General features: G+C 45.3%; 3 protein-coding genes, 2 long non-coding RNA genes and 1 gene segment (V, D, J or C); 1 reads left to right on the plus strand and 5 right to left on the minus strand.

Moving 5' to 3' along the window:
- Positions 1-3,148: 3,148 nt before the first annotated feature.
- On the minus strand, positions 3,149-10,869 carry LOC102967165 (signal-regulatory protein beta-1-like). 4 transcript variants are annotated; one of them, XM_042980744.1, is made up of 6 exons: positions 10,797-10,869; positions 10,390-10,439; positions 9,860-9,997; positions 5,941-6,288; positions 3,666-4,016; positions 3,149-3,441 (listed from the first exon to the last, which is right to left on the minus strand). In XM_042980744.1, the coding sequence occupies exons 1-6, from the start codon at positions 10,832-10,834 to the stop codon at positions 3,356-3,358; spliced, it is 1,011 nt and encodes a 336-aa protein (XP_042836678.1). In that variant the 5' UTR covers positions 10,835-10,869; the 3' UTR covers positions 3,149-3,355. The 4 variants fall into 4 exon arrangements, with proteins under 4 accessions (XP_042836678.1, XP_042836680.1, XP_042836677.1 ...); XM_042980746.1 differs by having other exon boundaries at positions 3,666-3,755; positions 10,378-10,439; XM_042980743.1 differs by having other exon boundaries at positions 10,378-10,439.
- Positions 10,870-13,602: 2,733 nt separating this feature from the next.
- Positions 13,603-25,748, plus strand: LOC122237237. The gene is made up of 4 exons (XR_006215540.1): positions 13,603-13,687; positions 15,453-15,572; positions 16,236-17,109; positions 24,440-25,748. It is a non-coding gene; the product is annotated as an uncharacterized LOC122237237 (long non-coding RNA).
- LOC122237236 lies at positions 13,680-22,773 on the minus strand. The gene is made up of 4 exons (XR_006215539.1): positions 22,597-22,773; positions 16,333-16,441; positions 14,021-15,809; positions 13,680-13,806 (listed from the first exon to the last, which is right to left on the minus strand). It is a non-coding gene; the product is annotated as an uncharacterized LOC122237236 (long non-coding RNA).
- A 4,694-nt stretch (positions 25,749-30,442) lies between the features above and the next one.
- Positions 30,443-55,218, minus strand: LOC102960049 (signal-regulatory protein beta-1). 2 transcript variants are annotated; one of them, XM_042980740.1, is made up of 7 exons: positions 55,082-55,168; positions 39,451-39,780; positions 38,924-39,280; positions 37,910-38,230; positions 37,000-37,338; positions 31,699-31,807; positions 30,443-31,192 (listed from the first exon to the last, which is right to left on the minus strand). In XM_042980740.1, exons 2-7 carry the CDS (start codon positions 39,596-39,598, stop codon positions 31,159-31,161), a joined length of 1,308 nt encoding a protein of 435 aa, XP_042836674.1. In that variant the 5' UTR covers positions 39,599-39,780; positions 55,082-55,168; the 3' UTR covers positions 30,443-31,158. The 2 variants fall into 2 exon arrangements, with proteins under 2 accessions (XP_042836674.1, XP_042836675.1); XM_042980741.1 differs by lacking the exon at positions 39,451-39,780 and having other exon boundaries at positions 55,082-55,218.
- Positions 55,219-68,349: 13,131 nt separating this feature from the next.
- LOC102955164 (signal-regulatory protein beta-1-like) lies at positions 68,350-121,325 on the minus strand. Of its 10 annotated transcripts, none has more exons than XM_042980753.1 (7): positions 120,814-120,969; positions 120,565-120,710; positions 113,263-113,616; positions 74,517-74,837; positions 73,607-73,945; positions 71,101-71,211; positions 68,350-70,601 (listed from the first exon to the last, which is right to left on the minus strand). In XM_042980753.1, the coding sequence occupies exons 2-6, from the start codon at positions 120,638-120,640 to the stop codon at positions 71,111-71,113; spliced, it is 1,191 nt and encodes a 396-aa protein (XP_042836687.1). In that variant the 5' UTR covers positions 120,641-120,710; positions 120,814-120,969; the 3' UTR covers positions 68,350-70,601; positions 71,101-71,110. The 10 variants fall into 10 exon arrangements, with proteins under 10 accessions (XP_042836687.1, XP_042836684.1, XP_042836681.1 ...); XM_042980750.1 differs by lacking the exons at positions 113,263-113,616; positions 120,565-120,710; positions 120,814-120,969 and adding exons at positions 77,052-77,408; positions 89,549-89,605; positions 89,797-89,937; XM_042980747.1 differs by lacking the exons at positions 113,263-113,616; positions 120,565-120,710 and adding an exon at positions 77,052-77,408.
- Positions 121,326-122,805: 1,480 nt separating this feature from the next.
- Positions 122,806-137,628, minus strand: LOC102971342. The segment is given in 7 exon segments: positions 122,806-123,319; positions 126,593-126,702; positions 126,818-127,144; positions 131,574-131,882; positions 134,312-134,632; positions 136,160-136,471; positions 136,894-137,628. Coding segments are annotated over 5 exon segments (1,260 nt in total).
- Positions 137,629-143,148: the final 5,520 nt, after the last annotated feature.

Here is a 143,148-nt window from a genome sequence, read left to right on the forward strand (position 1 = left end):
AGAGGTAATGAACGCTTTCTACATTTGTTTAATTGGGGAAGTCTTAATATCGCTTTCATTTTTGAGGGACAGTTTTGTTAGATATAGTATTCTTGGTTGACAGATTTGTTCTTTCAGCAATCTGAATATATCATTCCATTGCCTTCTGGGCTGCATGGATTCATCCAAGAAATTCACTAATGATCTTACAGAAGCTCCTTTTTATGTAATGAGCTGCTTTTCTCTTGATGCTTTCAAGTTACTCTGTCTTTGACTTTCAATTGTTTGATTATAATGTTTCTCCTTGTGGGTATTTTTGGATTTATCCTGGTTGGAGTTATTTGAATTTATATGTCAATTTATTTCTTCAGATTCAGAAAGTTTTGGGGCCATTTTTTCCCCCCAAATAAGTTGTCTGCTTCTTTCTCTCTCTCGGGATTCCTATAATGTGTATATTGGTCTGTTTGATGGTAACATAAATGTTTTAGGTTGTCTTCACTTTCTTAACTCTTTTGTCTTCTGTGACTCAGTGATTTCAAGTGAATTGTGTTCAGGTTCTCTGGTTCTTTCTCCTACCTCATCAAGTCTGCTGTTTAACCCCTCTGGTAAATATTCAATTCACTATTGTATTTTTCAGGTCCAGAATTTGTTAGGTTCTTTATTACAGTTGTTGTTGTTGTTGTTGTTGATATTCTCATTTTGTTCATATGTTGTTTTCTTTTTTTCATATGTTGTTTTCTTGATTTCATTTCATTGGTTATCCATGTTCTCTTTTAGTATATTGAGTACCTTTAACATAGTTGTTTTGAGTTATTTGGCAGGAAGTCCAGCCATCTGAGTTTCTTAAAGGGATTGGCTTCTGGAGTTTTATGTTTTTCATTTCATTGGGCCATGTTTTCCTGGTTCTTTGTGTGTTTTTTTTGCTCTTTTTTTGGGATTTGGGCATTTGAAAAAACCATGTTTGCATCCTCCCCCAAATTCATATGTTGAAATTCTACTCCCCAAAGGTGATGGTATTAGTAGGTGGAGCTTTCAGGAGGTGCTTAGGTCATGAGAGTGGATGCTTTATGAATGAGATTAGTGCCTTATAAAAGAGACCCCACAGAGGTCCCTAGCCCCTTTTACCATGTTAAGCCACAGTGAGCCTTACCTGACCATGCTAGTGCCATAATCTTGAATTTCCAGCCTCCAGAACTCTAGGGAATAAATTTCTATTATTTGTAAGCTACCCAGTCTAGTATTTTGTTATAGCAGCCTGAATGGACTCAGATAACCACCGTTTTATGGACTGGCTTACTTCCTCAGTCAGCCTGGCAAGAAGTTCTGGGACCTTTCAAATGTTTTCTGGGGATGTAACTTCTCTGGGCTTGTGTATGGTTTTTTAGCTGCCTGAAATTCTCTAAGCAGCTTGCCTTTTCTTCCCGAGAGATCACAGTCTCTTATTCTCCCTGGTGTCTTCTTGTGGAGATGGATAACGTGTGTAGCTCTAATAAGCCATTTTGATGGTCTCTGTTTTCAGCACGTCTAACCTGCACTGCTATTCCTTTTAGTGCACTGAGTCAGATGAGACAGAAACCATCCCCTCAGGCAGCTCCCAGACAATCCAGAGTGTTTGATGTATGATCTGTTCTGTTTCCATCCTGAGGGTGAAACATGTATGGGAGGTTTCCTCCTTAACTGTGCCCTATACCAGGTTGGGAGTGGGGTATGAGTATCCAAAACATCGCAAGCTTTACTACAGCTTTCATCGGAATCCCTTCCTGGTTTTCCATTGGTCTGGGGGCTGCTGCTTCTCAGCTGATTTCTAACATTCTTACAAAGGTATTCTGGTCCATAGAGGGTTGTTGTTTGGTTGTCTCCTTGGGAGAGGAAGGTTTGGGGACTTCCTAGTCTGCTAATCTTGCTGATGTCACTACTTTAAATGATTAAAAACAATTTCTTTTCACCAAAATTTTTTTTCTGGGAGTAGAGGCACAGAGCTCCTCACACTGTCATACCACTCACATAGGACTATTTCTGTATTAAACCCCGAAGTTTGTGACAATTAGTTATAACAACTACAGCAAACTTATACTCAGCTCAGTATTTCAAAACTGTATGTATATATGCTTTTTATTTATTATGTAGAAATGGTATAAATTAATACATTTCTGACTCTCTGGCTTTTAACAGGGAGATTGAACTCATTCACAGTATTTTTTTGGTAAATTATCTTTATGCACATCCACATCCCCACTCTAACTCGAGTCTTCTTATTAGGAAGAAGATAAAGTCATAAACCCAAGGATTATGGGACTAAGAGATCAGAGTTCTGTTAACCGTTGTGACTTTAGGCAAGCCCAATCTCTGGGTCTCAACTTCTTAATATGTTACATGACGGGTTTGGACCTTGGTGGGGACACATGTTTCATTGGGTTGGGTTGATGGATTCCCTACCTAGCACCTTCTTTCCTTTGTAATAATGGGTAAGTGAAGGGCACAGGAAAGGCAATTTCAAATGATTCTCTGGGATTCATTTGTGGAAGCTGGGAAGAAGAAGCTCTCTTCCCATCCTGGCCACTGAGATGATGTAATGAATGTCAACATTTATCCCTTATCCCTTCCGTTATACAGATACTTATCCCTTATCCCTTCCATTATACAGATAAGGCCTTTGTACATCAGGAGAGACAAAGCCAGGCAGAGATGAATAGAGATGAGAGAATTTAAAAGAATAAGAGTCTTGGTGGCCCTGAGTCCTTAGTCCTAAAGCTCTGCCTTGGATGCCGGGAGGAACCTAGAATCCTTCTCAGCTACTGGATCACTTTAAACCAATATTTTGGGTTCTTATTTCTTGTAATGAAAGGCTCTTCACTAATAGGTAAAGTGAAGAGAGAGAGCCCAGACCAACCTCACCTCTTTCTCCTACTCTCTGTACCCCTGATTCCTCTTGAGCCCCAGTTTTCACATTAGTACAAAAAGGACAATCCCTCTTCTACTCAAGTTGCTATGTAGGTGAAGACAGTAGTATGGGAAAGGTAGATCCTTGGTATACAGTAGATGCCCCCAAAATAGTAGTATTGTAGTATCACCAATATAATCATTTCTCAGGCTGGGTATTACTCAGAGTTCAGAGATTATCACAAAATAGAAAAATAAAATTAAAAAGGCTTTAGGAACAGAAAAAAACCATGATTTGAAATCGTACTTTAGTGCTCCGTGGATGTGGGAACTTTATCACCTGGCATCCCTTAGGACAGTGGTAACTTTCAGCAAACTGGCTTAACAAGGAGATGTTTTCTCTCCCATAACTGGAGGTCCAGAAGTGCGGTTGGAACCAGGAACAATATGGCGGTGCAATGTCGTCAACCCACATTCTTTGTATCTTTGCACTTCTCTAGAGCAGATTTTTCCTCAACTTGGTTCCCCTCATGGTCATAAGATGTCTCTCAGGAGCACCTGGGGCAATATGACTGCTTGTTCCTAGCCAACAGGGGAGAGAATTGCATTAGTTTCCCAGATTTCTCTGCAAGCCTGTTCTTTTCTTTTAGGGACACAAACTGGCTTAAGACAGTCTCATATTTGAGTTAATCACTGGTAGGGAGTCATGCTCAATAATATTTAGCATAATCTAGTTGTTCGATGAGTAGAGGACTCGGTTAACTGAGATAGCAGCCCATAACAGGGGAAGGAAGAGACAAACTTACTAGTCACAAACACCTCAGTGCCTGGACCTGACTGGAACTCCAGGTCAGGTTGCCCCTCCTTGAACTTCACGCAGTAGTAGGTGCCGGCGTCTGCAAGAGAGATTTCACGGATGTGGATGGAAAAGTCTGTGTTGCCAGCTTTGGTGGTGCGTCCGATTTCTTTTATTCTGGGAAAGATGCCTCCTTTGAAATTGTAGATTAATTCCCGGTGTGGCCCAGTTCCCTTGAACCATAAGACAGGTCCTTTGGGGAACGAATCTGGTACCCTGCAACTCAAGGTGACTGTGTCTCCGGTCGATACAGTCTGTGTCATCTCAGCTTGTTGCACCTGGAATAGCTCATGTGAGGCTCCTGCAAAGAAACTCAAAATCATTTCTTACTTCCCATGCTCTGACCTAGAGAGGATGGGAGAGAACTTGCATCCAGATCATGGTTGGACCTCAATTCATTACTTAGTTCTTTTAATGCCACATGGGAGCACGCACACGCTGAGTTTAGAGGGGCCTCTGCAAGTGGTGGAAGCTCCTGACCTCACCGACTGAGGGGGGGGTCAGTGCAGGGGATCAGATGTGTCACCTCCCCAGTTCCACGTCTCAGCCCCTAACCAAGGTAAGAAGACAGGGAGGAAGAGGGCTGGGATTATGAATTGTTAGGGTTCATGGAGAGAGACTAGTCCCTCCCCCATCTAAATGCCAAAGATCACTCAGTACATTTGGAGATGGGTCCAAGTACTCTCTGCCCACCTCATACTTACAGTGAGTTTGGGATTGACCTTCATCTCTTTTCTGAAGGGTGAGTAGCCACGGAATTTGTGGAGCTATTAGTGCTGACAGGTATGGAGAAAGGGGAAGTCGAGAGAGAGTAAACCTAAAGAATTGGGGGGGGGGCATTTAGGATTACTATATGTGCATGCAGGCAGGGTGTGGTTCCTCTGTTTATCTCTCAAGATAGGAAAGAGAGACAGTTTCCTCTTCCCAACAAAAGAGAGTAGAGCCTCAAGGGACCTTGTCAATTTTGAAGGGTCCACGACTGACCCCCGACACCCACTGCCACCAACATCCCTACCACGTGCTGTGTCAGGTCCTGGTAATATCTCTCCTTTCAGGTTGGCAAACCATCAACGTCACTGATGGGGTAAGGTGCAGGTTAGAGAGACAAGGGAACTCCTGGCTGGGGAGGCTGGGAGAGAATGGCAGGTAGGCTGCCTACACTCACATTTTCTAGCTTGAGGGAAATGTGTAAATGTTCCATGGCCAGTTGGATGGCCTAGAACGTGGGTGGACTTGAGGAGAACATGACTGGGGAAGACTGGTTTTCCCAGCAGAACAGATGGATACCCTAATCTCACTGTATTTAATGGAAGTAACTCAGAGCGTAGGAAGAAGCAGGAAACACTGGTTGTCCTCAGAGAATCAGAGAACAGCAGAGCTGAGGGTAGCCCAGGGCAGACCAGGGAAGGATCAAGTGTGAGGAGAGTGAGTCAACCCCTCCAGGACAGCTTTCCCAAACAAGACCTGGGAGTGGGTGACAACACAAGGACACTCCTATTGGTCCCTAGGTTCCCCAGAAGCCACAGTAAGAGACCACACTTACTCATGGACTTCCTGTATGGGGAATGAAGTCCCTGACTGCATTGTGGTGGTTGCTCAGGAACCTTCCACCAGGCCCCAGTGACATTCCAGTTAGAAATGGGCAAGTGGAATTGTGCAGGCTTGTAGAGGTTCTGCCTGGCTGTGGCAGAACCTTTGTTTTGGCTCAGGAGATATTAGGCTTGGGGCAAACTTCAACTGGGTTGAGATTCCACCCAAATCCGGAAGCTAATATGTGGCTGCAACTGTCTGGGACTGATGCTTAGAGTCAGGATATAGGCCACAAGAGACACAATGCATATTCTTGAGCTCAAGTTTGTCCCTAAACCTCAGAAAGGGCACTCAGACTTCTAGGCCCATTTTACCAAGTTTTTGGACCATGAGGTACACACATGTAGTTGCATTTTACCTACTGAACATCTTTTTATTTTGGAGTATCTCTGTGTTCGGGTTTTAGTGGTTGGGTCATCAGAGAAGGACCTGGTCTGTAACAAGGCTTGATTCAATAGTGGGCTCAGGGTCCCAGACTGACAGAAGAGCCATGTATAGAATCCCGGCCTGCAGGGTTGTTTGTGGATGAAGGGACACAGTATCCAGTGTGTCGTGATGATTTGGTACATGTTTCAGATTTTGGAGAATTTAGTTTTACAAACCAAGGGGATGGAAATCGTCAGACCTGTACTCACCATTCACAGACACGTAGGTGCCTGAACCAGATACGTACGCCATGTCAGGATGCCCTATTGTTAACTTCACACAGTAATAGGTGCCCGTGTCCTTGGGTGACACATCACTGATGCGGATGGAATAGTCTGTTTGATTGACCTCTGTGTTTTCCACTTGGTTTACTCGGGGGAAGTGGCTGCCATTGAAACTGTAGATTAATTGTTGTTTGGGCCCATTCTTCCTGAACCACAAGACAGGCCCTGCTGGGGAGTGAGCAGACATGTTGCAGGCCAGTGTAACGATGTCTCCAGCTCTGACTGACACTGAACCCTCAGGCTGGTTCACCTGGAACTCTTCACCTGCAGTTCCTGGAAAGAAACTTTGCATCATTTCTCGTGTTCTTTGTCTTGGCCCAAGATGTTCTGAGTGTCTGGTTCTAGGTCAAGGTGGAGTCTCATTACACACTCTTTCAGCTGGCACCAAAGTATGACAATTACAAATTGGGTTGCCATATGGGATGAGGGAAAGGGGACCAATGCACAGAAAGGGGGCAGATACCTTCTTTTCTGCATCACGATATGAGGATGGGCTGGAGCATAGTAGGCTCTAATAAACAAGGGAACCTGCTGAAAAGCAAATGACCCAAACTTAGCTGTTTAAGAACATACATACGGTTTCATAGCTCATGTGATCCAGGAGTTGAAGTGCAGCTTAGCTTATCTGTCATGCCCAGAGGGAAGATGGTGTGAAGTCACAGGGAGAATGCCATGTACCCTCTGAGGACCATCTGAGGCTACCAGAGGTTAGGAGTGAGGCCGGGAACAGATTCCGTCTCATAGTTTATAGCAGCTTTATTTATAATTGCCAAGCTTGAAAGCAACCAGGATGACCTTCGGTAGTTGAATGGATAAGGAAATTGTGGTACATCCAGACAGTGGAATATCATCCAGTGCTAAAAAGAAATGAGCTTTCAAGCAAGCCCTGAAAAGATGTGAAAGGACCTTAAAAGCTTATCATTAATGCAGGAAAAGCCTGCATACTACACGATTCCATCTGTATGACATTCTGGAAAAGGCCAAACTATAGAGACTGTAAATACATCAGTGATTGTCAGGGGTTAGGGTGGAAAGAGGTAAATAGGCAGAGCACAGAGGGTTTTTAGGGTAGCGAAACTATTCCGTAAAATACTACAAAGGCGGATCTCACTATACATTTGTCCAAACCCATAGACTATACAATACTAAGAGTGAACCATAATGTGTGCTATGGTCTTTGGGTGTTAATGACATCAGTGTAGGTTCATTGTTTGTAATATACGCACCACTCTGGTGGAGGATATTGATAATGGGGGAGGCTGTGATGTGTGGGGGCAGGGAATAGTAAGGGAAATCTCTGCCCCTTCTTCTCCATTTTGGTGTGAACTTAAAACTGCTTTAAAATATGAACTCTGTTTATAAATGAAAGTCATTTCCATATCAAAGATCATCTAGATTTTCTTCTAGGATATCTTCTAGGAATTTTATAGTTTTGTGTTTTACATTATTTTTATGAAGCCTGTTAGGTCTGTGTCTAGAATTTTTTTTTTTTTTTGCACGTGGATGTGCAGATCTCCAATTGTTATAGCAACATTTGTTGAAAAGATTATCTTTGCTCCTTTCCAAAAGATCAGTTGGCTGTATTTATGTGAGTCTATTTCTGGACTTCCTATTCTATTGCATTGATTTGTGTGTCTATTCTCTCACCAATGCCACTGTTTCTATTACTGGAACTTTCTAGTACATCTTGTAGTCAAATGGTGTCAGTCCTCTGACTTGTTCTCCAACGTTGAGTTGGCTATTCTGGATCTTTAACCTCTCCATATACACTTCAGAGTCAGTTTGTCAATATCTGTACTTTGCTGGTATTTTGATTGGAATTGCATTTATCCGTAGATCAAATTGGGAAGAACTGACATCTTGGCAATATTGAGTCTTCCTATCCATGAACATGGAATGTATCTCTGTTTTTTCTTGATTGCTTTGTTCAGTTCTCTAGCTTTCTTTATATAGATCTTGTGTGTGTATATATATATTTTAATTTTTTCAGTGTTTAGTTTTGAAGGAGAGAGAGACAGAGCATGAGCGGGGGAGGGGCAGAGAGAGAGGGAGACACAGAGTCTGAAGCAGGCTCCAGGCTGTGGGCTGTCAGCACAGAGCCTGAGGTGGGGCCCGGACTCACAAGCTGTGAGATCATGACCTGAGCCGAAGTCAGATGCCCAACCGACTGAGTCACCCAGACGCCCCTAGATCTTGTATATATTATATGAGATTTATACCTAAGTATTTCTCTTTTTTGGGTGCTAATATAAATGGTCACGTGTGTTTTTAGTCTATGGAAATACACTGACTTTTGTGCGTTGATCTCGTTTCCTTGTTGAACTTGCTTATTATCCTGAGTTTTTTGCTGTTTTATTTATTTTTTTTTAGGAGATCCTTTTGGGATTTTCTATGTAGACAATCATGTCATCTGTAAACAAGGAGGTTTTATTCTTTCCTTTTCAATTTACACTCTTTTCCTTTCCCTTCCTTCTCTTCCCTTCCTTTCTTCCTGTCCCTCTTTCTGCTACAGCTTCCAGTACTATTTTGAACAAGAGTTGTGAGAATGGACACCCTTGCCTCAGTCCTTGTCTTAGGAAATACATAGAGTGTCTTTCACCATTAAGTATAATGATAACTGTGAGACTTTTTGTAGATGTTCTTTATCACATAGAGGAAGTTCCCTGCTATTTATGGCTTGCCGAGAGGTTTCATCATGAACGGATTTTGGATTTGTCAAATGCTTCCTCTGCATCAAGTGATACCGTTATGCAGTTTTTCTCCCTTAACCCTTTGATCTGATGGATTACAATGACTGATTTTCAAAAGTTGAAGCAGCTTTGCATGCCTCGAATAAATCCTACTTACGCATGGCATATAACTTTGCACATTGTGAAATTCTATATGCCGACACTTTGTTGAGGATTCTTTCCTTTAGATTCGTGAGGGATATTGGTCTGTAGTTTTCTATTTTATGTAAAGTCTATCTGGTTTTGCTATCAAGATAATAATAACCTCATCAAATGAGTAGGGAAGTGTTTCCTCCTCTTCTTTTTTCTGGAAGACGTTGTACAAAATTGGTGTTAATTTCTCTTGAGATGTTTGCTGACATTCTCCAGTGGGCCCGGGTGTCTCCTATACGTTACTCTTTCCTATCCAAGCTTTCTTCCTCTTCCTTAGACTCAGATAATGGTTTTGGCTTCCTCTTTCATCTGATGTGCACCTCTAAAGCCATGTGCTCTGGCACTGGGACTGAAACCTCTGCTAAGATGAACCAATGGCCTTGGGGAAGAGACTCCACATGCTTGCTTGGCTTTTTCAGCAAGCAGAGGAGACCTGCCCAGTCCTGTTGTTGACGCTGCAACGTTCAGCTTCCATCAGTGACCCAGACAGACCTCTAGTGACCACTTCTGGCTAAATTCCATGAGCACGCACACCTCTGCAAAATTTTAAAGGTGATTATCTTTGGATGGAAGCACCGTGCTTTCTTTCCTTGCTTTATAATTTCATGGTTTCCAACACGTTTTTTTTTTTTTTTTTCCATTGAGAGGTAGCATCTGTGTAGGGGTGATAAGTGTAAAACTCAGGTTCTCTGATCCTAGGGGCTAAGGGATGGGAACTCTCAGGTGTGCTGTGCTGAGCCCTGTGACCGTGGGGGGTGTATCCATTACCTGAACAAAAGGGTGTGGAACAGACATGACCACTGGGAGATGTTGTGAGCTGGGAGCCATTCCAGTCTAGTTCTATAAATTCTGGCTGGGACAGAAAAACCCTCCCCCAAGAAATTCTAGGGTAATAGGTGAGGAGAACACAGTAAACAGGCATAGGGGAGCCCCCCACAAAACACACCCGAGGCCCCACTCACCTGTGAATCCCAGAAGCAGAGTCAGCAGCAGGGATGGCAGAGTTGGGCAGTGTAGGGAGGAAAGGACAGGCATCGTCGTGGCCCCTGGAGCCTTCTCTGTCTTGAGTATTGTCCTGGAGAGGTCCGGGACTCTGTGCTCTGAGGAGAGAAGACACTCCCTGCTTCCATGATGTCAGAGGAAGGGGATTGTGATGAGAGGAAAGACCATGGGACTGTAACACTTTTTAGATGATCAGCTGAACAGACAAGGTGGCTGTAAGCTGAGAAGTTGCTGCTGGAAATGCTTGGGGTTCCCAGAGTTAAGGGCCTGACACCCACAGGCTTGTGCTCATTCCTGAGCCTCGTCCCATCTGAGGTTCTCGCCAACCTGCCCACCTGCCAGTTTACAGATCCCAGAGATATGGTGTGGGAAAGAGGTTAGAGTTTTGGAGATTGTGAAGATGTGTGCTTTAGAAGATGGAGTGAGTCACAGGGGAGATGGGCTGGGGCAATACTCTGCAAGAGGGAAAGCAACACACCTAGACGCATACCTGGGCAGCGGAGGGCTGTCCTGCTGTCTGTGTTGGGTCTTGGGCCGGTTCTGGAGGAAAGGAGTGGAGGGACACAAGAAACACTCTCAGAAAGAGAGGACCCAGCACGTTTGCTTCCTTCTCTCTCACCACTGGATTGCGCTCTACCCAAGCACACAGGTTGTCTCCAGGGACTCTCAGCCCACGCTCCACCGTTGACCCTTTAATGTCCAGGAATCCGTAGTCACATGCTGACGGCTAGCGCTATTTCACTACTGCTTCCTTGGGAGCCCCACCTCCTCTTCGGGATCAACAGGATGTTAAGGCCAAGAGAGGTGTTAGAACAAGAGGAGAATGCAGAGCGGGCTGAACGTCCTGTACGAGATGACAAGACTCCCCCTCCCTTTGTGATGTCACCATTGCGTCACCTTGTTCTGGAAAGATGAATTCCATGCTGGGAGGCCATCCACGGTTCCTGCTGAGGGATTAACGGGATCTTTCCTCCAGTCTCCAGCCTCTTACCCTTTTGTTCACCTCTGGTGGACTTCATACTTTACAGCAGACTCTAAACCCTTCAGAGACAGGGATTTTTAGTGCCTTGAAAGTCAAGAGCCCTGGATTTGCAACCAGATGCAGTCAAGCTCCCAATCCTGAATCCACTTCTTGGTGGCTCAACCTATACATCCTTTGACGTTGAAATTTTCATTTGTAGAGCTCAAGGATTCAAAACTGAGTTCGTAGTCCCAACTCGGGTGTTCTCTTATCCCCTTCCATCCTGTTCGGTACGTGGCACATCCTCTACCCATTTGGTCAAACCAAAAAGGGACCCATGTTCTACACCCTCACTTGTCCACTCTTGTCTGCCTGCTACAGGCCCTGTTTTACCTCCTAAATACCTGTTGAATCTATTTCTCCATGTCCATCATCATCTCTTGCCTGAATGAAAAATCTCCCCACCCCTTACATCTTTCCAGTGTCCCCCAAGGGCCTGCAAGAGGCAGAGATCAAGTTGAAGACAAGATGTTGAGATTTTTTTTTTAAATGTTTATTTATTTTTAAGAGAGAGAGACAGAGACAGAGACAGAGCACAAGGGGGCCCAGGTGCAGAGAGAGAGGGAGACACAGAATCCGAAGCAGGCTCCAGGCTCTGAGGTGTCAGCACAGGTGGGGCTCGAACTCACGCACCGTGAGATGGTGACCTGAGCCGAATTCGGACACCCAGCCGACTGAGCCACCCAGGTGCCCCTTGGGATTTTTTTTTAATGGACTTCAGTTTTGAAATTTGGAGAAACTTGTGACAATCATACAGCGTTTCCAGGCACAGCTGCCCACCGTTTCCCCCTTATTCACTTCTCACAGTAGTGTGGTGGATACGTTAAAATTAATGAACCCCAATATTGGTACGTTATTATTAAAGAAAGTCCATAGTTTATTTAGATTTTGCCTTAGCTTGGGCCACTATAAGAAAACGCCATAAACTGGATGCCTTGAATAACAGGAAATTATTTCTCACAATTCTGGAGGCTGGAAGTTGAGATCAGGGTGCTAGGATATTATGCTGCGATTAGAACACTCTTTACGTTTGTAGAACACTCTTTCCGTTTGTAGAGTGCCCACTACTTGTATTCTCACAGGGTGCACCGGGGGAGCTGTCCATCTGGTATTTTTCATAAGGGCACCGATCTCATTCATGAGGACTCTACACTCAGGACCCAATTAACTTTTCAAAGACCCACCTCCGTATCCAATCGCACTGGGGATTAAATGTCAACACGTGAACTTTGGAGACACACAGACATTCAGTCCAGAGGAGATTTCCTTAGTTTTTAACCATGTATCCATGCAGCATCCCACATTACACTGTCTTGTCATGTCTTTTTAGGCTCCTCTTAGCTGGGACCGCCTCTTAGACTTGGCTTGTTCATGATGGTCTGACAGTTTTTAGGAGCGCCGCTCGGGAATGTCCCTCTTTGCCGTTTGTCCGATACTTTTCTCATAATCAGCCGGGGGTGATGGGTTTGGGAAGGAAGGTCACAGAAGAAAAATGCCATTTTCATCACATTACATCCAGGGTGCACAGTGTCACCAATGGTGTATGACTGTTGGGGAGATCGTGATCACCTGACTGAACTTTGTCAACTGTCTCCACTGTAGTTACTCCTTTTTCCTCCTTCCATTCTGTCCTCTTTGGAAGGGAGTCACCACAAACAGCCCACACTTCAGGAATGGGGAGTTAGGCTTTCTCACCCTAGAGTGAAGTATCTTTGTAAATTATCTGGGACTTTTCTGCCCAGGATATGTTTTCTTTCCCTCCATTTATTAGTGTGTGCAGTTATTTGTTTATATCAATATGGACTCATTGATATTTATTTTACATTGGCCTTATCAGTCATAGTCTATTGAGGCAGCTATAGCAAAACATCCCAGCCTGGGTGGCTGCTGAACAAAAGAAACATCTCGCTCACGCTTGTGGAGGCTGGAGTCTGAGATCAGCATGATTGGGAGAGGGACCGCTATAGAATTTCTCATTGTGGCCTCACAGGGAAGAAGGGTCTCAGGAGCTCTGGGGCGGGGCGGGGGGGGGGGGTCTCTTGTATAAGACTGATCCCATTCATGAGGGTGGAACACTCATGACCTACTCACTTTCAAGAGCCCCCCCCCCCCTTCTAACACCATCATGTGGACCAGAGGGATTCTAACACGCAAATTTTATGGGGACACCAACATTCAGGCCACACCGGAACCAGGTACGACTTTACTTATTTTTTGCTCAGACTCTTGCAGCTTTGGCCCCTGGGGGCTCTTCCCGGTGGTTCCTGTGCTTTACTGTTTTGTTTCCTGAAAATCCGCTCGCTTGCCTCCTGGAGGATGTTATGATATAATATTAAAACACAAAGAAGACAGAGCAGCGTTTAACAGAATGGTTTTGGATACGTGCACCAGCTGATTCAATAAAGAACAATCTCATTTTAAAATCTGACATCTAGTAGAAAGTGAGGTCCTCCGTGAAGTAGTCACTAATTTATTTATTTTGTAATGCGATGGCTTAAGACGTGGCGGTCATTGTTCTGGGAACTGAGGACACAGAGGCCCTTCTCTGTCAGAGTCGACGTCCTCCTTGCGGAAGAGACGAACACACGGAGGCAGTTCTCGCTTCGTATGGTGTCGATGTGCACAAATGTCAGCCAGTCCTTCGACACACGCTTCCAGTTTTATTTACCCCAGGGAATTTACCACGGACAATTGCATGAAGTATAAACCTTCTCGCCGGGTCTTCTTTAGCCGCAGGTCCCTACGTAACTAACAGATGCACATTACGGTAAGTCAGCATCACGTCTTTCAAAGCCCACAGGGGTTGATCACTGTGACTCTGTCACTCGGTTTACCACAGCAGCAGAGCAGGTGGTCGTGTTGTCTCCTGGTCTCCCGGCGATGAACCTGGGTGACATTGTGCAAAAGTGAGTGATGGCAAAAAGGGAATGGGCCCAAGGCAGACAGTGCAGTGGAGAAACGAGAGGGTTGGAGGGGAAGTTCAAACCCAATGGGAGTGGGGTTCATGAAGGCACAGAGACCCTCATGGGAATGCGGCCCGGGATACTGTTCCCAAGCATCCAGATATGCAGCCAGAGGAGGAGAGTGAGGATAAACTTACCACGTCGCTGAGGAAAGTGGGGGAGGAAGGTAGGGTGACAATGTCCCGGACGAAGTGATGCCAGCAAATATTCACATTAATGTTGTAAAGATTTCACAGCATCGGAAGTGCCAAGGGTGGAGTGTTGGAAGCTGATCCCAAGTGAGAAAGGAGGGAGATAATCCAGACGCTTGCTCTATATGGGAAACTGTGCCGTCAGAGGAAGGCAGGCCCTCTGCAAACTACTCTTGATAAGTCTTTGCAAACAAATAAAACTCTTCCCTTTTCAACGTTTCTAATATTTCAAAAGCCCGTATACCAGGTGAATAATAGTTTCACTGTTTTTTTATGTCCCGATACATTCCTAACTGACAGTTGGTGGGCTTCCGATGTGTTGAAAAAAGTTTTTCAAGGGCACAGAATTGTTATGCTTCCCAGTGATTATTGAGATCGCTTCACGTGGTTTCTGCTGTGCCGTCATTGCTTGGGTCCTGCATCACCGTGCAGAGCGAGCACTGCCTTGTTTATCGTGTCAGCTGATCATAAGTTTTAGGGAAACAGCTCAGTTTGGGTATGAGCTGTGAAAACACAGAGTGAGAGTGGAATTGGTATTTTACATGGGGTGGCTTTTGGAAGGTGCTTCTCGTAAAGGGACATATCAGCAGAGCTTGAAAGGGGGAGAGACTGAGCCGTGCACAGAAGGGAGACAATTTGACCTCCATTTCCATAGGATCACTGTGGCGGAACCCGGAGAGTCTGTTAGGGACGTGGCAATGGTCCAGGAAGGGATGCTGGTGGCCAGGACCAGGGGGCAGCCCGGGAGCGAGCAGTGTGCAGGTGCTGGGTGGAGCTCCCTGGTGGGCGGGAGGAGGCTTGCCCTCGCTCCTGAGAGCTTTCCAAGAATTTTGCAAGCTAGTTGTTCCACTGTTGGCAGCTTGAAATTGGCCGCATTGGGAGTGTAGCCACCGCAGAAGTGGACAAGCACTACAAATCAGGCTTCTTTTTCTTTCTGAGCATGGATTGTTGAACATTTACCATGTCACCACTGGACATAGCATTATGAAGGCAGAATTGAACACGGGGTATAAAGAAGGAAACCAGGGAAGGGTCCAGGTTTCTGGACTGCCAGCACCTATACACGATCAGGAAAGATGAAGCTGAGTGGGGAGCTGGTGTCCCCGTCACAGGGAGAGGAAGGAAACTTCTCTCTACTTTGAGTAGAAGGACATGTAGGCAAAGGGGAAGGAGAATCATTTCTCTTTTCCACCCAGGATGGGATTCGTTTGCATTCAGGAGGCATTGGAGAACCTCACTGAGGCTGGCGAGTCTGGGGGTTGGCAGGAATGGCCCATGAGAGCACGGCCTTGAGTGTGTACTTAATGGCCACGGTCCCCAGGAAATGGATGAGAGATAGCCTGGTACACGTACACGTGACTTGTTTCTCACATTCTAGGAAGATACCCGTCTGTCAGTTTCCAGAGCACGTTCCCATGGCCCCTGCTCAGGACCAGGTATGAAGACCAGCTCTGGGGGCATCAAGGACTGGGAGAGGAGCAGCAGGAACTGTGGGCAGGTGGGTCTCTGGGGAAGCAGGCATGTGGGGCAGGGTTGTGGAAGCTTCTAGTTGTTCCTTGTCTTAGGCTGGGCCCCTCAGGGAAGGAAGGAGGCAGCAGAGACCGAGGATGGCATGTAGCAGGGGAGGAAGGAAGGAGCCGTGGACCCATGTTCACATTTGATTATCTGCTCATCATTCCAGAAATGTTCTCCACGTGTCTCCTATGTCCTCGGTGCTACTTTCCTCCTGGGTCACCTGTAGTGAGAGGACAGGCGGTCCCTGACATGGACTGTGCCTCCTCAGCCTTCCTCCCTAGGTCCTGATCCCCCTTTCCCATCCTCTCCAGTCTGTCCCATGGAGGGTCAGAGCGGGAGCTGTCCTCAGAGCGGCCAGAGGGCACCCGTCAGCATTCCATAGCATTCCTGTGGACTCCTAGTGCCCAAATACTCGAGAGATGCTCTCCAAGGGATCATCCCACCCAGGTGGCCCTCATTCAGCCTCTCTGCTCACTTCCTTACCAGAAGCCCTAGGACTCTGTGCATATCTTTTGACAGCCCTTGAACCCCCTCCCCCACTTCCTGCAGGACCCCACACACTTTCTGGGAGTTGGGAACCTCCCAGAGGGATCCCCGAAGTTCCTGAGGGTTTTGAGAAAGGTGTATCATCTGCTCTTTATCCCAGGTGGGCGCTGACCCTGTGTGACCTGTGGGCTGCCCCTTCCACTGACCTGGCTCCTTCTGGGACTGACCTGGCCCTGTCCTCTTTGTCCATAACTCACCAGTCAATCCGTTGCTTCCTGTGGACATAGATGGCAGAGACAAAGACGAGCAGCAGCAGCTTGGGGCCCAAGGAGAGAGCCACCAGGAGTGGAGTGGACAGTTCTCGATCTGGAAATGAAGGGACAGGAGGCAGCATCAGAGAGGGATCCAGGAGTCCACTCCCAGGGGCCTCCACTTACTCCATCTGAGGAGACCTGGTCCCATCAACACTCTGCAGCTCATGAATTTCCCCTGGGAGAAGCTCGAGGCAGAATTCAGAATAAGAAGTACCTCATCTCGCTCACCCCCTCTCAGGCTACCGGGTGTCCTTCCTGAGGGAAGGGGTGGAGACAAAGAGAACTCCACAACACGCAAGTGAGCTTTACCGACTTGTCCCCACACACAATGGGGCATGTCTGACGCTCTCTTTCTGAGAAGGGAACAGGCTCATAGTTTACGGAGGGTCATCGGATGAGTGGGAAATCATTCACTGCTGTCCCGTAGGATGGATCTGCGACCTTGTCTTTGGACCAGGACGCGTTCAACCTTTCAGGGTCATAGAAACGAATATCAGCCCAGCCTCGAGTACAGTGAGGACAGTGTCATGGTGACCGAGGTGCAAGTCTGCCCAGCTTGTTCCACACTCAGGCCTCGATGTTCTCACTGCTGAGGGAGCTCTCAGAGTGCCCTGACCTCACGAGACCTGCTGGCTGGACAACACCTGAGGGAGGCAAGGAAACTCTCAGGAGGGCTTTCAAACACCATCCAGCCCACCTGGACCCCAGTGCCAGCATTAGGTAGGATATCTTTCTGTTGGACGTAGATCATTGTATCTGGATGCATAGCTTCAGATTCTTTGCCTTTTTATAATGACTGGTTTTGCTCTTAGATTTGCATCAAGAAATTCAAGTTAAGGGGAGCCAGGGTAGCTCAGTTGGTTAAGCATGTGACTTCTGCTCAGGTTATGATCTCATGGTTTGTGGGTTTGATCCCTGCGTCGGGCTCTGTGCTGACAGCTCAGAGCCTGGAGCCTGCTTCGGATTCTGTGTCTTCCTCTCTCTCTGCCTCTCCCTCACTTGTGCATGCTCTCTCTTTCTCTCTCTCTGTCTCTGTCTCTCTCTCAACAATAAATAAACATTAAAGAATAAAAAAAATTCAAATGAGTTTTTGAAATATATGGAATAATCTTAGAGGTAGGAGTGGTGACCCATCATTTTTACCCCTGGTGTGTTGGGGGATGGCAGGTCCCAGCTGGGTGGCCTTCTGCACTTATACTCAGTTGAAAGAGGTGCATTGCCCATGTTTGCACCTGCTTCTAGAGGGCAGCCTGCAGCAGAGGCCTGGAGGAAGAGCGGGTACAGAGGTTTCGCCCCTCAGCTCCATTTTAAAAAGTCAAAAATAGCTCGTCCAAGTATGACTCTTCTGTGCTGCCTTGTGTTTACTATCTCCCTTTGCCAGTCTTGCCTCCTTCCCTGTCTCACATGCATGTGAATCGGGCAGTGCTCCACAGTGAGCTATCCCCCTTCTCGTATATCTTAGAGGCTGCTTCCCAAGGCAGGTGACCTGCGGAGTTTGTCTGGGAAGGTTCTGGAAACCCAGCTCTAAGGTGCAGAGACAGACCCGGGTCTCAGTCAGCTGACTGGCCAAGAGGTCCCCAGCCTGGTGGGTGGCGGGGCAGGGGTAGGGCCCAGCCGTCCCTGATATTGTCACTGCTAAAACCTCACAGTGGTGACCTGGGATGATGTGAGCAGAGGATGGGAGTACCCTGGCAATCTGGAAATGAGTTGGGAATTACAGGAACTATGGGATTGGATGGGTGTTGCTGGGCTGATGCCTTTCAGAGAAAGACGATGCAAACTAAGACCAGTGAATCACACCTGAAAGGTCAAGTGTGAAAGAGGACATCCGGGCAACATTGTAGACTCACATCTCCTAGAGCCGGAGGGAAGAAAAAAGCTAAGGACGTAATTGGGTCCACCATCACCACAAGAGCATCGGCACTAGAGAAGATTGGATTCTCAGCTTCAGTGCACCTGCTTTGCCAGAACAGGGCCGTGATGGGGAACGATGGGAGACAGATACTGAGATGTGGGATAGGGACTTTGGAGACAAGGCATTCAAAGCCCTCAGGGCACTTGTGTCTGCTGAGGACAAGGCAGCACCTTAGTTACTCATCTCCGAATAGAACTTCTAAACCCAAAGGAAAAAGAATAAAAGGACAGTAAATTCTGTGGAAATCTGGTTCTCAATAGCCCTTGAAGACAATGCCCAACCTTCAAAATCTCTGGGAGACAAAAGAGAAAATTCACCAAATCCAAAAGCTCAGTCACTTACACTGCTGTCCTCCTACCCTCACCAGCCACAGGAAAAGGGCAGGTGAAGCAAAGGGCAGCGAGTCAAGGAGCCTGAGAGTTATGGAAATACCACAGCCAATATTAAATCCAGCTGAAATTAGAAATTTTTTTAATGTTTATTTATTTTTGAGAGAGACAGAGTGTGAGCAGGGGAGGGGCAGAGAGAGAGAGAGAGGGAGACCCAGAACCCAAAGCAGGCTCCAGGCTCTGAGCTGCCAGCACAGAGCCCGATGTGGGGCTCGAACCCACAAGCCGGTGAGGTCATGACCTGAGCTGAAGTCAGACCCTTAACCGACTGAGCCACCCAGGCACCCTGAAATCAGAAAATATTTTAATGTGTCCTGCCCATCAGGACACAGATCTTAGGAATGGGTTTCAAAGTGTGCTTGACTTAAAAGGGTTGGACCTGAACCTCCAGAGTCTGTGAATATGTGGTACCTTACGTGGCAAGAACGACTGTGTGGTAATTAGCTAATGTCTCGAGTGGGTCATTATCTGGGACTATTGGAGTGGAGCCAACTTAATTACCGAAACCCTTACAAGCGTAGGAGGCACGCAGAGATTGGGAGCAGGACGCATGAGGACCACAGCAGAGGTCAGAGGGTGCGGGGCCCTTGGCCAAGGAGTGGAGCTGCCACTAGGAGCTAGAACAGCAAGGACACAGACTCTCCCCGAGAGCCCCCAGAAGGAACGCAGCCCAGCCACCCATTTTAGACATTCCACACTAGAAATGGAAGATAATGAATGTGGGTTGTTTTAAGTCACTAAGCATGTGCCAGTTATCACAACAGCAGTAGGAACCTAAGATCAGGAGGCAGGGGCATTTTATTTTATTTATTTTTAAATATTTATTTATTTTGAGAGACACAGAGAGAGAGAGAGCGAGCAGAGGAGGGGCAGAGAGTAGGGAGACAGAGAATCCCAAGCCAGCTCTGCACTGCCAGCGTTGAGGCCGATGTGGGCTTGAACGCACGAGCCGTGAGATTATGAACCTGAGGTGAAATGAAGAGTCGGACGCTTAACCGACTGAGCCACCCAGGCGCCCCAGGAGACAGGGACATTCAAAAGGGCAGATGGGAGTAAAAGGGAGAGGCATGATTTAAAATGGATACTTCAAGGAGGGAAAGGCAAACAAGAAGGAAGAGGTGCTGTGTCATAATTGAGCGGTGAAGGAAGATGGAAAAATGGGGCAGGCAAACTTGGCATCCTGAAGAAGACCCAGAAAGATCAGAGGACTCAGAATCTCTGTCCAAACAGAGCCAGCCAACCCCAGGCCTCAGCAACACGCGTGGTCATGCTATATTGAGAGAAAGGAGGTCCATTAAGCTAGGACTATCATAAAACACCTCAATACCATTGACCAAAAGATGTGTATCTTTACATCAGACGCACTGGACCCGGAAAGGCAGTGGCCAGAGCCCTGGGACGTCCATGGAGTGGCATCCTGGTGCGTAGGGTCACAGAAGCATCTTACACTTGGCTCTGGCCTGCCAGCTTAGCCAACCTTAAAATCCTATTTGCAGCCTTAGCACACTAACAAGCTTGCCAGTTAAGGCACGCTAGAAATACCAGAAGTAACAGCCCTCGTGTGTGCCCCAGTGTAAGACAGAAGTCTAAAAACCAAACCCAGGCTTGTCAAGATGAGATGCTGTGGACTTGTCTCCTGGTTGAGTGCATGCCTGACCCCTGGAAATGGCATGAGGTCCAAGCATAGGAGGACTCTGAAAGGTGGAGGAGTAAGGCAGGGAGTTAAATGTCAGCAGATTGGAGGAAGAACACAGCTTAGGTACCCTGGCTTCACGTGCCTGAATCCCTGGAAACAGAAGCAGGCCAAGGTGTGACACTCAAAAGTCTAGCATCAATCTCAGTTTCCAAAGAAGCAATCCAGTGAAGAAATGGGGGAACCAAATGAGACTTTTAAATACATAGAACAAACTGAGGGTTGCTGTTGGGGAGGTGGGTGGGGGGATGAGCTAGTGGTAATGGGCATTAAGGAGAGAACTTTTGGGGATAGGCACTGGGTGTCATCTGTAAGAGATGAATCACTGGGTTCTACTCCTGAAGCCAAGACTACATTGTATGTTAACTAACTTGAATTAAAAACAAACCAACAATGGGCAGAAAGCACTAATAGACACTTTTCCAAACAAGACATCCAGATGACTAACAGACACATGAAAAGATGCTCAACGTCACTCATCATCAGAGAAATACAAATCAAAACTCCAACGAGAAGCTACCTCACTCTGTCAGAATTGCTAACACAAGTGACAACAGTTGTTGGCGGGGATTCGGAGAATGGGGAACGCTCTTGCACTGTTGGTGGGAATGCAGACTGGTGCAGCCACCCTGGAGAACAGTATGGAGGTTCCTCAAAAAGTTAAAAATAGAACTATACTATGACCCAGCAATTGCACTACTAGGTACTTACCCAGAGGATACCAAGATACAGATTCAAAGGGATACATGCACCCCAATGTTTATAGCAACATTATCAACAATAGCCAAACAATGGAAAGAGCCCAAATGTCCATTGACTGATGAATGAGTAAAGTCATGGAATATATATATATGTATATATATGTATATGTATGTATATGTATGTATATGTATATATATATGTATATATGTGTATATGTATGTATATGTATATATATGTATATATATACATATGTGTGTGTGTATATATATATACACACATATGTATACACAGTGGAAAAGTACTCAGCAATCAAAAAGAAAGAAATCTTGCCATTTGCAACAACATGGATGGAGCTAGAGTGTATTATGCTAAGGGAAAGAAGTCAGTCAGAGAAGGACAAAGGCCATATGATTTCACTCATACATGGAATTTAAGAACCAAAACAAATGCACATACGGGAAGAGGGGAAAAGAGAGAGAGGGAACAAACCACAAGAGACTCCTAATGGTAGAGAATAACCCAAGGGTCGATGGAGGGAGGTGGGGAATGTGCTGGAAGAGTGATGTGTATCAAGGAGGGTACCAGTGTTGAGCACTCGGTATTATATATAAGTGATGAATCACTGAATTTTACTCCTGAAACCAGTATTACACTGTATGTTAACTAACTGGAATTTAAATTAAACAAAAAAAAATCTCAGTTCAAATTTCAAAAAATGAGGAGGAACAAAATCAACTCAAAGAAAGTGAAGGAAAAAAAAAAGGAGAAAAAGCAATGAAATTGCAAACAGAAACAATTGAGAAAATCACTGAAACAAAAGTGGGTTCTTTGACCGACACATGAAAAAATCCTCCACATCACTCCTCATCAGGGAAATACAAATCAAAACCACAATGAGATACCACCTCACACCTGTCAGAATGGCTAACATTAACAACACAAGCAACAACAGATGTTGGTGAGGATGCAGAGAAAAAGGATCTCTTTTGCACTGCTGGTGGGAATGCAAACTGGTACAGCCATTCTGGAAAACAGTATGGAGGTTCCTCAAAAAACTCAAAATAGAACTACCCTACGACCCAGCAATTGCACTACTAGGCATTTATCCACGGGATACAGATGTGCTGTTTCGAAGGGACAACATGCACCCCCATGTTTATAGCAGCACTATCAACAATAGCCAAAGTATGGAAAGAGCCCAAATGTCCATCGATGGATGAATGGATAAAGAAGATGTGGTATATCTATACAATGGAGAATTACTCGGCAATCAAAAAGAATGAAATCTTGCCATTTGCAACTATGTGGATGGAACTGGAGGGTATTATGCTAAGTGAAATTAGAGAAAGACAAAAATCATATGACTTCACTCATGTGAGGACTTTAAGAGAGAACAGATGAACATAAGGGAAGGGAAACAAAAATAATGTAAAAACAGTGAGAGGAACAAAACAGAAGAGACTCATAAATATGGAGAACAAACTATCATACCTCAAGGCGATGCTTACCTGTGAGTCCCAACAGCAGAGGCAGCAGCAGGTACGAAGGAGGATGGGGCCCGGAGGCAGGGGCTGACATTGTAGAGGTCTGGGGATCCTGCCCTGTGCAAATGTGTGTGCTGGGGAGAATAGGCCCTCTGTTCTGTAGAGAGGAAAAGCCTGCCTCCTCCCATGATTAAGAGGAAGTGCCCATGATGGGGTGATGTGGCTGTGAGTTAGCAATCTGTTTCTAGATTGTGAAATAGAAGTCAGGCAGAGAAGGCCTCCCTTGCTGAGTGAGGGATCCTGTCACATTTCAGAGAGAGTGGAGAGGCCCGGGAGAGATCATGCTTCCTCCCTGCACGGGGCCTCTCCCCGCTCTTGAGGCCCCAAGTTGGGTATAGAGATTACCGAAGTCAAATGGAGCAATGTTTTCTTTTATAGATTGTGCTTCCTGTGTCTGATCTAAAATGTCTATGCTAAACCAAGGCCATGAAATTCAGTTTTGTTTTTTTCCTATAGTTTCTTCTAGAAGTTTTATAGGTAGCCTTTCAATTTACGTCTATGATGCATTGATCATATTAAGTTGTTCTTAGTATTTTTGTGTTTACTGTATAGTCACATTATGATAAAGTAATATTTTTTAGACAATATTAAGTTTCGTTTATGTTATAAGGAAACAGTCAAGAATCTTCTCCGTCTTTCTACATATGAATATGTAATTGTTTCAACACCATTTGTTGTAAAGACTATCCTTTCCACATTGAGTTGCGTTGGCACATTTTTCAAACATCTCTTGACCAAATACGTATTATGTATGGGTCCAGTTGTTTTTTTTTTCATGCCAGGGCAAATTTTATTTTGGAAATATTTAAAAAATTTTTATTTTTAGGGTTGACATACAGTGCTGTGTTCGTCTTAGGTGCACAACACAGTAATTCGACGATTCTATGCATTATGCAACACTCACCATGGTATGCATAGTCACTATCTGTCATCATGTAACATTATTCCAATAGTGTTGACTGTAGTTCCCTGTGCTGTTCACTTATCCCTGGGGTTTATAGGGCAAGGTAGTTTTTTGTTTTTTAAGTTTTATTTAAAGTGTAGTTAGTTAACATACAGTGCAAGATTGGTTTCAGGGGTAGATTTCAGTGATTCATCAATTATATTCAACCCCCAGTGCTCATCATAACAAGTGCCTTCCTTAATACCCCAAAGCCATTTAGCCCACCCCCAACCCACCTTCCTTCATCAACTTTGAGTTTGTTCTTTATCATTAAGACTCTCTCATGTTTTTATTCCCTCTCTTTGTTTTTCCTTCCACTCATGTATGTTCATCGCTATTATTTCTTAAATTCCACCTATGGGTGAAATCATATGGTGTTTGTCTTTCTTTGACTTTCTTTTGCTTAGCATAATACATCTAGCTCCATCCACATCATTGCATATGACAAGATTTCATTTATTTTGATGGCTGAGTAATAATATTCCTGTGTGTGTGTGTGTGCGTGTGTGTGTGATCTTTTTGGTTTATATTTGCAACTTAATTGTGTCAGGTGTTTAAAAATTGATATTGAAGGATTTAACACAAATACAGGCTCCTTACCAGTTTATTAATCCCAGAAATGATAACGGTTGAAGGAATAGAGGAGAAATTCTTTTCATATATGTGTATATATTGCATAGTGATTACAATATTGAATAGTTTACTCGAAAACAGTTACTGAAGTCCTTCTATACCTAGACCATATACTAGATTAATAGATACACAGAGAGAAATCGAATAATAGTTCTACTCTCCAAAAGAATCACCACCAGATGACAAACTTCCAAGATATATCACTATATTTCTCTATTGGCTTTTTGACAGTTTGCAAGAAAACACATCACCCCTGGAGAAGTGGCACTTACGCGTCTGACAGAGCGAGACAAATAGATTCAGTCATATGCTTGGTTCAAATGTGGATAGAATCTCTGCACATGGCAGGTATAGCTACCAAGTCCGAGGAGGGTGAAGCTGGAACATTGTCCCTGTAAGGGGAACTGACACAGCCCAGAGAAAGCAGGCAATTACTATAGAAAGTCCACTGTGGGAGCCTGGAAATTCCTGGAGATGGGTCATCTGCCCAGGGTCTGTCCCAGAGGAGGATTCGGGTACTTGTTAACAGATTCCTGCATAGGTAAATGCATGGCTGAATGAGAGTGTGCTTCGAGTGAATGCATGCTTGATGCATGGTCGGATCAAGGAATGCATGCAGAAAAGAATGAATGGGATTGACGAAAGCCTCAAAATCTTGCTCTCTCTTTTTTTTTCCACTTTGGCCATGTAAGATGCAAAGATGAACATTAAATACCATTTAAAAACCTACAGGTCAGGTGACTCACTCTACGATTTGGTAATTCTAACATTTTAAGATTCACAGACTCCACATCTCTTTGACTCCAAGAGACTGAGATTTTACATAGGAAGGAACTAGGATTTGGAGAGGTTCAGTAATCTGCCCAAGGTCACAAGTGGCAAAGCTGGGGTCACACCAGACACAGCGTGTTTTACTGTCGTGCTAGTCGGACACCCCAACTTTCAGGCTCTATGCATTTATGATTCCTGGCTTCTGAAATCATGATCTAACGACTTCTAGAACTCTTTGCAACTGGGTTTTCAGCTGTGCAGTAGAATGAGGAAAAACAATGAGGAAAAATGGCACGATTGTTAAATACTATAAGATGTTATATATTTCAGTAGAATTCATAGGAAGTCACAGTATGACATAGGCTAACACTAAGCCAAAGGCAGGGAGACTGGGTTGTGGTCCCTACACTGACACCACAGCCCAATGCAGGGGAATGGCAGGGAAGCCACATGTTTCAGCTTGAGGGAAAGATGTGAATGTTCCATGGCCAGTGGATGGCATGGAATGTGATTGGACTTGGAGAGAACATTACTGAGGAAAGCTAGTTTTCCCAGAAGAACAGATGGACACCCTAATGACGCTGTATTTGACGAAATTGATGCAAATTGAGCAGCAGGAAACACTGGTTGTCCTCAGAGAATCAGAGAACAGCAGAGCTGAGGGTAGACCAGGGCAGACCATGGAAAGATCAAGTGCCAGGAGAGAGACTCAACCCCTCCGGGACAACTAATCCAAATGAGACCTGGGAGCGGGTGACACACAAGAACCTTCCTGCTGGTGTCTCGGCTCCCCAGAAGCCATAGGAGTAGACCACAGCCATGCGTGGATTTCCTGTGTGGGGATCGATGTCTTGACTGTGTTGTGGTGACCCTTCAGGGAGCTGTCACCAGACCCCGATGACATTCCAGTTAGAAATGAGTGAGTGGAATTGTGCAGGCTTGTAGAGGTTCTGCCTGCCTTTGGATCCCTTTGTTTTGTTTCAGGAGATACTAAGCTTGGGGGCTACCTTTCTCCATGTTGAGATTCCATCCAAATCCAGAGGATTATATGGGGCTACAGTGTCTGTGATTTATGTTTGGAGTCAGGAAGTAGGCCAAAAAAGATACAATGCATATTCTTGAGCTCAGGTTTGTCCCTAAACCTCAGGAAGGCCAGACAGACTTGTAGGCTCAGTTTAACAACTTTTTGGACCATTCGGTGCACACATGTAGTTGTGTTTAACCTGTTGACTATCTTTTGAGTTTGGAGTTTTTCTGGCCCTGTGTTCATGTTTTGGTAGTTGGGTCATCATGAAGGGCATGGTCTGTCACATGGCTTCATTCGAGAGTGGGCACAGGGCCCAGACTGAAACAAGACCCATGTATAGAATCCCAGCCTACAGGGTTGTTTGTGGGTGAAGGGCCACGGTATCCAGTGCATAGTGATGATTTCGTACATGCTTCAGATTTTGAAAAATTTAGTTTTATAAACCTAGGAGATGGAGTTTCTCAGGCTGTACTCACTGTTCACAGACACAAGGGGCTTGAACCAGATATCTACGCCACATCAGGATGCTCTGTTGTTAACTTCACATAGTAATAGGTGCCCCCATCCTTGGGTGACACATCACTGATGTGGATGGAATAGTCTGTTTGGTTGACCTCTGTGTTTTCCACTTGGTTTACTTGGGGAACGGGCTTCTGGAGGAAGGGAGTGGAGAGATTCTAGAAATGCTCCCAGAAAGTAATGGAACCAGCATGTTGGCTTCTATGTCACACCAGAACGGGCTCTACTCAAGCACAATGCTTGTGTCCGGAGACTCTCAGCCCACACAAGACTGATGACGCTTAATGTCCACGAGTCCATTGCCATGCACTTACTGCCAGGGCTATTTTGCAACTGGTTCCTTGTGAGCCCTGTCTCCTCTTAGGGATCTACAGGATGTTAAGTTCAGGGGGGTGGTTGAGCAAGAGGAGCATGCAGAGCAGGCCCAAACTGCCCATAGGAGATGACAAGACTCCCCTCTCCCAGGGATGTCACCATCCTCTCACATTGTCCTGGAATGACAAATTCCATGCTGGGAAGCCATCCATGGTCCCCACTGAGCATCTTTCCTCCAGCCTCCAGCATCTCTCCCTTCCTCCAACCTCCAGGAGACTTCACACCTTCCATCAGGCTCTAACCTCTTCAGGGACTGGGATATTTCATGCCTTGATGGTCAAGGGCAGTGGATTTGTAACCAGATGCAATCAAGGTTCTAATCCTGAATCCACTTCTTGGTGACTGACCTATATATCCTTTGACTTTGAGATCTTCATGGGTATATTCAAATATTCAACCCTGAGCTCATAGTCTGCACTCAGACATTCTCCTACTCTTTCCACCCCGTTCAGTATGTGGCACATCCTCTATCCATTTGGTCAAACCAAGAAGTAACCCATGTTCTGCATCCTGAGTTGTCCACTCTCGTCTGCCTGCTAGAGGTCCTGTTAGTTTTACCTCCTAAATATCTATTTTACCTCCTAAATATGTATTTCTCCATCTCCATCATCATCGCTTCCCTCAGTGAAAACTATTACTTCCTAATAGGCTACCCCCGTCTTGTTTTGCCCGGTGTAAGCTCTACCTTCTCCTTTATCCAAGATGGTTTCTACAACACACATCTGGTTTTACCCCTTCTTGCATAAACAGTTTTGTGGTTTCTCATTGCTTTTATATACCCAGAGTGTTTGGTATATGATATATGGTATATTTTGTATGGTATATGGAGTATGGGATGTGGTATGTGTTATATGTATATGGGATGCGGCAGTGTAAACAATCCATTCTTCCAGGAGTGGCTTGGCCCCTAGAGACAAAAGATCCCCATCTTTTTCTGGTACTGGTCACAATCTCTTGTTCACCTTGGCTTCCCTGGGCAACAGATGTTGCGATGGATATTAACAAGCAGGTCATTTTCAGGGAGTACTTTTAAGAACAAACCTGTGGAGGGGAGAAGAAGGGAGCAAGAATGTTTAGAAGAAGCTGAGCTGCAGTGAGGTCTCAATGACAACCTGAGCTGATGTCCCGTGTGTTCCGGAGTTAGGTTGTTACCAGGGATGACCTTGGGCACGGTAGCTCTCCTCACCTGAGGCCATCGTAAAGAGGGTGACAGGTGAGGGCCACCTCCTGAGACCTGGTATATCACAGCATCCACCTTGCTCTGCAGAGCCCCTTCCAACTCTGTTCCTTGGGTTCAGGATATGGATTAACTGCCCCCCACATCAGGTCTTAAAACTACCCTGGGGACCAGAGTTCTCTGTTCACACCTGGACTAACCTGGCCTTTACTACTCGGAAGCATTTAGAATGAGTATCATGGGGGACTGGGATTCAGCTCCTTCTGAGATCTCGGAGTGCCTGGCTCTCGAGTGAGCTCTGGCAGAGGACAGAGGAAGGAGGAGAAGGAACCTCAAACCCGAAGTGAAATAAAACCTGAATATTAACACGAAATCTCCCCACCATTTGTTTCCTTAAATTTTCCCCCAAGGGAGCTCAAAAGGCAGAGAGTCAGCTGAAGACAAGATGTTGCAATTTTTTTTTTAATAGACTAATTTTGTGAAACGGTTTTACATTTAGAAAAAACTGCCACAGTCATACAGAGTTGCAATATACAGCTTCACACAGTTTCCCCTCTTATTAATGTCTTACAGTAGCACGGTACATTTGTTATCATTAATGAGTCAATATTGGTACCTGCTCATTAAGCAAAGTTCACAATTTATTAGATTTTGTCTTGGCTTGTGCTGCTGTAAGAAAACACCATAAACTGGATGTCTTGCACAACAGGAACCAATTCCTTCCGTTCTGAATCCTGGAAGTCTAAGATCAGGGTGCCAGGATATTGGGGTTGTGATGTTTGTTTACCACAATTGCAAAGCAGGTGGTTATGTTATCTCCTGGTCCCCCTGCCCCGAGATGAACCCGGGTGACATTGTATGAAAGTAAAAAATGAAAAAAGGGGATGGGGACTAAACTGAACGTGTGTAGGAGAAATGAGAAGAGCTGAGGCTGCAGCTGAAGTTCAAACTCAATGTGAGTGGGGTTCATCAAGACACAGAGACCTTCATGGGAATGCTGCCAGGGATACCGTTTCCAGAGTCTAGATATGCAGCCAGAGGAGGAGAGTGAATGCAAACTTACCACGTCACTGAGGAAAGGGGGAGGGGTGGGGAGACGATGTCCCAGAAGATGTGACACCAGAAAATGTTCACGAATATGTTGTCAGGCGTTCACAGCATTGGAAGTGCAGCAACGTTGCAATCTAATCCCAATTGAGAAGCAGGTAAGATCATTGAGATGCTTGTTTTCTTGTAAACTGTGCAGTTAGTTACAAGAAGGCAAGCACTCTCCACAAACTACTCTAGGTAAGTCTTTAAAAAAAAAATAAACCACTTCCCTTTTCAAGGTTTCTTTTTTTTTAATAAAAAAAAAATTTTAATGTTTTTTGTCTTATTTTTTTAAGACACAGAGAGCAAGTCAGGAGAGGCAGAGGGAGGGGGAGAGAGAAATCCCAAGCAGCCTCTCTGCTCTCCAGCCAGAGCCCAATGAAGGGCTCGAAACCATGAACTGTGAGATCATGACCTGAGCCAAAATCGAAGAGGTGGACGCCTAACTGACTGAGTCACCCAGGCGCCCCACCTTTCAACGTTTCTAATGTTTCAAATGAGTGTTTACCAAATGGATAATAGTTTTACTGTCTTTTCATGTCTCTGGACATTCATAACTGGCAGTTGGGGGGTTCCCAATGTGTTGAACAAAGTTTCTAAAGTTCACAGAAAAATTGTTGCTTTTCCCTCTGATTATTGAGATCATGTCGCCTGGTTTCAGCTGCACCCGTCATTGTTTTGGTCCTGCATCACTGTGCAAGTGAGCACTGTCTCCATTTATCATGTTGGCTGGTCTTAAGTTCTAGGAAAAGAATTCAGTTCGGGTATGAGCTGTGGGAACAAAGAGTGAGAGACAGGAATTGATATTTTATGTGGGTGGTTTAAGGAAGGTGTTTTTAATAAAGTGACATGACTGGAGAGCTTGAAAGAGGGAGAAACGGAGCCATGCTTATCTGTAGGGGGAAGAAACAGAGGAAGGATACAATCGGACTTCCGTTTCTGTAGGATCACTGTGGCTGAACCCGGAGAGTCTGTTAGGGACGTGGCAATGGTCCAGGAAGGGATGCTGGTGGCCGGGACCAGGGGGCAGTCCGGGAGCGAGCAGTGTGCAGGTGCTGGGTGGAGCTCCCTGGTGGGCGGGAGGAGAGCTCGCTCCTGAGAGCTTTCCAAGAATTTCGCAAGCTAGTTGTTCCACTGTTGGCAGCTTGAAATTGGCCACGTTGGGAGTGTAGACGCCACAGAAGTGGACAAGCACTACAAATCGGGCTTCTTTTTCTGTCCAGATGTAGATGGTTTAACACCGTCTGGTCGCTGGACATACATTAGGAAGGCAGATTTGAAATGGGATATAAAGAAGGAAATCAAGGAAGGCTTCTGTCTTCTGTACTGCCAGCGTGTGTACATGAGCAGGGGGGTTGGGAAGGATGAAGGTGACAGAAGAGCTAGTGTTCCCATCACAGGGAGAGGAGGGAATCTTCTCTCTGGGATTGAGGAATAGGGCAGGTAGGCAAAGAGGAAGGAGGATCCTTTTTTCCCCTTCAAACCAAGATGGGATTCATTTCTATTTAAGAGGGATTGAAGAACCTTACCAAGGCTGGGGAGACGGGGGGTTGGCAGGAGTAACCTGTTGGAGCATGGACTTGAATGTGTAGTTCATGACCACCGTCCCCAGAAGATGGATGCGAGATAGACTGGTGTGTGTACCAGGACTTGCTTGTCTCATTCTAGTAAGATATCCATGTGTCAGTCTCCACAGACGTTCCCATGGCCCCTGCTCGGGAATAGGTGGGAAGACCCAGCTCTGGGGGCATCGAGGTCTTTGAGGAGGAACAGCAGGAACTGTGGGCAGCTGGGTCTCTGGGGAAGCAGGCATGTGGGGCAGGGTTGTGGAAGCTTCTAGTTGTTCCTTGTCTTAGGCTGGGCCCCTCAGGGAAGGAAGGAGGCAGCAGAGACCGAGGATGGCATGTAGCAGGGGAGGAAGGAAGGAGCCGTGGACCCATGTTCACATTTCATTATCTGCTCATCATTCCAGAAATGTTCTCCACGTGTCTCCTATGTCCTCGGTGCTGTTTTCCTCCCGGGACACCTGTAGTGAGAGGGCAGAAAGTCCCTGACATGGACTGAGCCTCCTCAGCCTTCCTCCCTAGGTCCTGATCCCCCTTCCCCATCCTTTCCAGTCTGCCCCATGGAGGGTCAGAGTGGGAGCCGTCCTCAGAGCAGCCAGCGGGCACCTGTCAGCATTCCTCTAAATGTGGACACCTTGCGCCCAAATAATCTAGAGATGGTTTCTGTGGGGTTTCCCACCCAGGTGTTGCTCACTTAGCCCACTCCCTTGCCAGAAGCTGTAGGTCTCTCTGTACATCCTTTCATAGCCCTTGACCCCATCCACCTCTTACAGGACCCAATAGTCATCCTGGGAGTTGGGAACCTCCCAGAGGGATCCCTGAGGCTCCAGAGGATATGAAGGGAGGTGTGTCACCTGCTCTTTATTCCAGGTGGGCGCTGACCCTGTGTGACCTGCGGGCTGCCCCTTCCACTGACCTGGCTCCTTCTGGGACTGACCTGGCCCTGCCCTCCTTGTCCATATCTCACCAGTGAATCCATTGCTTCCTGTGGCCATAGATGGCAGAGACAGAGACGAGCAGCAGCAGCTTGGGGCCCAGGAAGAGAGCCACCAGGAGTGGAGTGGACAGTTCTCGATCTGGAAATGAAGGGACAGGAGGCAGCATCAGAGAGGGATCCAGGAGTCCACTCCCAGGGGCCTCGACTTACTCCATCTGAGGGAACCTGCATCCATCTATGCTCTGAAGCTCATGAATTTCCCCTGTGAGAGCCTCGAGGCAGAATTCAGGATAAGAAGTACCTCATCTTGCTCACCTCTGCTCAGGCTACTGGGTGTCCTTCCTGAGGGAAGGGCTGGAGACATGAGCACTCAGTAACATGTAAGTGAGGTTTGCTGACTTGCTCCCCACACCCAATGGGGCAGGTTTGACACTCTCTTCTGAGGAAGGAATAGGCTCATAATTTACTGAGGGTCACAAGATGAGTGGGACTCTGCTGTCCTTAGGATGAATCTGAGACCTTGTGTTTGGACTAGGACAGTCCAACCTCTCAGGGTCATAGGAACGAATGTCAGCCTGGCCTCAAGTATAGGAAGGACAGTGTCAAGGTGAGCAAGGTGCAAGTCTGCCCTTCTTTGTTCCACACGCGAGCCTCGACGACCCCATGTTCTTGTGCTGAGGGAGCCCTCGGGGTGGCCTGACCTCACAAGACCTGCTGGCTGGAGAACACCCTGGTTAGGAAAGGAAATGGGGTCTAAACCTGGGAGGGGCTTCAAACACCATCCCGCGCCCCTGGACCCCAGTACCAACATCAGGTAATGACATTGTTCTTTTGCACGTAGATCATTGGGTCTGCATGCATAACTTCAGATTCTTTGCCTTTTTACAGTGACTGGATTTTGCTCTTAGATTTACATCAAGAAATTCAAATACGTTTTTGAAATATATGGAATAATCTTAGAGGAAGGAGCAAAGACCCACCATTTTTACCCCTGGTGTGTTGGGGGACGGCAGGTCTCAGCTGGGTGGCCCTCTGGAATTTTTTCTCAGTTGAAACAGCTGCATTGCCCATGTTTGCACCTGCTCTAGAGGGCAGCGTGCAGCAGAGGACTGGAGGAAGTTCGGGTACAGAGGTTTTGCCCCTCTGCACCATTTAAAATAAGTCAAAAATAGCATCCAGTTCGTCTGTTCTCTGTGCAAGTATGACTTTTCTGTGCTGCATTGTGTTCAATATCTCCTTTTGCCAGTCTTTCCTCCTTCTCTAACTCATACCTGTGAATGGGCACCACACCACAGTGAGGTTTCTCCCTTCTCATATGATGTTAGAGTTTGCTTCCCAATACAGTTGACCTGTGGAGTTTGTCTGGGAAGGGTCTGGAAACCCAGCTCTAATGTGCAGATACCGACCTGGGTCTCAATCAGCTGGCTGGCCAAGAGGTCCCCTGCCTGGCGGGCAGAGGAACAGGGGAAGGTCCCAGCTTTCCCTGCTATTGTCACTGCTAAAAGCTCACAGTGGTGACCTGGGATGGAGTAAGTAGAGGTCAGGGGTAACCTGGTAATCTGGAAATCGGTTGGGAATTATAAGAACTATTGGGTGGATGAGTGTTGCTGAGCATCAACCCTTCAGGGAAAGACAATGCAGAACTCAGACTGGTTGATCTCTCATGATAGGTCATGTGTGAAAGAGGACTTTTGGGCAACATTGTAGACTCCCACCTATTAGATCCTGAGGGCAGAAAAAGCTGAGGACATAATTGGGTCCAACATAATTATAAGAATATTGGTGCTACAAAGAGGATTGAATTCTCAGCTTCAGTATACTGCTCTGCTAGAACAGGGCTGTGATGGGGAAATACGGGAGACAAGTACTGATGTGGGATAGGGACTTTGGGGCCAAGGCATTCAAAGCCCTCAGGGCACTTGTGTCTGCTGAGGACAAGGCAGCAGCTTAGTTACTCATCTCTGAATACAGCTTCTGAACCCAAAGAAAAAACAATAAAAGGACAGAAAATTCTATGGAAACCTGGCTTTCAGAAGTCCTTGAAGAGCAATGGCCAAACTCCAAAATGTCTGGGAGACAAAAGGGAAATATCACACAATCTGAAGGCACAATATCTTACACTGCTGCCCTCCCACCCTCACCAGCCATAGGAAAGGGCAGGTGAAGAAGACAAGGGCAGTTATACAAGATGCCTGAGAGTTTTTTAGAAATCCTACTGCCAATATTAAATCCAACTTCAATGAGAAAATATTGGAAATGTGTCCTGCACATCAGGACACAGATCACAGAAAATAGTTTCAAAGTATGCCTGACTTAAGATGGTTGGCCCCGATTCCCCAGAGTCTGTGGTCCCTGACATGGCAAGGTAGACTGTGTGGTAACCAGCTATGGTCTTGAGTGGGTCATTATCTTGGACTATCGGAGTGAGCCAACAGAATCACAGAGACCTTTACAAGTGAAGGAGGGAGGCAGGAGAGTGGGAGCAGGAGGCATATTGACCGCAGCAGAGGGTAGTCCGGAACGGGACCCTAGGAGCTGGAACAGCAAGGACACAGACTGTCCCCCTGCTCCCCCAGATGGAATGCAGCCCTGCCAACTCATTGTAGACTTTCTGCCTCTAGAAGTGGAAGAAAAAAATTGTGTTGTTTGAAGCCACTAAGCGTGTGCTAATGATTACAGCAGCAATAGGAACCTGATGCAGGGAGTCAGGGAAATTTAAAAAGATAGATGTGCATAAAGGGGGCAGGCATGATTTAAAATGCATAACTTCGGGGGAAAGACAAACGAGATTCAAGAGGTGCTGTTTCAAAGTTGAGTGGTGAAGGGAAGAAGGAAAAATGGGACAGGCACACGTGGCATCCTGAAAGAAGAACAGAAAGATCAGAGGACTCAGAACCTCTCTCCTCCAAATGCCCAAACCGGCCAACCAACCCCTTTAACATACCCGGTGATGCTATACTGAGAGAACAGAGGTCTCTTAAACTAGAAGTGGTATAAAATACCTCAATACCATAAACGTGAACCGAAAGATGTGCATTCTTATTCCAACCCGTTGGGCCAATTATCGCAGTGACTGGAGCCCTGGGATGCCCAGGGGAGGCTGTGGCATCCTGGTGCAGCAGGGTCACATAGGCATCCAGCTCTCCAGCCCAGACAACCCTAATGTCCATTTCCGGTCTTAGCACACAAGCAAGTTTGCTAGTTCAGGCACACTGGAAGCACCAGAAGTTAACAGCCCTAGTATGAGTTCTAGTGCAAGGCCAAAGACTAAAAACCTAACCCAGACCAGTCCAGAAGAGGTGGTGTTGATTTGCCTCTTCCTGCCTTCCTGGTTCCGTATAAGACTGACCCCTGGAAATCATATGAGGTCCAAGAATAGGAGGACTCTGAAAGGTGGAAGAGGAAGTCAGGCAGTCTAGATGCCTGCAGTCTGGAAGAACACAGCCCCAGGTATCCTGGCTCCACACTCCTGACTCCCCAAGTGCAGAAGGAAGTCCAGGTGTGGCATTCAAACAAAGACAGACTAGTATCAATCATCCTAGCTCCCATTTCAAAAAATGAGGAGGAGCAAAATAAACCCCAGTCAAGCAGAATGGGGAAAAAAAAGAGGAGAAAAAACAATGAAATTGAAAATACACCATAGAGGAAATCACCAAAACAAAAGAGTTTGTGGAAAAGATCAATAAAATGGAAAAACTTGTAGTAATTCTGACAATGAAATAAAAGGGAAATAGTTCCGATATCAGGAAAGAAATATGATATCACTACAGACCCTACAGACATCAAAAGGATACAAAGGTAATATGATGAGAACTCTGTGGGTAGAAATTGGACAACTCAAGAAAATGGACCAGCTTCCTCAAGCATCCACAAGCATCCAATATAAAGTGAAGAATTTGAGTAGCCCTAGCTATTCATACTCTCTCTCTGTATATATATATCCATGTATATATATATATATATATATATATATATATATATATATATATATGTAAAAAGGAATTGTGGAGTCCCATGTGGTTTCACAGGAAAGTTTTTGCAAGCATTTCGAGATGAAATAAAACCAAATTTGGTACACAGAATAAAGTCTTAGAAGAAATTTTGGAAAATCCGAATATAGGTTCCATTTTAGCTGATAGTGGGAAATTACTGTTAATTTTACAAAGTATGTAATGGTACTGGCTGTGTTGAAAAACAAAAGTCATTAATCACATGACCACACAATTATGGACTCCATTTGCAACTGGATGTGCATCCATGACTGAGTCATTAGTGGACGCAGTTAGGCAGGACCTCTAGTGTTAAGAGAAGTTGTTCTCCCCTTCCTATCTCTCCTCTCCTAGGTGGCAGGCAGGGTCATGGACACTCGGTGACCCAGTGTTGACCCAGCAATGAGGACAGTGTCATGGGGTATGTTAGAAGGGAATGGGCCTTTGAAAGGTCTTCTGGAACAAAGACTCCTGGTAACATGGCTCAAACTCCTCCATATATTATAAGAGCGAGATAAGATACAATTTGGTCATAGAAAGGGGACCTGTAGGTCTTTGGGACAATGCCCAGCTGTTATCTCTAACACGCTTGTCTTATAGGCTGGTGGTCCCTGTCCTCGGGGACTCAGGTTTCTCTTGATTGGTTTAGCCCATCACCTGGACTAAGGGCAGGACATCTTCTCCATCTGTCCCCCATTGCTCCCTGAGTTGGTCCCGTAAACTTCCAAGCTCCCAGGGTGGTTGTAGCAGATCAGAAATGAACTGGAATTGGCATAAAGTAAATGTGCAGTGAGTAATCATGATTATTGCTGGCCTGTTGTCCCAAAGCAGGGGACAAAGGTGGTTTGTGCTGTGAGCACCCATGGTCACCTGGGAGCCTGGTCCAGACTCAACACTCTGTCCTCAGGGTTCCCGTCCAGAATTTCAGAGTGGCAAGTGCAGACCTTTGCTGAGAAGGGGTTAGAAGGGTGTAAGAAGGATCGATATGAAGCCCAGGTGAGAATGAACAGAAGGAGGAGGTGGCTGGCCTGGCGTGGTGACATAATTACTGTCAGGTGAAGGTGCAGGAGGCAAGATGCTAGCGACAAGATCATCTCCCTCCCTCTGTTGTTTCCTTCTCTAATGCATGTTTATGTCAAAAGATCTAAAAAGCTATGTACCAAAATCTTAACAGTGGTCACTCTTGGAGCACGAGCTTTGGGGAGGGAAGCTCATATCAAAATTCTACTTTATGTCTGTAGACCTCTAGATTATTCTATAATAGGCATGAATGACTGCTTTTCACATAAAAAAAGAAAAGATAGAATTTAAAGTGCCAGGTCAGTTGGCATCTCGGACTCACCGTGGGTCGTATGGGCTTCCTGGTCCTTCTGGTGGGCAGAGACCACAAGGGTATGGGTTTTGGTGACCACGGGCTGCCCGTCTTGCTGCACCTGGCAGGTGAAAACCACATCTTCCCTGTGGACGGATAAATTCACCAGGAGCCAGCTGGTCCAGTTAAAGGTCCCATCCTTGTTCTCTATGAGGTTCGAGGCCATTGAGGCCATTTCTGTTCGGGACACGTGTCCGTTCTCCAACCAGGTCAGCTGGAGGCGCTGGGGGTAGAACTTCTTCACTTGGCAAATGACCTTCACCTGGTCCCCTGTCACGGGTTGCTGGGCAACCTCCAAGGTGGGTGGAACTGAAACAGCACAGAGCAGAAGCTCTGACCTCATGGAACAGACACGTCACCGGGGAGGGGCTCGAGAACTTAGCTCCCCCCACGCAGCAAGGGAATCACCCAGATCAGTGCTAGGCATACAGCTGGTGCTCAAACACTGAGGGTAGGCTTTGCATGTGAGTGAAATCCCTAAGCACAGTGCCCAGTACACAGTAGGTGCTCAAGGTACCTACTGGTAGCTCCTATTAGGGTAATGATGAGTGAAATCGAGCCCCCAGCATGCATTTGGAATCGAATAACTAGCAAAATCCATGAAATCACCGAGCACACAGTGGCTGGATTACAGTAGGTGCTCAATAATTGGAGTGGCTCTGGGAAAGTAAATCGAACTACCTAGCACGGTAGGTGTTCACCCGGAACTGCCGTCAAAACAGGAGGAGGTGACGGTACCCCTGGGTGCCCGGTGGTTGGGAGGGTCTGTCAGGAGGCAGGTTCCAGGGGATGGAAGGCTGGGAGCACGGAGTGGGGGAGGGGCAGGCTGGGAGGCTTGGGGGCCGGAGCTGGGCTTGGGCCGGGGGTGACGGGCATCTACCTCGGAGGGTCTCGGACAAGTTGGCAGTCCCACGAAGAGGAGGGCCCCCCTTCAGGGTCACGTGGGCCACCTCGCAGATGACCTGGGAGCGAACGTCCCCCGGGGCCAGCGGCAGCCTGGCTGTGCTGGAGATGCTGTAGGAAGCGCTGTCTCCCTCTGGGTCCACGGTGGTCTGGGAGGCTGCCAGCTCATTCCCGTTTTTGAACCATTTCAGGGTGACGTTTCTGGGGGAGAAGCCGTGGGACTCGCAGGTGAAGCTCACAGTCTGCTCAGGTGTGGCCCTGGCCGTGGGGCCCGACACCACGGGGGGAGAGGGTTTGGCTACAAGAGGAGCATTTACGAGCAGTAAGCGTGACTCTGGTCATCCTCAGCAACGACAGGTATGTGACACTGTGCAGAACCCTCGCATGGGTTATGTTTTAGCCCTGCTGATAGTGTTGGGAGGGCGGCGTCGGAGACTGAGTCAGGGGCAGGGCCCGCGTGCAATTCCAGCCTCAGTTCAAAGTCCCCCTTGTCTTCTCTGCCAGGGGACTTCCCACCAATCTGGGCACAGGAAGGACATTTCTGGTGGGTGTCACTCTCGGTCTCCACCTCCTCCTCCTACAGTACCCAGAACAGAGCTTGCACATAGCAGGTGCTTAGTAAATGCCGAGTGTGGAGGATTCTGGACACATCGACATGAGTGCTATTTGGAGGCAGATGTGAGGATGGGCCTTGTGACTAGCATGTCTCCCAGACTTTCAGTCTCTCATCCTGGGAACCAGAGGGCTGGTCAGGATTGAAAAAAGGAAGAGCTGGGAACCTGCAGACCGCGGTTCCAGATTTTCCCACCGTTTATCAGCCGTGGTGTCTTCAGCAAATAGCAAGGCCTCTCCAGGCCTCAACTTTCCTGATCTGTGGAAGGGGCTGATTCAGGGGCACCCATAACAGCACCTGATCCTTATCTGCTGCTCAGACAGTGGAGGGCATTCTTACTGACTTGCCGTCACAACCAGGGGACGGAGCGATACTCACCGCTCACGGTGACCTGGGTGCCTGGTCCAGACTTAAACTCCACATCGGGGTTCCCTTTCTGGAACTTCACACAGTAGTAGGTTCCCGTGTCTTCTGGGGTGATGTTACTGATGCGGATGGAAAAGTCCATGTTGTTTCTCCTTGTGGCGTCTGAAACATTTGTTACTCGAGGGGAGTGAGGGTATCCTATGAAACTGAAGATTAACTCCCGGCCTGGCCCTGTGCCCCTGAACCACTCGACCTTCCCAGCGGGCTGCAGGGAGGTCAGGATGCAGCGCAGAGTGGCCGTCTGTCCGGCCGCCACAGACACCGACTTCTCGGGCTGGATCACCTGCAGTTCCGCCTCACCTGCCACACCTGGGGGGAGAACAAAACAGCTATTTAGCATCCTTGTGCGATCCTGTCCGTCCGCACAAGTGTTTATCCACAACAGCCTTCACTGAGTGCACACCGTGAGGTCAGCACGCTGTGCGTGCATGGCATGTAGCCCTCGGGACGAGCCTGTCACACGAGACCCTGTTACAGATGAGGAAAGCAAAACAGAGAGAGATTCAGTGATGTGGCACACGCAGGCGGATGGCCCCAGCCCTCTCTGAAAGCGTCGTGCTTCGCCAAATGATCCTCCTTGTCTGTGTTCTGGCCCCTTGGGGTGTTACACTCTCTGGTCTCTTGCATTCGGTGGGGCCGTGAGACTTCTTTAGACCATTGTGTGTGAGCGGAAGTGATGGATGTAGTTTCTGGGCGGTGGGTTTAGCTTCTGGAACCTCTCTGGATCAACTTCTCTCTTCCACAAGCACATGTACAGGTGGGGGTCTTATCCATCAATCTGGATACGTGAGAGACAGTGATGGGAAGAGCTGCCAACACATAATAAACATGTAGCTAGCTAAATGAAAGGTAAAGGAGTGTTTAAAATACCTAGGTTTTTTTTTACTAGAAAGCAATCATATTATATTAAAATATTTCCTAACGCAGTGAAACAAATGATTAAAAATGTAGTGCCTGAAAACTGCATAAAGGTACGATTTTGTTATTCTGGAAATTAAGAGTCCAAAATTGGTGTTGCTGGGCTCAACACAAAGGGCAGCTGAGCTGTATTTCTTCTGGATGTTGTTCCTTGCCATCCAAATTCTAGAAGCTGCCCACAATTCTTTTCATCTTCCCAATTTTCTATCATTCCAAATTTTTGCTTGTATTGTTACTTGTCATTCTCTAACTTTGACTTTCCTGCCCCCTTCTTATAAGGACTCTTGTGAATAAAATGGGGCCACGGTGATAATCTGGGATAATCTCTTCATGTCAGGAGTCTAACCTAATCATTTTGGCAAAATTTCTTTGGCTGAATAAAGAAAAATATTCACATTTTATGTATATTAAGATGTGGTCATCTTGGAGAAGCCATTGTCCTGTCTCCCACACATGTCTCCCCAGATTGTTACAGAAACCAGTTACCATAAAAAATGAAACGAAACAAAACAAACAAACAAACAAAACCTTTGTATGAGTCCAAATTATACAGGCTGAGAAGGCACCATACTGCAATCTGGAAGAAGGGCTTTCCAAGCAGTGAACTGGTGAGAGTTGTGAAATAAAACTAGAAATCAACAACAGAAGTGAAATTGAATCTTCTCCAATGTATTGAAATACAGGAACACACTCTTAGGGAAATTAGAGAACACCTTGAGATGAATGGAAATGGAAATACAACATGCCAAAACCTACACTCTGCACTGAAAGCAACCATGGAGGGAAATTTATATTTGTAATGCCGACAGTTGAAGAGAGGAAAGATCACAAGTCATTAACAAGTATACAGCTTAATAAATCAGAAAAAGAAGAAGAATTAACACAAAGCAAGCAGAATGAAGGAAATAAAAAGGACTAATGTAGAGATAAGTAAATTGTGAATACATGAACAACAGAGAAAATCAGTAAACCCAAGAGTAGCTCTTCAGAAACCAACATAGTTGACAAAACTTTAGCTAGATTGAGTAACAGAGAGAGATTGAGAAGATTTCATTAACTGAAATCAGATATAAGAGAAAGACATTATTAAGTATTTTTCTATAAATGCACAGGATTCTAAAAGAGTACATCGAACAATTGTACACCGATAAATTGGAAAACCTAGAGTAAATGGACAAGTTTCTAGACACATACCATTTACCAAGACTGAATAATGAAGACTAGAAAAATGAATAGAATATCGCTAGTAAGGAGTTTGAATCAATCAACAATTTCCCAACAAAGAAAAGCCCATGATCATGAAGATTCACTGGCGAATTCTTCCAAACACTGAAAGATAAACTGAACACTAATCCTTTTCAAAGTATTCCCAAAAATAAAAGCGGTAGGAAGACTCCTAAGTTATTTCAGGTCATCCTGAGACTCATTCTCAGGGCAGTGTTATCCTGAGACCAAAGCCAACAAAGGCACTACAACAAAACTACAGACCAGTATCTTGTCTGGATATTGATGCGACAATGCTCGACAAAACATTAGCAATTACAACTCAACAGCATATTAAAAGAATTATACACAATGACCAAGTGGGATTTCTTTCTGGAATGTAAGAAGGATTCAACATATGAAAATTATACAGTGTGATAGGCCACATTGATAGAATGAAAAAAATAACATAGTCATCATTTGATGCAGAAAATTATTTGGCAAAAGTCAACCTTTTTATGATAAAAACAATAAAAAAAAAACTCGGAGTAGATGGAAGCTTACCCAAAATATAAAGTCATATATGAAGAACCTATAGCTGACATCACCCTTGATGGTGGAAATCTGAACAAGGCAAGGATGCCTGCTTTCAGCACTTCCATTGAACACAATACTAAAAATCCTAGAGAATGCAATTAGGCAAGAAAAAGAAATAACATTCAAATTGCAAAGGAATAAGTGAAAGTATCTCTTTGCACATGACATGATTTCATGCGTTGCAACCCTAAAGTTTCCACATGTAAAAACAAACTGTTAGAGATAATAATGAAATCAGCTAATGTGTGCTATACAAAACCAACAGTCAAAAATCAGGTGCATTTGTATATGCTATTGATGAACAATCGTAAAGAATTTTGCAAACCATTCCACTACGCACACATCAAAAAGTATAAAATATATAGGAATAGTTTGTGCACGGAGATCAAAGGCCTATATGCCAAAAAGTACAAAACATTGTGGAAAGAAATGAAATGTGATATAAATAAATGGAAAAACAAATACCGTTTGTGGATTGGAAGAGTTCATCGATACTACCTAAAACGCTCTCCAGATTCAATACAGTCACCTTTTTTTTTTTTTTTTTGCAAAATTTCAGAAGCCCTTAAAAATTCATATACGATCTAAAGGGAGCGCAAGCATCAAGCAATCCTTAAACAGAACATAGTTGGAGAACTCACATCCTTTTTTAAAAAATTTATTTATTCAAATTCAAGTTAGTTAATATACAGTGTAGTGTTGTTTTCAGGAGTAGAACCCAGGGATTCATCACTTACATATAACATTCAGTGCTCATCCCAACAAGTGCCCTCCTTGTTGGCCCTCACCCATTTAGCCCATCTCCCCACCCACCACCCCTCCAGCAATCATCAGTTTGTTCTCGGCATTTAAGAGTCTCTTGAGTGTTGCTTCCCTTTCTGTTTTTATCCTATTTTTCCTTCCCTTCCCTATGTTCAATAAATGTGGAATTTATTTCTTAATTTCCACATATGAGTAAATCATATGATATTTGTCTTTCACTGCCCGACTTATTTTACTTAGCATAATACACCTAGTTCCATCCACGCTGTTGCAAATGGCAAGATGTCATTCTATTTGATCACCCAGTAATATTCTATTGTACATATATACCACATCTTTATCCATTCATCAGTTGATGGACATTTTGTCTCTTTCCATAATTTGGCTATCATTGATAGCGCTGCTATAAACATTGGGGTGCATGTGTCCCTTTGAATCAGCATTTTTGTATCCTTTGTATCAATACCTAGTAGTGCAATTGCTGGGTCACAGGGCAGTTCTATTTTTAATTTCTTGAGGAACCTACATACTGTTTTCTATAATGGCTGCACCAGTTTGCATTCCTACAAACGCTGCAAAAATGGTCCCCTTTCTCCACATGCATCCAACATCTGTTGTTTCCTGTGTTGTGCATTTGAGCCATTTTCCCAGGTGTGAGTTGGTACCTTGTTGTGGTTTTTCATTTGTATTTCTCTGATGATGAGTGATCGTTAGCATCTTTTCATGTGTTTGTTAGCTATCTGGATTTTTTTTTTTTGAAAAGTATCTATTCATGTCTTTTGCCCGTTTCTTCACTGGGCTATTTGTTTTTCCGGTGTTGAGTTTGATAAGTTCTTTATAGATTATCTGATATGTCACTTGGAAATATCTTCTCACATTCTGTCTGTTGCCCTTTAGTTTTGTTGATTATTTCCTTCACCGTGCAGAAGATTTTTATCTTGATGACGTGCCAATAGTTCATTTTTGCTTTTATTTCCCTTGTGTCTGGAGACATGTGTAGTAAGAAGTTGCTGTGACTGAAATCAAAGTGGTTGCTGCCTGTTTTCTCCTCTAAGATTTTGATGGTTTTCTGTCTCGCACTTAGGTTATTCATTTATTTTGAATTTATTTTTGTGAATGGTCTAAAAGTGGTCCAGGTTCATTTTTTTGCACATCGCTTTCCAGTTTTCCTAGCAACATTTGCTGAAGAGACTGCCTTTTTTCCATTGGATATTCTATCCTGCTTTGTCGAAGATTATTAACTATATATTTGTGGGTCCATTTCTGTGTTCTCTATTCTGTTCCATTGATCCATGTGTTGGTTTAATGGGAGTACCATAGTGTCTTGATGATTCCAGGTTTGTAATAGAGGTGGAAGTCTGGACTTGTGATGCCTCCAGCTTTGGTTTTCTTTTTCAACATTACTTTGTCTATTCAGGGTCTTTTCTGGTATCATACAAATTTTAGAATTGTTTGTTCTAGCTCTAAGAAGGATGCTAGTGTTATGTTGATAGGAATTGCATTAAATGTGTAGATTGCTTTGGGCAGTATAGACATTTTGATGGTATTTGTTCTTCCAGTCCATGAAGATGGAATGCTTTTTCATTTCTTTGTGTCTTCTTCAATTTCTTTCATAAGCTTTCTATAGTTTTCAGCAAATAGATATTTTATCTCTTTGGTTAGCCTCAGTCCTAGGCACCTTTTTTTTTTTTTTAAATACAATTGTAAATGGGATTTATTCTTTGATTTCTCTTCTGCCGCTTCGTTATTGGTGTATAGAAATGCAACCGATTTCTGTACATTGATTTTATATTCTGTGGCTTTGCTGAATTCATGATCAGTTCTAGCAAATATTTGGTGGTATATTTCAGATTTTCCACATAGAGTATCATGTTGCTCTGAGAAGAGTGAAAGCGTGACTCCTTCCTTGCCAATTTGTACGTCTTTTATTTCTTTTTGTTGTCTTATTGATGAGGCTCAAAGTTGAATATTATGTACTATGTTGAATAACAGTGGTGAGGGTGGACACCCCTGTCGAATTCCTGACTTTAGGGGAAAGCTCTCAGTTTTTCCCTATTGAGAATAATACTAGCTGTGGGTCCTTGTGTATGGCCATTATGATGTTGAAGTATGTTTCTTTCTCTACTTTCTTCAGGGTTTTTATCAAGAAAGGATGTGTGTTTTGTCAAATGCTTTTTCTGCGTCCATTGAGAGGATCATATATTTTTCATCTTTTCTTTTATTAATGTGGCATATTATGGTGAATGATTTGTGAGTATTGAACCAGCCATGCAGCCCAAAAATAATTCCCACTTGAGCAGGGTGCATAATTCTTTTAATATACTTTTGAATTCAGTTTCCTTGTACCTTGTTGAGACATTTTGCATCCAGGTTCATCAGGGCTATTTGGCCTGTCATTGTCCTTTTTAGTGCGGTCTTGCCTGTTTCTGGAATAAGAGCTATTGGCTTTGTAGAATGAGTTTGGAAGCTTTCCTTCCATTCTATGTTTTGGAACATTTTGAGATGAATGGGTGTTAACTCTTCTTTAAATGTCTGGTAGAATTCCCCTGGGAAGTCATCTAGCCCAGGAGTCTTGTTTGCTGGGAGATTTTTGATAACTGATTCAATTTCTTTGCTGGTTATGGATCTGTTCAAATTTTCTGTTTCTTCCTATTTCTATTTTGGTAGCGTTTGAGCTTCTAGGAATTTAACCACTTTTTCTAGATTACCCAGTTTGTTGGCATATAATTTTTCATAGTATTCTCTTTTTATTGTTTGTATTTCTATGCTTTTGGTTGTGATCTATCTTCTTTCATTCGTGATTTTATCTGTTTCGGCCTCCCTTTTTTTTCTTTTTAATAAATCTACCTAAGGATTTATCAATTTTGTTTATTCTTTTTTTTAATTTTTTTTTTAACGTTTCTTTATTTTTGAGACAGAGAGAGACAGAGCATGAATGGGGGGAGGGTCAGAGAGAGAGGGAGACACAGAATCAGAAGCAGGCTCCAGGTTCTGAGCTGTCAGCACAGAGCCTGACGCGGGGCTCGAACTCATGGACCGCGAAATCATGACCTGAGCCGAAGTCGGACGCTTAACCGACTGAGCCACCCAGGCGCCCCCAATGTTGTTTATTCATTCAGAGAATGATTTAGTTTCAATGATCAGTTCTACTTTTTTGCATATTTGTTTTTTTATAATGTTTATTCATTTTTGAGAAACAGAGTGCAAGCCGGTGAGAGGCAGAGGGAGAGAGGGAGACACAGAATGTGAAGCAGGCTCCAGGCTCTGAGCTGTCAGCACAGAGCCCAATACGGGGCTCAAACCCATGAACTGTGAGATCATGACCTGAGCCAAAGTCAGACACTTAACTGTCTGAGCCACGCAGAAGCCTCTGTCTGTTCTACTTTTTTATTTGTTTGCTTTTATATCATTCATTTCTGCTCTAATCTCCATTACTTCCCTTCTTCTGCTGGTGTTAGGTTTGATTTGCTGCTCCTTTTATGTCTCCTTTATGTGTAAGGTTACATTGTGTATTTCGGACCTTTCTTCTTGAGATAGGCCTGCATTGCAGTGCATTGTCTCATTCCAAATGGTTTGGACTGCTGTATTTTCATTTTCATTTGCTTTCATGTATTTATTTCTTCTGTAATTTCCTGGTTAAACCATTCATTCTTTAGTAGGATGTTCTTTAATCTCAGTTTATTTAAGAGCGTTCCAAATTTTTTCTGTGGTTGATTTCAAGTTTCATAGCATTATGATTTGAAAATATTCATGGTATGATCATGATCTTGTTGTACCTGTTGAGGGCTGATTTGTGACCCAGTGTATGGAGAACATTCCACGTGCTCTCAAGAAAAATGTGTATCTTGCGATTTTAGGATGAAATATTCTGAATATATCTGTTAAGTCCATCTGGTCCAGTGTTTCATTCAAAGCCATTGTTTCCTTCTTGATTTTCTGCTTAGATGATCTGTCCATTGCTGTAAGTGAGGTATTAAAGCCCCTACAATTAAGGTATTATTAGCAATGAGTTTCTTTATGTTTGTGATTAATTGATTTACCTATTTGGGTGCTCTCAATTTGGGGGCATAAATATTTAAAATTGTTAGAACTTTTTTTTTGATGGATAGATCCCTTAATTAGGATTCAATGCCCTTCTGCATTTCTTGTTACAGTCTTTGGTTTAAAAATCTAGTTTGCCTGATATTAGTATGTCTACTCTGGCTTCCTTTTGATCTCCATTAGCATGCCAGATGGTTCTCCACCTCCTCACTTAAAATCTGCAGGTGTGTTTTGGTCTACAGTGAGTCTCTTCTAGGCAGCATATAGATGGAACTTGTTTTTTTTTTTTTTAACCCATTTTAATCCATTTGATTGGAGCATTTAGTCCATTCAGAGTCATTATTGAAAGATATAAATTTGGTGCCATTGTGCTACCTGTAGAGTTGGTGTTTCTGGTGATGTTCTCTGGCCCTTTGTCGTCTTTGTTGCTTTGATCTTTTTTATTTTTTCCTCACTCAGAGAGTCCCCATTAAAATTTCTTGCAGGGCTGGTTTAGTGGTCACAAACTCCTTCAGTTGTTGTTTGTCTTGGGAAGTCTTTATCTCTGCTGCTGTTCTGAAAGACAGCCTTGCTGTATAAAGAATTGTTGGCTGCATATTTTTCCCATTGAGCACATTGAATATTTCTTGCCACTCCCTTCTGGCCTGCCAAGTTTCAGTGGACAGGTGTGCTACTACCCTTATGTGTCTACCCTTGTAGGTTAAGGACCCTCGGTCCCTAGCTGCTCTGAGAATTCTCTCTTTCTCTTTGCATTTTCCAAGTTTCATTATGAGCTGTTCAGGTGTTGACCTTTGTCGATTTTGTCAATTTTGATGTGAGTTTTCTGTGCCTCTTGGACTTGAATGCCTGTTTCCTCCCCCAGATTAGGGAAGTTTTCAGCCATAATTTGTTCAAATAAACCCTTTTCTTTTCTTCTTCTTCTAGGACTCCTACTGGGGAGTAGGGATATTGCCTTGCTTTATGGAATTACTAAGTTCACTAAGTCTCCCCCTCATGATTTATTGATTTCCTTTCCTTTCTCTCTTTTTTGGTTTCATTATTTTCCATAAATTATCTTCTATTTCACCTATTATCTCTTCTGCTTCTTCAGTCCTCATTGTGACTGTATCGGGTCGGCTTTGCATCTCAGTTATAGCATTTTTTTATTTCAGCCTGATTAGATTTTAGGTCTCTGATCTCTGCAGCAAGGCTTTCTTTGGTGTCTTCTATGCTTTTTCCAAGCCCGGCTGGTAGTCTTATGACTGTTTTTCTAAATTCTGATTCAGAGAAATTGCTTATATCTGTTTCCAGCAAGTCCTTGCGTGTGATTTCTTCTTGAACTTTCTTTGGGGAATATTCCTCTGTGTTGTCATTTTGCTAATTTTCTGTCTTTTGCATCTTTTAAAAGCTTGTAAAGTGTCCAGCACCTAAGAGTACTGCTATATTCAAAATATGTCATACACTGTCCAGGGCCTAGAACTTCATGAAATGTCTCTGGTATATGCTCTGTGCACTCTGACATTGTGTTTTGGCTGCTCTTTCCCACTGTTAAGTCTTCTGCAGAGCTCCTCCTTGCTTGTAGTGGGGATTCTTTAGACCTTTAACTAGGTATGCTTTGATTTGTGTGTTGAAGTAAGCCTGGAAAAGTCAGGGGGAAAAAATCCTGAAAACAAACCAAAACAAACCAAAAAGGCTGATCTCCTCCGAAAATAAAAGGGATGGTAAGAAAACAAGACAAAAATAAAGAAACAAAAAAAAGGGGGGGGAGGAGAATCAAAAGACTAAGACTGATTCCAAAGGAAAAGAAAGGGGAAAAAAAGAAAAAAGAAAAGAAAAAAAATAAAAAGGCTTATCTAAAAATGAAAGAGCTAGAAAAGTAAATGGAAAAAAAAAAAAAAAAAAAAAAAGCAAGAAACCATGAGGCTGTCTCCAAAAGAAAAAAGGAAGAAAGAAATAAAGGGAAAAAAGTAAGCCTTATCCTATTTCCAGAAGTACTGGAAATACTTGGTGTCATATCCAAGAAATCATTCCCTAATCCAATATCATGACCTCAATATAGCTGTGTTTGAGCCAACTATGAAAGCCCAGGGTCCCCCTACTTCTCTGCCATCTTAACTCATAGTAACTACTGGAAATCGTAGGTGTCATTTTGAAGCACTTAATCTTTAGTACAATTCGTGTCTGGAGGGAGCTGGCTAAGCTGGTCTTGTGAAGGAGAGGCTGGCTGCCTGGGTCAGAGTCAGTCTTGCCCTAGTAAATAAGCATTTGTCATACCCAGAGCCGGGGTGGGGACAGATGGGGTTTTGTGTGAGTAGGTCCCGCTTCCACTGGGGGCCGCTGCACTGCTCTCTGAAGTCCCACCGTGTTCTCATGGGGAGAAGGGGGGAGGGAATGGCACCACCCCAATCTCATCCCAGGACCGGGGATCTCACACTTCCCGCTGTTCAGGCAACCCTCACAGAATAATGAAGGCACTCAAATTGCCCTGCACCATAGAAATCCTTTTTTTCTTTGGTGTGGGACTGGGATTCAAAACCTGAAGTCTTAAAGGACCCAGCACTGTGCTGATCCAGTCCTGTCCTCCAGGGGTAGAGCCTCTCCAGACTGTATCTGGAGTCCCTTGTCCCTCAAAAATAGTCCCCTGCCTGCACAGTGCGTGAAATCTATGGTGCAGCACAGCAAAAAGCAGCAAAAGTTACATTCCCCTTGGATGTATCTTTGTCCATTGCTAATGAAAGGCCTTTCACTGATGCATGCAGGGTCTTTGGTCCTCGGAGAAGCAATATACCCTCTTCCAAAAGTGCTCCAGGAAGGGGAATGTTCTTTTCCAACGCACCTTGGAGATCCCTACGCTCCCAGGCCAAATCCTTTCTCCCCAGGAGCTCACACCACACCTCCACCCGGAGAAAGTCATGCACTTCCCAAACCTCAGAGTTTGAGCTCCAAATGCTGTTTGCAAAAAATCCCTGTGACACTCAGTACATCCTTCTCCACAGTCCATGCTCCAGAGAGCTTTTCCTCTTGTGCAAATTCGATGCTGCACTTTCTCAACCCATCTCTCTTTCCCTTTTCTGTCTCCGTGGAAAAGGTTGCCCTCCTCTCCATGGCAACACTATTTTTCTCTCACCCACTTCATGTCCACATACCTCACACCTGCCACACTGTCTCCTTGCAACTGAGGAGATCCTTCTGCCACTGCACGGATCAGTTTCTTGGGTGTTCCAAGTGTTCTGACCTCAATATAGGTGTGCTTGGAGAACTATGAAAGCCCAGGGTCTCCCTACTTCTCTGCCATGTTAGTTCCTCTGAGAACTCACACTTCTTGATTTCAAAACTTACTACAAAGTGTTATAGTCAGATTCCTGTGGTACTGAAAATATCATAGAGATATAGAGCAATGGAATAGAATAGAAAGCCTAGCAATAAACCCACACATACGTGGTCAAATGATTTTCGACAAAAGTGCCAAGATCATGCAACAGGGGAAAGAACAGACTCTTCAACACAAGTTGCTGGGAAAACTGGATATCTACATGCAAAGAATGGGGTTGAACCCTCACCTTTCTCTATATAGATGAATGAACTGAAATTGGATGAAGGACCCAGCACTATGCTGATCCAGCATACATGTAAGAACTAAAACTATAAAATTCAGAGAAAAAACCTGTAGACAAAATTCATGATATTGGATTAGGGAATGATGTCTTCGTATGACCCCCAAAACACAAGTAACAAAGAAAATAGTATACAATTTGGACTTTATCAAGATTAAAAACTTTGCACAGCAAAAGTCAATAGACGATATCAAAAGTGAAAGGAGAACTTACAGAAGCAGAGAAAGTATTTGCAAAGCCTATGTCTGAGACAGGATTAATAACCAACATATGTAAAGAACTCCTACAACTCAACAACAAAATAACAAACAGCTCAATTAAAAAATGACCCAAGGACTAGAAGAGCTATTACTCCAAAGAAGATATTCGAACAGTGAATAAACCCATGAAAAGATGCTCAACATCACTTGTCATTAGAAAAATGAAAATCAAAACCACAATCCCTTTGAATAGCTTTTATCAAAAACAAAACAAAAGAAAGAAACACCAAAATGAATACAAGAAAATTAAACTTCAGAAAATAAAGATTGAGTAAGCTATGGAGAAATTGCAACTCTTGTATGTCATGGGTAGGAATATATAATGGTGTAGCCACTCTGGAAACAGTGTTCGTGTTCATGTAGAATTTACCACAGGATCAACCAATTCCACTCTTAGGTAAATACCCCCGAATTAAAAGTACGTACTGAGATGCTTGTACATCCGTGTTTATAGCCGCATGATACATGATAACCGAAAGGTAGCAGAAAGAATTCATATCTATGCATAAATGGATGGATAAACAAAATGTTGATGTAGACACATACAATGGAATGTTATTCAGCCTTATTAAGAATGGCCACCTGATATGTTCCCTAATTGGATGAACCTCGAAAATATCATTCTAAGTGAAATATGCCAGAGACGAGGACAAATACTTGATTCCGCTTACGTGAAGTATCTAGAAGAAACAGCTTCATAGACACAAGGAAGTAAGATAGAAGTTGCCGGTGGCTGTGGAGGAAGGAGGTGTGGGGAATTCTTGCTTAATGGGTGCAGAGTATCTGCTTAGGATGTTGAATAAATTCCTGAAAGGTACAGTGCTACTGGCTTCACAACTATGTGAATACCAGTGAATTGTATCCTTAAAAACGGTTGATGTGATACAGATTTTATGTTATGTATATTTTAGCACAATAAGAAATACGTACTGAAATAAGGGGATCACCCCATGCAGTGCCTTTGAATTGGACTAAATGACTCAAGGAAAGAGAAAATGTGTTGTTCTAGGGGCTGGTAGATTTGAGAAAATTGCCCTTGAAGGGGGAGATAGAACCACGGGAGTAGCTAAAGCAAGGGCAACAGCAGGCTTCAAACTCATGTTCTGAACAGAGTTGTGGACGGTCGGCTGTGTCTGGACAATGAGTTATGCCTTGAAGGGACACCAGTCACGTTTGGGGCCAACACTGAACTTCAGGGGCCAGATTATGCAGCTGGATTTCACCGCCTCCGTGACAATCCGGTGGGTGGAGACCTAGAGAAATACACAATCGTTCCTTCTTACTTGAGATGTCCTAAAAACTTCGGCAGGATATAAATCAGAGGAGCAGGTTGCTGCGACACCACACTTACATCCTGTGTTCTGTTTATTTCTCAGCTACCTCTCGGGGAGAAAATTTGTGTTTCGTTCTTGCAGCGTGTGAGCTGGGAAAACCCTGGCAGTTAGCGGTATTTGCAACTAAACGTGTCTCCTAAGGAGAGACCACGCTATTACCGGCAAGTCTTGGGTGTGCCAGGAAGATCGGGTACTTTGGTTTGTGAGTCTGGAGAAGGAGATTGGGGCCATGAAGCTGAACTGCTAAACAAAAATGGGAAGAAGTAGGACTGCATATGGGAGGGAGACATGGAGAAAACAAGGGAGGGCAGAGGTGAGAGGGATCAGAGCGTCAAGAGGAGCCCAGGAAACGTGTCGACTCTGCCATCTGTGTGTTTATAATTGTCATATTTCCATCATGGGGCCAGGCCTTGCTCCTTCTCTCTGGATTTGTATGTCCAGCCAAGACTCAACTTCTTTCTTAGATGGAAGCAAACCTCTCACGGTTAACACTGTCCCCAACTGAACTCCTCGGTTTTCCCCCACATCCTTGTACATCTCAGATGAGGCACCTTATTCTCCGAGATGCTCAGGTCCAAGCCCTTGGGAACCAACCTCTCTTTCCACCCCAAATCCTATGCATCAGGAGATCCTGTTGTCTCCCCTTCTGTCTGTACCCACAATCTGACCTCTTTCCCCTCCTCTCCTGGCTGCTGTCTGGGTGCAAAATGCTTTTCCTTGTCTGCACGAACACGACGAACTCTTGAATGCTCTAGTCGCTTCTGTCTGTGCCCTATGGCGTCTAATCTGAATCAAATGCTAGCATAAGTTAAAACTCATGGTGGATCATGTCATTTCTGTCTTCAGAACCTTGCAGTGGCAACCATTGTACTCAGAGTGAAAGCCCAAACCCTTGAACAGAACAGGAGGATTCTACTCTCCTGCTGTTCCCGTGCTGTTCGGGAAGGCTCTTCCCCCAGAAGGTCACATGGCTCACACCCCAACTTCTTGTAATCTTTGCTCTAAACTCCCCGTTCAGTGATGCCCACCCAGGCTACCTCTTTAAATACATCCCACCCTGAAGAGTCTCTCATTGTCTTCTCCAGCTGTACTGTCATGTTTTTCCTTAACACTCATCACTTTCTAGTATACTATGTGATTTACTTATTTGGTATGTCTGTTGTTTCTTTTCCTTTTCTCCACTACAATACAACTTCCGTGAGGGCCACTGCTTTCCCTCTTTTAAATTTTTTTTTTTTTAACGTTTATTTATCTTTGAGACAGAGAGAGACAGAGCATGAATGGGGGAGGGTCAGAGAGAGAGGGAGACACAGAATCTGAAACAGGCTCCAGGCTCTGAGCTGTCAGCACAGAGCCCGACGCGGGGCTCGAACTCACAGACCGTGAGATCATGACCTGAGCCGAAGTCGGACGCTCAACGACTGAGCCACCCAGGCGCCCCTGCTTTCCCTCTTTTAATAACCAGTATGCCCTAAGCTCATGTGACAGCTCTTGGCACCTAGGAATTATCCAGTAAATATTTGGGTCATGTGTGAATTGCCCAGTATAACCCCTTTCTGAGACCCTGCCATCTATTTTCAGTGGAGAATTTCTCGGAAAAATATATCAGAATCTGGGTTTCCCATGAAGAAGACTTGGGGGAAAGTGCCGGAGAGAAGCAAACCACAAATGCTCTGTCTTCCCCACATCCTACCCTTCCCTCCACCCATTGGCAGATCTGCAGAAACCTCATGGGGATGGAAGTGGGGCCATAGGGTTTGAGAAGAGCCATGGTTAAGCCTGTGAGATCTAGAATCAGACTGCCTGAGTGCAAATCACCACCCTGCCATTCACCACCGAGTGATCTTGGACTTTTCTGTGCCTCCTTTTTTGTCTGAGAGCTAGGGGGGACGTAGTGTCTACCTTGGATACAAAGATCACAGGACATAACAGACACGTGCATTTCCAAGTGGGTGTTGCATGTGGTGAGTGCTCAGGAAATTGGAAAGTTATTTACACATGAGATTTCTTGAGGCATGTAGGCATCAGCTGACATTAGATGATTGGGATCAGGATGTGAATATGAATAGAATTGCAGGTGCAGATCATACAGGCAGGAGTCCCCACATACTCTACCCCCTTTTTTCCTCCCCACCCCGGTCCAGCATGGAGGAGGACCTTCAAGGTAGTAATGCACAAATTTCTCCTCATTTTACCTAGAGGGAAGTTTGCTTGTCCCAATACCTGGTGGTGAGTGAGCAGTTAGTTTAGAGAAGTAGAAAAAGGGGGTGAGTAGCTGAGAGACAGGGAACCAAACACCTGTTCAGTGTGCATTTCTTTTTTTTTTTAATTTTTTTTTACGTTTATTTATTTTTGAGACAGAGAGACAGAGCATGAACGGGGGAGGGACAGAGAGAGAGGGAGACACAGAATCCGAAGCAGGCTCCAGGCTCCGAGCCGTCAGCCCAGAGCCCGACGCGGGGCTCCAACTCACGGAAAGCGAGATCGTGACCTGACCCGAAGTCGGACGCTTAACCGACTGAGCCACCCAGGCGCCCCTCAGTGTGCATTGCACATAGAGTGGATGCGATGTGAAGAGAACAAGAAGGAGAGTGTTGTCAAATATCCCATATGTATGCATATTCACTTGTGTGTACCCTTTCTCAGGTACTCCTATGTGTACACACAGACACACACACGCACACACACACAAGTGCATTCCCAGGTATGTATTAAGTGTAGCCTAGCAGCTAGTATATAGATCATTTTGAGGATCAAATGAAATTGTAATACAGGTTAAAAACTCAGCAAAATATATGGCACATAGGAAACATCCAGCACATCGTTAACCAAAGTTTGGGAGGACACACAGCAGAACTGGAACTCTGGAGACCTCGGAGTGTGCTAAGTGATGCCTCTTCTTCTGTTTCCCTCTCTGTATTTTCTGATGTTTGTTTAGTTAGCCTCCACCGAGAAGCCGAGCAGCATAACACGGTGAAAAGAATGAACCGTGGAGCGGGGTGGCCTGGAGTGAATCCCGGCAGCTGTACTGACTTAGGGAGGTGACACTGGGCCAGTTCCACTCTCTGCCTGAGTTTCTCCATCTGCCAATCGGGAGTACAGTCCTAGCTATCAGGCAGGGGTGTTGTGAGGATTAGATCATTCAATACCTAGAAACTTGTCCTTGTGACAGATTGAAGCCTCCACTGTCTGGATGCCTCTGGTAACAAGCTGTAGGTGATGGATGCATAGAGGAAATGCTCAGATCCCCGACTTCCTGCTCTCAGATGACACCCAGTCCTTGGTCTTCTGTGGCAGCCCTGGGTAGCACACCTCTGGTTACCTGGAAGCCCTTGATGTCCAGGGACATGGGAGATGTTGTGGGATCAGGAAGAGGGGATTGTACCCCAAGGCAGTGCTTACCTGTGAGTCCCAACAGCAGAGCCAGCAGCAGGTAAGGAGGCAGGTGGGGCCCGGAGGCAGGGACCAACATCATGGCGGCCTGAGGACCCTCTCTCTGTGCAAATGTGTGTGCTGGGGAGAATGGGCCTCTGTTCTGTGGTGAAAAAACCCCGCCTCCTTCCGTGATTAAGAGGAAGCACCTATGGTGGGGTGATGGCTGTGAGGCAGCAATCTGCTTCTAGATTGTGAAATAGAAGTCAGGCAGAGAAGGCCTCACTTGGTGAAGGGTCCTCTTTTCTTTTTCAGAGAGAGTAGAGAGGCCCAGGAGAAATGATGCTTCCCTCCTACATGGGGCCTCTGTCCCCATCCAGTGGGTCTTCCCTGCCCGCATCTTGAGGCCCCAAATTGGGTGTAGAGATTATTTAGAAAAATTGATAAGAGAAAAGAATTTGTATGTGCTCTCCTCCAACCAAAGAAAGAGGAAGTGGGTTATATGTCCCATAAATCACACTCTCAGGCATTTATCTGAGCAGAGAAGACCATGGCCTCACAAAAACCTCGCGTGAATATTTAAAGCATCTTTCTTTGGCATAGGAAGTAAAGGGAAACATCCAAAATGTCCAGGAATTAGGGAATGCTTGAACAAACTAGTGGATTCATACCAGGAAACACTTCTCAGCGCTAAGAAGGAATAAATTATTTACATGTGCACAACTTGTAAGTTTCCGAAGGCATTATGTTGAGTGAACAAAATCAATCTCAAAACGTCACGTACTGTGGGAATCCACTTACACAACATTGTCGAAGTTGTAGAGAACAGATGGGCATGTGCCAGAGGCTTGGTGTGGTGGGGCAGGTGGGCACTATGAAAGGGTAGCACAAGGCGAACCTTTGCGGCCACGGAGTTGTTCTGTACCCTGAATGTGGTGGTGTTTACACCAAATACACATGAGCGGAAAGACACAAACAAAAGCTGGGGATGTTACAAGATTGAGCTATAAAACACAAGGCCTTTGTCATTATAATCTGCTGAATGACTATGACATTAGCCAAAATTAACGTGGGGGTGCCTGGGTGGCTCAGTCGGTTGAGCATCCGACTTGGGCTCACGTCATGATCTCACGGTTCGTGGGTTCGAGCCCCACGTCGGGCTCTGCTGAACAGCTCAGAGCCTGGAGCCTGCTTTGAATTCTGTGTCTCCCTCTCTCTCTGTTCCTCCCCCACTCATGCTCTGTCTCTCTCTCCTTCAAATATAAATAAAAACACTAAAAATAAAAATACATTAAGGTATGTGGCACAGGGTCCAGAAAACAGACCATTGTATCCTCGTCATCCACGGTGGGACATCAGTGAATAATGCCTAAGAGGGAGATGTCTAGAAGTGACAGTGTCAGCATGCTATAAGAGACCTGCCTGTAACTTCTAGAAAAATCAGTTAAAAATAATCAGAAAAGGGCGCAAAATGGTTGCCTTTGGGGTGGAAAACCGTGGAAGGTAGGAGGCTCCAGTTGTCACAGGTAGTGTGTATAGAACCATTTACCTCGTAAGCCATGTGCGTATGTAACTTTGATGAAGGTGAAAGCTAATCTGGGGTGAGTTGATTGACATTATAAGAGCTCACATAAGAGAATGTCCATGCTGTGAGCACTAGTACGAGTTTGATTAGTTTGCTGGACAGACTATCGACGTTAAAAGCCACTTATAATCCTATACAACCTCCCAAACCCAGTGTAGACAGTAATAATAAGTTTTAAATTGTTTAAAATAAATAATTTTTAAAGATGCTATACTAGAAACTGGAAAGTAGTAAAGACAACCCTAACGAGGGAATTGAGGTATCTCATGTCTGTGAGTTGCAGAGCTCAGTATCAGAAAGATGCCAACTTGCCCAAATGAATATACAAAGACAGTGCAATCAAGCCATATTTGTAAAAGGGTTTGCGATAAAAGTTGACGGCGTGATTCTCAAATGCGTGTGAGCCAAGGAGAGCCGCAGCCGTCCCAAGCGACAGGACCAGGTGGGAAGGTTTGCCCAAAAAGAGGTATCGAAACGCGTTCTAAAGCCGTCCTAATTAGAGCAGTTTAAAAAAAAAAAAACACATTTTGCGTAAGCGAAACCCGTGTGGCCCCTCGTAGATATTCTTTGATGGAACGCTTGGTCAAATCTGTGCATTTAAAAAATGGGATTCTTTGTCTTTTTGCCATGTTATCGTTAGAGTCCTTTAAATACTCTCTCTCTGGTGTCGACAAACTGGCCAGACAGTAAATGCTTTATGCTCGTGGGCCGTCAGGTCCGGACCACTATCACTTCTGTCTGACGTTTCAGTCTGAAAGAAGCCACAGATAATAAAACTTGACTTGCACCAACAGCCGGCCGTAACTTGCCCACCTCTGTCCCAGATACAAGTCCTTGAGCAGATTCTCTTGGCAAACATTTTCTCCTACTCGGTAACTTTCTTTTTCTTTTCATTAACGGTATCTTTCGAAGAATAAAAGTTGAAATTTTCTGAGCACTGGGTGTTGTATGGAAACCAATTTGACAATAAATTTCATATATTGGAAAAAAAAACATTAAAAAAAAGTTGACATTTTCATGAAGTCAAATTGATCGATGGTTTCTTTGATCGATTGCACTTCTTGCGTCTTATCTAAAAATGTCTCTGCCAACCCAAGATCATTAGGATTTAGGTTTGGTTTTTTCCCCCCAGTTTCTTCTAGAAGTTTTATGGTTTTAGGATGTAAATTTATGTCTGTGACCCATCGGATCATATAAATTTGTTCTTAGTATTTTTGTGTATATTGTACAGTAATATTTCTATAAGGTAATATTTTTAAGACAATATTAGATTTTGTGTATGTTAGAAGGAAATGGTCAAGATTGTCCTTCCTCCTCTTCTCCTTCTCCTTCTCCTCCTTTTTACATATGAATATCTAATTATTTCAACACCATTTGTTGAAAAGGCTAGCTTTTCCACATTGAATTGCATTGGCATTTTTGTCAAAAATCACTTGCCCAAATATGTATTACGTATGGATCCGATATTTTTGCTTTTGCTCCAGGGCAAAATTTATTTTTAAAATAGTTAAAAAAATTGTCATTATCAAATTTGACATACAGTGCTATATTAGTTTTAGGTGCTCAACATAGCACTATGACAATTCTGTGCATTGTGCAACGCTCACTATAGTAAGTGTAGTCACCGTCTGTCCCCATACAACATTATTCCAAAACCATTGGCTGTATTTCCCTGTGCTGTACGTTTATCCCCATGACTCATAGGGCAGAGTGATTTTTTTTTTCCAAAGTTTTATTTAAATTCTCATTAGTTTACATACAGTACAATATTGGTTTCAGGAGTAGAGTTCAGTGATTCATCAATTACATTCAGCCCCCAGTACTCATCATAACAAGTGCCTTCCTTAATACCCAAGACCCCTCTAGCCCATCCCTGACCTGCCTCTATCAACCGTCAGTGTGTTCTCTGTCATTAAGAGTCTCTCATGGTTCGATTCCATCTCTCTTCCTTTTTCCCCTTCCCACATGTTCGTCTGTTTTGTTTCTTAAATTCCATATATGAGTGAAATCATGTGGTATTTGTCTTTCTCTGACTTCTTTTGCTTAGCACAATATACCTGGCTCTATCCTCATCATTGCAAACGGCAAGATTTCATTCTCTTTGATGGCTGAGTAATATTCTGCTGTACATATATATCTTTTTTGCTTTTATTTGTAATTTATTGTATCAAGCATTTAGGAACTGATTTTGAAGGATTTAACACAAATACAGGCTCCTTGCCAGTTTATCAATCCAGGAAATGATAGAGGTTGAAGGAATAGTGGAGCAGTTCTTTTCATATATTGTGTAGTTATTACAAATATTCTTGAATAGTTCATTACTCAAGAACAATTACTGAACTCCTTCTATACCTAGACCATACACTAGTTTAACAGATACACAGAGAGAAACCGAATAATAGCTCTCTTCCCCAAAAGAATCACAGCCTGATGAGAAATTTCTAAGATACACCACTGTTTTTCTCCATTGGCCCTTTGACAGTTTTGCAAGCAACCACACTATCCCTGGAGAAGTGGCACTTACACGTCTGACGGATTCAGTCGTATGTTTGGTTCAATTCAGATAGAGTTCTCGTCGTGCTGATGGCAAACTCCTTGCTGTGTATTTGTGCCCTGAGTAATGGGATTAAAACTCTGTGCCTGCTGACAACACAGTATATCGTAGTGAAGAATTCTGTGCAAGTGTATAATCCTATCTGTGGTACCCTCAGCAATAAATGATCGCTGAAATTTGTGTAGCCACTGGAAACACAACTCTAAGACCACATAAGTCTATTTATTTCATAACTAGCTCCATGTTTGACTCCTGGTAGGTTTGACTGGTATCTGTTTCACTTTATTTAAAACTGTTTGTAAAAAGTTTAAATATTTCAGAAGCACCCTAAAAGCATAAAAGTGCGAGGAAAGTGTTATCTTCGTTGAGTTTAGAGCTTCTCATATATTGTCGGTAGACCTGTATTATATAGGAATCAATGGTAATTGATGTATGAATGTAGTGGAACGTAAGAATTCCTATTTAAAGAACCCCCCCCCCCAAAAGCAGTGCATGACTTGGAGGCCTCTATCCACACTGAAGAGTTACCTAACCTCACAGTGCAGAGTCATGTTGAATAACATTCGTGCCCCCAATGTACCGATTCTATTCGTGGTGAGCTGGGAAATTAAGAGCTTGAATTAAATGATACATTTAAATATTTTTCTTGTTTTAATTTAAATTCCATTTAGTTACTATGTAGTGTAGTATTGGTATCAGGAGTAGAATTCCTCACTTACGTATAACACCCAGTGCTCATCTCAAGTGCCTTCCTTAATGCCTGTCAACCATTTAGTCTAATATATATATATATATATATATATATATATATATATATATATCAAATATTCTTTATCAGTTCATCAGTCAATGGGCATTTGGGCTCTTTCCATAATCTGGCTGTTGTTCATAGCACTGCTATAAACATTGGGGGGCATGTGTCCCTTCGAATCAGTGTTTTTGTATCCTTTGGATACAGACCTAGTCGTGCAATTTCAAGACCACAGGAGAATTCTATTTTTAACTTTTGGAGATACCTCCATACTGTTTTCCAGAGTGAATGCAGCAGTTTGCATTCCCACCAACAGTGCAAAAGTGATCCCCTGTTGCTTCCTGAGTTGTTCATTTGAGCCATTCTTACAGGTGTGAGGTGGTGTCCCATTGTAGTTTTGTTTGTATTTCGCTGATGATGAGTGACGTTGAGCATCTATCCATGGGTCTGTTAGTCATCTGAATGTCTTGTTTGGAAAAGTGTCTATTCATGTCTTCTGCCCACTTCCTCACCAGATTACTTGTTTTTGGGGGTTGAGTTTGATAAGTTCTCTATAGATTTTGGATACTCTCCCTTTATCTGATATGTCACTTGCAAATATCCTCTCTCATTCCATCAGTGACCTTTAAGTTTTGTTGAGTGTTTCCTTTACTGTGCGGGTTTTGATGTTGAGGTCCCAATAGTTTGTTTTTTGCCTTTGTTTCCTTTAACTGCAGAGACATGTATAGTCACAAGTTGCTGTGGCCAAGGTCAAAGATATTGCTGCCTATTTTTTCCTGTAGGATTTTTGATGGTTTCCTATCTCACATTTAGGTGTTTCATCCATTTTGAATTTATTTTTGTGTATGTTGTAATAAAGTGGCCCGATTTCATTCTTCTGCATGTCGTTGTCCAGTTTTCCTAGCATCATTTGCTAAATAGACTTTTTTCCATTGGATACTGTTTCCTGATTTCTTGAAGATTAGTTTGCCATACACTTGTGGGTTCATTTCTTGGTTTTCTACTCTGTTCCAATGATAGGTGTCTGTCTTATGGCAGCACCATACTGCCTTGATGATTACAGCTTTGTAATACAGCTTGAAGTCTGTAATTGTGAGGCCTCCAGCTTTGCTTTTCTTTTTCAGCATTACTTTGTCTATTCGGGGTCTTTTCTGGTTCCATACAAATTTTATAATTGTTTGCTGAACCTCTGAGAAGAATGCTGGTGTTATTTTGATAGGGGTTGTCTTGAACGTGTAGATTGCTTGGGGTAGTATAGACGTTTTAACAATCTTTGTTCTTTCAATCCATGAGCGTGGAATGGTTTTCCATTTCTTTGTGTCTTCAATTTCTTTGATAAGTGTTCTTTCGTAAGTGAAAATTGTCATAGTTTTCAGCGTACAGATCTTTTACCTCTTTGGTTAAGTGTTGTAGACTCTGGGTCTGGAATTTTCTCTTGTCCAGCAAGAAATGGGATGCAGGATTAAAAATGTGAGACAGGCTAATGTCCAGGAGGAGACAAGAGCCCCGAGAAAGGGCCCTTGCTCCGTTTTTATTAGGATCAGAAGGCTTACAAACATGGTAATGGACGTGCACAAAGAGACAATGAAATCATGAACATTAACTCATGGGCATGAGGGAAAGGGGGTTTTGAAGATATGTGGTGTTAGGGGTTTAGGTTAATATAAAACAGAATCCTGATGCCCGGTGGAAGATTGTTTACGGCAGATGTGAGGCATCACCTCCGTTTACCTGAACTGATCTAGGGGACAGGAAAGACAGAGCATGCTACCTCAGGGTCAAAAGGCACCTTTCTTTTGCTAATTACCTCTGCTCTGGGGAACTTCACCCTGCAAAGGTCTATACCCTATTTACCGGTTTACCTAATTTGGTCCTTTCTTCCTGTGAAAGCAGCTTTCTGCAATTGTACTCAGTTGGGGGGTATTTCTGCCCTGAATATCTAATCTTGTTTACCCCATCCTGGATGTTTTCGTCCTGAGTTTCCCTATTCCTACACCTTTGTCCTATACTGGGGGTCTTTGCCCCATTTACCTAATCTTATGAACCTAATCTTGTTTACCCAAACTTGGGTGTGTACATCTCATGCCTTTCTAATTCTTTATGCTTTGTTAACCCATGGGGTGCAAGCTCAGGGAATTCCTAAGCTTATTCCGCACAGTTAAGTTTATCTCTAGGTTTCTTAAGGCTTTTGGTGCATTGTAAATGGGATTGATTCCTTGCTATCTCTTTCTGCTGCTTCATGATTGGTGTATAAGAAATGCAACCAACTTCCGTATGGTGATTTTATATCCTGAGGCTTTACTGAATTTGTGCATCAGTTCTAGCAATTTTTTGGTGTAGTGTTTTTGGTTTCCAGGTAGAGTATCATGTCACTCTGAGAAGAGTGAAAATTTGACTTCTTCCTTCCCAATCACTCTGCCTATTATTTCTTTCTTTTGCATGATTGCTGAGGGTAGGAATTCCAGTACTCTGTTGAAAAACAGTGGTGAGTGTGGACAACCCTGTTGTGTTCCTGATCTTAGTAGGAAAGCTCTTAGGCTTTCCCCATTGAGGATGATATTAGCTGTGGGTTTTCCATATATGGCTTTTATGTTGTTGAGGTATGTTCTGTCTATCTCTACTTGAGAGTTTTTTTAATCAGGAAAGGAAGCTGTATTTTGTCACATGCCTTTTCTGCATCTATTGAGAGGATCATGTGGTTTTATCCTTCCAGTTATTAATGTGGTGTATCATGGTGATTGATTTGCAGATATTGAACCAGCCCTGCTGTTCAGGAATAAATCCTGCTTGATTCTGGTGAATAATTCTTTTAATGTACTTTTGGATTCGGTATGCTAGTATCTTGTCGAGAATTTTTGTGTCCGTGTTCATCAGGGGAATTGGATGTAATTCTCCTTTTTAGCAGGTCTCTGTCTGGCTTTGGAATGAAGGTAATGCTGGCCTCATACTTGAGTTTGGAATTTTTCCTTCCCTTTCTATTTTTTGGAACAGTTTGACAAGAGTATGTATTAACTCTTCTTAATGTCTGGTAGAATTCGCCTGGGAAGCCGTCTGTCCCAGTTCTCTTGTTTGTTGGGAGATTTTTGATTACTGATTGAATTTCTTTACTGTTATGGGTCTGTTCAAATTTTCAGTTTCTTCTGTCACAATTGTGGTAGTTTATATGTTTCTAGGAATTTATCCATTTCTTCAGGATTGCCCAATTCATTGAAATATAATTGATCATAATATTCTTTTATAATTGTTTGTATTTCTGTGGTGGTGTTTGTGATCTCTCCTCTTTAATTCATGATTTTATTTCCTGGAGACCTTCTTTATTTCTTTTTGGTAAGTCTGGTTAGAAGGCTATCAATTTGTTAATTGTTTCAAGGAACCAGCTTCTAGTTTTGTGAGTCTGTTCTGTTGTTGGTTTTTTATAACATTGATTTCTGCTCTAGTCTTTATTATTTCTCTTTTTCTGCTGCGTTTGGGCTTTATTTGCTGTCCTTTTTCCATGTCCTTTAGGTGTAAGGTCAGGTTGTGTATTTGAGACATTTCTACCCTCTTTAAGAAGGCCTGGAATGCTGCATACTTCCCTCTTACGACCACCTTGCTACATGCCAGAGGTTTTGGACTGTCATGTTTTCATTTTTGTGGGCTTCCTTGTACTTTTTATTTCCTCTTTAATTTCTTGGTTAACCCATTCATTCTTAGTGGGATGTTCTTTAACCTCTGTGCATTTGTAGTCTTTCCAAATTTTTTCCTGAGCTAGATAACAAGTTTCAAAGCGTTGTGGTCTGGAAATATGCATGGTGTGATCTTGATCATTGTGTACTGGTTGAGGGCTTATACTACAGCATCTTTATTCATTCATCCCTTGGTTTAAATACCTCACTTACTTTGGAGTCAAAGGTAACCCACACGCTCAGAGAGTAGAGGTGGGCTTACCTGAGTTTCCAGTGGGTTTATAAGTGCTGTGTGCTGTGCCGACAGTATGAAATTGTCCAGGATGGGAGATTGTGTCTCATGTTGCACCTTACAGGTAAGCACCTACTCAGACCCCTGCCCCAACACACTCACCAAATGCAAGCTTTCTTGTGTAGTTCTCATTGCTCTTCTTGGGTATGAGTTGCTTGACTCCCTTGGTCATATGATAGTTCTCTATCTGGGTGACATGCACATTCGTGGATAGAAACTCTGCACATGGCAGATAAGAGCCACCAAATCTGAGGAGGGTGAAGACTGGTACAGTGTCACTGTAGGGGGAACTGACACGGCCCAGAGAAAGCAGACAATTACTATAGGAAGTCCACTGTGGATCCCTGGGAATTCCTTGACAATGGGTCCTCTGCCCAGGGTCTGCCCCAGAGGAGGATTCAGGTACTTGTTAACAGATTCCTGCATAGGTAAATGCATGGCTGAATGAGAGTGTGCTTTGAGTGAATACATGCTTGATGCATGGTTGGAAGGAGGAATGCATGAAGAAAAGAATGAATGGGATTGATGAAAGCCTCAAAATCTTGCTCTCTCTTTTTTTTCCACTTTGGCCATGTAAGATGCAAAGATGAACATTAAATACCATTTAAAAGCCTACAGGTCAGGTGACTCACTCTACGATTTGGTAATTCTAACATTTTAAGATTCACAGACTCCACATCTCTTTGACTCCAAGAGACTGAGATTTTACATAGGAAGGAACTAGGATTTGGAGAGGTTCAGTAATCTGCCCAAGGTCACAAGTGGCAAAGCTGGGGTCACACCAGACACAGCGTGTTTTACTGTCGTGCTAGTCGGACACCCCAACTTTCAGGCTCTATGCATTTATGATTCCTGGCTTCTGAAATCATGATCTAACGACTTCTAGAACTCTTTGCAACTGGGTTTTCAGCTGTGCAGTAGAATGAGGAAAAACAATGAGGAAAAACGGCACGATTGTTAAATACTATAAGATGTTATATATTTCAGTAGAATTCATAGGAAGTCACAGTATGACATAGGCTAACACTAAGCCAAAGGCAGGGAGACTGGGTTGTGGTCCCTACACTGACACCACAGCCCAATGCAGGGGAATGGCAGGAAGCCACATGTTTCAGCTTGAGGGAAAGATGTGAATGTTCCATGGCCAGTGGATGGCCTGGAATGTGATTGGACTTGGAGAGAACATTACTGAGGAAAGCTAGTTTTCCCAGAAGAACAGATGGACACCCTAATGACGCTGTATTTGATGAAATTAATGCAAATTGAGCAGCAGGAAACACTGGTTGTCCTCAGAGAATCAGAGAACAGCAGAGCTGAGGGTAGACCAGGGCAGACCATGGAAAGATCAAGTGCCAGGAGAGAGACTCAACCCCTCCGGGACAACTAATCCAAATGAGACCTGGGAGCGGGTGACACACAAGAACCTTCCTGCTGGTGTCTCGGCTCCCCAGAAGCCATAGGAGTAGACCACAGCCACGCGTGGATTTCCTGTGTGGGGATCGATGTCTTGACTGTGTTGTGGTGACCCTTCAGGGAGCTGTCACCAGACCCCGATGACATTCCAGTTAGAAATGAGTGAGTGGAATTGTGCAGGCTTGTAGAGGTTCTGCCTGCCTTTGGATCCCTTTGTTTTGTTTCAGGAGATACTAAGCTTGGGGGCTACCTTTCTCCATGTTGAGATTCCATCCAAATCCAGAGGATTATATGGAGCTACCGTGTCTGTGATTTATGTTTGGAGTCAGGAAGTAGGCCAAAAAAGACACAATGCACATTCTTGAGCTCAGGTTTGTCCCTAAACCTCAGGAAGGCCAGACAGACTTGTAGGCTCAGTTTAACAACTTTTTGGACCATTCGGTGCACACATGTAGTTGTGTTTAACCTGTTGACTATCTTTTGAGTTTGGAGTTTTTCTGGCCCTGTGTTCATGTTTTGGTAGTTGGGTCATCATGAAGGGCATGGTCTGTCACATGGCTTCATTCGAGAGTGGGCACAGGACCCAGACTGAAAGAAGAGCCATGTGTAGAATCCCAGCCTACAGGGTTGTTTGTGGGTGAAGGGGCACAGTATCCAGTGTGTAGTGATGACTTGGCACATGCTTCAGATTTTGAAAATTTTAGTTTTACAAACCAAAGGGATGGAGGTTGTCAGGCTGTACTCACCGTTCACGGACACAAGGGGCTTGAACCAGATACCTACGCCACATCAGGATGCCCTGTTGTTAACTTCACATAGTAATAGGTGCCCCCATCCTTGGGTGACACATTACTGATGTGGATGGAATAGTCTGTTTGGTTGACCTCTGTGTTTTCCACTTGGTTTAATTGGGGGAATGGGCTTCTGGAGGAAGGGAGTGGAGAGACTCAAGAAATGCTTTCAGAAAGTGATGGAACCAGCATGTTGGCTTCTATGTCACACCGGAACGGGCTCTACTCAAGCACAATGCTTGTGTCTGGAGACTCTCAGCCCACACAAGACTGATGACGCTTAATGTCCACGAGTCCATTGCCATGCACTTACTGCCAGGGCTATTTTGCAACTGGTTCCTTGTGAGCCCTGTCTCCTCTTAGGGATCTACAGGATGTTAAGTTCAGTGGGGTGGTTGAGCAAGAGGAGCATGCAGAGCAGGCCCAAACTGCCCATAGGAGATGACAAGACTCCCCTCTCCCAGGGATGTCACCATCCTCTCACATTGTCCTGGAATGACGAATTCCATGCTGGGAAGCCATCCATGGCCCCTACTGAGCATCTTTCCTCCAGCTTCCAGCATCTCTCCCTTCCTCCAACCTCCAGGAGACTTGACACCTTCCATCAGACTCTAAACTCTTCAGAGTTTAGAGACTGGGGTATGTAATGCCTTGATAATCAGGAGCACTGGATTTGCAAATAGATGCAGTCAAGGTTCCAATCCTGAATACACTTTTTGGTGATTGGGCTATATACACTTTGACTTTGAAATTTTCATTTGTGTAGCTCAAATATTCAAACTGAGTTCATAGTCTGCACTCAGACATTCTCTTACCCCTTCTACCCTGTTCCGTACGTGGCACATCCTCCAAACATTTGGGCAAACCAAAAAGGGACCCATGTTCTACACCCTCACTTGTCCACTCTTGTCTGCCTGCTAGAGGCCCTGTTGGTTTTACCTCCTAAACACCTGTGGAATCTGTTTCTCCATCTCCATTATCTCTTGCCCAAATGAAAACTATTACTTCCTAATAGGCTACCCCCATCTTGTTTTGCCCAGCGTAAGCTCTACCTTCTCCTTCTTCCAAGGTTGTCTTCTACAACACACATCTGATTATACGCCTTCTTGCATAAACAGTTTTGTGGTTTCTCATTGCTCCTACAAACCCAGAGTGTTTGGTATATAGTATATGGTGTATGACATATCGTGTGCTATGTGGTATATCGTATATGGTATGTGGTAGTGTAAACAATCCACCCTTCCATGACTGGCTTGGCCCCTAGAGACAAAAGGATCCCTGCCTTTTCTGGTACTGACCACAGTCTCTTATTCCACATTGGGTTCCCTGGGAAAGAGGTGTTGAGATGAATATGAACAAGCAGGTCATTTTCAGGGAGTACTTTTAGGATCAAACCTGTGGAAGGGAGGAGAAGGGAGTAGGAATTTTTAGAAGAAGCTAAGCTGCAGTGAGGTCTCAATGACAACCTCAGGTGATCTCCTGTGCGTGCTGATACTAAGATGTTATTTCAGAGTTGTCCTGAGCTGGGGTGAGCGGGCTGGGCCTCTATATCCCCATGTTGAGGAGCCACTGGATGTGGCAGGTTACCAGGCATGACCTGGGGCAAGGTGGCTCTTCTCAGCTGAGGCCATCTCAAAGAGGGTCACAGCCCAGGGCCACCTCCTGAGGCCTGGTGCATCACAGCATCCACCTTGCTCTGCAGAGCCCCTTCCAACTCTGTTCCTTGACCTCAGCACATGGATTAACTGCGCCCCCCCCCCCCCATTGAGGTCCTTAGAACTACCCCACTCACCCAGGGGCCCTGAGGTCTCTGAGCACACCTGGACTAACCTGGGCTTTCCCACTTGGAAACGTTTAGGATGACTATCATGGGGACAGAGAAGCAGCTCCTTCTGGGATCTCTGAGTGCCTAGCTCTGGAGTGAGCTCTGGCAGAGGACAGAGGAAGGAGGAGAAGGAACCTAAGAACTGGAGTGAGATAAAACCTGGGTTACGAAACAAAATCTCCCCACTATTCACTTCCTTGCAATGTCCCCCAAAGGGGTGTGAGAGGCAGAGATCCAGCTGAGGACAAGATGTTGACTTTTTTTAATGGCCTTAATTTGTGTAACAGTTTTACATTTAGAAAAAACTTGGGACAATCATACAGAGTTCCAATATACAGCTGCACACAGTTTCCCATCTTATTGATGTCTTACAGTAGTATGGTACATTTACTATAATTTAATGAACCCATGTTGGTACATTATTATTTAGCAAAGTCCAAAATTTATTTAGATTTTGTCTTGGCTTGGGCTACTATAAGAAAACACCATAAACTGGATGCCTTGTACAACAGGAACTAATTTCTCAGAGTTCTGGGCATGAAAATCTGAGATCAGGGTGCAGGATAATTAGGATTGTGATATGCATTTCCCACAATAGCAAAACAGATGGTTGTGTAGTCTCCTGGTCTGCCCCACCCCCCTCCGATGAACCTGCATAAGGTACAAAGGTGAAAAAAAATGGCAGAAGGGAATGGGCATAAAGCTGAAGAGGTACAGGAGAAACGAGAAGAGAAGAAGCTGGAGGTAAAGTTCAAACTCAATGGGAGTGGGGTTCATGAAGGCACAGAGACCTTCATGGGAATGCGGCCTGGGATACTGTTCCCAAGCATCCAGATATGCAGCCAGAGGAAGAGAGTGAGGATAAACTTACCACGTCACTGAGGACAGTGGGGGTGGGGTGGGGTGACAATGTCCCGGAGGAAGTGATGCCAGCAAATATTCACATTAATGTTGTAAAGATTTCACAGAATCGGAAGTGCCAAGGATGGAGTGTTGGAAGCTGATCCCAAGTGAGAAAGGAGGGAGATAATCCAGACACTTGCTCTCTGTTGTAAACTGTGCTGTCAGAGGAAGGCAGGCCCTCTGCAAATTACTCTTGATAAGTCTTTGCAAACAAATAAAACTCTTCCCTTTTCAACGTTTCTAATGTTTCAAAAGCCCATATACCAAGTGAATAATAGTTTTACTGTTTTTTTATGTCCCGATACATTCATAACTGACTGTTGGAGGGTTTCTGAGATGTTGAAAAAAGTTTCTAAAGGTCACAGAAAAATCATTACTTTTCCCACCAATTACTGGCATCACTTTTCATGGTTTCAGCTGCACCGTCATTGTTTTGGTCTTGCATCACTGTGCAAAGTGAGCACTGTTTCCATTTATTAAGTTCTAGGGAAGTAGTTCAATTCAGGTATGAGCTGTGGGAATGCAGAGTGAGAGAGTGGAATTGATATTTTACATGGGGTGGTTTTTGGAAGGTGCTTTTCATAAAGGGACATATCAGCAGAGCTTGAAAGGGGGAGAGACCGAGCCATGCACATCTGTAGGGGGAAGAAGCACAGAAGGGAGACAATTTGACCTCCATTTCCATAGGATCACTGTGGCGGAACCCAGAGAGTCTGTTAGGGATGCGACAATGGTCCAGGAAGAGATGCTGGTGGCTGGGACCAGGGGGCAGCCCGGGAGCGAGCAGTGTGCAGGTGCTGAGTGGAGCTCCCTGGTGTGCGGGAGGAGGCTTGCCCTCGCTCCTGAGAGCTTTCCAGGAATTTTGCAAGCTAGTTGTTCCACTGTTGGCAGCTTGAAATTGGCCACGTTGGGAGTGTAGACACCACCGAAGTGGACAAGCACTACAAATTGGACTTCTTTTTCCTCCTGAGACGTGGATTGTTGAACATTTACCATCTTGCCACTGCACATAGCTTTATGAAGGCAGAATTGAACACGGGATATGAAGAAGGAAATCAGGGAAGGGTCCAGGTTTCTGGACTGCCAGCACGTGTACATGAGCAACGAGGTCGGGAAGGATGAAGGTGACAGAGGAGGTAGTGTTCCCATCACAGGGAGAGGAAGAGATATTCCTCTGTGGGTTTGAGTAGAAGGACATGTAGGCAAAGAGGGAGGAGAATCCCTTCTCTTCTTCCAACCAGGATGGGATTCATTTGTATTCGAGAGACATTGGAGAACTCACCAAGGCTTAGAAGTCTGAGGGTTGGCAGGAATAACCTGTGAGAACATGGACTTGAGTGTGTACTTCATGACCATGGTCCCCAGGAGAAGGATAAGAGCCTGGTATGCGTACATGTGACTTGTTTCTCACATTCTAGTAGGATATCCATGTGTCAGTCTCCAGAGACATTCTATTGCCCTGCTCAGGACCCGGTATGAAGACCAGCTCTGGGGCATCACGGACTGGGAGAGGAGCAGCAGGAACTGTGGGCAGGTGGGTCTCTGGGGAAGCAGGCATCTGGGGCAGGGTTGTGGAAGCTTCTAGTTGTTCCTTGTCTTAGGCTGGGCCCCTCAGGGAAGGAAGGAGGCAGCAGAAACTGAGGATGGCACGTAGCAGGGGAGGAAGGAAGGAGATGTGGACCCATGTTCACATTTGATTATCTGCTCATCATTCCAGAAATGTTCTCCACGTGTCTCCTATGTCCTCGGTGCTATTTTCCTCCTGGGTCACCTGTAGTGAGAGGACAGGTGGTCCCTGACATGGACTGTGCCTCCTCAGCCTTCCTCCCTAGGTCCTGATCCCCCTTCCCCATTCTCTCCAGTCTGTCCCACAGAGGGTCAGAGCGGGAGCCGTCCTCAGAGCAGCCAGCGGGCACCTGTCAGCATTCCAGGTGTGGACACCTGGTGCCCAGATAATCTAGAGATGGTCTCCACAGGGTTTTCCACCCAGCTGTTGCTCAGTCAGCCCACTTCTCAGAAACCCTAGGCCTCTGTGCACATCCTTTGCCAGCCTTTGACCCTACCCACCTCCTACAGGACCTGAGAGTCCTCCTGGGAGTTTGGAACCTCCCAGAGGGATTCCTGAGGCCCCTTAGGGTATCGAAGGAGTTATTTCACCTGCTCTTTACTCCAAGTGGGCGGTGACCCTGTATGACCTGTGGGCTGCCCCTCTTGCTGATCTGGCTCTTTCTTGGACTGACCTTGCCCTGTCTTCCTTGTCCATAACTCACAGTCAATCCATTACATCCTGTGGACATAGATGACTGAGACAGTGACAAGCAGCAGTAACAGCTTGGGACCCAGGTAGAGAGCCACCAGGAGTGGAGTGGACAGTTCTTGATCTGGAAATGAAGGGACAGGAGGCAGCATCAGAGAGGGATCCAGGAGTCCACTCCCAGGGGCCTCCACTTACTCCATCTGAGGGAACCTGGACCCATCAATGCTCTGAAGCTAATGAATCTCCCTGTGAGATGCTCAAGGCAGAATTCAGAGTTGAAGTACCTCATCTGGCTCACCCCTTCTCTGGCTACCGGGGGTCCTTCCTGAGGGAAGGGATCGAGGCTGTGCATCTTGGTGCAGCAGGGTCGGCAACATAGGCATCCAGCCTTCCAACCCAGACAACCCTAATACCCATTTCCAGTCTTAGCACACAAGCAAGCTTGCTAGTTCAGGCACACTGGAAGCACCAGAAGTAACAGCCCTGGTATGAGCCCCAATGCAAGGCCAAAGACCAAAGTCTAACCCAAGCCAGTCCAGAGGAGGTGATGTTGATTTGTCTCTTCCTGCTTTCCTGGTTCAGGAAAGTCAGGTCAAGACTGACCCCTGGAAATCACACGGTCCAAGAATAGGAGGACTCTGAAAGGTGGAAGACGAAGGCAGACAGTCTAGATGCCGGCAGTCTGGAAGAACACAGCACCAGGTATCCTGGCTCCATGCTACTGAATCCCCAAGCACAGGAGACCCAGGTGTGGCATTCAAACAAAGACTAGTGTCAGCAACCCTAGCTCCCATTTCAAAAAACGGGGAGCAAAATAAACCCCAATCAAGCAGAACAGGGAAAAAAAGAGGAGAAAAATTAATGAAATTGAAAATACGCAAGAGAAAAAATCACTAAAACAAAAGAGAGTTTGTTGAAAAGATTAGTAAAATTGAAACAATTCTTAGTAATTCTGACAATGAAAAAAGGGAAAAATAAATATTTCCAATATCAGGAAAGAAATAGGATATTACTACAGAGCCTACAGACAGCAAAACGATAGCAAGGTAATATGATGAGAACTCTATGGGTAGAAATTGGACAACTCAAGAAAATGGACCAGCTTCCTCAAAGCACAACGTGCCACAAGCATCCAATATGAAATGAAGAATTTGAGTAGCCCTAGCTATCCAGATTCTCTTCATATATATATATATAAGAGTTGTGGAGTCCCATGTGGTTCACAAGAAAGTTCTCCCAAGCATTTAGAGATGAAATAAAACCAAGTTTGTTGCACAAAATAAAGTCTCAGAAGAAATTTTGAGAACTATCCATTCCATTATAACTGATTGTAGGGAGTTACTGTTAATTTTACAAAGTGTGTAATGGTATTGGTTTTGTTGAAAAACGAAAGTCATTAATCACATGACCACACAATTATGGACTCCATTTGCAACTGGATGTGCATCCACGACTGAGTCATTAGTGGCCGCAGTTAGGCAGGACCTCTAGTGTTAAGAGAAGTTGTTCTCCCTTTCTTATCTCTCCTCTCCTAGTTGGTAGGGTCATGGACACTCGGTGACTCAGTGTTGACCCAGCAATGAGGACAGTGTCATGGGGTATGTTAGAAGGAAATGGGCCTTTGAAAGGTCTTCTGGAACAAAGACTCCTGGTAACATGGCTCAAACTCCTCCATATATTATAAGAGCGAGATAAGATATAATTTGGTCATAGAAAGGGGACCTGTAGGTCCTTGGGACAATGCCCAGCTGTTATCTCTAACACGTTTGTCGTATAGGCTGGTGGTCCCTGTCCTCAGGGACTCAGGTTTCTCTTGATTGGTTTAGCCCATCACCTGGACTAAGGGCAGGACATCTTCTCCATCTGTCCCCCATTGCTCCCTGAGTTGGTCCCGTAAACTTCCAAGCTCCCAGGGTGGTTGTAGCAGATCAGAAATGAACTGGAATTGGCATAAAGTAAATGTGCAGTGAGTAATCATGATTATTGCTGGCCTGTTGTCCCAAAGCAGGGGACAAAGGTGGTTTGTGCTGTGAGCACCCATGGTCACCAGGGAGTCTGGTTCAGACTCAACACTCTGTCCTCAGGGTTCCCGTCCAGAATTTCAGAGTGGCAAGTGCAGACCTTTGCTGAGAAGGGGATAGAAGGGTGTAAGAAGGATCGATATGAAGCCCAGGTGAGAACAAACAGAAGGAGGAGGTGGCTGGCCTGGCGTGGTGACATAATTACTGTCAGGTGAAGGTGCAGGAGGCAAGATGCTAGCGACAAGATCATCTCCCTCCCTCTGTTGTTTCCTTCTCTAATGCATGTTTATGTCAAAAGATCTAAAAAGCTATGTACCAAAATCTTAACAGTGGTCACTCTTGGAGCACGAGCTTTGGGGAGGGAAGCTCATATCAAAATTCTACTTTATGTCTGTAGACCTCTAGATTATTCTATAATAGGCATGAATGACTGCTTTTCATATAAAAAAAGAAAAGATAGAATTTAAAGTGCCAGGTCAGTTGGCATCTCGGACTCACCGTGGGTCGTATGGGCTTCCTGGTCCTTCTGGTGGGCAGAGACCACAAGGGTATGGGTTTTGGTGACCTCGGGCTGCCCGTCTTGCTGCACCTGGCAGGTGAAAACCACATCTTCCCTGTGGACGGATAAATTCACCAGGAGCCAGCTCGTCCAGTTAAAGGTCCCATCCTTATTCTCCATGAGGTTCGAGGCCGTCGAGGCCGTTTCTGTTCGGGACACGTGTCCGTTCTCCAACCAGGTCAGCTGTAGGCGCTGGGGGTAGAACTTCTTCACTTGGCAAATGACCTTCACCTGGTCCCTTGTCACGGGTTGCTGGGCAACCTCCAAGGTGGGTGGAACTGAAACAGCACAGAGCAGAAGCTCTGACCTCATGGAACAGACACGTCACCGGGGAGGGGGTCGAGAACTTAGCTCCCCCCACGCAGCAAGGGAATCACCCAGATCAGTGCTAGGCATACAGCTGGTGCTCAAACACTGAGGGTAGGCTTTGCATGTGAGTGAAATCCCTAAGCACAGTGCCCAGTACACAGTAGGTGCTCAAGGTACCTACTGGTAGCTCCTATTAGGGTAATGATGAGTGAAATCGAGCCCCCAGCATGCATTTGGAATCAAATAACTAGCAAAATCCATGAAATCACCAAGCACACAGTGGCTGGATTACAGTAGGTGCTCAATAATTGGAGTGGCTCTGGGAAAGTAAATCGAACTACCTAGCACGGTAGGTGTTCACCCGGAACTGCCGTTAAAACAGGAGGAGGTGACGGTACCCCTGGGTGCCCGGTGGTTGGGAGGGTCTGTCAGGAGGCAGGTTCCAGGGGATGGAAGGCTGGGAGCACGGAGTGGGGGAGGGGCAGGCTGGGAGGCTTGGGGGCCGGAGCTGGGCTTGGGCCGGGGGTGACGGGCATCTACCTCGGAGGGTCTCGGACAAGTTGGCAGTCCCACGAAGAGGAGGGCCCCCCTTCAGGGTCACGTGGGCCACCTCGCAGATGACCTGGGAGCGAACGTCCCCCGGGGCCAGCGGCAGCCTGGCTGTGCTGGAGATGCTGTAGGAAGCGCTGTCTCCCTCTGGGTCCACGGTGGTCTGGGAGGCTGCCAGCTCATTCCCGTTTTTGAACCATTTCAGGGTGACGTTTCTGGGGGAGAAGCCGTGGGACTCGCAGGTGAAGCTCACAGTCTGCTCAGGTGTGGCCCTGGCCGTGGGGCCCGACACCACGGGGGGAGAGGGTTTGGCTACAAGAGGAGCATTTACGAGCAGTAAGCGTGACTCTGGTCATCCTCAGCAACGACAGGTATGTGACACTGTGCAGAACCCTCACATGGATTATGTTTTAGCCCTGCTGATAGTGTTGGGAGGGCGGCGTTGGAGACTGAGTCAGGGGCAGGGCCCGCGTGCAATTCCAGCCTCAGTTCAAAGTCCCCCTTGTCTTCTCTGCCAGGGGACCTCCCACCAATCTGGGCACAGGAAGGACATTTCTGGTGGGTGTCACTCTTGGTCTCCACTGTTCCAAAGTGCCTCCCTGGACACCTTACCGACTTCAGAGGGCGTGTGCAGCCGTCAGTGCAGGGGTGGGGGCAGGGGTGGAGGGGGCCCCCAGGAGAGCCGGAACCAGGTGGCCAGCCGCCCGCAGGCCTGGACGTGGCCAAGCCCAGCGCCCCCGGTGAGAGGGGACCGCAGGCCTTTCTCCTACTCGGGTGGGAGTGAGGGGCACGTGAGGCAAATACAGGCAGTTTTGCTTTGAATTTAACACTGAAAATGCTTCTCCAGGACCAAACTCGGATCTGTCTTTATCCCAAACTTAACTTACACCTGGAGCTCTCCCTTCAGGTATTTGTTAATTTACTCTAGTTTTCAGTCTTTCCACAAACACTCCATAGGGTCTCATCTCCAAACCCTGAGTCTGAGAGGGAGGGAATGAGGGGTTGTTTTTCTGAATCTGCGTTCTTCTCTTGGGTCAGTGTTGGGTTGAACACCAAGATCACGGAGTGCTGAGAAAGCCAAAGATGGTTAATTTTTCAATCGTGAATCAATTTCAAGGACAGAGACACCGGTCTACGGAGCAGGCAGAAGCCCTCTTGTGTCCTGGGAACACACACATCAGTGACTCGAGAGGGAGGGCATTTCAGAAGGTCCTATAGGGGGTCTCCAAATTGTCCCTTATTACCAAACACCTTCTAGAACAGTCGTCAGAGGGCACATATTGCAGATATGTGTATTTGTGAATGTTCAACTTCCTTTCTAAAACTCAGCAAACATTCTGAGGACATAGGTAGGAGGTGTCACATGAGTAAGTCAAGTCATGAAAACACCAGCAGCCCTGACCCCCCTAGAGGGACAAAGCGCTGTGATTGGTTGTATTGAGAGTGTCTCGGGCCCCTGATGTTAGGCTGACTCCCTGACCCTCAGCTCCTTCAGGCCCGTGCCTGCCTTGTGATGGGGTCCGTGGTATGTCCCCAGCATTCGCAGGACAGCCACCGCGTGCCAGGTCCTGTCGTAAGCAACTTACATGCATTCGCTCACTCAGTCCCTGCAGCGGCGCTGTGGGGCTGTGTTGTCATAGACACGCGACGACACCGAGCCCAATGTGGGGATGACTCCTCAGAGGTCCCAGATCCAGGACCTCAGACCTGGTTGGGAGTCCAGGCACTGGTACTGGCTGTGGTGACCAGGCAAGGGACACACCCACTGGGAACTTGCGTGACACCCTCACAATCAGGGTAAAGCCCCGTTTCCTCCCTATGTCTGGGGGTATAGGGAGACTCGGTTGCTACCGTTAAGAGTCAGTTCCTGTATCACGGGAGCATTTTTCGAAAAGACCCCCAGCGAATGACCTACATCGGGCATCTCTTCCAAGCAGGGGTAGCAGAGTCAACAGTGCTGCTGTGCCTCTTCTCCCTGTGATATTTCTGAACGGTTATAACGAAGCACATTCCCCGCCTCCCTGCCCTCGGTGCATTTACCCGCATTGGAAGGGAGGGGAACGTAAGCTTCATGAGAGAAAAGTCCTTGGCTGTTCTGTTCTCTGCTACGTCCACAGCATCCAGAGCCCAGAATGCACACAGCAGGTGCTCAGTAAGTGCTGAGTAAGGAGAACTCTGGCCACATTAAGCGGAGGTCTCTCCAGAGACAGGGGTGAAGTGAGGCCTTGTGACTGGGAAAGTCACTCAGACTTTCAGTCCCTCATCGCTGGAACCAGAAGGCTGGTCAGGATTGGAAAAGGGAAGAGCTGGGAGCCTGCAGACTGAGGTTCCAGATTTTCCCACCGTTTATCAGCCATGGTGTCTTCAGCAAATAGCACAACATCTCCGGGCCTCAACGTCCCTGATCCGTGGAAGGGGCTCATTCAGGGGCACCCGCCAAAGCACCTGATCCTTATCTGTTGCCCAAGCGATGGAGGGCATTCTTATTGACTTGTTGTCACAACCAGGGGAAGGAGCGATACTCACCGCTCACGATGACCTGGGTGCCTGGTCCAGACCTAAACTCCACATCCGGAGCCCGTTTCCTGAACTTCACACAGTAGTAGGTTCCCGTGTCTGCTGGGGTGATGTTACTGATGCGGATGGAAAAGTCCAGGTTGCTTCGCTTTGTGATGTCTGTAACAGTTGTTACTCGGGGGGAGTGGCGGTATCCGACAGAACTGAAGATTAACTCCCGGCCTGGCCCTGTGCCCCTGAACCACTCGACCTTCCCAATGGGGAGCAGGGAGGTCAGGGTGCAGCGCAGAGTGGCTGTCTCTCCGGCGGCCACAGACACCGACTTCTCGGGCTGGATCACCTGCAGTTCCGCCTCACCTGCCACACCTGGGGGGAGAACAAAACAGCTATTTAGCATCCTTGTGCGATCCTGTCCGTCCGCGCAAGTATTTATCCACAACAGCTTTCACTGAGTGCACACCTTGAGCCCAGCCCGCTGCGTGTACACGGCATGTAGCCCTCGCGACGAGCCTGTCACACGAGACCCTGTTACAGACGAGGAAAGCAAAACACAGAGAGATTCAGTGATGTGGCACACGGCAGGCGGACGGCCCCAGCCCTCTCTGAAAGCGTCGTGCTTCGCCAAATGATCCTGCTTGTCTGTGTTCTGGCCCCTTGGGGTGTTACGCTTTCTGGTCTCTTGCATTCGGTGGGGCCGTGAGACTTCTTTAGACCATTGTGTGTGAGCGGAAGTGATGGATGTAGTTTCTGGGCTGTGGGTTTAGCTTCTGGAACCTCTCTGGATCAACTTCCCTCCTTCACTAGCACGTGCACATGCTGGGGTCTGTTCTAGCAGCCTGGATAACTGAGTGGCAGTGATGGGCAGAGCTTTCAACACACACAAACGTGAAGTTAAATGAGAAGTAAAATATTCTTTCAAAAATCTGTGGGTTTTTTTCTTATATCATAATCATATTATTTTATTTTTTTTAATATAGTTTGTTCCAGTTGGGCTTAATACAACACCCAGTGCTCATCCCAACAAGTGCCCTCCTCAATGCCCATCCCCCACTTTCCCCTCTCCCCCATCCCCCCATCCACCCTCAATTTGTTCTCTGTAGTTAAGAGTCTCTTATGAGTTGTCTCCCTCCCTCTCTGTTTATAACTATTTTTCCCCCCTCCCTTCCCCCATGGTCTTCTGTTAAGTTTCTCAAGATCCACATATGAGTGAAAATATGTGATATCTGTCCTTCTCTGACTGACTTATTTCACTCAGCATAATACCTTCCAATTCTATCCACGTTGCTGCAAATGGCCAGATTTCATTTTCTCATTGCCAAGTAGTATTACATTGTATGTAGAAGCCACATCTTCTTTATCCATTCATCAGTTGATGGACATTTAGGCTCTTTCCATACTTTGGCTATTGTTGAAAATGCTGCTATAAACATTGGGGTACCTGTGCTCCTATGCATCAGCACTCCTGTATCCCTTGGGTAAATACAATCCCTGTATGCTGGGTCATAGGGTAGTTCTATTTTTAATTTTTTGAGGAACCTTCATACTGTTTTCCAGAGCGGCTGCACCAGTTTGCATTCCCACCAACAGTGCAAGAGGGTTCCCGTTTCTTCACATCCTCGCCAGCATCTGTTGTTTCCTGATTTGTTCATTTTAGCCACTCTGACCGGTGTGGGGTGGTATCTCAGTGTGGCTTTGATTTGTATTTCCCTGATGATGAGTGACATTGAGCATCTTTTCATGTATCTTTTGGCCATCTGGATGTCTTCTTTGGAAAAGTGTCTATTCATGTCTTCTGCCCATTTCTTCACTGGATTATTTGTTTTTTGGGTGTGGAGTTTGTTGAGTTCTTTATACATTTTGGATACTAGCCCTTTATCTAATATGTCATTTGCAAATATCTTCTCCCATTCTGTCGGTTGCTTTTAGTTTTATGATTGTTTCCTTTGCAGTGCAGAAGCTTTTTATCTTGATGAGGTCCCAATAGTTCATTTTTGCTTTAAACTCTCTTGCCTTTGGAGATGTGTTGAATAAGAAATTGCTGCGGCTGAGGTCAAAGAGGTTGTTGCCTGCTTTCTCCTCTAGGGTTTTGATGGTTTCCTGTCTCACATTCAGGGCTTTCATCCATTTTGAGTTTATTTTTGTGCATGGTGTAACAAAGTGGTCTAGTTTCCTTCTTCTGCATGTTGCTGTCCAGTTCTCCCAACACCATTTGTTAAAGAGACTGTCTTTCTTCATTGGATGCTCTTTCCTGCTTTGTCAAAGATTAGTTGGGCGTACATTTGTGGTCCAGTTCTGGGTTCTCTATTCTATTCCATTTGTCTATGTGTCTGTTTTTGTGCCAATACCGTACTGTCTTGATGATTACAGCTTTGTAGTAGAGGCTAAAGTCTGGGAGTGTGTTGCCTCCCGCTTTGGTTTTCTTCTTCAATATTACTTTTGCTATTTGGGGTCTTTTGCAGTTCGATACAAATTGTAGGATTGTTTGTTCTAGCTTAGAGAAGAATGCCAGTGCAATTTTGATTGGGATTGCATTGAATGTGTAGATTGCTTTGGGTAGTATTAACATTTTAACAATATTTATTCTTCCAATCCATGAGCACAAAATGCTTTTCCATTACTTTGTGTCTTCTTCAATTTCCTTCATAAGATTTCTACAGTTTTCAGCATACAGATCTTTTACATCTTTGGTTAGGTTTATTCCTAGGTGTTTTATGGTTCTTGGTGAAATTGTAAATGGGATCAGTTTCTGTATTTCTCTTTCTGTTGCTTCATTATTGGTGTATAAAAATGCAGCCAATTTCTGTACATTGATTTTGTACCCTGTGACTTTGCTGAATCATAATCATATTATTTTAGTTTCTGAATGCTATTACAACAAATTATTTTTTTAGGTTTTTAATGTTTATTTTTGAGAGAGAGACAGAGTGCAAGCAGGGGAGGGGCAGAGAGCGAGGGAGACACAGAATCTGAAGCAGGCTTCAGGCTCTGAGCTGTCAGCACAGAGTCCAACGTGGGGCTCAAACTCACAAACCGTGAAATCATGACCTGAGCCGAAGTTGGATGTTTAACCTACTGAACCACCAAAGTGCTCCATAACGAATTATTTAAAACTTAATGGCAAAACCTACAGAAGTTTATTATCTTACAATTCTTGAGGTCAGAAGTCCAGAATTGGTGTTGCTGAGTTAAAATCAAGGGTCAGCTGAGCTGCATTTCTTCTGGAGTTAGGGTTTTTGTCTTTCCAAATTCTAGAAGCTGCCCACAATCCTTTTCTCACGGTTTCACATCTTCCAGTCACTCCAAATTCTTGCCTGTCTTGTCACCTGTCCTTCTTTAATTTTGACTTCCCTACCTCATTCTTATAAGGACTCTTGTGAATATATTTGGGCCACTTTGATAATCTCAGATAATCTCCCCATTTAATAGTCTCCAGTTAATCACTTCTGCAAAATCTTTTTTGGCATATAAAACTATTCACTGGTCTAGGTGTTATAAAACGGGCTTCTTTGTGGGGGACATTGTTCTGTCTACCACATATGTATCCCCAGACTATTACAGAAACCAGTTACTATAAAAAAACTTCTGTATGAGCCATTGCTACACAGGCTGAAAAGCAGGCAATTTACTGGAATCTGGAAGAAGGAGTTTTCAAGCAGTGAACTGGTGAAACAGTTTGTGAAATAAAACTAGAAATCAACAACAGAACAAGAAATAGTATATTCTCAAATTTATAGCAATAAAAGAACTCATTCTTAAAAAAAGCAAAAATTAAGCAAAAAGGAATCACAAGGGAATTTAGAGAACACCTTGAGATGAATGAAAATGGAAACACAACTTGCCCAAACCTACAATCTGCAGTGAAAGCAGCTCTAAAGGGAAATTTATGGCTGTAATGCCTACATTTAAAGAGAGGAAAGATCACAATTCAGTTAACAACTATGGACCTTGAGAAGTCAGAAAAAGAAGAGGAAAAATAAACCTGAAGGTAGCAGAATGAAGGAAATAAAAAACACTAGTGTAGAGATAAATAAAATGCAAATAGGAAAACAACACAGAGGAACACTGGACTGTTTGTGGGAATGCAAACTGGTGCAGCCGTCATGGCAAACAGTATGGAGGTTCCTCAAAAAATTAAACATAGAGGGGCGCCTGGGCAGCTCAGTTGGTTGAGTGTCCAACTTCGGCTCAGGTCATGACCTCACAGTTCGTGAGTTCGAGCCCCGTGTCGGGCTCTGCGCTGACAGCTCGGAGCCTGGAGCCTGCTTCAGATTCTGTGTCTCCCTCTCTCTGCCCCTCCCCTGGCTCAAGCTCACTCTCTCTCTCGAAAACAAACATTAAAAATAAAAAAAAATTAAACATAGAACTACCCTATGAGCCAGCAGTTGCACTACTATATATTTGTCCAAAGGATACAAAAATGCTGATTTGAAGGGGCACATGAACTCCAATGTTTATAGCAGCGCTATCAACAATAGCCAAATTATGGAAAGAGCCCAAATGTCCATCAACTGAGGAATGGATAAAGAAGATGTAGTATGTATATACAATGGAATACTATGCAGCCAGAAAAAGCAAGAAATCTTGCCATTTGGAACAACGTGGATGGAACTAGAGGATATAATGCCAAGCTGAATAAGTCAGACAAAGACAGATACCAAATGAGTGCACTCATATGTGGAATTTGAGAAACTCAACAGATGAACATAGGGGAAGGAAAGGAAAAATGAGATAAAAACAGGGAGGCAAACCACAAGACACTCTTAAATACAGAGAACAAACCGAGGGTGGCTGTAGGGGAGGTGGTTGGCGAGATGGGCTCAATGAGTGATGGACAGTAAGGAGGTAACTTTTTGGGATGAGCATTGGGTGTCATATGTAAGAGATGAATCCCTGGGTTCTCCTCCTGAAGCCAAGACTGCACTAGATGTTCACTAACTTGAATTTAAAGAAAATCTTGGAAAAAAAAAAAAAACCCATCAACACTAAAAACTCAAGTGCATTTCTATAAGCGAGTGGTGACCAATTCAAAAGGGATTAGAGAATAATTCCACTTACACTAACATCAAATAGTATAAAATGCTTCGGAGTAAAGTCTCACATGGGGATGAAAGACTTGTACACCAAAACGTGTAAAATGTTTTTGCTGAAAGAAATGAAGGAAGACATAAATAAATGGAAAAACTTCCTCTGTTCGTGCATTGGAAGACTTCATATTGTTAAGATGTCAATACTACCTAAAGCGATCCACAGATTCAATACAATTGTTATCAAAACCCCCGTGGCATTTTTTTTTTTTTTTGCAGAAATGGAAAAGCCCATTCTAGAACTCATATGCAATCTCAAGGGACCCAAGATCACCAAACAATCCTGGAAAAGAGTGTAGTTGGAAACCTCACATTTCTTGATTTGAAAACCTACTACATAGTATATTAATTAGAGTACTATAGTACTGAAAAGAATAGAGGGATAGAGCAATGAAATAGAATAGAAAGCCTAAAAATAAACCCTCACATATATGGTCAAAAGATTTTCAACAAGAGTGCCAAGACCATTCAATGGGGGAAAGAGTAATCTTTCCAACATGAGACGCTGGGAAAACTGGATATCCACATGCAAACAAAGGAGTTGAACCCTCACCTTACTCTATATAGATAAACAAGCTCAAATTGGGTAAAGGGACCTAAATATAAGAGCTAAATCAATAAAATTCAGAGACAAAACTGTAGGCAGAATTTATGATGTTGGGTTTGGAAATGATTTCTTTAATTTTTTAATTTAATTTTTTAATGTTTATTTATTTTTGAGAAAGAGAGAGAGAGAGCCAGAGCCTGAGCAGGGGAGGGGCAGAGAGCGAGGGAGACACAGAATCTGAAGCAGGCTCCAGGCTCTGAGCTGTCAGCACAGAACCTGACAGGGCTCGAACTCACAGACCACGAGGTCATGACCTGAGCTGAAGTCAGATGCTTAACCGACTGAGCCACGTAGGCAATATGACAATGATTTCTTGGATAGAAACCAAAAGCGCACATAACAAAATAAAAATATATATGACTTGGACTTCGTCAAAATTAAAAACTTTTGTGTGGGGGCTCTTGGGTAGCTAATCAGTTATGTGTCTGATTCTAGCTCAGGAAATGATCCCATGATTCATGAATTCAAGCCCCACATAGGGTTCTGTGCTGGCTATGTGGAGCCTGCTTGAGATTGTCTTTCTGTCCCTCTCTCTCTGTCCCTACCCTGCTCCTATGCTCTCTCTCTTAAAATAAATACTTAAACTTAAAAAAAAAAAAAAAAAACTTTTGTGCAGCAAAGGACAATATCAAAAGTGAAACAGAACTCAGAATGGGAGAAAATATTTGCAAAGCATGTGTCTCAGAAAGGATTAATAGCCAGCATATATAAAGAACTATAATTCAACAACTAAATAATGAACAGCCCAATTAAAAAAAGGACTTAGGACTAGAATAGGCATTTCTTCAAAGAAGATATTCAAATGGTGAGTAAGCACATGAAAAGATGTTGAACGTCACTAGTCATTAGAAAAATGAAAATCCAAACCACAATGAGATACCCCTTCATCCCTGAGAATGGCTTTTATCAAGCACAACAAAGCAAAACCAAAATACAAGAAAATAAAAATCAGAAAATAAGGATTGAGTAAGCTGTAGAAATTGAAACTCTTGTACATGGTTGGTAGGAATATAAAATGGTGCAGCCACTGTGGAAACAGTGGTTTTTTTCATGAAAATTTAAATATAGAATTACCATATGATCCAAATATTCCAATCTTGGGTAAATACCCACCAAATTACAGGTATGTAATCAGACATTTGTACATCCATGTTCATAATAGCATTATTCATAATAACTGAAAGGAAGGAGAAAAAACTCATTTTTTTTTAAGTTTATTTATTTTGAGAAAGACAGAGAAATCACCAGTGGGGTGGGGGGCAGAGAGAGAGACACACACAGAATCCTAAAACAGAATCCTAATCCACACTGTCAGCACAGTGCCTGTCATGGACCTCGAACCTACAAAACCATGAGATCATGACCTGAGCCGAAACCAAGAGTCAGACACTTAACTGACTGAGCCACTCTGGTGCCCCAGAAAAAGAACTCATTTCTATCCATAGATGAGTGCATACACAAAATGTTGATAGATATATACAATGGAATTATATTCAGTCTTAATAGTCTGATATGTACTATGATATGGATGAACTTAAATGTCATTCTACGTGATATATGCCACATACAAAAGGACACATAAATGATTCCACTTACATGAAGCACCTAGAAGAGACAGATTCATAGATACAAAAAAGTATCTATAAGTATAAGAACAGAGGTTACCAGTGGCTGTGGGGGAAGACGGAATGGAGAATTCTTGTTTAATGGATGCAAAGTGTCTGCTTCGGTTGTTGAAAAAGTTCCTGAAACGCACAGTGGTGCTGACTTCCCAACTTTGTGAATGTATGTGAGGCCGCTGGCTTGTACCCTTAAAAATGGTGAGAGGGTAGATTTTATGTGATGTGTAGTTTAGCATAATTAGAAATATGGCTTCAAAGAAGGTGATCGCGCCATGTAGAGCCTTTGAGTTGGACTAAATGGCCCGAGGACAAAGAAAATTGTTCCAGGGACTGGTAGATTTGAGAAACATGTCCTTGAAGGAGGACATAGCACCATGGGAACACCTAAACAAAAGAAATAGTAGTCTGCAAATTTTTCCATGTTCTGAAAAGAGTTGTGGGAGGTGGCCTATGTCGGGACATTGAGTTATACATTGAAGGGACACAGTCATTTTGGGGGCATTCATTTCACTTCAAGTGCAAGACTTTACAGTTGGATTTCACTGCCTAAGTGACTAGCCAATCTCTCGAGACATAGAGAAATACAAAATATTTCCTTCCTTTTGAAGTGTCCTAAAAACTAGGCAGGCATATAAATCAGAGGAGAGGGCTACTGGAAACCACACATACATACATCCTGTGTTCTTTTCTTTTTTATTTTTATTTTTTTATTTTTTATTTTTTTTTAAATTTTTTTTTTCAACGTTTTTTATTTTATTTTTTTGGGACAGAGAGAGACAGAGCATGAACGGGGGAGGGGCAGAGAGAGAGGGAGACACAGAATCGGAAACAGGCTCCAGGCTCCGAGCCATCAGCCCAGAGCCTGACGCGGGGCTCGAACTCACGGACCGCGAGATCGTGACCTGGCTGAAGTCGGACGCTTAACCGACTGCGCCACCCAGGCGCCCCAATCCTGTGTTCTTTTCTATTTCTTAGCTACTCAGGGAGAAAAGTTGTGGTTCGCTCGTACAGAGTGTGAGCTGGTAAAAGCCTGCGCTTAGCACAATTTGAAACCAACCATGCCTCCTAAGGAGGGTGCATGCTATCACAGGCAAGTCTTGGGTGTGCCAAGAGCATCAGGTGGTTTGATCTGTAAGTCTGGAGAGGAAAGTTGGGGTCAGGAAGCCGAACTGCTAAGACAAATGGGAAGAAATAGGCATGCATCTTGGGGAAGGAAATGGAAGGAACAGGGGAGGGAGGAGGTGAGAGGGATTAGAGGGTCAAGAGGAGCCAGGGAGAGGTGTAAACTCTGCCATCTGTGTATCTGTAATCCTCATATTTCCATGTCTGGCCCAGGCCTTGCCCTTGAACTCTGGATTTGTATGTCTGACCAGCCACTCACCACTTTACTTCGATAGAGGTAAACTTCTCACAGTTAACTCGTCCCAAACTGAACTCAGTTTCCAACACGTCCTTGTACATCTCAGCTGAGGCACCTTTATTCTCCCAGACGCTCAGGTCCAAACCCTCGGGAGCCTCTCTTTCCATCCCAAATCCTGTGTATCAGGAGATCCTGTGGCCTCTCCTTCTGCATGCACCCACAATCTGACCTCTTTCCCCTTTCTGTCCTGGCTGCAGTCCTGGTGCACACCATATGTCCTTGTTTGTACGAATGCAGGAAGCTCTTGAATGCTCTAGTTCCTTCTATGTATGCCCTGTGGTAGTCTAATCTCAACCAAATCCTAGAATAAGTTAAAACTCATGTCGCATCATGCCACTTGTGTCTTCAAAACTTTGCAATGGCAACCGTTTCACTCAGAGTAAAAGCCCAAATCCTTGAACAGAGCGGGAGGGTCAGGGCATGTGCACATGCTGTTCCCATGCTGTTCAGGAAGGCTTTTCTTCCAGAAGATCACATGGCCCACACCCCCACCTTCTCATAATCTTGCTCAAATCTCCCTTCTCAGTGATGCCCACCCAGGCTGCCTCTTTAAATACATCCCACCCTAAAGAGTCTCTCATTATCTTAGCCAGCTGCACTATCATGTTTTTTTCCTCACACTCACCACTTTCTAATATACTGTTATTTACTTATTTGGTATGTCTATTGTTTCCTGTCCTTTCTTCCGCTACAATATAACTGCGTCGAGGGCAGCTACTTTTCTTTTAATAACCAGTATGCCTTAAATTCATAGCAGCTTCTGACACCTAGTAAGTAGTTGTCTAGTAAATATTTGTTCAATGTGCAAGTTTCTCAGTGCGACCCCTGTCTGAGACATGAAGTCCATTTTCAGTGGAGAATTTCTCAGGAAATTATGAGAAACTGAGTTTCTAACGAAGATGACGTGGGGGAAACAGTCACTTGCATATGCCCAGTAAGAAGAAGAGCCTGAGAGAAGGAAACTACAAACGCTCTTCCTTACACTGCAACCCCCCGCCCCCCCCCTGCCCCGCCTTCCCTACACCCACTGGCAGATCTGCAGAAATCTCATGGGATTGATGTGGGGCCATAGGGTTTGAGAAGAGCAATGGTTAGACCCATGAGATCTAGAATCAGACTGCCTGAGTTCAAACCATAGCCCTACCGCAATCCCTATCAAAATAACACCAGCAGTCTTCACAGAGCTAGAACAAACAATCCTAAAATTTGGATGGAACCAGGAATGACCCCAAATAGCCAAAGCAATCCTGAAAAAGAAAACCAAAGCTGGAGGCATCACAACCTCAGATTTCAAGATGTATTACAAAGCTGTAATCATCAAGACAGTATGGTACTGGCACAAAAACAGACAGACCAATGGAACAGAATAGAGAACCCAGAAATGGACCCACAAACGTATGACCAGCTAATCTTTGATAAAGCAGGAAAGAATATGCAATGGAATACAGTCACTTCAGCAAATGGTGCTGGGAAAACTGGACGGCAACATGCAGAAAAATGAACCTGGACCACTTTCTTACAACCATTCACAAAAATTAACTCAAAGTGGATGAAAGACCTGAATGTAAGACAGGAAGCCCTCAAAATCCCAGAGGAGAAAACAAGCAAAAACCTCTTTGACCTCGTCCACAGCAACTTCTTACTCAATACATCTCCAGAGGCAAGGGAAACAAAAGCAAAAATGAACTATGGGACCTCATCAAAATAAAAAGTTTCTGCACAGTGAAGGAAACAATCAGCAAAACTAAAAGGAAACCGACGGAATGGGAGAAGATATTTGCAAATGACATATCAAGTAAAGGGTTAGTATCCAAAATCTATAAAGAACTTATCAAACTCAACACCCAAAAAAACCCCCAAATAATCCAGTGAAGAAATGGGCAAAAGACATGAATAGACACTTCTCCAAAGAAGACATCCAGATGGCAAACAGACACATGAAAAAATCCTCCACATCACTCCTCATCAGGGAAATACAAATCAAAACCACAATGAGATACCACCTTACACCTGTCAGAATGGCTAACATTAACAACTCAGGCAACAACAGATGTTGGCGAGGATGCGGAGAAAGAGGACCTCTTTTGCACTTCTGGTGGGAATGCAAACTGGTGCAGCCACTCTGGAAAACAGTATGGAGGTTCCTCAAAAAACTAAAAATAGAACAACCCTACGACCCAGCAATTGCACTACTAGGCATTTATCCACGGGATACAGGTGTGCTGTTTCGAAGGGATACATGCACCCCAATTTATAACAGCACTATCAACAATAGCCAAAGTATGGAAAGAGCCCAAATGTCCATCAGCAGATGAATGGATAAAGAAGATATCATATTACATATACATACATACAATAGAGTATTACTCGGCAATCAAAAAGAATGAAATCTTGCCATATGCAGCTATGTGGATGGAACTAGAGAGTACAATGCTAAGCGAAACTAGTTAGAGAAAGACGTCACTCATGAGGAATTTAAGATACAAAACGGATGAACATAAGGGAAGGGAAGCAAAAACAATATAAAAACAGGGAGGAGGACAAAACATAAGAGACTCATAAATAGAGAACAAACATAAGGGTGCTGGAGGGATTGAGGGATGGCGGATGGGCTAAATGGGTAAGGGGACATTAAGGAATCTACTCCTGAAATCATTGTTGCACTATATGCTAACTAACTTGGATGTAAATTTAAAAATTAAAAAAGAAAACAACTGTAGCCCTACCATTCACTACTGAGTGACCTTGGATTTTCTGTGCTTCCTTTTTCTTATCTGTAAGCCAGGGGGACGAAAACGTTTACCTTGCGTGCAAAGTTCACAGGACATAACAGACACAAGCGTTTCTAAGTGTGTGTGGAACATGGTGAGTGCTCAGGAAATTGGAAAGTGATTACGCATGAGATTTCCTGAGGCCTGGAGGCATCAGCTGACACTAGATGGTTGGGATCAGGATATAATTACAGGTGCAGATCATACAGGCAGGATCCTCTGTATCTTGGACCCCCTCTTTTCCTCCCCACTCCGGTCCAGCATGGAGGACCTCCAAGGTAGTAATGCACAAAGTTCTACTCCTTCTACCCAGAGAGAAGTTTGCTTGTCTTAAGAGCTTGGTGGATGGTGAGCAGTACTTTAGAGAAGTAGAAAAAGTGGGTGAGGAGCTGAGAGGGAACCAAACATCTGTTCACTGTGCATTTCACGTAGAGTGGACGTGGCGTGAGGAAATCGATAAGAAAGCGTTTTCAGATATCCCATACCCACGTGTGCACCCTTCCTCATGCCCAAACATGTACACACACACACATACACAAGTGCATTCCCAAGTATACATGAAGTGTGGCCCAGCATGCTAGCATACAGATCACTTTGAGGATTCCATGAAATTGTCATACATGTTAAAAGCCGAGTAAAAGATTTGGCGCATAGGAATCACCCAACACATCGTTAACCAAAGTTTGGGAGGACACACAGCAGAACTGGAACTCTGGAGACCTCGGAGTGTGCTAAGTGATGCCTCTTCTTCTGTTTCCCTCTCTGTATTTTCTGATGTTTGTTTAGTTAGCCTCCACCGAGAAGCCAAGCAGCATAACACGGTGAAAAGAATGAACTGTGGAGCGGGATGGCCTGGACGTGAATCCCGGCAGATGCACTGACTTAGGTAGCTGACATTGGGCCATTAACTCTCTCTGCCTGAGTTTCTCCATCTGCCAATCGGGAGTACAGTCCTAGCTATCAGGCAGGGGTGTTGTGAGAATTAGATCATTTAATACTTACAGACTTGTCCTTGTGACAGATTGAAGCCTCCACTGTCTAGATGCCTCTGGTAACAAGCTGTAGGTGATGGATGCATAGAGGAAATGCTCAGATCCCCGACTTCCTGCTCTCAGATGACACCCAGTCCTTGATCTTCTGTGGCAGCCCTGGGTAGCACACCTGTGCTTACCTGGAGGCCCTTCATGTCCAGGGACATGGGTGAGGTTGAAGGGGTAGGGAAAGGGGATTGTACCCAAGGCAATGCTTACCTATAACTCCCAACAGCAGAGCCAGCAGCAGGTAAGGAGGAGAGTGGGGCCGGGAGGCAGGGTCCGGCATTGTGGAGGCCTGGGGACTCTGCAGTGTGCAAATGTGTGTGCTGGGGAGAATTGGCCTCTGTTCTGTAGAAAGGAAACCCTGCCTCCTTCCATGATTAAGAGGAAGTGCCTATGATGGGGTGACGTGGCTGTGAGGCAGCAGTCTGCTTCTAGATTGTGAAATAGAAGTCAGGCAGAAAAGGCTTCACTTGGTGAGGGGTCCTCTTCTCTTTTTCAGAGAGAGTGGAGAAGCCCCGTAGAAATAATGCTTCCCTTCTGCATGGGGCCTCTGCCCCCCCCTCCAGTGGGCCCTCCCCTCATCTTGAGGCCCCAAATTGGGTGTAAAGATTACTGAAGTCAAATGGATCAATGTTTTCTTTTATAAATTGTGCTTTTCACATCTTATCTTAAAATGCCTCTTTTTAAAAAGAATTTTTTTAATGTTTTGATTTTTGAGACAGAGACAGATCGCAAGTGGGGGAGGAGCAGAGAGAGAGGGAGACACAGAATCCAAAGCAGGCTCCAGGCTCTGAGCTGTCAGCACAGAGCCTGACACGGGGCTCGAACTCACAGACTGTGAGATCATGACCTGAGCTGAAGTCGGACGCTCAACCGACTGAGCCACCCAGGCGCCCCAAAATGCCTCTTTTTAAAAAAAAAAAAAAAATTTAATGTTTATTTATTTTTGAGAGAGAGAGATAGAGTGGGAGCAGGGGAGGAGCAGTGAGAGAGGGAGACAGAATCTGAAGCAGGCTTCAGGCTCTGAGCTGTCAGCATGGAGCCCGACGCGAGGCTCAAACTCGCGAACTACAGAGATCCCGACCTGAGCCAAAGTCGGACGTTTAACTGACTGAGCCACCCAGGCACCCTTTAAAATGCCTGTTCTAATCCAAGATCATTAACATTTAGGTTTGGGTTTTTTCCTACAGTTTCTTATAGAATTTTTACAGTCTTAGGCTTTAAATGTATGTCTATGATCCACCCGATCATATTAATTTGTCTTAGTATTTTTGTGTATATTCTACAGTAATGTTTGTATAAGTTAATATATTTTTAGATAATACCAAATTTTGTGTATGTTATAAGGAGACGGTCTTGATTCTCCTTCTCCACCTCCTCTTCCGTGTTCTTCCCCTTCTTCTCCTGCTCCTTCTCCTTCTCATTTTTTTTTCTTTGTCCTCCTCGTCCTCCTCATCCTTGTCCTTGTCCTTGTCCTCCTCCCCCTCCTCCTCCCCCTCCTTCTTCTCCTCGTCCTCCTCCTCCTTTTTCTTCCTCTTCTTTCCTTCCTCTTCTTTTAACATGAATATTGTTTCAACACCATTTGTTGAAAAGACTATCCTTTCCACATTGAATTGCTTTGGCACTTTTGACAAAACTCACTTGGCCAAAAATGTATTATTTATGGGTCTAATTCTTTTGTTTTTCATGCCAGGGAAAATTTTATTTTTTAATATTTAAACAAAGTATTATTAAACTGACATACAGTGCTCTATTAGTTTTAGGTGCACAACATAGTAATTAATTTGACGATTCTGTGCATCTTGCAACACTCACCATGGTAAATGTGGTCACCATCTGTCACCATACAATGTTATTCCAATACTGTTGACTGTATTTCCCTGTGCTATATGTTCATCCCTGTGACTTATAGGGCAGGGTAGTTTTTTTTTTCCAAAGTTTTATTTAAATTTTTGTTAGTTAACATACAGTGCAAGATTGGTTTCAGGAGTAGAATTCAGTGATTCATTAATTACATTTAACCCCCAGTGCTCATCAGAACAAGTGTCTTCCTTAATACCCAAAACCCATCTAGCTCACCCCAACCTACCTTCCTTCATCAACCCTGAGTTTGTTCTCTGTCATTAGGAGTTTCTCATGGCTTCATCCTCTCTCTTTTTCTTTGTTCTCTCCTCCCATATATGTTCATCAGTTTTGTTTTTTAAATTTCACATATGAGTGAAATCATGTGATATTTGTCTTTCTCCGACTGACTTCTTTTGCCTAGCGTAATATACCTAGTTCCAGCCATGTCATTGTAAATGGCAAGATTTCATCCTTTTTGATGACTGGGTAATATTCCTTTGTGTATGTATGTATGTATGTGTGGCATATATATGCTGCATCTTTTATGCTTGTATTTTTCATTTATTATATCAAGTATTTTGAAATTGATATTGAAGGATTTATTTTATTTTTTTTTCAATATATGAAATTTATTGTCAAATTGGTTTCCATACAACACCCAGTGCTCATCCCAACAGGTGCCCTCCTCAATACCCATCACCCACCCTCCCCACCCTCCCACCCCCCATCAGCCCTCAGTTTGTTCTCAGTTTTTAAGAGTCTCTTATGCTTTGGCTCTCTCCCGCTCTAACCTCTTTTCTTTTCTTTTTTTTTCCTTTCCTTCCCCTCCCCCATGGGTTCCTGTTAAAATTTTGAAGGATTTAACACAAATACAGGCTCCTTACCAGTTTATCAATCCCAGAAATAATAGAGGTTGAAGGAATAGAGGAGAAAATCTTTTCATATTTTGTATAGTTATTATAAATATTCTTGAATAGTTTATTACTCAAAAGCAGTTACTGAACTCCTTCTATACCTAGACTGTATGCTAGATTAACAGATACAGAGATGAATCAAAGAACAGTTCTATTCCCCAAAAGCATCACAGCCAGATGAGAAATTTCCAAGCTATACCACTATATTTCTCTATTGGCTCTTTGACAGTTGCAGGCAACCACATTACCCCTGGAGAAGTGGCACTTACACATCTGAGAGAGCTAAACAAATAGATTCAGTCGTGTGTTTGGCTCAAATCAGATAGTTATCATTGTGCTGACAGCAAGTTCCTTGCTCTGTATTTATTCCCTAAGTAACGTGATTAAAACCCTGTGTTTAATCACAGTATATCACAATTAAGAATCTTGTTCAATCCTATCTGTGGTCCCCTCAGGACTAAATGATCACTGAAATTTATGTAGCCACCTAGAAAGACAACTCTAAGAACCACATAAGTTTATTTACATCATAGTAACTAGCTCCATATCTGACTCCTGGTAGGTTTGACTAGTATTTGTTTCATTTTATTTAAAACTGTTCTGTAAAAAAAATTCAACTATTTCATAAGCACCTTAAAACCAGAGAAGCATGAGAAAAGTTATCATCATTGAGTTTGGAACTTTTCATATATTGTCCCTAGACCTGTACTATATAGGAATACGTGGTAACCTGAGTAGGAATGTATTTATTCTTATTTAAAGCAAACAAAAAAAATCAGTTTATGAATTGGAGGCCTCTGACCGCGCTGAAGAGTTACCTAACCTCACAGTGCAGGACCATGTTGAATAACATTTATAAATCTACTGATTCTGTTTGTGGTGAGCTAGGAAACTAACAGCTAAGCTAAACTGTAAATTTAAACATTTTTCTTTGTTTTAACTCAAGTTCAAGTTAGTTAACACATAGTGCAGTATCGGGTTCAGGAGTAGAATTCAACGATTCATCACTTATATGCAACACCCATTGCTCATCCCAATGAGTGCCCTCCTTAATGCCCATTGCCCATTTAGCCCACCCCCCACCCATATCCCCTCCAGCAAGCCTCAGTTTGTTCTCTATATTTAAGAATCTCTTATGGTTTGCCTTTATGTTTTCAACTTAGTTTATTTTTCCTTCCCTTCCCCATGTTATGTTGTGTTTTTAAAATTCCACCTATGTTTCTCTGACTGACTTATTTTGCTTAGCATAATACACTCTACCATCTACATTGTTGCAAATGGCAAGATTTCCTTCTATTGGCTTCCAAGTAATTTTCCATCGTATATATATACCACATCTTCTTTACCCATGCATAAGTTGATGGACCTTTGGGTTATTTCCATAATTTGGCTATTATTGATAGCACTGCTATAGACAATGGGGTGCATGTGCCCCTTCAAACCAGCATTTTTATATCCTTTGGATAAATACCTAGTAGTGCAATTTCTGGGTCGCAGGGTAGTTCTATTTTTAACTTTTTGAGGAAACTTCATACTGTTTTCCGGAGTGGCTGCACCAGCTTGCATTCCCACCAACAATGCAAACAAAAGAGATCCTCTTTCTCTGCATCCTAGCCAACATCTGTTGTTTCCTGACTGGTTAATTTTAGCCATTCTGACAGATGTGAGATGGTGTCTCACTGTGGTTTGATTGGTATTTCCCTGATGATGAGCGATGTTGAGCATCTTTTCATGCGTCTGTTAGTCATCTGGATGTGTTCTTTGGAAAAGTGTCTATTCATATTTCTTCCCATTTCTTCACTGGATTATTTGTTTTTTTGGGTGTGGAGTTTGGTGAGTTCTTTATAGATTTTGAATACTAACCCTTTATCTGATATGTCACTTGCAAATATCTACTCCTATTGCATCAGTTGCCTTTTAGTTTGGTTGACTTTTTTTTTTTTTTTTTTTTTTGCTGTGCAGAAACATTTTATCTTGACAAGGTCCCAATAGTTCATTTTTGCTTTTGTTTTCTTTGCCCCAGAGACATGTCAAGTAAGAAGTTGTTGTGGCCAAGTCCAAAGAGACTGCTGTGTGTTTTCTCCTACAGGAGTTTGATGGTTTTCTGTCTTACACTTAGGTCTTTCATCCATTTTGAGTTTATTTTTGTGCATGGTGTAAGAAAGTGGTCCAGGTTCATTCTTCTGCATGTCGCTTTTAGTTTTCCCAGCACCACTTGCTGAAGAGACTGTCTTTTTTCCACTGAGTATTCTTTTCTGCTTTGTCAAAGATTAGTTGGCTATATATTCGTGGGTCCATTTCTGGGTTCTCTATTCTGTTCCATTGATCTATGTGTCTGTTTCGGGCCAGTACCATACTGTCTTGATGATTACAGCATTGTGATACCTTGAAGTCTGGAATTGTGTTGCCTCCAGCTTTGGTTTTCTTTTTCAACACTACTTTGTCTATTTGGGGTCTTTTGTGGTTCCATACAGATTTTAGAATTGTTTGGTCTAGCTCTGAGAAGAATGCTGGTGTTATTTGATAGGGACTATATTGGATGTGTAGACTGCTTTGAGGAGTATAGTCATTTTAACAATATTTGTTTTTCCAATCCATGAGAATGGAATGTTTTTCCATTTCTTTATGTCTTCTTCGATTTCTTTCATAAGTATTCTATAATTTTCAGCATATAGATCCTTTACCTCTTTGGTTAGCTTTTTCCTAGGTATCTTATGATTTTTGATGCAATTGTAAATGGGATTGATTCCTTGATTTCTCTTTCTGCTGCTTCATTGTTGGTGTATAGAAATGCAACTGATTTCTGTATGTTGAATTTATATCCCGTGACTTTGCTGAATTTATGTATCAGTTCTAGCAAATTTTGGGTGGTGTGTTTTTGGTTTTCCATGTAGATTATGATGGCATCTGTGAAGAGTGAAAGTTTGACTTCTTCCTTGCCACTTTATCTGCCTTTTATTTCTTTTTGTTGTCGGATTGGTGAGGCTAGGACTTCCAGTATTGTGTTGAGCACAGTGGTGAGAGTGGACATCCCTGTCGTGTTCCTGACCTTAGGGGGAAAGCTCTCAGGTTTTCCCAGCTGGGGATGATATTAGCTATATGTCTTTCATATATGGCCGTATTGATGTTGAGTTATGTTCCTTCTATCTCTACTTTCCAGAGGTTTTTTTTTTTTTTTTAATCAGGAAAGGATGCTGTATTTTGTCAAATGCTTTTTCTGCATCTACTGAGAGGATCATGTGGTTCTTATCCTTTCTTTTATTAATGTGGTGTACCATGTTGATTGATTTGCAGATATTAAACCAGCCCTGCATTTCAGGAATCATTCCCACTTGATCAGGGGAATAATTCTTTGATGTATTGTTGGATTTAATTTGCTGGTATCTTGTTGAGAATTTTTGCATCCATCTTCATCAGAAACATTGGATGTAATTCTCCTTTTTAGTGGGGTCTTTGTCTGGTTGTGGAAACAAGGTAATGCTGGCCTCATAGAATGAGTGGAAGTTCTTCCATTTCTATTTTTTCGCAACAGTTTGAGAAGAATAGATATTAAATCTTTTTTAAATGTCTGGTAGAATTCCTCTGGGAAACCATCTGTCCCAGTTCTCTTGTTTGTTGAAAGGTTTTTGATTACTGATTCAATTTCTTTACTGGTTATGGGTGTGTTCAAATTTTCTATTTCTTCCTGTTTCAGTTGTGGTCATTTTACATGTTACTAGGAATTTATCCATTTCTTTCAGATCACCCAATTTGTTGACATATAATTGCTCATAATATTTTATTATAATTATATTTGTGTGGTGTTGATGGTGATCTCTCCTTTCATTCATGATTTTATGTATTGGGGTCCTTTCCTATTCCTTCTTGATAAGTCTGGCTAGGAGTTTATCAGTTTAGTTAATTGTTTCAAAGAACCGGCTTCTCATTGTGTTGATCTGTTCTACCATTTTTAAAAAAAAATTCGGTATCATTGATTTCTGCTGTAATCTTTATTATTTCCCTTTTCTGATGTTTTTGGATGTTATTTGCTGTTCTTTTTCCAGCTCTTTTGAGTGTAAGTTTAGGTTGTGTATTTGAGACATTTCTTCCTTCTTTAGGATGGCCTGGATTGCAATATGCTTTCCTCTTATGACCATCTCTGTTACGTCCCAAAGGTCTTGACCTGTCTTGTTTTCATTTTCTTTGGTTTCCTTGTACTTTTCAACTTCCTCTTTAATTTCTTGGTTAACCCATTCATTCTTTAATAGGATGTTGTATAACCTCCATGTATTTGTGGTCTTTCCAATTTTTTTCTTGAACTTGATTACAAGTTTCAAAGCATTGTATTCTGGAAATATACATGGTATGACCTCGATCTTTTTGTACTTGTTGAAAGCTTATACCACATCTTCTTTATGCATTCACCAGTTGGTGGGCATTTGGGCTTTCTCCATAGCTTGGCTATTGTTGGTAATGCAGGGACATGTAGAGATAGACATGTAGCCCAATGGCAATAATACCTCATAAAAAGAATCACACCTTTATGGAGTGTTTGTTATGTGGCAAAATGGCTGTGCTGATTAAGTTCTCTATCATTTATCCTAAAAATAAAAAACATATGAGATCCATACCATTCATTCATAACACACACAGACACACACACATATTGCTCAGAAAAGTAAAGTTGGATAAAAGGTATAAATGGAAAGAGCACAACTTCACCAAAAATTAAAAGCTTTTATTTTGTATTACTAAAGCTTGCAAATGGTAAGAATACTACTGCTGTGTGGACCACAACAGAGGAACTAGAGGCACTCTCCCATTGTGTGCCCAAGGAAATAGAGGAAAAAAAAAATCCCTTGTTGCAAAGCTGTATTACCCAAACAGCAGATAGAGCTTTGATACAATCCTAAGAAGAATCCATAAGTTGTAGCATATTACTATAATACATAACCATAGAGCCATGGAAAATTACTAAAATGGAGCTTCTTGAAGAGACCTCACACACTGTGTTGAGCATAAAAAAGAAAAGTTCTGGAGTGCTGTATATAGTACAACAGCATCTTTATAGAATTTTAAATATGCAAAGTTACATTGTATATCACTTAAGGATTTATAACATGCTGTAAAATTATAAAAGTAAATTTGAGAATGATAAACACCAAATTCAGGTAAGTGTTTTTAAAAGCAACAGAAGGCCATAACAGCGAAATGTTAATTTTTGCAAAGATAATGTAGTAGGACCAAGGATGTCTTGTATATTTCTTATAAATTTCAGAACCAAAATATGCTTATTCCATGTAGTGATTTCAAAATATATAGGTGTTAAAATCACATCATCCTTGCAGAAAGCGCTGCATAAAAGTAAAATGTGCTTGTCCAAATTATTGGAAGCAGAGCAAATGTCCATCAACAGATGAGCGAATAAAGAAAAGGTGGTCAATATATACAATGGAATATTATTCAGCCGTTAAAAAGAGTGAAATTTTGCCATATGCAACAGCATGGCTAGAGTTAGGGAGTCTATCACTAAAATAAATGTCAGTCAGAGAAAGACAAACATCACATGCTTTCTTTCAGTCATGTGGAATCAAAGAAGCATAGACAAAAAAAAAGTAAAAAAAAAAAAAAGAGTCAAACCAAAAAACAGGCTCGTAGCTATAGAGAACAAACTGATAGTTACCAGAGGGGAGGTAAGTGGGGAAGTGGGGGGATGGGTTAAGCAGACCAAGGGGATTAGGAGTTCACTTACATTTTGAACACTGAGTAATGTATAGAATTGCTGAATACTATTTTTGTACACCTGAAACTATAATAACACTGTATGTTAACTATACTGGAATTAACATTTAAAAAAGAAAAGTAAAATGTGCTCTGAAAATGAAGGGCTGTTCCTGATCACAGACAGAATGGGAACCTTCTTTTCTTGACCCTCTTGATTGTCTTTGGGGCAGAGGCAGGGCCAGTGTGAAGCTCAGTGCATCAGGGTCTCTGGGTCCCTGAGACCAGGGTCCATCCTTGACTCTGCTCTGAAGGGGGGAAGGGGGCATGTCCAGGATGGAAGGCGGGGGGTGGGGGGCAGGTTCTCCCCTATGTGAGCCTCTTGCACAGGATGGGAGGCAATGTATTGCAGTTCATGCAGGAACTGTAGGGAAATATTCATTCATTCATTCATTCATTCATTTATTCATTCTTGTATTAATTCCCCAAATACTTATCGAGCACCTTCTATGAGGCAGGCCCTCTACAGGCCTACATCCATGGTGCACATCAGAAACCAGATGTGCCTACTCTTACACTCCACCTCCTCTGTCTGAGGTTCTGAACTCCACCCCACCCACATTCATCTTTGCCAGTAGCTAGAGCCTCCCAGTCCCTCGATGGGCTCCATTAGTAGATTTTAGCAATACTTTATTCATTCCAAAAATCAGTCCCATGAAAACTGACCTATATAATAGTATATGGGGGCACTCTTTGGAGTTTGGGGCTCAAAACTTTGACTTTAATCCCAACTCCCCACCTCAGACCCTCACCCAGGATTCCAAGGGACTTCATTTAAAAGCCTCCAAACCCAGGGCACTGCTGGATGGGTGAGAGCTGGAAGCCTCTGAGATTTCCAACAGAACTTTGGAGAAAACAAGAGTATTTCCAGCCTTTTCTTGAGACTAGATCCCCCTGGGAGGCACAGTGTGAAACAGTGGCCTTACCCTGGACTCCTCTTGCCAGCCCACGATGGTGACCATGACCTCTCTTCTTATGTACTAAGACCTGCCCCCAACTCACCTGTTACCGGCTCCGCCACCTGCAGATGTAGGTGACTATGAAACTCATCGCCAGCAGCACCTTGAAGCCCAGAAGGAATGCCACAAAGATGAGGCAGGCATCTCGGGACCTAAGTACCAATGGGCAGAAGGACACAGCAAAGGGGACACTGTGAGTTTAAATACCTCACTCCACTCAGGAGACAAAGGTGACCTAGTTGCTCAGAGCAGTGGAGGTGGGCTTACCTGAGCTTCCGATGGGCTTGTATGTGCCGTGTGTTTCCGCAGACAGTATGAGGCTGGCCTGGATGGGAGGTTGGGTCTCGTGCTGCACCTTACAGGTGAGCACCTGCTCGGACCCCGGCCCTGACACGTTCACCAAATGCAAGCTTTCCAGGGTGTAGGTCCCATCGCTATTCTGCTTGGATGTGAGTTGCTCAGCTCCCTTGATCGTATGGCAGTTCTCCGTCCAGGTGAGATGCACACTCTGTGGATAGAATCTCTGCACGAAGCAGGTGACAACCACCAAGTCCGAGGAGGGTGAAGACTGGGACACTGTCACTGTAGGGGGAACTGACACAGCCCAGAGAAAGCAGACAATCACTATAGGAAGGCCACTGTGGGAGCCTGGGAATTCTTTGACGATGGGTCATCTGCCCAGGGTCTGCCCCAGAGGAGGATCCAGGTACTTGTGAACAGATTCCTGCATAGGTAAATGCATGGCTGAATGAGAGTGTGCTTTGAGTGAATGCATGCTTGATGCATGGTCGGATGGAGGAATGCATGGATGAAAGAATGAATGGGCTTGATGAAAGCCTCCAAAACTTGCTCTCTCTCTCTCTCTCTCTCTCTTTTTTTTTTCCACTTTGGCCATGAAAGATGCAAAGATGAACATTAAATGCCATTTAAGAACCTACAAGTCAGTTGACTCACTCCATGACTTGATAATTCTAACATTTTAAGATTCACAGACTCTACATCTTTATGACTCCAAGATACTGAGATTTTACATAGGAAGGAACTAGGATTTGGAGAGGTTCCCCATGTTGAGATTCCATCCAAATCCAGAGGATTATATGGAGTGTCTATGGCTTATGTCTGGAGTCAGGAAGCGGGCCAAAATAGATACAATGCATATTCTTGAGTTCAGGTTTGTCCCTAAACCTCAGAAAGGCCAGACAGACTTGTAGGCTCAGTTTAACAACTTTTTGGATCATTCCGTGCACACATGTAGTTGCATTTAACCTACTTGAATATCTTTTGAGTTTGGAGTTTTTCTGGCCCTGTGTTCATGTTGGTAGTTGGGTCATCATAAAGGGCATGGTCTGTCACATGGCTTCATTCAAGAGTGGGCACAGGGCCCAGACTGACAGAAGAGCCATGTATAGAATCCCAGCCTACAGGGTTGTTTGTGGATGAAGGGGCACAGTATCCAGTGTGTTATGATGATTTGGTACATGTTTCAGATTTTGAAAAATTTAGTTTTATAAACCAAAAGGATAGAGGTTGTCAGAGTGTACTCACCATTCACAGACACATAGATGCCTGAACTAGACGTATACCCCACATCAGGATGCCCTCTTATCAACTTCACACAGTAATAGGTGCCCATATTCTTGGGCAACAATCACTGATGCAGATGGAATAGTCTGTTTGGTTGACCTCTGTGTTTCCACTTGGTTTACTAGGGGAAGTGACTTCCATTGAAACTGTAGGCCCGTTCTCCCTGGACCACAAGACAGGCCCTGCTGGGGAGTGAGCAGACACGTTGCAGGCCAGGGTAACGATGTCTCCAGCTCTGACTGACAATTAACTCTTCAGCCTGATTCATCTGGAACTCTTTACCTGAAATTTCCTGGAAAGAAACTTTGCAGCATTTCTCATGTTCTTTGTCTTGGTCCAAGATGTTCTGAGGGACTGGTTCTAGCTCAAGGTGGGGGTCTCATTACATACTCTTTTAGCGACATGTACTGGCACAGAAGGATGACAATTACAAATTGGGTTGCCATACAGGATGAGGGGAAGAGGACCAGTGTACAGAACAGGTGGGTATCTTTCTTCTGCATCCTAATATGAGGATGGGCTGCAGCATGGCAGACACTATAATAAACAAGGGAACTTGCCGAATAACAAATGGCCACAGACTTAATGATCTAAGAAAACACATACTCTTTCATAGTTCGTGTGAACCAGGATTTCAGACACAGCTCTATCGTGCACAGAGGGAAGTTGATGTGAGTCACAGGGAGAATGGCATGTACTAGTCTGAGGACCATCTGAGGCTATGAGAGGCTAGAAAAGAGGCCCGGAACAGACTGTCCTTAATACAGTTTGTAGCAACTTTATTTATAATTGCCAAGCTTGAAAGCAACCAGGATGACCTTCAGTAGTTGGATGGATAAGGAAATTGTGGTACATTCAGACAGTGGGATCTTATCCAGTGCTAGAAGAAATGAGCTGTCAAGCTCTGAAAAGATATGGAAGAACCTTAAATGCTCATTATTAATTGAAAGGATAAAGCCTGCACACTACGTGATGCCAAGTATATGACATTTTGGAAAAGGCAAAACTATGGACACAGTAAGTAAATACATCAGTGATTGTCAGGGGTTAGGGTGGGAAGAGAGAAATAGAACAAAGAGGATTTCTAGGGCATCAAGATATAATACTGTATACTCTATAATATATAAAGGAGGATATCGCTATACATTAGTCCAAACTTATAGACTATACAATACCAAGAGTGAACCGTATTGAAAACTATGGACTTTGGATGTTAATGAAATATCAGTGCAGGTTCATTGTTTGTAATATATGTACCACTCTGGTGAAGGATATTGATAATAGGAGAGGCTGTGATGTGTGGGGTCAGGGAGCAGTATGAGAAATCAGCTGTACCTTCTGCTCCATTCTGGTGTGAACCTAAAACTGCTTTAAAATATGGTGTCTATTTATAAGTAAAAGTCATTTCCATATCAAAGATCATCTAGATTTTCTTCTATGATAGCTTCTAAGTATTTTATAATTTTGTGTTTTCCATTATATTTATAAAGGCTGTTACATCTGTGTCTAGATTCAGTTTTTTTACATATGGACGTCCAGATGTCCAACTGTCCCAGCAACGTCTGTTGAAACGGCTACTTTTGCTCCTTCCCCAATGATCATTTTGCTGTATTTATGTGGGTGTTATTTCTGGGCTTTCCATTCTATTACATGGATCTGTGTGACTATTATCTCACCAATGCAGTGTTTCAATAACTGGAGATTTCTAGTAAGTCTTGTAATCAAGTGGTGTCAGACTTCTGACTTTGCTCTTCTCTAGCATTGTGTGGCTATTCCGGATCTTTAATGCCTCCATATAAACTTTAGAATCCGTTTGTCAATACTCATAAGATAGTTTTCTGGTATTTTTATCTGGATTACAGTTAATTCATAGATGAAATCGTGAAGAACTTGCATTCTAACAATATGGGTCTTTCTATCCATGAACATGGCATGTGTCTTTGCTTATTTAGTTCTTTTTTTGTTGCTTAGAGTGAGGTGTTTTGTTTTGTTTTGTTTTGTTTTTAATGTTGGCTTCATCCCCAGCACAGAGCCCAGTTCAGGGCTTGAACTGACAACCCTGAGGTCAAGACCAGATTTGAGATCAAGAGTGTAAAATTTAACCAACTGAGCCACCTAGGCACTTCTGAGGGCTGTAGGGTTTTTTGCAGATGCTTTTAATCAAGTTGAGGAAATTCCCTCCTATTTCTAGTTTGCTGAGAGTTTTCATCACTAATGGGTGTTGGATTTGTCAAATACTTTGTCTGCATCAATTGTTATCATCATGCAATTTTTCTTCTTCAGCCTGTTGTTGTGATGGGTTAGAATGATTGATTTTCAAATGTTGGAACAGCTTTGTATGCCCAGGATAAATCCTACTTAGTCACATATACATAGCTTTACACTTTGTGAAATTCTGTTTGCCGACACTCGGTTGAGAATTCTTGCATTTAGAATCATGGGAGATATTGGTTGGTAGTTTTCTTTTTTTATGTACAGTCTATGAGGTTTTGCTATTGAAATAATAATGGCCTCATCAAATGAGTACGGAAATGTTTCCTCCTCTGTTTTCTGGAGACGATTGTATAAAATTGGTATTAATTCATTTTTAAAAGTTTGCTAACTGGGCCTGAGTGTCTCAGATATATTACTCATTCCTAAAACATCCAAACTTTATTCCTCCTTCCTTCTACTAAGATAATGGTCTTGGTTTCCTCTTTCATCTGATCTAACCCCCTGCAGCCATCTGCTCTATCAGAACTCAAGTCCTCTGCCCAGATAGATCAATGGCCTTAGGGAAGAGACTTCACCAGCTTGCTTAGCAAGCAAAGGCAGAACTACTCAGTGAGAACTACTCAGTGAGAACTCAGCAGAACTCTCAGTGAGAACTACTCAGAACCTGCGGGGTTCAGCTCCCGTCACTTACCTGGTGAGACCTAGTGACCACTTCCATCTAACGTTCCCTGAGCACACAGACCTCTGCCAATTTGTAACAGTGATTCTCTTCGGGTGAAGCATTTGTGGATCCTTTCCTTGCTTCATAATTTCATGTTTTCCAACATGTTTTTCTCCATTGAGAGGTGGCGTCTGTGTAGTGGTAATAAGTGTAAAACTCAGGTTTTACATTTCCAATATGGTTCACTCTTGGTATTGTATCCTAGGGGTTAAGGGATGAGAGCTCTCAGGTGTGCTGTGTTGAGCCCTGTAACCATGGGAGGTGTGTCCATTATCTGAACAAAAAGGTCTGGAACAGATGTGACCACTGGGAGATTTTGTGAGCTGAGGACCATTCCAATTTAGTTCTGTAATTTCTGGCTGGGAAAGAGAAAACCCTCCCCCAAGAAATTCTAGGGAAACAGGTAAGGAGAACAGTAAAGAGGCATGGAAGAACCCCCACCAAATATACCTGAGACCCCACTCACCTGTGAATCCCGCAGCAGAGTCAGCAGCAGGGATGGCAGAGAAGGGCAGCATAGGGAAGAAGGGACAGACATCATGGTGGACCTTGGAGCCTTCTCTGTCTGAGTGTTGTCCTGAAGAGGCCTGGGACTCTGTGCTTCGAGAAGAGAAGACACTCCCTGCTTCTGTGATGTCAGAGGAAGGGGATTGTGATGAGAGGAAAGACCATGGGACTGTAACACTTTTTCTTCGAGATTATCAGTTGAGCAGACAAGGTGGTTACAAGCTGAACAATTGCTACTGGAAATGTTTGGGGTTTCCAGAGTTAAGATCATGACACCCACAGGCTTGGCCTCATTCTGAGCCTTGTCCCATCTGAGGTTCTCGCCAACCCACAGCCCTGCCAATTTTAGAGGCTTCAGAGACAAGGTGTGGGGAAGAGGTTAGAGTTTTGGACATGGCAATGGTTTGTGCTTTAGAGGAGAGACCGCAAGAAGGTGGGGCTCAGGGAACACTCTCCAAGAGGGAAAGCAACATACCTAGAAACACACCCAGGAAGGTGAGGGCTGCCTTTGCTGTCTGTTCTGGGTCCTGGGCCAGCTCGGAAGGAAGGGAGTGGAGGGATTCAAGAAATGCTCTCAGAAAGAGAAAGGAACCAGCATGCTGGCCTCCGTCTCTCTCACCTCTGGAATGAGCTATACCCAAGCACCAAGGTTGTGTTTGGGGACTCTTCTAAGTCCACACTCAGCTGGTGACCCTTTAATGTCCATGAGCCCATAGTCATGCACTGACGGCTAGGGCTATTTTGCTACTGCTTCCTTGTGAGCCCTGCCTCCTCTTAGGGATATACAGGATGTTAAGGCCAGGAGGGGTGGTGGAGGAAGAGGCGAATGCCAGGCAGGCCCAAACTGCCTATAGGAGATGCCAAGACTCCCCTCCACCAGTGATGTCACCATTGTATCACATTTTTCTGGAAGGACGAATTCCATGCTGTGAAGCTATCCATGCCCCTGCTGAGAGTTGGACAGAATCTTTCCCCCAGTCGCCAGCATCTCTCCCTTCCCCCCACGTCCAGGAGACTTCACACCTTCCATCATACTCTAAACTCTTCAGAGACTGGGATTTTTAGTGCCTTGATGGTCAAGAGCACTGGCTTTGCAGCCAGATGCAGTCAAGCTCCCAATCCTGAATCCACTTCTTGGTGATTGAGCTATACATCCTTTGACTTTGAAATTTTCATTTGTATGGCTCAAACATCCCAAACTGAGTTCATAGTCTGCTCTCAGACATTCTCTTCTCCCCTTCCACCATGTTCAGTATGTGGCACATCCTCTACCCATTTGGTCAAACCAAGAAGGGACCCATGCTCTACACCCTCACTTGTCCACTCTTGTCTGCCTGCTCGAGGCCCTGCTGGTTTTACCTCCTAAACACCTGTGGAATCTGTTTCTCCATCACCATCATCTCTTGCCCAAATGAAAACTATTACTTCCTAAATGGCCACCCCCATCTTGTTTTGCCCGGTGTCAGCTCTGCCTTCTCCTTCATCCAAGGTGGTCTTCTACGACACAGATCTGATTATACCCCTTTCCTGCATAAGGAGTTTTGTGGTTTCTCATTGCTCTTGTATAGTCAGAGTGCTTGGTATTTTGTAAATGGTAATGGTGTATAGCATATGGTATATTGTATATGGCATGAGGTATATGGTATATGGACTACGCCTTGTAGTGTATGGTATATGATATGCGGTCCATCCTTCCATGACTGCCTTGGCCCCTAGAGTCAAAAGGCTTCCCACCTTTACTGGTATCAACGACCACCTCTTTGTTCCACACGGGAAACAGTTACTAAGATGAATATTAACAGGCGGGTCTTTTCAGGGAGTACTTTCAGGACCGAACGTGTGGAAGGGAGGAGAAGGGAGTAGGAATGTGTAAAAGAAGTTGAGCTGCCGTGAGGTCCCAATGAAGATTCAGCCGATCTCCTATGTGATCTGGTGCTAGGATGTGATTTCAGAGTTATCCTGAGCTGGGGTGAGCGGGCTGGGCCTCTATATCCCATGTTGAGGAGCCACTGGATGTGGCAGGTTACCAGGCATGACCTGGGGCAAGGTGGCTCTCCTCAGCTGAGGCCATCTCAAAGAGGGTCACAGCCCAGGGCCACCTCCTGAGACCTGGTGCGTCACAACATCCACCTTGCTCTGCAGAGCCCCTTCCAACTCTGTTCCTTGACCTCAGCACATGGATAAACCCCCATCCCCCACCCCCACTGAGGTCCTTAGAACTACCCCACTCATCCAGGGGCCTAGAGGTCTCTGAGCACACCTGGATGAACTGGGCTTTACCACTTGGAAAAGTTTAGGATGAACGTCATGGGGGACTGAGAAGTAGCTCCTTCTGGGATCTCTGAGTGCCTGGCTCTGGAGTGAGCTGTGGCAGAGGACAGAGGAAGGAGGAGAAGAAACCTCAGACCTGAAGGGAGATAAAACCTGGATATAAACACAAAATCCCCCCACCACTCATTTCCTTGCAGTGTCCCCCAACGGGGTGCAAAAGGAAGATAGAGAGCTGAGGACAAGATGTTAAAGTTTTTTTTATTGGACTCAATTTTGTGAAACAGTTTTACATTTAGAAAAAACTTGGAACAATCATACAGAGTTTCAATATACAGCTGCACACAGTTTCCCCTCTTATTAATGTCTTACAGTAATCTGGTATATCTGTTATAACTTAATGAACCAATATTGGTACATTATTATTAAGCGAAGTCCATAATTTTTCTAGATTTTACTTGACTTGGGCTACTAGAAGAAAACACTGTAAACTAGATGCCTTGAACAACAGGAACTTATTTCTCACTGTTAAGGAGGCTGGAAGTCTGAGATCAGGGTGCCAAGATCATTGGGTTGGGATGTGTGTTTGCCACAATAGCAAAGCAGGTGGTTATGTAGTCTCCTGGTTTCCCGCGATAAACCTGCGTGACATTGTACAAAAGTGAAGAAATGGCAAAAGGGAATGGGCACAAAGCTGAAAGTGCACAGGAGAACGGAGAAAAGATGAGGTTAGAGGTCAAGTTCAAACTGAATGTGAGAGGGGTTCATGAAGCCATGGCGGCCTTCATGGGAATGCTGCCGGGAATACCGTTGCCCGAGTCTAGATATGCACCCAGAGGAGCAGAGTGAAGATAAACTTACCACGTGCCTGAGGAGGTGGGGCTGGGGGTGGGGACGGGGACAGGGACAGGGAATGTCCCGGAGGGAGTGACACCAGCATATATTCACATTAATATTGTAAAGATATCGCAGCATTGGAAGTGCAAGGGATGGAATGTTAGAAACTGATCCCAACTGAGAAAGGAGTGAGACTGTGGTTAGAAGAAGGCAAGCCCTCTGCAAACTACTCTTGATAAGTCTTTACAAAAGATAAAACACTTCCCTTTTCAACATTTCTAATGTTTGCAGTGACCCCATACCAAATGAATAACAGCCTTACTTTTCTTTTTTCATGTCCTTATACATTCCTAACTGATAGTTGGAGGGCTTCTAATGTGTTGAAAGAAGTTTTTAAAGGTCGCAGAAAAATTGTTACTTTTCCCCTCTGATTATTGAGATCACTTCGCTTGCTTTCAGCGGCGCTGTCATTGCCTGAGTCCTGCGTCACTGTGCAAAGTGAGCACTGTCTCCATTTATCCTGTCAGCTGATCTTAAGTTCTAGGGAAACAACTCAGTTTGGGTTTGAGCTGTGAAAACACACAGTGAGAGACAGGAATTGGTATTTTATGTGGGTGGTTTAAGGAAGGTGCCAGAAGGGAGACAATTTGACCTCCATTTCCAAAGGGTCACTGTGGCGGAACCCAGAGAGTCTGTTAGGCACGTGGCAATGGCCCAGGAAGGGATGCTGGTGGCCGGGACCAGGGGGCAGCCTGGGAGCGAGCAGTGTGCAGGTGCTGGGTAGAGCTCCCTGGTGGGCGGGAGGAGGCTTACACTCGCTCCTGAGAGCTTTCCAGGAATTTTGCAAGCTAGTTGTTCCACGGTTGGCAGCTTGAAATTGGCCGCATTGGGAGTGTAGACAACACAGAAGTGGACAACCACCACAAATGAGGCTTCTTTTTCTTTCCGAACGTGGATTGTTGAACATTTACCATCTCACCACTGGACATAGCATTATGAAGGCAGAACTGAACACGGGGTATAAAGAAGGAAACCAGGGAAGGGTCCAGGTTTCTGGACTGCCAGCACCTATACACGAGCGGGGGGATCAGGAAAGATGAAGCTGAATGGAGAGCTGGTGTCCCCATCACAGGGAGAGGAGGGAAACTTCTCTCTACTTTGAGTAGAAGGACATGTAGGCAAAGGGGAAGGAGAATCATTTCCCTTCTTCCACGCAAGATGGGATTCATCTGCATTCAGGAGGCATTGGAAAACCTCACTGAGGCTGGCAAGTCTGGGGGTTGGCAGGAATGGCCCATGAGAGCATGGCCTTGAGTGTGTACTTAATGGCCACAATCCCCAGGAAATGGATGAGAGATAGCCTGGTACACGTACACATGACTTGTTTCTCACATTCTAGGAAGATACCCATGTGTCAGTTTCCAGAGCACGTTCCCATGGCCCCTGCTCAGGACCAGGTATGAAGACCAGCTCTGGGGGCATCAAGGACTGGGAGAGGAGCAGCAGGAACTGTGGGCAGGTGGGTCTCTGGGGAAGCAGGCATGTGGGGCAGGGTTGTGGAAGCTTCTAGTTGTTCCTTGTCTTAGGCTGGGCCCCTCAGGGAAGGAAGGAGGCAGCAGAGACTGAGGATGGCATGTAGCAGGGGAGGAAGGAAGGAGCCGTGGACCCATGTCCACATTTGATTATCTGCTCATCATTCCAGAAATGTTCTCCATGTGTCTCCTATGTCCTCGGTGCTATTTTCCTCCTGGGTCACCTGTAGTGAGAGGACAGGTGGTCCCTGACATGGACTGTGCCTCCTCAGCCTTTCTCCCTAGGTCCTGATCGCCCTTCCCCATCCTCTCCAGTCTGTCCCACGAAGGGTCAGAGTGGGAGCCATCCTCAGAGCAGCCAGCGGGCACCTGTCAGCATTCCTCTAAATGTGGACACCTTGCGCCCAAATAATCTAGAGATGGTCTCCACGGGGTTTCCCACCATCCAGCCCCTCTACCCACTTCCTTCCAAGAAGCCCTAGGACTCTGTGCACATCCTTTGACAGCCCTTGACCCCACCCACTTCCTGCAGGACCCCCACAGTCTTCTTGGGAGCTGGGAACCTCTCGGAACAATCCCTGAGGCTCCAGAGGGTGTGGACGGAGATGCGTCACCTGCTCTTTACTCCAGGTGGGCACTGACCCTGTATGGGCTGCCCCTTCCACTGACCTGGCTCCTTCTAGGACTGACCTGGCTTTGTCCTTCTTGTCCATGACTCACAGTCAATCCATTGCTTCCTGTGGCCATAGATGGCAGAGACAGAGACGAGCAGCAGCAGCTTGGGGCCCAAGGAGAGAGCCACCAAGAGTGAAGGAGAGAGTTCTAGGTCTGGAAATGAAGGGACAGGAGGCAGCATCAGAGAGGGATCCAGAAGTCTACTCCCAGGGGCCTCCACTTACCCCAACCGAGGGAACCTGGGTCCATCAATGGTCTGAAGCTCATGAATTTCCCCTGTGAGGGCCTCGAGGCAGAATTCAGGGTAAGAGGTACTCCCTTTCACTCACCTTTTCCCGGGCTGCCAGCTCTCCTTCCTGAGGGAAGACATGGGGACAATGAGAACTCAACAACATGCAAGTGAGCTTTACTGACTTGTTCCCCACACCCGATGGGGCAGGTCTGACACTCTCTTTCTGAGGAGGGAACAGGCTCATAGTTTATGGAGGGTCACAAGATGAGTGGGAAATCACTCACTGCTGTCCCGTAGGGTGAATCTGTGACCTTGTCTTTGGACCAGGACATGTCCAACCTTTCAGGGTCATAGCAACGAATATCAGCCCAGCCTCGAGTACAGTGAGGACAATGTCAGGGTGAATGAGGTGCAAGGCTGTCCTGCTTTCTTCCACACACGGGCCTCGATGACCCCGTGTTCTCATGTGTTGAAGGAGCCCTCAGGGTGACCTGACCTCACAAGACCTGCTGCCTGGACAACACCCTAGAGAGGTAAGAAATGGGGCTTCAAACACCATCCAGCCCACCCAGACCCCGGTGCCAACATCAGGGAACATCTTTCTGTTGTACATAGATCACTGTTCTGGATGCATAGCTTCAGGTTCTTTGCCTTTTTATAATGATTGCTTTTTGCTCTTAGATTTACATCAAGAAGTTCCAGTAAGTTTTTGAAATATACATAATAATCTTTGAGGAAGAGGCAGAGACACCATTTTTACCCCTGGCATGTTGGCAGATGGTGGGTCCTAGCTGGGTGGCCCTCTGATCTTATACTCAGTTGAAAGAGGTGCATTGCCCATGTTTGCACCTGCTTCTAGAGGGCAGCCTGCAGCAGAGGCCTGGAGGAAGAGCGGGTACAGAGGTTTCGCCCCTCCGCTCCATTTTAAAAAGTCAAAAATAGCAACCGGCTCGTCCAAGTATGACTCTTCTGTGCTGCCTTGTGTTCACTATCTCCCTTTGCCAGTCTTGCCTCCTTCCCTGTCTCACATGCACGTGAATCGGGCAGCGCTCCACAGTGAGCTATCCCCCTTCTCGTGTATCTTAGAGGCTGCTTCCCAAGGCAGGTGACCTGCGGAGTTTGTCTGGGAGGGGTCTGGAAACCCAGCTCTAAGGTGCAGATACAGACCCGGGTCTCAGTCAGCTGACTGGCCAAGAGGTCCCCAGCCTGGTGGGTGTCGGGGCAGGGGTAGGGCCCAGCCGTCCCTGATATTGTCACTGCTAAAACCTCACAGTGGTGACCTGGGATGATGTGAGCAGAGGATGGGAGTACCCTGGCAATCTGGAAATGAGTTGGGAATTACAGGAACTATGGGATTGGGTGGGTGTTGCTGGGCTGATGCCTTTCAGAGAAAGACGATGCAAACTAAGACCAGTGAATCACACCTGAAAGGTCAAGTGTGAAAGAGGACATCCGGGCAACATTGTAGACTCACACCTCCTAGAGCCGGAGGGAAGAAAAAGCTAAGGACACAATTGGGTCCACCTTCACCACAAGAGCATCGGCGCTACAGAGAAGACTGGATTCTCAGCTTCAGTGCACCTGCTTTGCCAGAACAGGGCCGTGATGGGGAACGATGGGAGACAGATACTGAGATGTGGGATAGGGACTTTGGAGACAAGGCATTCAAAGCCCTCAGGGCACTTGTGTCTGCTGAGGACAAGGCAGCACCTTAGTTACTCATCTCCGAATAGAACTTCTAAACCCAAAGGAAAAAGAATAAAAGGACAGTAAATTCTATGGAAATCTGGTTCTCAATAGTCCTTGAAGACAATGCCCAACCTTCAAAATCTCTGGGAGACAAAAGAGAAAATTCACCAAATCCAAAAGCTCAGTCACCTACACTGCTGCCCTCCCACCCTCACCAGCCAAAGGAAAGGGCAGGTGAAGGGGCCAAGGAGCCTGAAAGTTATTTAGAAATCCCACTGCCAATATTAAATCCAACTTAAATTAGAAAATATTGAAATATGTCCCGCACATCAGGACACAGATTATAGGAAACTGTTTCAAAGTATGCCTGACTTGGGACTTGGGATGGTTGGCCAAGATCCCTCAGAGTCTGTGAATAGGGTACCTTCCATGGCAAGAGAGACTTGTGTGGTCATTAGGTAGGGTTTTGAGCGGGTCGTTATCTTGGATTATCAGAGTGGAGCCAACTTAATCACAGAGACCTTTACAAGTGAAGGAGGGAGACTGGAGAGTGGGAGCAGGAGGCATATTGACCACAGCAGAAATAGGTCAGGAACAGGACCCTAGGCGCTGGAACAGCAAGGACACTGACTCTACCCCAGGGCGGCCAGAAGGAACGCTTCCTGACAGCTCATTTCAGACCTTCTGCCTCTGGAAATGGAAGAAAGGAATGTGTGTCATTTTAAGCCACTGAGAGTGTGCTAATTACTACTGCAGCCATAGGAACCTGAAACAGGGAGGCAGGGACATTTTAAGAGAACCGTGCCAGAGTATCAAGAAGACAGTTGGAGCTTTCTTCCGCTGTGACCAGGACAGTGAGTGTGCAGACAGAGCAGGGCTGTGCCTCAGGCTGCTTGGCGTTTAACCTTGGCTCCTTGTTTTCCTGCTCGGGTCAGATCCCCTGAGCCTCGGTGTCCCCATCTATGAACAGGGAAGACGAGGCCCCTCCCTGTAGCTCTGGTGATACGGAGTAGCTTTCATGATGAAGATACAGTATCTGGCCTGGTGCCCCCCAGGGTCCTCCTTCATCGGTTCTCACCTGAATGGGAAGCTTGGGGAAGAGGAAGAAGAAATCTGCTAGAGGCACAGGTCTTCCTGGTGGTGGAGCCAGGTACTAAGCTGTGGTGCTGAGACAAAGGATGCACCCCTGGGACCTTCCGTAATACCTGCACCATCAGAAAAGCCACCTTCCCTGCCTATGGCCAAGGGATGTGCAAAAACTCAGTTGCCGTTATGTGAGTTAGCGCCTGAATCGCACGAGGGTTTTCTGGACAGACCCACAGCCAATACCCAACCTCTGACCTCTCCTCCAAACTGGACTGTCCGCGGAAACAGGGAGCCTGGGCTGCTTCTCACTGTGACTTTTCTGAAGGTGAAAGAAAGACGTTGTCCCGCATCCCTTCCCCGGGTGCGCTTGTCCTCACCGGAAGGGAGGGGAACGTAAGCTTCATGAGACAAAAGCCGTCGCCTGTTTTGTTCCCTGCGACTTCCACAGCACCCAGAGCAGGGAACGCACCCAGCAGGTGCTGAGTAAGTGCTGAGTAAAGGGAGTACTGGCTACATGAAGCAGAGGTCTCTCCAGAGGCAGGGGTGAGGTGAGGCCTTGTAACTGGGAAAGTCGCTCAGACTTTCGGTCCCTCATCGCTGGAACCAGAGGGCTGGTCAGGATTGGAAAAGGGAAGAGCTGGGAGCCTGCAGGCTGAGGTTCCAGATTTCCCACCAATTACCAGCTGTGGGGCCTTCAGCAAATAGCACAAGCTCTTCAGGCCTCAACTTTCCTGATCCGTGGAAGGGGCTGATTCAGGGGCACCTGCCAAAGCACCTGATCCTTATCTGTTGCTCAGACAGTGGAGGGCATTCTTACTGACTTGCCGTCACAACCAGGAGACGGAGCGATACTCACCGCTCACGGTGACCTGGGTGCCTGGTCCAGACTTAAACTCCACCTCACGGGCCCCTTTCTGGAACTTCACACAGTAGTAGGTTCCAGCGTCTGCTGGGGTGATGTTACTGATGCTGATGGAAAAGTCCAGGTTATTTCTTCTTGTGGCGTCTGAAACATTTGTTACGCGGGGAAAGTGGCCTCTTTCGAAACTGAAGATTAACTCCCGGTCTGGCCCCGTCCCCCTGAACCACCTGATTTTCCCAACGGGGACCAGGGAGGTCAGGGTGCAGTGCAGAGTGGCCGTCTCTCCGGCTGTGACAGACACCAGCTTCTCGGGCTGGATCACCTGCAGCTCCGCCTCACCTGCCACACCTGGAGGGAGAACAAAGCAGGTATTTAGCATCCTTGTGCGATCCTGTCCGTCCGCGCAAGTGTTTATCCACAACAGCCTTCACTGAGTGCACACCGTGAGCCCAGCCCGCTGCGTGTACACGGCATGTAGCCCTCGCGACGAGCCTGTGACACGGGACCCTGTTGCAGACGAGGAAAGGAAAACACAGAGAGATTCAGTGATACATATATCACATTTTCTTTATCCATTCATCAATAATGGACATTTGGGCTCTTTCCATACTATTGTTGATAGTGCTGCTATAAACACTGGGGTGCATGTGTCCTCCAATCTGTGTTTTTGTATAGTTTGGAGAAATATCCAGTAGTGCATTTGCTGGCTAATGGGGTAGCTCTGTCTGTAACTTTCTGAGGAACCTCCATTCTGCTTTCTAGAGTGGTTGCACCAGGTTACATTCCCACCAACAGTTTGAGAAGGTTTCCCTCTGTCCGCATCCTGGCCAACATCCGTTGTTTCCTAAGGCGTTACTTTTGGCCATTCTGACAAGTGTGAGCGGTATCTAATTGTAGTTTTGTTTTGTATTTCCCTGGCGATGAGTGGTATTGAGCATGTTTCTTCACGTATCTGTCAGTCGTTTGTACGTTTTCTCAGCCATCCAAAGGAATGCAATATTGCCGATAGCAATGACGTGACTGGAACCAGAGTGTGTTATGCGAAGGGAAATAGGTCAGTCGGAAAAAAGATACCGAATGATTTCAGTGATAGGTGGAATTTAAGAAACAAAACAGATGAACAGAGGGGAAGGGAAGGAAAAGTAAAATAAGATAGAAATAGAAAAAGAGTGAACCATAAGAGAGTTTTTATCTATAGAGAACACTGTGGGTTTCTGGAGGGGAAGTGGGTGGGGGGATGGGCTAATTGAGTGATGGGCATTAAGAAGCAGAATTGTCGTGATGAGCACTGGGTGTTATATGTAAGCAATGAATTATTAAATTCTATTCCTGAAACCAATACTACACTATACATTAACTAACTTGAATTTATTTTCTTAAATATAATTTATTGTCAAATTGGTTTCCATACAGCACCCAGCGCTCATCCCAACAGACATAAATAAATGGAACAACTTCCTCTGTTCGTGCATTGGAAGACTTCATATTGTTAAGATGTCAATACTACCTAAAGCGATCTATAGATTCAATACAATTGTTATCAAAACCCCCATGGCATTTTTTTTTTTTTTTTTTGCAGAAATGGAAAAGCCCATTCTAGAATTCATATGCAGTTTCCAGGGACCTAGATCACCAAACAATCCTGGAAAAGAAAATAGTTGGGAAACTCATACTTCTTGATTTAAAAACCTACTGCATAGTATAATAATTAGAGTACTATAGTACTGAAAAGAATAGAGGGATAGAGCAATGAAATTGAATAGAAAGCCTAGAAATAAACCCTCACATATATAGTCAAAAGATTTTCAACAAGAGTGCCAAGGCCATTCAGTGAGGGAAAGAGTACTCTTTTCAACATGAGATGCTGGGAAAACGGGATATCTACATGCAAAAAAAAGAATTTGAACCCTCATTTTACTCTATATAGAATGAGCTCATTGGATGAAGGGACCTAAATGTAAGAGCTAAATGTATGAAATTCAGAGAAAAAACTGTAGGCAAAACTCATGATACTGGATTTGACAATGATTTCTTGGATAAGAAACCAAAGGAACACATAATAAAATTAAAATATATGTAAATTGGACTTCATCAAAATTAAAAACTTTTGCATAGCAGAGGACAATATTAAAAGTGAAAGAGGGACGCCTCGGTCGCTCAGTTGGTTAGACATCCAACTCTTGATTTCAGCTCAGGTCATGATCTCACGGTTCATGAGTTCAAGCCCCAGGTTGGGCTCTGTGCTAACAGTGCGGAGCCTGCTTGGGATTCTCTCTCTCTCTCTCTCTCTCTCTCTCTCTCTCTGCCCCTCCTCCACTTGCACTCTCTCTGTCTCTCTCAAAATAAACAAACTTACAAAAAAAAGTGAAAGAACTCACAGAATGGGAGAAAATATTTGCAAAGCATATGTCTCAGAAAGAATTAATAACCGGCATATATAAAGAATTCCTACAATTCAACAAAAAAATATCAAATAGCCCTGTTAAAAAATGGACCAAAGACTAGAATAGACATGTCTACAAAGAAGATACTCAAATGGTGAGTAAGCACAAGATATTGAACGTCATTAGAAAAATGAAAATCAAAACCACAGTGAGATACCCTTTCATCCCTGAGAATGGCTTTTATCAAAAACAAAAGAAAGCAAAACCAAAATACAAGAAAATTAAAAATCAGAAAATAAGGATTGAGTAAGCTGTGGAGAAACTGAAACTCTTGTGTGTCGATGGTAGAAATATAAAATGGTGCGGCCGTTGTGGAAACAGTTGTGTTATCATTAAAATTTAAATGTAGAATTTGCCGTATGATCCAACAATTCCACTCTTAGGTAAATATCCCCCAAATTACAGGTAAGTACTCAAATACTTGTACATCCTTGTTCATAGCAGCATTATTCATGATAACCAAAAGGTAGCAGAAAAAATTCATTTCTATCCATAGATGAATGGATAAACAAAATGTTGCTGTAGGTATGTATGTGATATATATATACACACACACACACACATGTGTATATATATATATATATATATATATATATATACACACACACACATACACACACACACACATATATATGTATATATATGGAATTTTATTCGGCCTTAATAAGCATTAATAAGCAATGATAGTCTTGGGGTGCCTGGGTGGCTCGGGTGGTTGTGCGTCTGACTTCGGCTCAGTCATGATCTCACGGTTTGTGAGTTCGAGCCCCGCATTGGTCTCACTGTTGTCAGCAAAGAACCTGCCTCAGATCCTCTGCGCCTCTCTTTCTGTGTCCCTCCCCAGCTCACACTCTCTTTCTCAAAAATAAACAAACAACAATAACAGCAGCAACAACAACCAAGAGCAGTGATAATCTGATATGTACTATAATCTGGATGAACCTCAAAAGTATCATTCTAGGGTGACATATGCCAGATACAAAAGGACAGACACACGGTTCCATGTGTATGAAGTACCTAGAAAAGACAGATTCATAGATACTAAAAAGTAGTTGCTGTGGGGGTGAAAGGAATGGAGAATTCTTGCTTAATGGGTACAGTGTCTGCTTAGGATGTTGAAAAAAATCCTGAAATGTGCGGTGGTACCAGCTTCACAACTATGTGAACGTACTTAATGTCACTGAATTGTATCCTGAAAAATGGCTGAAATAGTAGATTTCGTGTTATGTATATTTTAGCACAGTAAGAAATATCTACAAATATCTACAAACAGGTGATCCCCCCCATGTAGAGCCTTTCAATTGGACTAAATGGCTCTAGGAGAAAGAAAATGTATCGTTCCAGGGGCTCATGCATTTGAGAAATCTGCCCCCGAAGGGGGAGATAGAACCATGGGAATGTCTAAGCAGGGGAACTAGTAGGCTACAAAATTGTTCATGTTCTGCAAAGAGTTGTGGGACGTTGCCTATGGCTGAACATTGAGTTATGCATTGAAAGGACGTGAGCCGCCTTCGGAGCAATCGTTGAACTGCGCGTGCCAGACTTTGCAGGTGGATTTCACTGCCTCAGTGACTAGCCAGTCTCTGAAGACACAGAGAAATACAAAATTATTCCTTATTACTGGAAGTGTCCTAAAAACTAGGCAGGGATATAAATCAGAGAAACGGGCACCACACACACACCTGTGTTCTTTTCTATTGCTCAGCTACTCCTCGGGGAGAAAATCTGTGGTTCACTCTTGCAGAGTGTGAGCTGGTAAAACCCATGCACTTAGCACGATTTGCGACCGAGCATGTCTCCTCAAGAGGGCACGTGTCACCACAGCCAGGTCTTGGGTGTGCCAAGAACATCAAGTGGTTTGGTTTATAAGTTTGGACGAGGAGATTGGGGTGAGGAAACTGAGATGCTAAGACAAAAATGGGAAGAAACAGGAATGCATTTTTGGAGGAAGACATGGAGGGACCAGGAGAGGGAGGAGGTAAGAGGGATCAGAGCATCAAGAGGAACCAGGGTGGGGCGCCTGGGTGGCTCAGTTGGTTAAGCGTCGGACTTTAGCTCAGGTCATGATCTCATGGTTTGTGAGTGTGAGCCGTGCTCTGGGCTGACAGCTCAGAGCCTGGAGACTGTTTGGATCCTGTGTCTCCCTCTCTCTCTCTCCCTGCCACTCTCCTGCTTACACTCTGTCTCTCTCTCTCTCTCTCTCAAAAATAAATACTTCAAACAAACAAACAACAGGAACCAGGGAAAGGTGTAAACTCTGCCATCTGTGAATCTATATTCCTCATTGATTTCCATCTCTGGCTCAGGCCTCGTCTCTGAACTCTGGATTTGTATGTGCAATGAGCCACTCAACAATTTGCATAGATAGAAGCAAACCTCTCACTGTTCACACTGTCCCCAACTGAACTCCTCAGTTTCCCCCACATCCTTGTACATCTCAGATGAGGCACCTTTATTCTCCAAGACGCTCAGGTCCAAGCCCTTGGGAACCTCTCTTTCCACTCCAAATCCTATGCATCAGGAGATCCTGTTGTCTCCCCTTCTGTCTGTACCCATAATCCGACCTCTTTCCCCTTCCTCTCCTGGCTGCTGTCTGGGTGCAAAATGCTTTTCCTTGTTTGCATGAACACGACGAACTCTTGAATGCTCTAGTCGCTTCTGTCTGTGCCCTATGGTGTCTAACCTCAACCAAATGCTGGTATAAGTTAAAACTCATGGTGGATCATGTCATTTCTGTCTTCAGAACCTTGCAGTGGCAACCATTTTACTCAGAGTGAAAGCCCAAACCCTTGAACAGAACAGGAGGATTCTACTCTCCTGCTGTTCCCGAGCTATTCGGGAAGGCTCTTTCCCCAGAAGATCACATGGCTCACACCCCAAATTCTTGTAGTCTTTGCTCTAATCTTCCTGTTCAGTGATGCCCACCCAGGCTACCTCTTTAAATACATCCCACCCTGAAGAGTCTCTCATTGTCTTCTCCAGCTGTACTGTCATGTTTTTCCTTAACACTCATCACTTTCTAAAATTTTTTTTCAATATATGAAATTTATTATCAAATTTGTTTCCATACAACACCCAGTGCTCATCCCAAAAGGTGCCCTCCTCTATACCCATCACCCACCCTCGCCTCCCTCCCACCCCCCATCAACCCTCAGTTTGTTCTCAGTTTTTTAGAGTCTCTTATGCTTTGGCTCTCTCCCACTCTAACCTCTTTTTTTTTCTCTCCTTCCCCTCCCCCATGGATTTCTGTTAAGTTTCTCAGAATCCACCTAAGAGTGAAAACATAACACTCATGACTTTCTAACATACTATGTTATTTCCTTATTTGGTATGTCTGTTGTTTCCTTTCCTTTTCTCCGCTACGATATAACTTCCATGAGGGCATCTACTTTTTCTCTTTTAATAACCAGTATGCCCAAAGCTCACATAACAGTTCTTGGCACCTAGTAGTTACCCAGTAAATATTGGTGTAATGTGTGAATTGCCCAGTGTGATCCCTGTCTGAGACCCTGCCCTCTATTTTCAGTGGAGAATTTCTCAGGAAAATATAATGAGAAGCTGAATTTCCCATGAAGATGACTGTGGGGGAAAAAACTACTTGCATATACTCAGAAAACGGAAGAGCCCAAAAGAAACAAACCACAAATGCTCTTCCCCCCCCACCCTACCCTTCCCTTCACCCACTGGCAGATCTGCAGAAATCTCATGGGATGGATGTGGGGCCATAGGGTTCGAGAAGAGCAATGGTTAGACCCGTGAGATCTAGAATCAGACCGCCTGAGTTCAAATCATAGCCCTGCCTTCACCACTGAGTGACCTTGGACTTTTCCGTGCCTTCTTTGCTTATCTGTAAGGTAGGGGGACAGAAATGTCTACCTTGGGTACAAAGATCACAGGACATAACAGACACATGCATTTCCAAGTGGGTGTAGCACATGGTGAGTGCTCAGGAAATTGGAAAGTGATTACTCATGAGATTTCCTGAGGCCTGGAGGCATCAGCTGACACTAGATGGTTGGGATCAGGATATAATTACAGGTGCGGATCATACAAGCAGGATCCTCTGTATCTTGGACCCCTTCTTTTCCTCCCCACTCCGGTCCAGCATGGAGGACCTCCAAGGTAGTAATGCACAAAGTTCTACTCCTTCTACCCAGAGAGAAGTTTGCTTGTCTTAAGAGCTTGGTGGATGGTGAGCAGTACTTTAGAGAAGTAGAAAAAGTGGGTGAGGAGCTGAGAGACAGGGAACCAAACCTCTGTTCACTGTGCATTTCACGTAGAGTGGACGTGGCATGAAGAAATCGATAAGAAAGCGTTTTCAGATATCCCATACCCACGTGTGCACCCTTCCTCATGCCCAAACATGTACACACACACACACATATACAAGTGCATTCCCAAGTATACATGAAGTGTGGCCCAGCATGCTAGCATACAGATCACTTTGAGGATTCCATGAAATTGTCATACATGTTAAAAGCCGAGTAAAAGATTTGGCACATAGGAATCACCCAACACATCGTTAACCAAAGTTTGGGAGGACACACAGCAGAACTGGAACTCTGGAGACCTCGGAGTGTGCTAAGTGATGCCTCTTCTTCTGTTTCCCTCTCTGTATTTTCTGATGTTTGTTTAGTTAGCCTCCACCGAGAAGCCGAGCAGCATAACACGGTGAAAAGAATGAACCGTGTAGCTGGGTGGCCTGGACGTGAATCCCAGCAGATGCACTGACTTAGGTAGCTGACATTGGGCCATTAACTCTCTTTGCCTGAATTTCTCCATCTGCTGATCAGCAGTACAGTCCTAGCTATCAGGCAGGGGTGTTGTGAGAATTAGGTCATTTAATACCTACAAACTTGTCCTTGTGACAGATTGAAGCCTCCACTGTCTGGATGCCTCTGGTAACAAGCTGTAGGTGATGGATGCATAGAAGAAATGCTCAGATCCCCGACTTCCTGCTCTCAGATGACACCCAGTCCTTGGTCTTCTGTGGCAGCCCTGGGTAGCACACCTCTGGTTACCTGCAAGCCCTTGATGTCCAGGGACATGGGAGGTGTTGTGGGATCAGGAAGAGGGGATTGTACCCCAAGGCAGTGCTTACCTGTGAGTCCCAACAGCAGAGCCAGCAGCAGGTAAGGAGGCAGGTGGGGCCCGGAGGCAGGGGCCAACATTGCGGAGGCCTGGGGACCCTGCTCTGTGCAAATGTGTATGCTGGGTAGAATGGGCCTCTGTTCTGTAGAGGGGAAAAGCCTTCCTTCTCCTGTCATTAGGGGAAGTGCCTATGATGGGGTGACATGGCTGTGGGGCAACAGTCTGCTTCTAGATTGTGAAAGAGAAGTCAGGCAGAGAACACCTCACTTGGTGAGGGGTCCTCTTCTCTCTTTCAGAGAGAGTGGAGAGGCCCAGGAGAGATAATGCTTCCTGCCTGCATGGGGCCTCTGCCCCCTCCAGTGGGCCCTCCCCTCATCTTGAGGTCTTCATGGTGATTCCCACTTGGGAGCCCCAGACCAAGGCGGATCTGCAGTTGGGGGCTGTGTCCCAAGCTCCTGAGCCCAGAACACTTAGGGGTGGCTGGCTTGTGGCCTCAGGCTCCACCAGCCTGCCAAACGATGGGCGAGATGTCTAGAAGTGAAGTAACTCCATGCTTTGGAGTTACTCAGCAGGAGGAAAAGTGGTTCACCAGAGCCTGCCCAACTTTGTGAATGAACGAGGTCTGTTCCAGAAATGACTCCCCATTCCAACCCTGTATGTTGCAACTGGTAAAATTTCACCCAAAGGCACAGTACAGAGTGGACCTCTGAAGTTGTCTGTGCTTGGGGCACCTGGCTGGCGCAGTCCGTGGAACGTGTGACTCTTGATTTGGGGACTGTGGGTTTGGGCCACACCCGTGCAGATTACCTAAAAAAAAATATCTTAGAATTAAAAAAAAGCAGTTGTATGTGCTTACATCATCTTCTCTCCTCTTTCAGGAGAGGCAGTGGGTTATAGGTCCCAGAAATCATCACACTCCCAGGCATTTATCTGAGTGAAATGAAAACCAGGACCTCACAAAAACCCATGTGGGAATGTTTACAACATTCTGTAATGACAAAAAGCTGGAAACATCCCAAACATCCAGTAATAAGGGAAGGCTTGAACTACTTCTCAGCAGTAAGAAGGAATAAATTATTTACATGTGCACAACTTGTAAGTTTCCGAAGGCATTATGTTGAGTGAACAAAATCAATCTCAAAACGTCGCGTACTGTGGGAATCCACTCACACAACATTGTCGAAGTTGCAGAGAACAGATGGGCATGTGCCAGAGGTTTGGTGTGGTGGGGCGGGTGGGCACTCTGAAAAGCTAGCACAACGGAAACTGCGGCCACGGAGTTGTTCTGCACCCTGAATATGGTGGTGTTTACACCAAATACACATGAGCGGAAAGACACAAATGAAAGCTGGGAATGTTACAAGACTGAGCTGTAAAACACAGTGCCGTTGTCATTCTAAGGTGGACACCCACTATGACGTTATCTAAAATTAACATATTAAGATGATGGGATAGAAATGTGCACGCGGGGTGTGGGGTCCGGAACACCAGAGCATTGTATCCCCATCATTCATAGTAGGGTGTCAGCGAACAATGCCTATGGGGGAGATGTCTAGAAGTGACAGCGTAAGCATGCTATATGAGATCTGGCTATGACATCTAGAATAATCAGTAAGATAATCAATTAAAAGAGTGGAAAATGGTTGCCTCTGACGGATGGAAAATAGTGGAAGGTAGGGAGATTCCGGTTTTAATATGTAGAACATACCGAACTCTTTGCCTCTTAAACCACGTGCATATGTAACTTTAATAAAGGTAAAATCTAATCTAGGTGAGTAGATCGATAAGAGGTACTCATTAAAGAATGTCCACACGATAAGCGGTAATACAGGCTTGATAAGCTTTCTGAATCTAAGATCGATGTTCAAAACTCAATTACCATCCTATACAGAGGCCCAAAACCCAGTGCAAACAATAATAATAATTTTTAAAGATTCCATAAACTAGAAAGTTAATACTCTAGTTAATAGCTCTAACTAGGGATGCATAAGAACAATAACGGGACAAAAAGCCCTATAAAATGGTGAATTAAAAGTCATCAAAGAAAACCGAACTTGAGGTGTCTCATGTCCATGAGTGGCAAAACTCATTGGAAGATGTCAGTGCGTCCAAATGAGTACGTAAAGTCAGTGTAACCAAATCATAATCGTAAAGGTGTTTATAATGAACGTTGACAAAGTGATTCTCAAATGCGTGTGGGCCAAGGAGAGCCTGGCCGTTCTGAGAAACCAGGACCAGGTGGGAAGGTTTGCCCAAAAGAGGTATCGAAACGTGTTCTACAGCTATTCTAATGAAGACAGCAATTTTTTGTTTTTGTTTTTTAACGCATTTTATTTTTTGTTCTTTGGTGGAGCGGCTCGTCAAATCTTTCATGCACTTATAAAATGGGATTGTTTGTCTTTAAATATTGTCTCTCAGGCGTTGGCGAGCTTTGTCTTAGATGGCCGGACAGTAAATGCTTTATGCTTGTGGACCGTCAGGTCCGGATGGCAATCACTTCTCTCTGACATTTCAGCCTAAAAGAAGCCACAGAATAAAACTTGACTTGCACAAACAGGGGGTTGTACCTAGCCCGCCTGTGTCCCAGATACAAGTCCTCGAGTAGATTCGTTTGACAAATACTTTCTCATCGGTCACCTTCCTTTTCTTTTTATCAACAGTATCTTCTGAAGAACAAGGTTTAAATTTTTATGAAGTCAAATGGATCAATGTTTTCCTTTCCAGATTGTGCTTCCCATGTCTTACCTAAAAGAGTCTCTGCTCACCCAAAATCATAAAGATTTACTTTTGTTTGTTTGTTTGTTTTTTCCTCCAGTTCCTTCTAGAAGCTTTACAATTTTAGGTTTCAAATTTAGGTCTAGAAAAAAAATTTAGGTCTATGATCCCACTGAACACATTCATTTGTTCTGAGTATTTTTGTGTGCATTGTACGATAATCTTTCTATAAGGTAATATTCTTTTAAGACCGTATTAAATGCTGTGTATGTTCTAAGGAAATGGTCACGTCAAAAGTTGGGGCGCCTGGGTGGCTCAGTCGGCTAAGCATCTGACTTTGGCTCAGGTCACGACCTCGTGGCTTGTGAGTTTGAGCCCCACCTCGGGCTCTCTGGTGTCAGCGCGGAGCCCGCTTTGGTTCCTGTCTGCCTCTCTCTCTGCCCCTCCCCAGCTCGTGTTTTCTCTCTGTCTCAAAAATAAATGAGAGCATCGAAAACTTTTTGAAAAAAAAAAAAAGTCATCAAAAATGAAAAGCTCTGGGGCGCCTGGGTGTCTCAGTCAGTGAAGAGTCCGACTTCGGCTCAGGTCATGATCTCGCGGTCGATGAGTTCAAGCCCCGCAACGGGCTCTGTGCTGACAGCTCGGAGCCTGGAGCCTGTTTCAGATTCTGTGTCTCCCTCTCTCTCTGACCCTCCCCCGTTCATGCTCTGTCTCTCTGTGTCTCAAAAATAAATAAACGTTAAAAAAAAAAAAATGAAAAGCTTTTTTTTTTTTCTACTAGAAAAGCTCCCAAATGACACTAATACAGCTGCTGTGTGGACCACAGCAAGGGAACAAGAGGGACTCTCTCACTTGTGCCCACAGAAACAGAGAGAAAAATGCTCATTGCAAAGTTGTATTACCCAAACAGCAGATAGAGCTTTAATACTATCCTCAGAGTCGGCCCTAAGTTGTAGAATATTCTTATAATATTTTTTTAATATTTATTTATTTTTGAGAGAGAGACAGACAGACAGACAGAGCATGAGTCAGGGAGGGGCAGAGAGAGAGAGGGAGACACAGAATCTGAAGCAAGTTCCAGGCTCTCAGCTGTCAGCATAGAGCCTGATGCGGGACTCAAACTCATGAGCCGTGAGATCATGACCTGTGCTAAAGTCGGATGCTCAACCAACTGAGCCCCCCAGGCCCCCCAGAGTATTCTTAGAATAGAGAGCCATGGAGCTGTGGAAAGTTAAGAAAATGCAGCTACATATACCAACGTGAAGAAAGCCCACATGCTACGCCGAGCCCAAAAAATAAAAGTTCCAGAGTGCTGTATACTGTATAACAGCATTTATATAAAACTTAAAACATGCAAACTAAAATTGTGTATTCCTTAAGGATTTATAACACGTTGTAAAATTTTAAAATCCACTTTGAGAAGGATAAACGTGAAATTCAAGACCGTGTTTTTAAAAGAAACAGGAGACCGTATCAGCAATATGTTACTATTTCGCAAAGACAGGATGGGGAGGGCCAAGGATTTCTTACATATTTCCTATATGTTTCGGAACCAAAACAGGCTCATTCCAGGCAGTGACCTCAAAACATACAGGGGTCAAATAAAATCGTACTTGCAGAAGGTATGTATGAAAGTAAAATGCGTTCCTCCAAAATAAGGAAGCAGCTCAAGTGTCTACCAAGAGATGAATGGATAAAGAAGATGTGGGTATATGTCCACATATACACTGCACATATACACACATTACTCAGCCATAAAAAGGAATGAAATCTTGCCACTTGCAGCAACATGGATGGATCTAGAGAATATAATGCCAGCTGAAATAAGTCAGGGAGAGACAAATACCATATGATTTCACTCACCATGTGGAATTGAAAACAAAACCAATGAACGATTTAAAAAAAGGAGGCACACCGAAAAACAGACCCTTACCTGTCGAGAACAACCCGATGGTTACCAGAGAGGAAGGAGGGGGGTGGGGGGGTGGGGAGGGGGATGGGAGAAATAGGTGAAGGCAGTAAGAGTACACTTAATCGTCATCAGCCGTGACGAATGCATAGAATTGTTGAATTCCTATGTTGTACACTTGAAACTGATATAACACTGTATGCTAACTGTACTGCAATTCACATTTTAAAAAGAAAAAAGGAAAGTAAAATGTGCTATGAAAATGAAGGGCTGTTCCTCATCACAGACACAATGGGAACCTTCTTTTCTTGACCCTCTTGATTGTCTTTGGGGCAGAGGCAGGGCCAGTGTGAAGCTCAGTGCATCAGGGTCTCTGGGTCCCTGAGACCAGGGTCCATCCTTGACACTGCTCTGAAGAGAGCAGAACATCAGGACTCCGCTCCGAGAGAAGAAACATCAGGAGGGTGTGGGGAAAGGGGCATGTCCAGGATGGAAATGGGGGCGGGGGGCAGCTTCTCCCACCATGTGAGCCTCCTGGACGGGGTGGGAGGAAATTCATTGCAGAGCATGCAAGAGCGATCGTGGAAAAATCATTCATTCATTCATTCATTCTTGTATTAATTCCCCAAATACTGCCTGGATTCATGGTACAGATCAGAAATAAGACCCCTACTCACTACACCCCAGCCCCCTCTGTCTGGTATTCTGAACTCCCCCCACCCCACGTTCATGTTTGCCAGTAGTCTGAGCCTCCCTGTCCCTCGATGGGCTCCATTAGATTTTAGCAATACTTTTCTAATTCATTCCAAAATAAGTCCTACGAAAACTGGCGTATATAACAGTATATGGGGGCACTCTTTGGAGCTTGAGGCTCAAAGCTTTGACCTTCATCCCACCTCCACACCTTGGATCCCCACCCAGGGTTCCAAGGGACTTCATTTAAAAGCCTCCAAACCCAGGGCACTGCTGGATGGGTGAGATCTGGAAGCCTCTGAGATTTCCAACAGACCTTTGGAGAAAACAAGTGTTTCCAGCCTCTTCTTGAGCCTGGATCTCCCTGGGAGGCACAGTGTGAAACAGTGGCCTTACCCTGGACTCCTCTTGCCAGCCCACGATGGTGACCATGACCTCTCTCCTTATGTACTAAGACCTGCCCCCAACTCACCTGTTACCGGCTCCGCCACCTGCAGATGTAGGTGACTATGAAACTCATCGCCAGCAGCACCTTGAAGCCCAGAAGGAATGCCACAAAGATGAGGGCAGGCATCTCGGGACCTAAGTACCAATGGGCAGAAGGACACGGCAAAGGGGACACTGTGAGTTTAAATACCTCACTCCACTCAGGAGACAAAGGTGACCTAGTTGCTCAGAGCAGTGGAGGTGGGCTTACCTGAGCTTCCGATGGGCTTGTATGTGCCGTGTGTTTCCGCAGACAGTATGAGGCTGGCCTGGATGGGAGGTTGGGCCTCGTGCTGCACCTTACAGGTGAGCACCTGCTCGGACCCCGGCCCTGACACGTTCACCAAATGCAAGCTTTCCAGGGTGTAGGTCCCATCGCTATTCTGCTTGGATGTGAGTTGCTCAGCTCCCTCGATCGTATGGCAGTTCTCCGTCCAGGTGAGATGCACACTCTGTGGATAGAATCTCTGCACGCGGCAGGTGACAACCACCAAGTCCGAGGAGGGTGAAGACTGGGACACTGTCACTGTAGGGGGAACTGACACAGCCCAGAGAGAGCAGACAATCACTATAGGAAGGCCACTGTGGGAGCCTGGGAATTCCTTGACGATGGGTCATCTGCCCAGGGTCTGCCCCAGAGGAGGATCCAGGTACTTGTGAACAGATTCCTGCATAGGTAAATGCATGGCCGAATGAGAGTGTGCTTTGAGTGAATGCATGCTTGATGCATGGTCGGAAGGAGGAATGCATGGATGAAAGAATGAATGGGCTTGATGAAAGCCTCAAAATCTTGCTCTCTCTTTTTCCACTTTGGCCATGAAAGATACAAAGATGAACATTAAATGCCATTTAAGAACCTACAAGTCAGGTGACCCACTCCATGACTTGATGATTCGACGAGTTGAAGATTCACGGACTCTACATCTTTACGACTCCAAGGTACTGAGATTTTACATCGGAAGGAACTAGGATTTGGAGAGGTTCAGTAACCTGCCCGAGGTCACAAGTGGCAAAGCTGGGGTTACACCAGACACAGCGTGTTTTACTGTCGTGCTAGTCGGACACCCCAACTTTCAGGCTCTATGCATTTATGATTCCCGGCTTCTGAAATCATGATCTAACGACTTCTAGAACTCTTTGCAACTGGGTTTTCAGCTGTGCAGTAGAATGTATTCACAATGAGGAGACTTTGGAATATGTTTCAATATGACACAACCTTGTTCTCGCGGTCCGTGAGTTCAAGCCCTGCGTCGGGCTCTGTGCTGAAAGCTCAAAGCCTGGAGCCTGCTTCGGATTCTGTGTCTCCCTGTCTCTCTCTCTCTCTCTCTCTCTCTCTGTGCCCCTCCCCCCTCACGCTCTCTGTCTCTCAAAAATAAGTAAATGTTAAAAAATTTTTTTTAAAAGATGAGTGGGACAGCCAAGGCAGGACGCCATCCCCAGAAGCCACTATCTGTACTCAGCCTTTCCCCCCTCAGCACACAGGTAAGGATTACTCCCAAGCAAAGAGGAAGAACTGGAGAAGGGAGTATTCAGGATGGAGGAAGCCTGGGGTCCAGGAAGGATTGGCCAGGGTAAGTAAGAGGGCGTTAGAGGACGCCAAAGACCACAGAAAGGAAGGACAGGCTCACATGCCCTTTCTAGCCACCAGGGAGCTCTCCTGGCTGTGTGGTATCCAGGCAGCGTCCGGAGGACAGAGACCCGGGCCCAGCGGACGATCACTGTTTCGACACACAGAATGGCAGTGCATGTGTGGTCCCCTCTAATCCTCACAAAACCACATGAGCTGAACAGGGCATATGCTACCTAGTATCAGAAAACAACAACAGCCACTTAGAAGGAACCTGTACCAAACAAGCCCCGATCTCATAAAAATTCTCAAGGAAGAACTGGTTGAAACTTCATCTGGTAAAACGTTTCAGTGATGAAACTAATTTTGTTTAATTTACATCTTAATTCAATATAAAATATAACCACAGCGATGTGCCGACTCTTGGAAGGAGCGAGTGCTGCGAGTCTAAGGAAGTAGAGAGAATTTTCCCCCAAACCTGACTCTACGTCCTACCAGTGAATCCATACGGTACCTGCACATTTCACATTCGCGGCACCATCATTAAAAGGTCGTTGAAAAATTATTTGAATGTCCTGTCGATTTTCACAGGGGCCTCTTTCAATCAATGCGTTCTCTCTTTAAGTTTTTAATGCTTATTTATTTTTGAGACAGAGAGAGACAGAGCACGAGCAGGGGAGGGGCAGAGAGAGAGGGAGGGAGACACAGAATCCGAAACAGGCTCCAGGCTCTGAGCTGTCAGCACAGAGCCCGACGCGCGGCTCGAACTCACGAACCACGAGATCATGACCTGAGCCGAAGTCGGACGCTCGACCGACTGAGCCACCCAGGCGTCCCAACAACGTGTTCTCTCTTTTGAAGTGCCCACGGAATGATGAGTATCATGGATCTTCTTCGTTTTCCATCTGGAAGCACTCAGAGGCTTTGCCTGTGATGCCTGCGGTCCCCCCATCGTTGGCATCAACTTCTCGAAATACAACTTTTGCAAGATCTCTGATTTCATTTCACAATGGATGCAGATTCCTTCTGCATAGCGTGGTCTCTAGCTTGCCACGCTTCAATCAAGGCAAGACTGATCTAGAGCAGAGGGTTTCTAGACTACGCACCGCCTCCCCCAGCTGCTGGTTCAGAGTGGCCGTGCTGGGAGACTTGTCCCTCCTTGAACTCCCACGACACTTCCCGCATTCTCCGCCTTGGGATTTCTCCATAACCATGAAATGTCACCCAGACCATGCAAGCACATCCCAGCTTCCCTCTCCCCACCCCCCCCCCTCCAAGGGACAATCCCCAGGAATGCTCTACCCAGTTCCTGAGAGGGTCCCAGTAGGGCTGAGCCTCACTTGTCCACAAGGGCAACCATTCAATAACTCACCCTTTCTTGAGTGTCCTGCCTTCCCTGTCTGACCCTCCCCACCCCTTATCCCAACCGCTGTGCCTCTGTGGATCCCTTCCCAAACACCTGCACCTGGTCCTGGTTTCAGGCTCTGCCGTCAAGGGAACCCAGATAAAGACACCCACAGTGGCATTTCTGGGACGGGAAACCCAGCAGAGGTGCAGCCAGTGCTGAGCAGCGAGGGGTTTGAGTGGGGGCTAGTCTTACAAGTAATTCATTTGTGAATATCTGTATTTTCTAGGATTTTTGCTTTCCTACACCATTGTCCTAACTCCAGGGAGTTATATAATAAATACTCAGGTAATGAAGAACCCTCTGAATTATCATTTTCCTACTTTACGCTCAAATATACTGAGGATGGGAGAGCCTAAGTAACTAAGCAGGCAATCCCATAGATGGTAAAGAGTGGATAGAAGCCTGAGTTCACCTCTTGCACTGCTGGTGGGAATGCAAACTGGTGCAGCCGGAAAACAGTATGGAGGTGCCTCAAAAAATTAAAAATAGAACTACCCTACGACCCAGCAATTGCACTACTAGGCATTTATCCAAGGGATACAGGTGTGCTGTTTCGGAGGGACACATGCACCCCCGTGTTTATAGCAGCACTATCGACATAGCCAAAGTATGGAACGAGCCCAAATATCCATCGATGGATGAATGGATAAAGAAGATGTGGTATGTATATACAATGGAGTATTACTCGCCAATCAAAAAGAATGAAATCTTGCCATTTGCAACAACGTGGATGGAGCTAGAATGTACGATGCTAAGTGAAATAAGTCAGTTGGAGAAAGACAAATATATGATGTCACTCATGTGGATTTAAGATACAAAACAGCTGAATGTGAGGGAAGGGAAGTAAAAATAAGACCGAAACAGAGAGGGAGACAAACCACAAGGGACTCAAATACAGAGAACAAACTGAGGGCTGCTGGCGGGGTGTTGGGTGGGGGGGAAGGGCTAAAGGAGTGAGGGGCACTAAGGAGGGCACTTGTTGGGATGAGCACTGGCTGTTACATGTAAGTGATGAATCACTGAATTCTATTCCTGAAATTATTATTACACTATATGTTAACTAAATTGGATTTAAATTTAAAATAATAATAATAATAATAATAATAATAAAAGAAGCCTGAGTTCATATGAAAAATCTCTCACTCGCTGGCTTTGCAACCTGGGGATGGCTTTACTTCTTTGAACATGAGTTTCCTTCTGTAAATCCTCAAGGGCACAAACAGCACAGGGCAGTGGCATACCTTTAATTCGTCAACCCACATGAGTGTGCTTTACTCACTGTGTGCTATGCTCATTTGAGGTGTTAATGTCAGTATTTTTACTCGTGCAAAATGATGTCTTTCCTGCCACAATAATAGCGAAAATATTGAGAAAATATTTTATAGACTTTAAAGTCCGATGCACATTTAAGGAATTAAATATTACTGCTGTGCATCCTTGGACCACTCACTTGCCTTCTCTGGGGGTTAGACTCGTCATAAACAACGGGATGCTTGCTATAATTCCTTCTAGGCATGATGACCATGACCTCACCGAATTTACAGACCTGCCAAGCATGGGTCCAGGCCAGGAAAATCGACAACAAAATCAGATGACACATTAGGCCCTTACCTAAGTATGAGTAATCGTCCAAGATGACATAGTCCCTAAAATTTAGAAGCTGCAAACACCTACATCCTCTTCATATAAAACAGCAATAATAAAAACATGAACTTCCTGGAAAATACCGTTCCCCATTTTACAGATGAGGAGACTGAGTTCAGAGAGGTGACGTGAATGGTACAAAGAATAATCAGTAGCCACCCCAGCGACTGCCACCCTGAACGGTTAGCACGAGCAAGGCACTGTGTTGTGCACCTTACAGGTGTCATTTCACTGCACCCGTGCCACCACCAAGTGAGGGCTGTGCCATTTTCAGAGGAGGAAACGGAAGCAGAGACATCCACAGCCCAACTCTGCACGGACCCACCTGAGCAGCGAGAACGCCCTTACCACGGAGGTACTGGTCCAGGCTGATGGCTTTCTGGAAGACCGGTGTGGATTTATGACTGACGTGGCATTGGACGAAGGAGAGCACATCGTCCGCTTGCAGCGGGACGAGCACTCGGCTGGTCACATTGTGTGTGTCCCCACTGGGGTGGACGTAGGTCTGCGTCTTTGGGAGCTCGTGGTTCTTTTTAAACCAGGTCACGGTAATGTGGTGCGACGGGAACCCGGAGGACACGTAGGTCAGCTGGATGCTCTTCCCCGGCTCAGATCGCTGAAGGGGGCCTTGCAAGGAGTAGGAGTAGGTGCTCCGGCCTGCAGGGAGAGACCACCCCTCCCATGAGAGGCACAGAGGTGCCCAGAGACCACGGCTCCATGAGAAGCCCCATCGCGTCCTCCCCCTTAGGGTGTAAAGGTTAATTCCAACAGGAGTGGGATTCTGAAGCCAACATCGGAGGCCCGACAGTGACTAGACGGGGAGCACAGCAGTGTGTATGGGGCCGACTCCCACCCACACCCCCCGGCCAACACCCGCATCACTGGACTCATCTCCATTTCACAGATGAGGAAACTGAGGCCCAGACAGGCTAGGTAACTTGCCCACGGTGCCCAGCCAGTCAGTGGCAGAGCCGGGCTTCTTAGCCAGACAGTCTGGCCCCAGGGTCTTTGTCTGCGGTCTCAGCTCAAGCGTGTCCTCTATCCCCGACAAGGGAATATCACGTCCATGGGCAAAGCTCCTGGGTCAGAGAAAAGCAGGTGGCACAGAGAAGACCTTAAGAGCACAGGCGTTGGGGGTCACACTGGGCTGGGCACCCCGGCAACTGCAAACAGTCCGGGTGCCAAGCAAAGGTCAAGGAAAGGAATCCCCAGCAGGCCAGGCGAACCCCACAGGTGTCAGGACACAGATGAGGAACTGAGCCCTGGGCAGGCGGTGCTTTGCCCGAGGGCTCAGATGGTTGGTGGCAGCCTTGTGATGGGACACCCATCTGCTCAGCTCCAGAGTCTGGCCACCTCTAAACACGAGATCCAGAGTCCGCTTCCAAGGAGCGAGGGTCCCGTCGGCAAGCAGACAGAGCCCCGCAGCAGGAGGCCCCGCGGGAAAGTGCCAGTGTGATGACCGAACCATGTGCACAGCGGGGCCGTTCAGGGACAAGGACAAATCAGAAACAGAGCACGTAAGCCTGAGTTTGAGAAGAGACATGAGGGAACACTGAGGTCTATCTTCTCCGGCAGGATGGGGGAGAAAAATACAAAAGAGCACAGTGATTTTGCAGACAGACCGCCCTGCCTTTTGACCCCAGCTCAGACCTCTCAGACCTCGGCCCCTCCACTGCCTGTCCTGTCCTATGTCAGCCAAGCTACGCGAGCACGACTGGGACACGGTAAGTGCCCTACAGGCATCAGCCAGACGCGAACGGAGGGCCGAGGTGGGGATACCAAAGAAGGGCTCTGTGGGCCAGACCGGGGAGGTGCTGCTGTGCAGGGGCACTCGCACCGAACGGAAGGGGCCCTGAACGCCAGAAAAGGAAGAAAGATAAGACAGAGAGAGGAAAAAACTCGGAGTGAGTCAGTAAAGAAGTGACTCAGAATGAAATAACCATACTTGCTTTTCCGAGGACAAAAGACCAGTTTGGAGTTTTCTATCCAGATCTGTGTATCCCACTGGGTGGGGTTGGGGGGGGGGACACTTCTCTTATTTCTGCTGGACGTGGACAAAAAAGAACCTGGAGAAACTGAATGGTGAGTAGGATCATTCCCCAAGAATTCTTACAGCAGGCAGATCAAGGCCGGATCTGTCCGGGAGAGATAGGATGCAGGGTCGAAGCCCTTGCTGGGAAGACGGGCTGTTGTGCCAGCCCGGCCTCCATCCACCCTTTGCTGGGAGCGGCAGGGACCCTGAGACGTGCACAGACGCAGCCATTCACACCTGCACACACCTCCTGTAGGGAGCTGTCCTCCCCCACTTAGGGCGGTTCTGGAGAGCTGTCAGTCCGCACTGGGGCTCCCCTAGGCCTGGCCAATCATGCTACTCTCTTCTCTTCCCATCCCCACATCCCCTCCTGGCCCGTCATTCATTCTCCCGAGCTGATCCAAGCTGGTCCAGGAGAAGCAGCTTGCGCGGCTGGTGTGGGTCTGAACTGCGAGCAGGCAGCTCCCCCTAGTGGACACAGTCACACACGGCCACAAAGGGCGAGAGAAGGGGAGCTTGGAGAGGATTAGGATGGGCGGAGGGAGGCAAGGAGGAGAGAGAAAGGAGGCAGAGAGAGAGAGAGAGAGAGAGAACTGAATAGGAGAGAGGAGAATCTTGCTCTGGCACCCACTCTGTTTCCCAGCTAAGGGAGTTGAGAATTCTGGCCTCTTTGAAATTGACTCTCAGAAACTTCCAGCTGAACCAGTCTTGATTAAAAACCTTTGGTGCCCAGCAGTCCCTAATCTCTGCCATTTCCTGCAGTCAAGCGTGAAGGCAGCAAACTTCCTACCAGAAGAGTGCATGGGACTGGGGAAGGGAAGTCCTGCTCCTTGTTGGTGAGGGTGGGGGGGAAGGAGGGAGGGAGGGAACTTAGGGGTGAATGGCTCCGAGTTTTATCGCCAGCCCAGGGAACCCTCCCTTTCGTCACCTTCATCCAGTGCCACCCCGAGCCCCTGACCTACTACAGCCTGCACCCCAGGCCCATGCTTGGTGTTTTCATGCCTGACTCTCCCATCCATGCCGCCCAGAGGGGCCAGCAAGAGACCGCACCCACCTTTCCCCAGCCTGGGTGCCTGGGCCCGCAGGGTGATGTTGGCCCGGAAGGGTGGCTGCTCATCCTGGACCACCCAGCAAGCAAACTCGCTCCCGTCCAGCGTGGCCTCCGCCTGCCACGTGTGTTTCAGAGAGTAGGTGCCATCTGGGTTTCTCGTGACCTGTGGGGACTCCACCGTGTGGACCTGGTGTCTGTTCTCCATCCAGGTGAGACGTAGGTGGGAGGGGTAGAAGTGGCTCGCGTGGCAGGTGAGATTCACTCTCTGTTGCACGTGGATGTACGTCCCGGAGGTCTTGGTGGTGATCTTCAGGGTGGGGACAACTAGACAACCAGAAAGGAACATCTGTTGAGATTACCCCTGCCCAGCTGGCCTCTTTCCTTCTCCCAAGAACCAGACACAAGACCTGTCACTCTCATCTGTTACCTTTCTTGTATGCTTAATGTAAGGCAAATAAAGTGAAATGTTAACATTCATTAAATATGAGTAGGGGTGCCTAGGTGTCTGGTGTGTTATTTTTTGTATGTTTGAAATATTCAGTACCATGAAGCACAATTTTAAGAATCACTGGGGCACCTGGGTGGTTCAGTCGGTGAAGTGTCCGGCTCTTGATTTCAGCTCAGGTCATGATCTCACTAATTTGAGCCCCGCATCAGGCTCTGTGCTGCCAGTGCAGAGCCTGCTTGGGATTCTCTCTGCCCACCCCCTGCTTTGACTCTCTCTTTCAAATTAAATAAACATTTAACAAATCAAATTAAGTTAAGTTAATAAAAAGAATTACTGGGGCACCTGGGTCGCTCAGTTGGTTAAGCTTCCAACTTCAGCTCAGGTCATGATCTCACGGTTCATGGGTTCGAGCCCCATGTCAGGCTCTGTGCTGGCAGCTCAGAGCCTGGAGCCTGCTTCTTCCTCTCTGCCCCTCCCTTGTTCGTTCTCTCTCTCTCTCTCAAAAACAAACATTAAAATTTTAAAAAATGTATTAAAAAAAAGAATTGCTAAAATATGATGCCCACAAGGACAAGGATTTAATTGTACTCGTTGCTGTATCTTCAGCACCCAGAACAGTGCCTGGCAGGCAGTCAATGTTCATTATTTGTCGAATGAATAAGACATTTAAAAAATTTTCTTGAAATTTACATTTATTTATTTTTGAGAGACAGAGAGAGAGGGCACAAGGAGGGGACGGGCAGAGAGAATGAGACACAGAATCCGAAGCAGGCTCCAGGCTCCGAGCCGTCAGCACAGAGCCTGACGCGGGGCTCGATCCCACGAACCGCGAGATCATGACCTGAGCCAAAGTCAGATGCTTAACCAACTGAGCCACCCAGGTGCTCCAGGACATTTTTTAAATTTAAAAATAATAACAATGATATTAATAGAGCAATGATATTAATAGATGCAATGATAGTAGCAGTGATATTAATCGCAATGATATTAATAGATATTAATAGAGGTGTTTGGGATGGAAAGTTGAGACAAGATCATGAGATAATAGTAAGATGATGATGATGGTGATAAATGGAAAGTTGGGACCAAACATTCATCAACAACTTCCTGTGTGCCAAGCACTGTTCTAGGTACTTCATAAGGAATGACTCATGTAATCCTCACATGAAACCTACAAGGGCTTATTTTTATTCCCACTCTGGGAGGGGACTGAGGCCCAAAGAAGTTAGGGGACTTAGCCGAGATCACACACGTCATAAAGTGGTGCAGCCAGGATTAAACCCAGACGGCCGCCCCCGGTCTCCCGGGGAGTGGAGGGGAGAATGGGACTTCGGGCAGAAGACACTGAAAGCTAATGCTGCTGGGAGGTGACACCCCTCCCCCCACACTTCCTGCCCACCCACCTTGGAGCACTTGGGAGAGGTTCATGGTCTTTCGCAGAGGCTCTCCCAGCGCCCTGTGGGTGACTTCACAGGTGATCTCCAGTAAGAGATCCTGGAGGGTCAGTGTCACCCACACCTTACTGGTAATGAAGTAGTTGCCTTGGTTGTTGGTCACCAGGTGCTGGGCTGAGGCTGGATGCTCATCGCTGCCCTTCATCCAGGTGACATTGAAATCCCAGGAGCTGAAGGGGCCAGCGGTACAGTTGAAAGGCACCGGGTTTCCCGGGGTCGTCCTTCGAGATGGGCCCGTCAGAGAGATGAAGGGCTGCCCGGCTGTGAAAGAGAGCTTGTGACCATACAAGGCGCATCTGACACTCAACAGCCTGTAAGGGCTGCCGGTGGCACGTCAGGCCTTGGGGACTGACTGTGTGCTGTGTCTTGTTCCGGCCTTGGGGAGCATAGGACGCATGATGACAAGTAAACAGACAAACATAGCATTCTAACTGAGGCTCAACCTCAGGGAAACAGAGTGCTGAGGTTAAAAAAAAAAAATGCCAGAAGGCTTATTCTAGAAGAAAATAGTAGTCTACGGCCATACCACCCTGAGCGCGCCTGATCTCGTCTAGAAGAAAATGAGAGAAGGCTTCCTGGAGGAGGTGACATTTTGAACTGAAACTGAGAGATGGATAGGAGCCAGCCATGAGGAGGGGCATGGGAAGAACATTCTAGAAAGTGGGAATGGCAGGTGAGAATACCTTGAGAGGCTGAGAGATCTGTAGGACTCCAGCATCATGGGCAAAGAGGTCCAGATGGGGAAAAGCCTGTGGTTCAAGGTAATGCTGCTGACTCTATTCTGAGTGCGACCGGAAGCCATTGGAGACCGTGAACACAGGACCAGGTGGCCTCGCCGACGTGATTTAAAAGGATACTGTGGTTGCCGTGTGGAGGATGGAAAACAGGTGGCAGGATGGGAGCAGCGACAGCAGTGAGGAGGGGACCCAGGACTGCCTGGGCCAGGCCGGTGAGCGATGGGGGGGACCTGAGACCCGTTCGGCAGAAACAGCCAGCAGGACTCGGTCACAGACTGGACACAGCGGGCTATGGGGAAATGTGTCCCAGGCTTTTCTGTCGGGCATCCGGGCGGACGGTTCTAGGTTCGGGGAGAGGTGTGGCGAGGACACAAAGATCTCCCTTTTGGACACCAGTGTGACATCGAGAGCCACTGCGGGCAGGGATGGCCGGCCCTCCTAATCCGGTCCTTTCCGTCCACATCTCCGCTTGCTCAGCTCCGGGGAAGCGACATTCTCTCCACCTGAGGCAGCATCCCCCTTCCTCCTCTTCTAGCCTCCAATCTGTGCCCTAGAGTCATCCCACGACACCTGCAGGACCGGGCTCCCCTCCCCCTCATGACAGCCTGCAGGGGCGTGACAGCGGTGACCTCTGCAAGTCTTCACTGCCCCCGCCCCCCCCTCATGCCCCTGCGCTGAGCCGGTCTGTGAGCTGGGTGCTGGGGACACAGACAGGTGTCAGACAGGACCCCTGCGCGGGAGGAACATCTGGTCAGGTGTGTGGGTGTGGGGAGGACAGATAAACCAGCACTGACAACGCAGGATTCTGGGTGACGGAGGGCAGCTCGGGCGGCTGCAGAGCGTATCCTCTCAGCACCCAGCTCTGGAACCTTCTGCGTCATGCTCTCTTCTGAGTAGACCCTCCTGATCATTGTCACCCCACTGCACGGGGCATCCTGTGGCTCATAGAACGTTTCCAGGTGTGTGTTTATTCTCATCCACATCCCACTGTGGGAGGCTGGTATTGTTGTCCCCGCTTTCCAGAAGAGGAGACAGCCACAGAGAGGTTTAGTGACTTGTACGAGGTCACACAGCCTGCGGGGGTGGGGGGGGGGTGCTAAGGAGGGAGGTTAAGCAGTCTGACTGAGAACCTGCAATCTTCCTGCGAGGCCAGAGGTGCCATCACTCGGCGGGGGGGGGGTCCTCCCTTTCTGTCCCTCCCACCCTCACACCCTCTCTGACCTAGATGTGTTAGCCACTCGGACCAGAGCTGACATCAGGGAGACCGGGTGGGAGGTGGGCTCCCCCTTCACCCCCTGCCCTCCCCCAGTCTGTCGTCCTTGTGGCCTCCTGGCCCCAACCCCCCATCACCTTTGTTTCTCACAGGTGAGGACAGGACACGCCCTGGCAGGTAGGCAAAGGGCCCCGCTAGGTCCTGTGGGCCCCAGACCCCTGCAACCCAAGGCAGCTGCATGTAGTAATCCCCGAGGGCCTCCCTGCCAGCTCTGAGGGTGTCTTGGGGCAGCACCCAGGACTTACCTGTGAGTCCCAGCAGGAGGGCAGGCAGGACGGAGGTCAGGACCTGCCCACACTTAGCAGCCATGGCGAGGAGGCTCCGGGTCCCTGGTCGTGCTGGGCACCAACCCCGGATGAGGCTCTGCATGAGCCCAGGAGGCACTGTCTGGTCTCCTGACAGCCGAAGGCAGGCCACACGCTTCCTGGACACTCTCCCACCCCGGGCCTGAAGCAGTGGCTTGAGCCACAGGGACAGAAGTGGTCACTGTGGCCCAGGCCTCCTTCCAAACCCCAAACCCTCAGGCCTGGGGTGTGTAGCTGGGGAGGCGTCTGTTGCCTCTGGCCTGGGTGCTGACTGTCCCCAAGGCCCCACGAAGGGGACCCAGAAGGGGCTGGGCTCCCCCCACCCTCACCCCGAGCTGGGAGCCACACAGCTCCCTGTGATGTGGTGAGAGCCTCCTCTGTGCTGAGCAGATGTGACTGACAGCCTGCTGTGGCCAGCCCATGGTGGCTCCTGGGTCTACAGAACGGGTTGGCTGGTAAAGTGAGCTGGGACATCCATGACCGAATAAAACCAAGTAAGTGCACAGACTTGGAAACCCAGCCCCCCTCCCCTCCCCGCCCCGGGGCTGGCACAGCGTGGCTGGGCTTCTCTTGTTGCCCAGAATCCTCTAGGAGCCCCCGGGGTGGGGGTGGGGGGAGCTGAATGCTACCAATGCCCTGACTTCTCTCCTGGGTCACGCCCCGTCCCCTTAGGCTGCTAGATTTGGCTTCTCTAGCCCTGACGTGTTTACTTACTTATTCCTGATCCCTTTCCCCCATTAATAACGATTGGCCAGTGGGGTGCCTGGGTGGCTCAGTTAGGCAACCGACTTCGGCTCAGGTCATGATCTCTTGGCTGGTGAGTTCGAGCCCCACGTTGGGCTCTGTGCTGACGGCTCGGGGCCTGGAGCCCATTTCGGATTCTGTGTTTCCCCCCCCCTCTCTCCCTCCTTCAAAAAAAAAAAAATAAATAAATAAAATGTTTGGCCGTGACGATTGCTGTCTTTCATTCATTGCTGTGACCAGCACCTCATGCTGTGGGGGCACATAGTAGGTACTCAACAGTAACAAACGGGACCAGGTATGTTCTCAGGGCTAATAAACAGCCGCAAAGTCTGGCTGGGCCCCAGCTCTCCCACCTCCCCCATGCTCTGTTCACCCAGCTAACTGTGGGAGGGGAGATGTCAGCCTGGGGGAGACAGATTTGGAATCTGTCCCCTCACTGCCTCCGCCGAGCAAGGCGCTCCCCCAAAACAACTCCTCGGGACTGGGGTGCCTGCGGGAAGAGGAAGCCGGTTTTCTCCCCTCCAGATGTCTCCTGAGGCTGGCCACGCTGGCAAGAGAAAAAGGAACTGAAACCAGACAGGATGGTTGAGGTGCGGCCTGAACTTCCCCCATGGGGCGTGGCGGCGGGGGGTGGGGGGGTGGAGGGGGCGGAGCCTAGTCCTCAGAACCGCCCCCTCGCCCCCCCCCCCCCCGCCCCCAGGGCCCCCACCAGGGAGGACGATGGCCAAGCTTAGAGCATGCCGTTAGCAGCCTACTCAAGAAGGCCCCAGAAGTTGCGGGATGGAGTCTGGGGATGCGGGCTGCAGAGCGGGAGCAGACCATGCAGAGGGGGCTGTGCCGTGGGTCCCCCGCCACCACGCACACGTGCACGCTCGCCACACATGCACGCACACGAGGCCCACGCCTGGGACCCGATTCAGGGGGCGGGAGGAGAAACCAAGGAGCCCCTTTGGCTCCGCGCCTTCCAGATCCCGAAGCAGAGACGGGGGGGGGGCCCGGGCCGTAGTGAGGGAAGGTGTGATGTCCCTACGCTGGACGTAGTGTTGGCATCTGGAAACGGCTCTGGTTGGGCTGGGCTTTAAAATAGGGCCTGCCTGACACAGTAGAGCTTTTTCATAAAAGTTTGATGAAACAGTTCATCCATGATCATCCATTCGTTCAACTATGGCAGAGGATCTTTCAACACGTGTCCAGAAATGTGGGCGCTGCCTAAGAGACAGAGGGGCCGACAGAAGAAATATGATAGAGCCAAGCTGGAAGCAGGGAAGAGATAAATCAAACTGGTTCAGGCTGGCACCCCTGAAACGTTCAGGCTGTTCAATGAGGGGGTTGCACCAACCACAGGACCTTGGTCAAACCCGAGCCTCGGTTTCCTCATCTGTAGCAAGAGGCCAGTGATATCTGCCTGTGAGTGAGTCTTATGCATGTAACATCTGAAGTCCTGAGCATAAAACAAAAGCTAAGTAAACGTGAGTTTCCATCCTGAGAAACGCGACCCCATCCTGATAGCTCTGATGAGTCTTCTACCTGTTAACCCCTCCTACTCACCTTTCTTCTCTGAGCTCAGCTGTCTCCATGGAAATACAGCAGGAGCCACAGGGAGTTTTAGATTTCTAGTATCCACGTTGAAAAAGTAAAAAGAAACATGAAATTAATTTTAGCTAACACATTTTAACCCAACATCTGAAATAGTATCATTAACACATGTAAACACTAGAAAAATACTACGATATTTTACATGATTTTTTCCTCTAGTCTTTGAAAGTTTCAAGTGCAATGTAGCCCTATTAAGGCAATAAAGCTGTGTTAATATAATAGACATATTTTTACACTGCTTCAGTTTTTAAATTTAAATTTAAATTAATTAAAATGAAATACAATCAGGGGCGCCTGGGTGGCTCAGTCGGTTAAGCGTCAGACTTCAGCTCAAGTCATGGTCTCACCGTTTGTGGGTTTGAGCCCCGCGTCAGGCTCTGTGCTGATAGCTCAGAGCCTGGAGCCTGCTTTGCATTCTGTGTCTCATTCTCTCTCTGCCCTTCCCCCACTTGGGCTCTGTCTCTCTCTGTCTCTCAAAAATAAATAAAAATGTAAAAAAATTTTTTTTTTAATATTTAAAGAAATACAATTAGAAATTCAGTTTCTCCACCAACCGCATTTTTCACAGAACTAGAACAAATACTAAAATTTACGTGGGACCACCAAAGACCCCAGATAGCCAAAGCAGTCTTGAGAAAGAAACACAAAGCTGGAGGTATCACAATCCCAGACTTTAAGATATACTACAAAGCTCTAAGAATCAAAACAGTATGGTATTGGCACAAAAACAGACACATCGATCAATGGAAGAGGACAGAAAGCCCAGAAATCAATCCACGCTTATATGGTCAATTAATCTACAACAAAAGAGGCAAGAATATGCGAGGGGAAAAAGATGGTCTCTTCGACAAGTGGTGTTGGGAAAACTGGACGTCTACGGGCACAGGAATGAAACTGGACCACTTTCTTACACCATACACAAAAATAAACTCAAATGGATTAAACACCTAAATGTGAGACCTGAAATCATGAAACTCCTTAAAGAAAACATAGGCAGTAGTCTCTCGGACATCAGCCTTAGCAACCTTTTTCTAGATCTGTCTCCTGAGGCAAGGGAAACAGAAGCAGAAGTAAACTCTTGGGGCTACATCAAAATAAAAAGCTTTTGCGCAGAAAAGGAAACCACCAACAAAATGACAAGACAACCTACTGAATGGGAGAAGATATTTGCAAATGATATATCTGATAGGGGGTTAATATCCCAAACATATCAAGAACTTCTACAACTCAGTATGAAACCCTCCCCCCAACCCCCGTTAAACACTCTGATTTTAAAATGTTTGGAAACATTTTTTTCCAAAGAAAACATCCAGATGGCCAACAGACACATTGAAAAGATGCTCAAATCACTCATCATCAGAGAGATGCGAATCAAAATAAAATGAGATATCACCTCACACTTGTCAGAATAGCTAGCTAGTATCGACAGGACAAGACTAGCATCAACAGGACAAGGCGTAACAAGTGTTTGTGAGGATATGGAAGAATAAGAACCCTTGTGTGCCGTTGGTGGGGATGCAAACTGGTGCATCCACTGTGGAAAACACTGCGGGAGTTCCTCAAAAGATTAAAAATAGCACTACTACACCATCCGGTGATTCTATCATTGGGCATTTGCCCAAAGGAAATGAAAACACTAATTTGAAAAGATAACCGCACCCTTATATTTATTGCCTTATTTACAATAGCCAAGATATGGAAATAACCCAAGTATCCATCCACAGATGAACAGACCAAGAAGATGTAATGTATATACACAATGGAATGTTACTCAGCTATAAAACAGCATGAGATCTGGCCATTTGCAACAACATGGACGGGCCGAGAGAATATGGCGCTGAGATAAATCCGACAGAGGAAGACAAATACGATACGATTTCACTCGTATGTGGACTTGAAGAAAGAAAACACATGAACGAGTTAAGGAAAAAAGGACAAACCAACCAACCCCAGACTCTTGAACACAAAGAACAAAATGGTGGTTGCCGGAGGGGAGGTGGGTGAAATCCGATGGGTGAAATCGTTAAAGAGGATAAGAGGACGCTTATCATGATGAGCACTGAGTAACGTGTGGAATTGTTGAATCATGACATTGCACACTTGAAACTAATATAACGTTATGTTTGCTTCAATATATATATATATATATACATTTAATTTCATTTCCTTTGTGGCACTGGCCACATTTCAAGTACTCAGTAGCCCCATGCAGCTACCGGCTGCCATTGTGGGCAGTGCTGTGTTGGGTGAAACATTCCTTCCTCGGGAAAACCGTCCCTGCAC

This window comes from Panthera tigris, chromosome A3, assembly GCF_018350195.1.
Source record: "Panthera tigris isolate Pti1 chromosome A3, P.tigris_Pti1_mat1.1, whole genome shotgun sequence".
In the NCBI taxonomy this organism is placed as follows: Eukaryota; Metazoa; Chordata; class Mammalia; order Carnivora; family Felidae; genus Panthera; species Panthera tigris.

Bases quoted from the DNA above. Each gene is read 5' to 3' on its own strand.
- LOC102955164 (XM_042980750.1), bottom strand. From the start codon at position 89,866: ATGCCGGACCCTGCCTCCCGGCCCCACTCTCCTCCTTACCTGCTGCTG. The intron at 74,838-77,051 runs GTGAGTATCGCT...CTCCTCTTGTAG, and splicing joins CACCCAGGTCATCGTGAGCG to CCAAACCCTCTCCCCCCGTG. The intron at 71,212-73,606 runs GTGAGTCCGAGA...CTTCATTTCCAG, and splicing joins GGAAGCCCATACGACCCACG to ATCAAGAACTGTCCACTCCA.
- LOC102960049 (XM_042980740.1), bottom strand. From the start codon at position 39,598: ATGCAAGAGACCAGAGAGTGTAACACCCCAAGGGGCCAGAACACAGAC. The intron at 38,231-38,923 runs GTGAGTATCGCT...CTCCTCTTGTAG, and splicing joins CACCCAGGTCACCGTGAGCG to CCAAACCCTCTCCCCCCGTG. The intron at 31,193-31,698 runs GTGAGATATGGA...CTCTCACTACAG, and splicing joins AGGAAGCAATGGATTCACTG to GTGTCCCGGGAGGAAAACAG.
- LOC102967165 (XM_042980743.1), bottom strand. From the start codon at position 10,834: ATGGCCTCCCAGCATGGAATTCATCTTTCCAGAACAAG. The intron at 6,289-9,859 runs GTGAGTGGGGCC...GTTTCTTTCCAG, and splicing joins TCTGCTTCTGGGATTCACAG to GAACTGCAGGTGAAGAGTTC. The intron at 3,442-3,665 runs GTAAGTTTGTCT...CCTGTTGGCTAG, and splicing joins CACTGAGGTGTTTGTGACTA to GAACAAGCAGTCATATTGCC.